Here is a 144,179-nt window from a genome sequence, read left to right on the forward strand (position 1 = left end):
CTTTCTGAGAAACAGCTTGGTGTTCTGTTAATTCATCTCACAGAGTTACATCTGTATTTCGTGGATCTCTTTGCTAGCCTTATTTCTGTGAAAACTGAGATCAGATATTTCGGATCCCTTTGAAGACTATAGGGCCAAAGGAAATATGCTCCGATAACAAAGAGAAAGAAGCTTTCTGAGAAACTTCTTTGTGTTCTGTGAAATCATCTCACAGAGTTAGTGCTTTCCGCTCAAAAAGCCTTTCGCTAAAACATTTCTTGTGGAATTGGCAAAGTGATATTTGGAAGCCCATAGAGGGCTATGGTGAAAAAGTAAATATCCTCAGATGAAATCTGGAAAGAAGCTTTCTGAGAAACTGCGTACTGTTCTGTTAATTCATCTCACAGAGTTACATCTGTATTTCGTAGATCTGTTTGCTAGACTTATTTCTGTGGAATATGAGAACAGATATTTCGGATCTCTTTGAAGACTATAGGGCCAAAGGAAATATGCTCCGATAACAAAGAGAAAGAAGCTTTCTGAGAAACTTCTTTATGTTCTGTGAAATCATCTCACAGATTTACAGCTTTTCCCTCAAGAAGCCTTTCGCTAATACAGTTCTTCTGGAATAGGCAAAGTGATATTTGGAAGCCCCTAGAGGGCTATGGTGAAAAAGGAAATATCCTCAGATGAAATCTGGAAAAAAGCTTTCTGAGAAACTGCTTGGTATTCTGTTAATTCATTTCAAAGACTTACATCTGTATTTCGTGGATCTCTTTGCTAGCCTTATTTCTGTGGAATCTGAGAACAGATATTTCGGATCCCTTTGAAGACTATAGGGCCAAAGGAAATATCCTCCGATAACAAAGAGAAAGAAGCTTTCTGAGAAATTTCTTTGTGTTCTGTGAAATCATCTCAGAGAGTTTCAGCTTTCCCCTCAAGAAGCCTTTCGCTAAAACAGTTCTTGTGGAATTGGCAAAGTGATATTTGGAAGCCCATAGAGGGCTATGGTGAAAAAGGAAATATCCTCAGATGAAAACTGGAAAGAAGCTTTCTGAGAAACTGCTTGGTGTTCTGTTAATCTATCTCGCAGAGTTACATCGGTATTTCGTGGATCTTTTTGCTAGCCTTATTTCTGTGGAAACTGAGAACAGATATTTCGGATGCCTTTGAAGACAATAGGGCCAAAGGGAATATCCTCCGATAAAAAAGAGAAAGAAGCTTTCTGAGAAACTTCTTTGTGTTCTGTGAAATCATCTCACAGAGTTACAGCTTTCCCCTCAAGAAGCCTGTCGCTAAGACAGTTCTTGTGGAATGGGCAATGTGATATTTGGAAGGCCATAGAGGGCTATGGTGATAAATGAAATGTCCTGAAATGAAATCTGGAAAGAAGCTTTCTGAGAAACTGCTTGGTGTTCTGTTAATTCATCTAGAGAGTTATATCAGAATTTCGTGGATCTCTTTGCTACCCTTATTTCTGTGGAATCTGAGAACAGGTATTTCGGATCCCTTTGAAGACTATAGGGCCAAAGGAAATATCCTATGATAACAAAGAGAAAGAGGCTTTCTGAGAAACTTCTTTGTGTTCTGTGAAATCATCTCACAGATTTTCAGTTTTCCCTCAAGAAGCCTTTCGCTAAGACAGTTCTTGTGGAAATGGCAAAGTGATATTTGGAAGCCCATAGAGGGCCAGGGTGTAAAAGGAAATATCCTCAGATGATATCTGGAAAGAAGCTTTCTGAGAAACTGCTTGGTGTTCTGTTAATTCATCTCACCGAGTTACATCTGTATTTCGTGGATCTCTTTGCTAGCCTTATTTCTGTGGAATCTGAGAACACATATTTAGGATCCCTTTGAAGACTGTAGGGCCAAAGGAATTATCCTCCGATAACAAAGAGAAAGAAGCTTTCTGAGAAACTTCTTTGTGTTCTGTGAAATCATCTCACAGAGTTACAGCTTTCCCCTCAGGAAGCCTTTCGCTAAGACAGTTCTTGTGGAATTGGCAAAGTAATATTTGGAAGCCCATAGAGGTCTATGGTGAAAAAGGAAATATCCTCAGATGAAATCTGAAAAGAAGCTTTTTGAGAAACTGCTTGGTGTTCTGTTAATTCATCTCACAGAGTTACATCTGTATTTCGTGGATCTCTTTGCTAGTCTTATTTCTGTGGAATCTGAGATCAGATATTTCGGATCCCTTTGAAGACTATAGGGCCAAAGGAAATATCCTCCGATAACAAAGAGAAAGAAGCTTTCTGAGAAACTTCTTTGTGTTCTGTGAAATCATCTCACAGAGTTACAGCTTTCCCCTCAAGAAGCCTTTCGCTAAGACAGATCTTGTGGTATTGGCAAAGTCATATTTGGAAGCCCAGAGAGGGCTATGTTGAAAAAGGAAATATCCTCAGATGAAATCTGGAAAGAAGCTTTCTGAGAAACAGCTTGGTGTTCTGTTAATTCATCTCACAGATTTACATCTGTATTTCGTGGATCTCTTTGCTAGCCTTATTTCTGTGAAAACTGAGATCAGATATTTCGGATCCCTTTGAAGACTATAGGGCCAAAGGAAATATGCTCCGATAACAAAGAGAAAGAAGCTTTCTGAGAAACTTCTTTGTGTTCTGTGAAATCATCTCACAGAGTTAGTGCTTTCCGCTCAAAAAGCCTTTCGCTAAAACATTTCTTGTGGAATTGGCAAAGTGATATTTGGAAGCCCATAGAGGGCTATGGTGAAAAAGTAAATATCCTCAGATGAAATCTGGAAAGAAGCTTTCTGAGAAACTGCGTACTGTTCTGTTAATTCATCTCACAGAGTTACATCTGTATTTCGTAGATCTGTTTGCTAGACTTATTTCTGTGGAATATGAGAACAGATATTTCGGATCTCTTTGAAGACTATAGGGCCAAAGGAAATATGCTCCGATAACAAAGAGAAAGAAGCTTTCTGAGAAACTTCTTTATGTTCTGTGAAATCATCTCACAGATTTACAGCTTTTCCCTCAAGAAGCCTTTCGCTAATACAGTTCTTCTGGAATAGGCAAAGTGATATTTGGAAGCCCCTAGAGGGCTATGGTGAAAAAGGAAATATCCTCAGATGAAATCTGGAAAAAAGCTTTCTGAGAAACTGCTTGGTGTTCTGTTAATTCATTTCAAAGACTTACATCTGTATTTCGTGGATCTCTTTGCTAGCCTTATTTCTGTGGAATCTGAGAACAGATATTTCGGATCCCTTTGAAGACTATAGGGCCAAAGGAAATATCCTCCGATAACAAAGAGAAAGAAGCTTTCTGAGAAATTTCTTTGTGTTCTGTGAAATCATCTCAGAGAGTTTCAGCTTTCCCCTCAAGAAGCCTTTCGCTAAAACAGTTCTTGTGGAATTGGCAAAGTGATATTTGAAAGCCCATAAAGGGCTATGGTGAAAAAGGAAATATCCTCAGATGAAAACTGGAAAGAAGCTTTCTGAGAAACTGCTTGGTGTTCTGTTAATCTATCTCGCAGAGTTACATCGGTATTTCGTGGATCTTTTTGCTAGCCTTATTTCTGTGGAATCTGAGAACAGATATTTCAGATGCCTTTGAAGACAATAGGGCCAAAGGGAATATCCTCCGATAAAAAAGAGAAAGAAGCTTTCTGAGAAACTTCTTTGTGTTCTGTGAAATCATCTCACAGAGTTACAGCTTTCCCCTCAAGAAGCCTGTCGCTAAGACAGTTCTTGTGGAATGGGCAATGTGATATTTGGAAGGCCATAGAGGGCTATGGTGATAAATGAAATGTCCTGAAATGAAATCTGGAAAGAAGCTTTCTGAGAAACTGCTTGGTGTTCTGTTAATTCATCTAGAGAGTTATATCAGAATTTCGTGGATCTCTTTGCTACCCTTATTTCTGTGGAATCTGAGAACAGGTATTTCGGATCCCTTTGAAGACTATAGGGCCAAAGGAAATATCCTATGATAACAAAGAGAAAGAGGCTTTCTGAGAAACTTCTTTGTGTTCTGTGAAATCATCTCACAGATTTTCAGTTTTCCCTCAAGAAGCCTTTCGCTAAGACAGTTCTTGTGGAAATGGCAAAGTGATATTTGGAAGCCCATAGAGGTCTATGGTGAAAAAGGAAATATCCTCAGATGAAATCTGAAAAGAAGCTTTTTGAGAAACTGCTTGGTGTTCTGTTAATTCATCTCACAGAGTTACATCTGTATTTCGTGGATCTCTTTGCTAGCCTTATTTCTGTGGAATCTGAGATCAGATATTTCGGATCCCTTTGAAGACTATAGGGCCAAAGGAAATATCCTCCGATTACAAAGAGAAAGAAGCTTTCTGAGAAACTTCTTTGTGTTCTGTGATATCATCTCATAGAGTTAGAGCTTTCCCCTCAAGAAGCCTTTCGCTAAGACAGTTCTTGTGGAATTGGCAAAGTGATATTTGGAAGCCCAGAGAGGACTATGTTGAAAAAGGAAATATCCTCAAAAGAAATCTGGAAAGAAACTTTCCGAGAAACTGCATAGTGTTCTGTTAATTCATCTCACAGAGTTACATCTGTATTTCGTGGATCTCTTTGCTAGCCTGAATTCTGTGGAGTTTGAGAACAGATATTTCGGATCCCTTTGAAGACTCTAGGGCCAAAGGAAAGATCCTCCGATAACAAAGAGAAAGAAGGTTTCTGAGAAACTTCTTTGTGTTCTGTGAAATCATCTCACAGAGTTACAGCTTTCCTATCAGGAATTCTTTCGCTAAGAGAGTTCTTGTGGAATTGGCAAACTGATGTTTGGAAGCCCAGAGAGGGCTATGGTGAAAAAGGAAATATCCTCAGATGAAATCTGGAAAGAAGCTTTCTGATCAACTGCTCATTGGTGTGTTAATTCATCTCACAGAGTTACATATCTATTTCGTGGATCTCTTTGCTAGTCTTATTTCTGTGGAATCTGAGAACAGCGATTTAGATTCCTTTTGAAGGCTCTAGAGCCAAAGGAAATATCCTCCGATAACAAAGAGAAAGAAGCTTTCTGAGAAACTTCTTTGTGTTCTGTGAAATCATCTCACAGAGTTACAGCTATCCCCTCAAGAAGCCTTTCGCTAAGACAGTTCTTGTGGAATTGGCAAAGTGATATTTGGAAGCTCAGAGAGGTCTATAGTGAAAAAGGAAATATCCTCAGATGAAAACTGGAAAGAAGATTTCTGAGAAACTGCTTAGTGTTCTGTTAATTCACCTCAGAGAGTTACATCTGTATTTTGTGGATCTCTGTGCTACCCTTATTTCTGTGGAATCTGAGAAGTGATATTTCGGATGCGTTTGAAGACTCTAGGGCCATAGGAAATATCCTCCGATAAAAAAAAGGAAGAAGTTTTCTGAGAAATTTGTTTGTGTTCTGTGAAATCACCTCACAGAGTTACAGCTTTACCCTCAAAAAGCCTTTCCCTAAGACGCTTCTTGTGGAATTGGCAAAGTGACATTTAAAGCCCATGGATGGCTATGGTGAAAAAGGAAATATCCTCAGAAGAAATCTGGAAAGAAGCTTTCTGAGAAACTGCTCAGTGGTGTGATAATTCATCTCACAGAGTTACATATCTATTTCTTGGATCTCTTTGCTAGCCTTATTTCTGTGGAATATGAGAACAGATATTTCGGATCCCTTTGAAGAATATAGGGCCATAGGAAATATCCTCCGATAACAAAGAGAAAGAAGCTTTCTGAGAAACTTCTTTGTGTTCTTTGAAATCCTCTCACAGAGTTACAGCTTTCCCCTCAAGAAGCCTTTCGCTAAGACAGTTCTTGTGGAATGGGCAAAGTGATATTTGGAAGCCCAGATAGGTCTATGATGAAAAAGGAAATATCCTCAGGTGAAATCTGGAAAGAAGCTTTCTGAGAAACTGCTTACTGTTCTGTTAATTCATCTCACAGAGTTATTTCAGTATTTCGTGTATCTCTTTGCTAGCCTAATTTCTGTGGAATCTGAGAAGAGATATTTCGGATCCCTTTGAAGACTGTAAGGCCATAGGAAATATCCTCCAATAACAAAGAGAAAGACGCTTTCTGAGAAACTTCTTTGTGTTCTGTGAAATCATCTCACAGAGTTACAGCTTTCCCCTCAAGAAGCCTTTGGCTAAGACAGTTCTTGTGGAATTGGCAAAGTGATATTTGGAAGCCCATAGAGGGCTATGGTGAAAAAGGAAATATCCTCAGAAGAAATCTGGAAAGAAGATTTCTGAGAAACTGCTTAGTGTTCTGTTAATTCATCTCACAGAGTTACATCTGTATTTCGTGGATCACTTTGGTAGCCTTATTTCTGTGGAATCTGAGAACAGATATTTTGGATCCCTTTGAAGACTCTAGGGCCAAAGGAAATATCCTCTGATAACAAAGAGAAAGAAGCTTTCTGAGAAACTTCTTTGTTTTCTGTGAAATCATCTCACAGAGTTACAGCTTTCCCCTCAAGAAGCCTTTCGTTAAGACAGTTCTTGTGGAATTGGCAAAGTGATATTTGGAAGCCCATAGAGAGCTATTTTGAAAAAGGAATTATCCTCAGATGAAATCTGGAAAGAAGCTTTCTGAGAAACTGCTTAGTGTTCTGTTTATTCATCTCACAGAGATACATCTGTATTTCGTAGATCTCTTTGCTAGCCTTATTTCTGTGGAATCTGAGAACAGATATTTTGGATCCCTTTGAAGACTATAGGGCCAAAGGAAATATCCTCTGATAACAAAGAGAAAGACGCTTTCTGAGAAACTTCTTTGTGTTCTGTGAAATCATTTCACTGAGTTACAGCTTTCCGCACAAGAAGCCTTTCACTAAGACAGTTCTTGTGGAATTGGCAAACTGAGATTAGGAAGCCCAGAGAGGGCTCTGGTGAAAAAAGAATTTTCCTCAGATGAAATTTGTAGAGAAGTTTTCTGAGACACTGCTTAGTGTTCTGTTAATTCATCTGACAGACTTACATCTGTATTTCGTGGATCTCTTTGCTAGCCTTATTTCTGTGGAATCTGAGAACAGATATTTCGGATCCTTTTGAAGACTATAGGGCCAAAGGAAATATCCTCCGATAACAAAGAGAAAGAAGCTTTCTGAGAAACTTCTTTGTGTTCTGTGAAATCATGTCACAGAGTTACAGCTTTCCCCTCAAGAAGGCTTTCGCTAAGACAGTTCTTGTGGAATTGGCAAAGTGATATTTGGAAGAACATAGAGCTCTATGGTGAAAAAGGAAATATCCACAGATGAAATCTGGAAAGAAACATTCTGAGAAACTGCTTAGTGTTCCGTTAATTCATCTCACAGGTTGACATCTGTATTTCGTGGATCTCTTTCCTAGCCTTATTTCTGTGGAATCTGAGAAAAGATATTTCGGATCTCTTTGAAGAATATAGGGCCAAAGAAAATATCCTCCGATAACAAAGAGAAAGAAGCTTTCTGAGAAACTCCTTTGTGTTCTGTGAAATCATGACACAGAGTTACAAATTCCCCTCAAGAAGCCTTTCGCTAAGACAGTTCTTGTGGAATTGGCAAAGTGATATTTGGAAGAACATAGAGGGCTATGGTGAAAAAGGAAATATCCTCAGATGAAATCTGGAAAGAACCTTTCTGAGAAACTGCTTAGTGTTCTCTTAATTCATCTCACAAATTTACATCTGTATTTCGTGGATCTCTTTCCTAGCCTTATTTGTGTGGAATCTGAGAAAAGATATTTCGGATCCCTTTGAAGAATATAGGGTCAAAGGAAATATCCTCCGATAACAAAGATAAAGAAGCTTTCTGAGAACCTCTTTTGTGTTCTGTGAAATCATCTCACAGAGTTACAGCTTTCCCCTCAAGAAGGCTTTCGCTAAGACAGTTCTTGTTGAATTGGCAAAATGATATTTGGAAGCCCATAGAGGGCTATGGTGAAAAAGGAAATATCCTCAGATGAAATCTGGAAAGAAGCTTTCTGAGAAACTGCTAAGTGTTCTGTTAATTCATCTCACAGAGTTACATCTGTATTTCGTGGATCTCTTTGCTAGCCTTATTTCTGTGGAATCTGAGAACAGATATTTCGGATCCCTTTGAAGACTCCAGGGCCGAAGGAAATATCCTGCCATAAAAAAGAGATAGAAGCTTTCTGAGAAACTTCTTTGTGTTCTGTGAAATCAACTCACAGAGTTAGAGCTTTCCCCTCAAGAATCCTTTCGCTAAGACAGTTCATGTGGATTTGGCAAAGTGATATTTGGAAGCCCATAGAGGACTATGTTGAAAAAGGAAATATCCACAGATGAAATCTGGAAAGAAGCTTTCTGAGAAACTGCTCAGTGTTTTCTTAATTCATGTCACATAGTTACATCTGTATTTCGTGGATCTCCTTTCTAGCCTTATTTCTGTCTAATCTGAGAACAGATATTTCGGATGCCTTTGAAGACTATAGGGCCAAAGTAAATATCCTCCGATAACCAAGAGAAAGTAGCTTTCTGAGAAACTTCTTTGTGTTCTGTGAAGTCATCTCACAGAGTTACAGCTTTCTCCTCAAGAAGCCTTTCGCTAAGACAGTTCTTGTGGAATTCGCAAAGTGATATTTGGAAGAACATAGAAAGCTATGTTGAAAAAGGAATTATCCTCAGATGAAATCTGGAAAGAGGCTTTCTGAGAAACTGCTCAGTGGTGTGTTAATTCATCTCACAGAGTTACATATCTATTTCGTGGATCACTTTGCCAGCCTTATTTCTGTGGTATCTGAGAACAGATATTTCGGATCCCTTTGAAGATTATTGGGCCATAGGAAATATCCTCCGATAAAAAAGAGAAAGAAGCTTTCTGAGAAACTTCTTTATGTTCTGTTAAATCATCTCCCAGAGTTACAGCTTTCCCCTCAAGAAGCCTTTCGCTAAGACAGTTCTTGTGGTATTGGCAAGTGATATTTGGAAGCCCAAAGAGGGCTATGGTGAAAAAGGAAATATCCTCAGGTGAAATCTGGAAAAAAGCTTTCTGAGAAACTACTTAGCGTTCTGTTAATTAATCTCACAGAGTTACATCTGTATTTTGTGGATCTCTTTGCTAGCCTTATTTCTGTGGAATCTGAGAAGAGATATTTCGGATCCCTTTGAATACTATAAGGCCATAAGAAATATCCTCCGATAAAAAAGAGAAAGAAGTTTTCTGAGAAACTTCTTTGTGTTCTGTGAAATCATCTCACAGAGTTACAGCTTTCCCCTCAAGAAGCCTTTCGCTAAGTCAGTTCTTGTGGAATTGGCAAAGTGATATTTGGAAGCCCATAGAGAGCTATTGTGAAAAAGGAAATATACTCAGAAGAAATCTGGAAAGAAGCTTTCTGAGAAACTGCGTAGTGTTCTGTTACTTCATCTCACAGAGTTACATCTGTATTTCGTGGATCTCTTTACTCGTCTTATTTCTGTGGAATCTGAGAACAGTTATTTTGGATCCCTTTAAAGACTACAGGGCAAAAAGAAATATATTCCGATAACAAAGTGAAAGAAGCTTTCTGAGAAACTTCTTTGTGTTCTGTGAAATCATCTCACAGAGTTACAGCTTTCCCCTCAATATGCCTTTGGCTAAGTCAGGTCTTCTGGAATTGGCAATGTGATATTTGGAAGCCCATAGGGGGCTATGGTGAAAAAGGCAATATCCTCAGAAGAAATTTGGAAAGAAGTTTTCTGAGAAACTGCTCTGTGATGTATGACTCCCACTCACAGAGTTACATCTGTATTTCGTGGATCTCTTTGCTAGCCTTATTTCTGTGGAATCTGAGAACAGATATTTCGAATCCATATGAAGACTATACGGCCATAGGAAATATACTCCGATAACAAAGAGAAAGAAATTTCTGAGAAACTTCTTTGTGTTCTGTAAAATCATCTAAAAAAGTTACAGCTTTCATCTCAAGAAGCCTTTCGCTAAGACAGTTCTTGTGGAATTGGCAAAGTGATATTTGGAAGCCCATAGAGGTCTACGGTGGAAGAGGAAATATCCTCAGATGAAATCTGGAGAGAAGCTTTCTGAGAAACTGCTTAGTTTTCTGTTAATTCATCTCACAGAGTTACATCTGTATTTCGTGGATTTTTTTTCTAGCCTTATTTCTGTGGAATGTGAGAACAGATATTTCGGATCCCTTTGAAGTCTTTAGGGCCAAAGGAAATATCCTCCGATAACAAAGAGAAAGAAGATTTCTGTGAAACTTCTTTGTGTTCTCTGAAATCATCTCACAGAGTTACAGATATCCCCTCAAGAAGCCTTTCACTGAGACAGTTCTTGTGGAATTGGCAAAGGGACATTTTAAGCCCATGGTGGGCGATGGTGAAAAAGGAAATATCCACCGATGAAATCTGTAAAGAAACTTTCTGAGAAACTGCTTAGTGTTCTGTTAATTCATCTCACAGAGTTACATCTGTATTTCATGGATCTGTTTGCTAGCCTTGTTTCTGTGGAATCTGAGAAGAGATATTATGGATCCCTTTGAAGACTCTAGGGCCAAAGGAATTATCCTCCAATGACAAAGAGAAAGAAGCTTTCTGAGAAACTTCTTTGTCTTCTGTGAAATGAAGTCACAGAGATACAGCTTTCCCCTCAAGAACCCTTCGCTAAGACATTACTTGCAGAATTGGCAAAGAGATATTTGGAAGCCAATAGAGGGCTATGGTGAAAAAAGAAATATCCTAAGATGAAATCTGTAAACAAGCTTTCTGAGAAACTGCTTAGTGTTCTGTTAACTCAACGCAGAGAGTTACATCTGTATTTCCTGGATCTCTTTGCTAGCCTTATTTCTGTTCAATCTGAGAACAGATATTACGGATCCCTTTGAAGACTACAGGGCCAAAGGAAATATCCTCCGATAACAAAGAGAAAGAAGCTTTCTGAGAAACTTCTTTGTGTTCTGTGAAATCATCTCACAGAGTTACAGCTTTCCCCTCAAGACGCCTTTCGCTAAGACAGTTCTTGTGGAATGGCAAAGTGATATTTGGTAGCCCAGAGACGGCTATGATGAAAAAGGAAATATTCTCAGATGAAATCTGGAAAGAAGCTTTCTGAGAAACTGCTTAGGGTTCCGTTAATTCATCTCACAGAGTTACATCTGTATTTCTTGGATCTCTTTGCTAGCCTTATTTCTGTGGAATCTGAGAACAGATATTTCGGATCCCTTTGAAGACTATAGGGCCAAAGGAAATATCCTCCGATAAGAAAGAGAAAGAAGCTTTCTGAGAAACTTCTTTGTGTTCTGTGAAATCATCTCACAGAGTTACAGCTTTCCCCTGAAGAAGCCTTTCGCTAAGACAGTTATTGTGGAATTGGCAGAGTGATATTTGGAAGCCCTTAGAGGGCAATGGGGAAAAAGGAAATGTCCTCAGATGAAATATGGAAAGAAGCGTTCTGAGAAACTTCTTAGTGTCCTGTTAATTCAACTCACAGTGTTACATCTCTATTTCGTGGATATCTTTGCTAGCCTTATTTCCGTGGAATCTGAGAAGAGATAATTCGCATCCCTTTGAACACTACAGGGCCAAAGGATATATCCTCCGATAACAAAGAGAAAGAATCTTTCTGAGTAACTTCTTTGTGTTCTGTGAAATCATCTCACAGAGTTACAGCTTTACCCTCTAGAAGCCTTTCGCTAAGACAGTTCTTGTGGAATTGTCAAAGTGATATTTGGAAGCCCATAGAGGGCAAAGTTGAAAAAGGAAATATCCTCTGATGAAATCTGGAAAGAAGCTTTCTGAGAAACTGCTTAGTGTTCCGATAATTCATCTCACAGAGTTACATCGGTATATCGTGGATCTCTTTGCTAGCCTTATTTCTGTGGAATCTGAGAACAGATATTTCGGATTCCTTTGATGATTATAGGGACAAAGGAAATATCCTCCGATAACAAAGAGAAAGAAGCTTTCTGAGAAACTTCTTTGTGTTTTCTGAAATCATCTCACAGAGTTACAGCTTTACCCTCAAGAAGCCTTTCGCTAAGACACTTCTTGTGGAATTGGCAAAGTGATATTTGGAAGCCCAGAGAGGGCACTGGTAAAAAAGGAAATATCCTCAGATGAAATCTGGAAAGAAGCTTTCTGAGAAACTGCTTAGTGTTCTGTTAATTCATCTCACAGAGTTACATCTGTATTTCCTGGATCTCTTTGCTAGCCTTATTTCTTTGGAATCTGAGAACAGATATTTCGCATTCCTTTGATGAATATAGCGCCAAAGGAAATATCCTCCGATAACAAAGAGAAAGAAGCTTTCTGAGAAACTTCTTTGTGTTTTGTGAAATCATCTCAAAGAGTTACAGCTTTCCCCTAAAGAAGCCTTTCTCTAAGACAGTTCTTGTGGAATTGGCAAAGTGATATTTGGAAGCCCAGAGAGGGCACTGGTAAAAAAGGAAATATCCGCAGATGAAATCTGGAAAGAAGCTTTCTGAGAAACTGCTTAGTGTTCTGCTAATTCATCTCACATAGTTACATCTGTATTTCCTGGATCTCTTTGCTAGCCTTATTTCTGAGGAATCTGAGAACAGATATTTCGGATTCCGTTGATGACTATAGGGACAAAGGAAATATCCACAGATAACAAAGAAAAAGAAGCTTTCCGAGAAACTTCGTTGTGTTCTGTGAAATCATCTCACAGAGTTACAGCTTTCCCCTCAAGAAGCCTTTCACTAAAAGAGCTTTAGTGGAATTGGCAGTGTATTTGGAAGCCCATAGAGGGCTATGGGGAAAAAGGAAATATCCTCAGATGAAATCTGGAAAGAAGCGCTCTGAGAAAGTGCTTAGTGTTCCCTAAAATTCATCTCACAGAGTTACATCTGTATTTCGTGGATCTCTTTGCTAGACTTATTTCTGTGAAAACTGAGATCAGATATTTCGGATCCCTTTGAAGACTATAGGGCCAAAGGAAATATGCTCCGATAACAAAGAGAAAGAAGCTTTCTGAGAAACTTCTTTGTGTTCTGTGAAATCATCTCACAGAGTTAGTGCTTTCCGCTCAAAAAGCCTTTCGCTAAAACATTTCTTGTGGAATTGGTAAAGTGATATTTGGAAGCCCGTAGAGGGCTATGGTGAAAAAGTAAATATCCTCAGATGAAATCTGGAACGAAGCTTTCTGAGAAACTGCGTACTGTTCTGTTAATTCATCTCACAGAGTTACATCTGTATTTCGTAGATCTGTTTGCTAGCCTTATTTCTGTGGAATATGAGAACAGATATTTCGGATCTCTTTGAAGACTATAGGGCCAAAGGAAATATGCTCCGATAACAAAGAGAAAGAAGCTTTCTGAGAAACTTCTTTATGTTCTGTGAAATCATCTCACAGATTTACAGCTTTTCCCTCAAGAAGCCTTTGGCTAATACAGTTCTTCTGGAATAGGCAAAGTGATATTTGGAAGCCCCTAGAGGGCTATGGTGAAAAAGGAAATATCCTCAGATGAAATCTGGAAAAAAGCTTTCTGAGAAACTGCTTGGTGTTCTGTTAATTCATTTCAAAGAGTTACATCTGCATTCGTGGATCTCTTTGCTAGCCTTATTTCTGTGGAATCTGAGAACAGATATTTCGGATCCCTTTGAAGACTATAGGGCCAAAGGAAATATCCTCCGATAACAAAGAGAAAGAAGCTTTCTGAGAAACTTCTTTGTGTTCTGTGAAATCATCTCAGAGAGTTTCAGCTTTCCCCTCAAGAAGACTTTCGCTAAAACAGTTCTTGTGGAATTGGCAAAGTGATATTTGGAAGCCCATAGAGGGCTATGGTGAAAAAGGAAATATCCTCAGATGAAAACTGGAAAGAAGCTTTCTGAGAAACTGCTTGGTGTTCTGTTAATCTATCTCGCAGAGTTACATCGGTATTTCGTGGATCTTTTTGCTAGCCTTATTTCTGTGGAATCTGAGAACAGATATTTCGGATGCCTTTGAAGACAATAGGGCCAAAGGGAATATCCTCCGATAAAAAAGAGAAAGAAGCTTTCTGAGAAACTTCTTTGTGTTCTGTGAAATCATCTCACAGAGTTACAGCTTTTCCCTCAAGAAGCCTGTCGCTAAGACAGTTCTTGTGGAATGGGCAATGTGATATTTGGAAGGCCATAGAGGGCTATGGTGATAAATGAAATGTCCTGAAGTGAAATCTGGAAGTAAGCTTTCTGAGAAACTGCTTGGTGTTCTGTTAATTCATCTCACAGAGTTACATCTGTATTTCGTGGATCTCTTTGCTAGCCTTATTTCTGTGGAATCTGAGAACACATATTTCGGATCCCTTTGAAGACTATAGGGCCAAAGGAAATATCCTCCGATAACAAAGAGAAAGAAGCTTTCTGAGAAACTTCTTTGTGTTCTGTGAAATCATCTCACAGAGTTACAGCTTTCCCCTCAAGAAGCCGTTGGCTAAAACAGTTCTTGTGGAATTGGCAAAGTGATATTTGGAAGCCCATATAGGGCTATGGTGAAAAAGTAAATATCCTCAGATGAAATCTGAAAGAAGCTTTCTGAGAAACTTCGTACTGTTCTGTTAATTCATCTCACAGAGTTACATCTGTATTTCGTAGATCTGTTTGCTAGCCTTATTTCTGTGGAATATGAGAACAGATATTTCGGATCTCTTTGAAGACTATAGGGACAAAGGTAATATGCTCCGATAACAAAGAGAAAGAAGCTTTCTGAGAAACTTCTTTATGTTCTGTGAAATCATCTCACAGATTTACAGCTTTTCCCTCAAGAAGCCTTTCGCTAATACAGTTCTTCTGGAATTGGCAAAGTGATATTTGGAAGCCCATAGAGGGCTATGGTGAAAAAGGAAATATCCTCAGATGAAATCTGTAAAGAAGCTTTCTGAGAAACTGCTTGGTGTTCTGTTAATTCATTTCACAGAGTTACATCTGTATTTCGTGGATCTCTTTGCTAGCCTTATTTCTGTGGAAGCTGAGAACAGATATTTCGGATCCCTTTGAAGACTATAGGGCCAAAGGAAATATCCTCCGATAACAAAGAGAGAGAAGCTTTCTGAGAAACTTCTTTGTGTTCTGTGAAATCTTCTCAGAGAGTTACAGCTTTCCCCTCAAGAAGCCTTTCGCTAAGACAGTTCTTGTGGAATTGGCAAAGTGATATTTGGAAGCCCATAGAGGGCTATGGTGAAAAAGGTAATATCCTCAGATGAAATCTGGAAAGAAGCTTTCTGAGAAACTGCTTGGTGTTCTGTTAATTCATGTAGAGAGTTATATCAGAATTTCGTGGATCTCTTTGCTAGCCTTATTTCTGTGGAATCTGAGAACAGGTATTTCGGATCCCTTTGAAGACTATAGGGCCAAAGGAAATATCCTATGATAACAAAGAGAAAGAGGCTTTCTGAGAAACTTCTTTGTGTTCTGTGAAATCATCTCACAGATTTTCAGTTTTCCCTCAAGAAGCCTTTCGCTAAGACAGTTCTTGTGGAAATGGCAAAGTGATATTTGGAAGCCCATAGAGGGCTATGGTGTAAAAGGAAATATCCTCAGATGATATCTGGAAAGAAGCTTTCTGAGAAACTGCTTGGTGTTCTGTTAATTCATCTCACCGAGTTACATCTGTATTTCGTGGATCTCTTTGCTAGCCTTATTTCTGTGGAATCTGAGAACACATATTTAGGATCCCTTTGAAGACTGTAGGGCCAAAGGAATTATCCTCCGATAACAAAGAGAAAGAAGCTTTCTGAGAAACTTCTTTGTGTTCTGTGAAATCATCTCACAGAGTTACAGCTTTCCCCTCAGGAAGCCTTTCGCTAAGACAGTTCTTGTGGAATTGGCAAAGTAATATTTGGAAGCCCATAGAGGTCTATGGTGAAAAAGGAAATATCCTCAGATGAAATCTGAAAAGAAGCTTTTTGAGAAACTGCTTGGTGTTCTGTTAATTCATCTCACAGAGTTACATCTGTATTTCGTGGATCTCTTTGCTAGCCTTATTTCTGTGGTATCTGAGATCAGATATTTCGGATCCCTTTGAAGACTATAGGGCCAAAGGAAATATCCTCCGATTACAAAGAGAAAGAAGCTTTCTGAGAAACTTCTTTGTGTTCTGTGATATCATCTCACAGAGTTAGAGCTTTCCCCTCAAGAAGCCTTTCGCTAAGACAGTTCTTGTGGAATTGGCAAAGTGATATATGGAAGCCCAGAGAGGGCTATGTTGAAAAAGGAGATATCCTCAAAAGAAATCTGGAAAGAAACTTTCCGAGAAACTGCATAGTGTTCTGTTAATTCATCTCACAGAGTTACATCTGTATTTCGTGGATCTCTTTGCTAGCCTGAATTCTGTGGAGTTTGAGAACAGATATTTCGGATCCCTTTGAAGACTCTAGGGCCAAAGGAAAGATCCTCCGATAACAAAGAGAAAGAAGGTTTCTGAGAAACTTCTTTGTGTTCTGTGAAATCATCTCACAGAGTTACAGCTTTCCTTTCAGGAATTCTTTCGCTAAGAGAGTTCTTGTGGAATTGGCAAACTGATGTTTGGAAGCCCAGAGAGGGCTATGGTGAAAAAGGAAATATCCTCAGATGAAATCTGGAAAGAAGCTTTCTGATCAACTGCTCATTGGTGTGTTAATTCATCTCACAGAGTTACATATCTATTTCGTGGATCTCTTTGCTAGTCTTATTTCTGTGGAATCTGAGAACAGCGATTTAGATTCCTTTTGAAGGCTCTAGAGCCAAAGGAAATATCCTCCGATAAGAAAGAGAAAGAAGCTTTCTGAGAAACTTCTTTGTGTTCTGTGAAATCATCTCACAGAGTTACAGCTATCCCCTCAAGAAGCCTTTCGCTAAGACAGTTCTTGTGGAATTGGCAAAGTGATATTTGGAAGCTCAGAGAGGTCTATAGTGAAAAAGGAAATATCCTCAGATGAAATCTGGAAAGAAGATTTCTGAGAAACTGCTTAGTGTTCTGTTAATTCACCTCAGAGAGTTACATCTGTATTTTGTGGATCTCTGTGCTACCCTTATTTCTGTGGAATCTGAGAAGTGATATTTCGGATCCGTTTGAAGACTCTAGGGCCATAGGAAATATCCTCCGATAAAAAAAAGGAAGAAGTTTTCTGAGAAATTTGTGTTCTGTGAAATCATCTCACAGAGTTACAGCTTTACCCTCAAAAAGCCTTTCCCTAAGACGCTTCTTGTGGAATTGGCAAAGTGACATTTAAAGCCCATGGATGGCTATGGTGAAAAAGGATATATCCTCAGAAGAAATCTGGAAAGAAGCTTTCTGAGAAACTGCTCAGTGGTGTGATAATTCATCTCACAGAGTTACATATCTATTTCTTGGATCTCTTTGCTAGCCTTATTTCTGTGGAATATGAGTACAGATATTTCGGATCCCTTTGAAGAATATAGGGCCATAGGAAATATCCTCCGATAACAAAGAGAAAGAAGCTTTCTGAGAAACTTCTTTGTGTTCTTTGAAATCCTCTCACAGAGTTACAGCTTTCCCCTCAAGAAGCCTTTCACTAAGACAGTTCTTGTGGAATGGGCAAAGTGATATTTGGAAGCCCAGAGAGGTCTATGATGAAAAAGGAAATATCCTCAGGTGAAATCTGGAAAGAAGCTTTCTGAGAAACTGCTTACTGTTCTGTTAATTCATCTCACAGAGTTATTTCAGTATTTCGTGTATCTCTTTGATAGCCTTATTTCTGTGGAATCTGAGAAGAGATATTTCGGATCCCTTTGAAGACTGTAAGGCCATAGGAAATATCCTCCAATAACAAAGAGAAAGACGCTTTCTGAGAAACCTCTTTGTGTTCTGTGACATCATCTCACAGAGTTACAGCTTTCCCCTCAAGAAGCCTTTCTGTTATACAGTTCTTGTGGAATTGGCAAAGTGATATTTGGAAGAACATAGAGCTCTATGGTGAAAAAGGAAATATCCACAGATGAAATCTGGAAAGAAACATTCTGAGAAACTGTTTAGTGTTCTGTTAATTCATCTCACAGGTTGACATCTGTATATCGTGGATCTCTTTCCTAGCCTTATTTCTGTGGAATCTGAGAAAAGATATTTCGGATCTCTTTGAAGAATATAGGGCCAAAGAAAATATCCTCCGATAACAAAGAGAAAGAAGCTTTCTGAGAAACTCCTTTGTGTTCTGTGAAATCATGACACAGAGTTACAAATTCCCCTCAAGAAGCCTTTCCCTAAGACAGTTCTTGTGGAATTGGCAAAGTGATATTTGGAAGAACATAGAGGGCTATGGTGAAAAAGGAAATATCCTCAGATGAAATCTGGAAAGAACCTTTCTGAGAAACTGCTTAGTGTTCTGTTAATTCATCTCACAAATTTACATCTGTATTTCGTGGATCTCTTTCCTAGCCTTATTTGTGTGGAATCTGAGAAAAGATATTTCGGATCCCTTTGAAGAATATAGGGCCAAAGGAAATATCCTCCGATAACAAAGATAAAGAAGCTTTCTGAGAACCTCCTTTGTGTTCTGTGAAATCATCTCACAGAGTTACAGCTTTCCCCTCAAGAAGACTTTCGCTAAGACAGTTCTTGTGGAATTGGCAAAATGATATTTGGAAGCCCATAGAGGGCTATGGTGAAAAAGGAAATATCCTCAGATGGAACCTGGAAAGAAGCTTTCTGAGAAACTGCTTAGTGTTCTGTTAATTCATCTCACAGAGTTACATCTGTATTTCGTGGATCTCTTTGCTAGCCTTATTTCTGTGGAATCTGAGAACAGATATTTCGGATCCCTTTGAAGACTCCAGGGCCGAAGGAAATATCCTGCAATAAAAAAGAGAAAGAAGCTTTCTGAGAAACTTCTTTGTGTTCTGTGAAATCAACTCACAGAGTTAGAGCTTTCCCCTCAAGAATCCTTTCGCTAAGACAGTTCATGTGGATTTGGCAAAGTGATATTTGGAAGCCCATAGAGGACTATGTTGAAAAAGGAAATATCCACAGATGAAATCTGGAAAGAAGCTTTCTGAGAAACTGCTCAGTGTTTTCTTAATTCATCTCACATAGTTACATCTGTATTTCGTGGATCTCCTTTCTAGCCTTATTTCTGTCTAATCTGAGAACAGATATTTCGGATGCCTTTGAAGACTATAGGGCCAAAGTAAATATCCTCCGATAACCAAGAGAAAGTAGCTTTCTGAGAAACTTCTTTGTGTTCTGTGAAATCATCTCACAGAGTTACAGCTTTCTCCTCAAGAAGCCTTTCGCTAAGACAGTTCTTGTGGAATTCGCAAAGTGATATTTGGAAGAACATAGAAAGCTATGTTGAAAAAGGAATTATCCTCAGATGAAATCTGGAAAGAGGCTTTCTGAGAAACTGCTCAGTGATGTGTTAATTCATCTCACAGAGTTACATATCTATTTCGTGGATCGCTTTGCCAGCCTTATTTCTGTGGTATCTGAGAACAGATATTTCGGATCCCTTTGAAGATTATTGGGCCATAGGAAATATCCTCCGATAAAAAAGAGAAAGAAGCTTTCTGAGAAACTTCTTTATGTTCTGTTAAATCATCTCCCAGAGTTACAGCTTTCCCCTCAAGAAGCCTTTCGCTAAGACAGTTCTTGTGGTATTGGCAAGTGATATTTGGAAGCCCAAAGAGGGCTATGGTGAAAAAGGAAATATCCTCAGGTGAAATCTGGAAATAAGCTTTCTGAGAAACTACTTAGCGTTCTGTTAATTAATCTCACAGAGTTACATCTGTATTCCGTGGATCTCTTTGCTAGCCTTATTTCTGTGGAATCTGAGAAGAGATATTTCGGATCCCTTTGAATACTATAAGGCCATAAGAAATATCCTCCGATAAAAAAGAGAAAGAAGCTTTCTGAGAAACTTCTTTGTGTTCTGTGAAATCATCTCAGAGAGTTACAGCTTTCCCCTCAAGAAGCCTTTCGCTAAGACAGTTCTTGTGGAATTGGCAAAGGGATATTTGGAAGCCCATAGAGAGCTATTGTGAAAAAGGAAATATACTCAGAAGAAATCTGGAAAGAAGCTTTCTGAGAAACTGCGTAGTGTTCTGTTAGTTCATCTCACAAATTTACATCTGTATTTCGTGGATCTCTTTCCTAGCCTTATTTGTGTGGAATCTGAGAAAAGATATTTCGGATCCCTTTGAAGAATATAGGGACAAAGGAAATATCCTCCGATAACAAAGATAAAGAAGCTTTCTGAGAACCTCCTTTGTGTTCTGTGAAATCATCTCACAGAGTTACAGCTTTCCCCTCAAGAAGACTTTCGCTAAGACAGTTCTTGTGGAATTGGCAAAATGATATTTGGAAGCCCATAGAGGGCTATGGTGAAAAAGGAAATATCCTCAGATGAAATCTGGAAAGAAGCTTTCAGAGAAACTGCTTAGTGTTCTGTTAATTCATCTCACAGAGTTACATCTGTATTTCGTGGATCTCTTTGCTAGCCTTATTTCTGTGGAATCTGAGAACAGATATTTCGGATCCCTTTGAAGACTCCAGGGCCGAAGGAAATATCCTGCCATAAAAAAGGGAAAGAAGCTTTCTGAGAAAATTCTTTGTGTTCTGTGAAATCAACTCACAGAGTTAGAGCTTTCCCCTCAAGAATCCTTTCGCTAAGACAGTTCATGTGGATTTGGCAAAGTGATATTTGGAAGCCCATAGAGGACTATGTTGAAAAAGGAAATATCCACAGATGAAATCTGGAAAGAAGCTTTCTGAGAAACTGCTCAGTGTTTTCTTAATTCATTTCACATAGTTACATCTGTATTTCGTGGATCTCCTTTCTAGCCTTATTTCTGTCTAATCTGAGAACAGATATTTCGGATGCCTTTGAAGACTATAGGGCCAAAGTAAATATCCTCCGATAACCAAGAGAAAGTAGCTTTCTGAGAAACTTCTTTGTGTTCTGTGAAGTCATCTCACAGAGTTACAGCTTTCTCCTCAAGAAGCCTTTCGCTAAGACAGTTCTTGTGGAATTCGCAAAGTGATATTTGGAAGAACATAGAAAGCTATGTTGAAAAAGGAATTATCCTCAGATGAAATCTGGAAAGAGGCTTTCTGAGAAACTGCTCAGTGGTGTGTTAATTCATCTCACAGAGTTACATATCTATTTCGTGGATCGCTTTGCCAGCCTTATTTCTGTGGTATCTGAGAACAGATATTTCGGATTCCTTTGAAGATTATTGGGCCATAGGAAATATCCTCCGATAAAAAAGAGAAAGAAGCTTTCTGAGAAACTTCTTTATGTTCTGTTAAATCATCTCCCAGAGTTACAGCTTTCCCCTCAAGAAGCCTTTCGCTAAGACAGTTCTTGTGGTATTGGCAAGTGATATTTGGAAGCCCAAAGAGGGCTATGGTGAAAAAGGAAATATCCTCAGGTGAAATCTGGAAAAAAGCTTTCTGAGAAACTACTTAGCGTTCTGTTAATTAATCTCACAGAGTTACATCTGTATTTTGTGGATCTCTTTGCTAGCCTTATTTCTGTGGAATCTGAGAAGAGATATTTCGGATCCCTTTGAATACTATAAGGCCATAAGAAATATCCTCCGATAAAAAAGAGAAAGAAGCTTTCTGAGAAACTTCTTTGTGTTCTGTGAAATCATCTCACAGAGTTACAGCTTTCCCCTCAAGAAGCCTTTCGCTAAGTCAGTTCTTGTGGAATTGGCAAAGTGATATTTGGAAGCCCATAGAGAGCTATTGTGAAAAAGGAAATATACTCAGAAGAAATCTGGAAAGAAGCTTTCTGAGAAACTGCGTAGTGTTCTGTTACTTCATCTCACAGAGTTACATCTGTATTTCGTGGATCTCTTTACTCGTCTTATTTCTGTGGAATCTGAGAACAGTTATTTTGGATCCCTTTAAAGACTACAGGGCAAAAAGAAATATATTCCGATAACAAAGTGAAAGAAGCTTTCTGAGAAACTTCTTTGTGTTCTGTGAAATCATCTCACAGAGTTACAGCTTTCCCCTCAATATGCCTTTGGCTAAGTCAGGTCTTCTGGAATTGGCAATGTGATATTTGGAAGCCCATAGGGGGCTATGGTGAAAAAGGCAATATCCTCAGAAGAAATTTGGAAAGAAGTTTTCTGAGAAACTGCTCTGTGATGTATGACTCCCACTCACAGAGTTACATCTGTATTTCGTGGATCTCTTTGCTAGCCTTATTTCTGTGGAATCTGAGAACAGATATTTCGAATCCATATGAAGACTATACGGCCATAGGAAATATACTCCGATAACAAAGAGAAAGAAATTTCTGAGAAACTTCTTTGTGTTCTGTAAAATCATCTAAAAAAGTTACAGCTTTCATCTCAAGAAGCCTTTCGCTAAGACAGTTCTTGTGGAATTGGCAAAGTGATATTTGGAAGCCCATAGAGGTCTACGGTGGAAGAGGAAATATCCTCAGATGAAATCTGGAGAGAAGCTTTCTGAGAAACTGCTTAGTTTTCTGTTAATTCATCTCACAGAGTTACATCTGTATTTCGTGGATTTTTTTTCTAGCCTTATTTCTGTGGAATGTGAGAACAGATATTTCGGATCCCTTTGAAGTCTTTAGGGCCAAAGGAAATATCCTCCGATAACAAAGAGAAAGAAGATTTCTGTGAAACTTCTTTGTGTTCTCTGAAATCATCTCACAGAGTTACAGATATCCCCTCAAGAAGCCTTTCACTGAGACAGTTCTTGTGGAATTGGCAAAGGGACATTTTAAGCCCATGGAGGGCGATGGTGAAAAAGGAAATATCCACCGATGAAATCTGTAAAGAAACTTTCTGAGAAACTGCTTAGTGTTCTGTTAATTCATCTCACAGAGTTACATCTGTATTTCATGGATCTGTTTGCTAGCCTTGTTTCTGTGGAATCTGAGAAGAGATATTATGGATCCCTTTGAAGACTCTAGGGCCAAAGGAATTATCCTCCAATGACAAAGAGAAAGAAGCTTTCTGAGAAACTTCTTTGTCTTCTGTGAAATGAAGTCACAGAGATACAGCTTTCCCCTCAAGAACCCTTCGCTAAGACATTACTTGCAGAATTGGCAAAGAGATATTTGGAAGCCAATAGAGGGCTATGGTGAAAAAAGAAATATCCTAAGATGAAATCTGTAAACAAGCTTTCTGAGAAACTGCTTAGTGTTCTGTTAACTCAACGCAGAGAGTTACATCTGTATTTCCTGGATCTCTTTGCTAGCCTTATTTCTGTTCAATCTGAGAACAGATATTACGGATCCCTTTGAAGACTACAGGGCCAAAGGAAATATCCTCCGATAACAAAGAGAAAGAAGCTTTCTGAGAAACTTCTTTGTTTTCTGTGAAATCATCTCACAGAGTTACAGCTTTCCCCTCAAGAAGCCTTTCGCTAAGACAGTTCTTGTGGAATTGGCAAAGTGATATTTGGAAGCCCATAGAGGGCTATGGTGAAAAAGGAAATATCCTCAGATGAAATCTGGAAAGAAGCTTTCTGAGAAACTGCTTAGTGTTCGGTTAATTCATCTCACAGAGTTACATCTGTATTTCGTGGATCTCTTTGCTAGCCTTATCTCTGTGGAATCTGAGAACAGATATTTCGGTTCCCTTTGAAGACTATACGGCCAAAGGAAATATCCTCCGATAACAAAGAGAAAGAAGCTTTCTGAGAAACTTCTTTGTGTTCCGTGAAATCATCTCACAGAGTTACAGCTTTCCCATCAAGAAGCCTTTCGCTAAGACAGTTCTTGTGGAATGGCAAAGTGATATTTGGTAGCCCAGAGACGGCTATGATGAAAAAGGAAATATTCTCAGATGAAATCTGGAAAGAAGCTTTCTGAGAAACTGCTTAGGGTTCCGTTAATTCATCTCACAGAGTTACATCTGTATTTCTTGGATCTCTTTGCTAGCCTTATTTCTGTGGAATCTGAGAACAGATATTTCGGATCCCTTTGAAGACTATAGGGCCAAAGGAAATATCCTCCGATAAGAAAGAGAAAGAAGCTTTCTGAGAAACTTCTTTGTGTTCTGTGAAATCATCTCACAGAGTTACAGCTTTCCCCTGAAGAAGCCTTTCGCTAAGACAGTTATTGTGGAATTGGCAGAGTGATATTTGGAAGCCCTTAGAGGGCTATGGGGAAAAAGGAAATGTCCTCAGATGAAATATGGAAAGAAGCGTTCTGAGAAACTTCTTAGTGTCCTGTTAATTCAACTCACAGTGTTACATCTCTATTTCGTGGATATCTTTGCTAGCCTTATTTCCGTGGAATCTGAGAAGAGATAATTCGCATCCCTTTGAACACTACAGGTCCAAAGGATATATCCTCCGATAACAAAGAAAAAGAAGCTTTCTGAGAAACTTCTTTGTGATCTGTGAAATCATCTCACAGAGTTACAGCTTTACCCTCTAGAAGCCTTTCGCTAAGACAGTTCTTGTGGAATTGGCAAAGTGATATTTGGAAGCCCATAGAGGGCAAAGTTGAAAAAGGAAATATCCTCAGATGAAATCTGGAAAGAAGCTTTCTGAGAAACTGCTTAGTGTTCCGATAATTCATCTCACAGAGTTACATCGGTATATCGTGGATCTCTTTGCTAGCCTTATTTCTGTGGAATCTGAGAACAGATATTTCGGATTCCTTTGATGATTATAGGGACAAAGGAAATATCCTCCGATAACAAAGAGAAAGAAGCTTTCTGAGAAACTTCTTTGTGTTTTGTGAAATCATCTCACAGAGTTACAGCTTTACCCTCAAGAAGCCTTTCGCTAAGACACTTCTTGTGGAATTGGCAAAGTGATATTTGGAAGCCCAGAGAGGGCACTGGTAAAAAAGGAAATATCCGCAGATGAAATCTGGAAAGAAGCTTTCTGAGAAACTGCTTAGTGTTCTGCTAATTCATCTCACAGAGTTACATCTGTATTTCCTGGATCTCTTTGCTAGCCTTATTTCTGAGGAATCTGAGAACAGATATTTCGGATTCCGTTGATGACTATAGGGACAAAGGAAATATCCACAGATAACAAAGAAAAAGAAGCTTTCCGAGAAACTTCGTTGTGTTCTGTGAAATCATCTCACAGAGTTACAGCTTTCCCCTCAAGAAGCCTTTCACTAAAAGAGCTTTAGTGGAATTGGCAGTGATATTTGGAAGCCCATAGAGGGCTATGGGGAAAAAGGAAATATCCTCAGATGAAATCTGGAAAGAAGCGCTCTGAGAAAGTGCTTAGTGTTCCCTAAAATTCATCTCACAGAGTTACATCTGTATTTCGTGGATCTCTTTGCTAGACTTATTTCTGTGGAACCTGAGAACACGTATTTCGGATCCCTTTGAAGACTAAATGGCCAAAGGAAATATCCTCACATAACAAAGAGAAAGAAGCTTTCTGAGAGACCTCTTTGTGTTCTGTGAAATCATCTCACAGAGTTACAGCTTTCCCGTCAAGAAGAATTTCGCTAAGACACTTCTTGTGGAATAGGCAAAGTGATATTTGGAAGCCCAGAGAGGTCTATGGTGAAAAATGAAATATTCTCAGATGAAATCTGGAAAGAAGCTTTCTGAGAAACTGCTTAGTGTTCTCTTAATTCATCTCACAGAGTTACATCTGTATTTCGTGGATCCCTTTGCTAGCCTTATTTCTGTGGAATCTGAGAACAGATATTTCGGATCCCTTTGATGACTATAGGGCCAAAGGAAATATCCTCCGATAACAAAGAGAAAGAAGCTTTCTGAGAAACTTCGTTGTGTTCTGTGAAATCATCTCACAGAGTTACAGCATTCCCCTCAAGAAGCCTTTCGATAAGACAGTTCCTGTATAATTGGCTAAGTGATATTTGGAAGCCCTTATTGGGCTGTGGTGAAAAAGGAAATATCCTCAGATGAAATCTGGAAAGAAGATTTCTGAGAAACTGCTTAGTGTTCTGTTAATCCATCTCACAGTGTTACACCTGTATATCGTGGATCACTTTGCTAGCGTTATTTCTGTGGAATCTAAGAACAGATATTTCGGATCTCTTTAAAGACTACAGGACCAATGGAAATACCCTCCGATAACAAAGAGAAAGAGCTTTCTGAGAAACTTCTTTGTGTTCTCTGAAATCATCTCACACAGTTACAGCTTTCCCCTCAAGAATACTTTCGCTATAACAGTTCTTGTGGAATTGGCAATGTGACATTTGGAAGACCAGAGAGGGCTATGTTGAAAAAGGAAATATCCTCAGATGAAATCTGGAAAGAAGCTTTCTGAGAAACTGCTTAGGTTCCGTTAATTTATCTCACAGAGTTACAACGTTATTTCCTGGATCTCTTTGCTTGCCTTATTTTTGTGGAATCTGAGAACAGATATTTCGGATCCCTTTCAGGAATATAGGGCCAAATGAACTATCCTCCGATAACAAAGAGAAAGAAGCTTTCTGAGAAACTAGTTTGTTCTGTGAAATCATCTCACATTGTTACAGCTTTCCCCTCAAGAAGCCTTTCGCTAAGACAGTTCTTGTGGAATTGGCAATGTGATATTTGGAAGTCCATAGGGGGCTACGGTGAAAAAGGAAATATCCTCAGATGAATTATGGAAAGAAGCGTTCTGAGAAACTGTTTAGTGTTCTGTTAATTCATCTCACAGTGTTACATCTCTATTTCGTGGATCTCTTTGCTAGCCTTATTTCCGTGGAATCTGAGAACAGATATTTCAGATCCCTTTGATGACTATAGGGACAAAGGAAACATCCTCCGATAACAAAGAGAAAGAAGCTTTCTGAGAAACTACTTTGTGTTTTGTGAAATCATCTCACAGAGTTACAGCTTTCCCTTCAAGAAGCCTTTCGCTAAGACAGTTCTTGTGGAATTGGCAAAGTGATATTTGGAAGCCCCGAGAGATCTATGGTGAAAAAGGAAATATCCTCAGATGAAATCTGGAAAGAAGCTTTCTGCGAAACTGCTTAGTGTTCTTTTAATTCATCTCACAGCGTTACATCTGTATTTCATGGATATATTTGCTGGCCTTATTTCAGTGAAATCTGTGAACAGATATTTCGGATCCCTTAGAAGACTATAGGTCCAAAGGAAATATTCTCCAATAACAAAGAGAGGAAAGCTTTCGGAGAAACTTCTTTGTGTTCTGCGAAATCATCTCACACAGTTACATCTTTACCATCAAGAAGTCTTTCGCTAAGACATTTCTTGTGGAATTGGCAAAGTGATATTTGGAAGCCCAGAGAGGGCTATGGGGAAAAAGGAAATATCCTCAGATGAAATCTGGAAAGAAGCTTTCTGAGAAACTGCTTAGTGTTCCGATAATTCGTCTCACAGAGTTACATCGGTATTTCGTGGATCATTTTGCTAGCCTTATTTCTGTGGAATCTGAGAACAGATATTTCGGATCCCTTTGAAGACAATAGGGCCAAAGGAAATATCCTCCGAAAACAAAGAGAAAGATGCTTTCTGAGAAACTTCTTTTTGTGTTGTGAAATCATCTCACAGAGTTACAGCTTCCCACTCAAGAAGCCTTTCACTAAGACAGTTCTTGTGGAATTGGAAAAGTGATATTTGGAAGCCCCGAGAGAGCTATGGTGAAAAAGGAAATGTCCTCAGATGAAATCTGGAAAGAAGCTTTCTGAGAAACTGCTTAGTGTTCTGCAAATTCATCTCACAGAGTTACAGCTGTATTTCGTGGATCTCTTTGCTGGCCTTATTACTGCGGATTCTGAGAACAGATATTTCGGATCCCTATGAAGACGAAAGGGCCAAAGGGAGTATCCTCCTATAACAAAGAGAAAGACGCTTTCTGAGAAACTTCTTTGTGTTCTGTGAAATCATCTCACAGAGTTACAGCTTTCCCCTCAAGTAGCCTTTCACTAAGACAGTTCTGGTGGTATTGGCAAAGTGATATTTGGAAGCCTAGAGAGGGCTATGGTGAAAAAGGAAATATCCTCAGATGAAATCTGGAAAGAAGCTTTCTGAGAAACTGCTTAGTGTTCCGTTAATTCATCTCTCAGCGTTACATCTGTATTTCATGGATCTCTTTGCTAGCCTTATTTCTGAGGAATCTGAGAACAGATATTTAGGATTCCTTTGATGACTATAGGGACAAAGGAAATATCCACCGATAACAAAGAGAAAGAAGCTTTCTGAGAATCTCCTTTGTGTTCTGTGAAATCATCTCACAGAGTTACATCTTTCCCCTCAAGAAGCCTTTCTGTTATACAGTTCTTGTGGAATTGGCAAAGTGATATTTGGAAGCCCATAGTGGGCTATGGGGAAAAAGGAAATATCCTCAGATGAAACAAGGAAAGAAGCGTTCTGAGAAACTGCTTAGTGTTCTGTTAATTCATCTCACAGTGTTACATCTGTATTTCGTCGATATCTTTGCTAGCCTTATTTCCGTGGAATCTGAGAACAGATATTTCGGATCCCTTTGAAGACTAGAAGGCCAAAGGAAATATCCTCCGATAACAAAGAAAAAGAAGCTTTCTGAGAAACTTCTTTGTGTTCTGTGAAATCATCTCACAGAGTTACAGCTTTCCCCTCTAGAAGCTTTTTGCTAAGACAGTTCTTGTGGAATTGGCAAAGTGATATTTGGAAGACCATAGAGGGCAATGTTGAAAAAGGAAATATCCTCAGATGAAATCTGTAAAGAGGCTTTCTGAGAAACTTCTTAGTGTTCCGTAAATTCATCTCACAGAGTTACATCTGTATTTCGTGGATCTCTTTACTAGCCTTCTTTCTGTGGAACCTGAGAACAGGTATTTCGGATCCCTTTGAAGACTATAGGGCCAAAGGAAATATCCTCACAGAAAAAAGAGAAAGAAGCTTTCTGAGAAACTCCTTTGTGTTCTGTGAAATCATCTTACAGAGTTACAGCTTTCCCCTCAAGAAGAATTTCGCTAAGACACTTCTTGTGGAAAAGGCAAAGTGATATTTGGAAGCCCAGAGAGGTCTATGGTGAAAAATGAAATATCCTCAGAGGAAATCTGGAAAGAAGCTTTCTGAGAAACTGCTTAGTGTTCTGTTAATTCATCTCACAGAGTTACATCTGTATTTCGTGGATCCCTTTGCTAGCCTTATTTCTGTGGAATCTGAGAACAGATATTTCGGATCCCTTTGATGACTATAGGGCCAAAGGAAATATCCTCCGATAACAAAGATAAATAAGCTTTCTGAGAAACTTCTTTGTGTTCTGTGAAATCATCACACTGAGTTACAGCATTCCCCCAAGAAGCGTTTCGATAAGACAGTTCTTGTATAATTGGCTAAGTGATATTTGGAAGTCCTTATTGGGCTGTGGTGAAAAAAGAAATATCCTCAGATGAAATATGGAAAGAAGATTTCTGAGAAACTGCTTAGTGTTCTGTTAATTCATCTCACAGAGTTACACCTGTATATCGTGGATCTCTTTGCTAGCGTTATTTCTGTGGAAACTAAGAACAGATATTTCGGATCCCTTTAAAGACTACAGGGCCAATGGAAATACCCTCCGATAACAAAGAGAAACAGCTTTCTGAGAAACTTCTTTGTGTTCTCTGAAATCATCTCACACAGTTACAGCTTTCCCCTCAAGTAGACTTTCGCTATGACAGTTCTTGTGGAATTGGCAAAGTGATATTTGGAAGCCCCGAGAGGGCTATGGTGAAAAAGGAAATATCCTCAGATGAAATCTGGAAAGAAGCTTTCTGAGAAACTGCTTAGTGCTCCGACAATTCATCTCACAGCGTTACATCGGTATTTCGTGGATCTCTTTGCTAGCCTAATTTCTGTGGAATCTGAGAACAGATATTTCGAATCCCTTTGAAGACTAGAGGGCCAAAGGAAATATCCTCCGATAACAAAGAGAAAGAATCTTTCTGAGTAACTTCTTTGTGTTCTGTGAAATCATCTCACAGAGTTACAACTTTTCCTTCAAGACGCCTTCCACTAAAACAGTTCTTGTGGAATTGGCAAAGTGATATTTGGTAGCCCAGAGACGGCTATCGTGAAAAAGGAATATCCTCAGATGAAATCTGGAAAGAAGCTTTCTGAGAAACTGCTTAGTGTTCTGTTAATTCATCTCACAGAGTTACATCTGTATTTCGTGGATCTCTTGGCTAGCCTTGTTTCTGTGGAATCTGAAAACAGATATTTCGGATCCCTTTGAAGACTATAGGGCCAAAGGAAATATCCTCCGATAACAAAGAGAAAGAAGCTTTCTGAGAAACTTCTTTGTGTTCTGTGAAATCATCACACAGATTTGCAGCTTTCCCCTCAAGAAGCCTTTCGCTAAGACAGTTCTTGTGGAATTGCAAAGTGATATTTGGAAGCCCCGAGAGGGCTATGGTGAAAAAGGAAATATCCTCCGATGAAACCTGGAAAGAAGCTTTCTGAGAAACTGCTTAGTGCTCCGACAATTCGTCTCACAGAGTTACATCTGTATTTCGTGGATCTCTTTGCTAGCCTTATTTCTGTGGAATCTGAGAACAGATATTTCGAATCCCTTTGAATACTACAGGGCCAAAGGAAATATCCTCCGATAACAAAGAGAAAGAAGCTTTCTGTGTAACTTCTTTGTGTTCTGTGAAATCATCTCACAGAGTTACAGCTTTCCCCTCAAGAAGAATTTCGCTAAGACACTTCATGTGGAATAGGCAAAGTGATATTTGGAAGCCCAGAGAGGGCTATGGTGAAAACGGAAATATCCTCAGATGAAATCTATATAGAAGCTTTCTGAGAAACTGCTTAGTGTTCTGTTAATTCATCTCACAGGGTTACATCTGCATTTCGTGGATCTCTTTGCTACCCTTATTTCTGTGGAATCTGTGAACAGATATTTTGGTTCCCTTTGAAGACTACGTGGCCAAAGGAAATATCCTCCGATAAAAAAGAGAAAGAAGCTTTCTGAGAAACTTCTTTGTGTTCTCTGAAATCATCTCACAGAGTTACAGCTTTCCCCTCAAGAAGCCTTTCTGTTATACAGTTCTTGTGGAATTGGCAAAGTGATATTTGGAAGCCCAGAGAGGGATCTGTTGAAAAAGGAACTATCCTCAGATGAAATCTGGAAATAAGCTTTCTGAGAAACTGCTTAGTGTTCTGTTAATTCATCTCACAGATTCACATCTGTATTTCGTGGATATCTTTGCTAGCCTTATTTCCGTGGAATCTGAGAACAGATATTTCGGATCCCTTTGAAGACTATAGGGCCAAAGGAAATATCCTCCGATAACAAAGAGAAATAAGCTTTCTGAGAAACTTCTTTGTGTTCTGTGAAATCATCTCACAGGGTTACAGCTTTCCCCTCAAGTAGACTTTCTCTAAGACAGTTCTTGTGGAATTGGCAATGTGATATTTGGAAGCCCTGTGAGGGCACTGGTTAAAAGGAAATATCCTCAGATGAAATCTGGAAAGAAGCTTTCTGAGAAACTGCTTAGTGTTCTGTTAATTCATCTCACAGTGTTACATCTGTATTTCGTGGTCTCCTTGCTAGCCTTATTTCTGTGGAACCTGAGAACAGGTATTTCGGATCTCTTTGAAGACTAAAGGGCCAAAGGAAATATCCTCACATAACAAAGAGAAAGAAGCTTTCTGAGAAACTTCTTTGTGTTCTGTGAAATCATCTCACAGAGTTACAGCTTTCCCCTCAAGAAGAATTTCGCTAAGGCACTTCATGTGGAATAGGCAAAGTGATATTTGGAAGCCCAGAGAGGGCTATGGTGAAAACGGAAATATCCTCAGATGAAATCTATATAGAAGCTTTCTGAGAAACTGCTTAGTGTTCTGTTAATTCATCTCACAGGGTTACATCTGCATTTCGTGGATCTCTTTGCTACCCTTATTTCTGTGGAATCTGTGAACAGATATTTTGGATCCCATTGAAGACAACGTGGTCAAAGGTAATATCCTCCGATAAAAAAGAGAAAGAAGCTTTCTGAGAAACTTCTTTGTGTTCTCTGAAATCAACTCACAGAGTTACAGCTTTCCCCTCAAGAAGCCTTTCTGTTATACAGTTCTTGTGGAATTGGCAAAGTGATATTTGGAAGCCCAGAGAGGGATCTCTTGAAAAAGGAACTATCCTCAGATGAAATCTGGAAAGAAGCTTTCTGAGAAACTGCTTACTGTTCTGTTAATTCATCTCACAGAGTTATTTCAGTATTTCGTGTATCTCTTTGATAGCCTTATTTCTGTGGAATCTGAGAAGAGATATTTCGGATCCCTTTGAAGACTGTAAGGACATAGGAAATATCCTCCAATAACAAAGAGAAAGACGCTTTCTGAGAAACCTCTTTGTGTTCTGTGAAATCATCTCACAGAGTTACAGAATTCCCCTCAAGTAGACTTTCTCTAAGACAGTTCTTGTGGAATTGGCAATGTGATATTTGGAAGCCCTGTGAGGGCACTGGTTAAAAGGAAATATCCTCAGATGAAATCTGGAAAGAAGCTTTCTGAGAAACTGCTTAGTGTTCTGTTAATTCATCTCACAGTGTTACATCTGTATTTCGTGGTCTCCTTGCTAGCCTTATTTCTGTGGAACCTGAGAACAGGTATTTCGGATCTCTTTGAAGACTAAAGGGCCAAAGGAAATATCCTCACATAACAAAGAGAAAGAAGCTTTCTGAGAAACTTCTTTGTGTTCTGTGAAATCATCTCACAGAGTTACAGCTTTCCCCTCAAGAAGAATTTCGCTAAGGCACTTCATGTGGAATAGGCAAAGTGATATTTGGAAGCCCAGAGAGGGCTATGGTGAAAACGGAAATATCCCCAGATGAAATCTATATAGAAGCTTTCTGAGAAACTGCTTAGTGTTCTGTTAATTCATCTCACAGGGTTACATCTGCATTTCGTGGATCTCTTCGCTACCCTTATTTCTGTGGAATCTGTGAACAGATATTTTGGATCCCTTTGAAGACTACATGGCCAAAGGAAATATCCTCCGATAAAAAAGAGAAAGAAGCTTTCTGAGAAACTTCTTTGTGTTCTCTGAAATCATCTCACAGAGTTACAGCTTTCCCCTCAAGAAGCCTTTCTGTTATACAGTTCTTGTGGAATTGGCAAAGTGATATTTGGAAGCCCAGAGAGGGATCTGTTGAAAAAGGAACTATCCTCAGATGAAATCTGGAAAGAAGCTTTCTGAGAAACTGCTTAGTGTTCTGTGAATTCATCTCACAGATTTACATCTGTATTTCGTGGATATCTTTGCTAGCCTTATTTCCGTGGAATCTGAGAACAGATATTTCGGATCCCTTTGAAGACTATAGGGCCAAAGGAAATATCCTCCGATAACAAAGAGAAATAAGCTTCCTGAGAAACTTCTTTGTGTTTTGTGAAATCATCTCACAGAGTTACAGAATTCCCCTCAAGTAGACTTTCTCTAAGACAGTTCTTGTGGAATTGGCAATGTGATATTTGGAAGCCCTGTGAGGGCACTGGTTAAAAGGAAATATCCTCAGATGAAATCTGGAAAGAAGCTTTCTGAGAAACTGCTTAGTGTTCTGTTAATTCATCTCACAGTGTTACATCTGTATTTTGTGGTCTCCTTGCTAGCCTTATTTCTGTGGAACCTGAGAACAGGTATTTCGGATCTCTTTGAAGACTAAAGGGCCAAAGGAAATATCCTCACATAACAAAGAGAAAGAAGCTTTCTGAGAAACTTCTTTGTGTTCTGTGAAATCATCTCACAGAGTTACAGCTTTCCCCTCAAGAAGAATTTCGCTAAGGCACTTCATGTGGAATAGGCAAAGTGATATTTGGAAGCCCAGAGAGGGCTATGGTGAAAACGGAAATATCCCCAGATGAAATCTATATAGAAGCTTTCTGAGAAACTGCTTAGTGTTCTGTTAATTCATCTCACAGGGTTACATCTGCATTTCGTGGATCTCTTTGCTACCCTTATTTCTGTGGAATCTGTGAACAGATATTTTGGATCCCTTTGAAGACTACATGGCCAAAGGAAATATCCTCCGATAACAAAGAGAAAGAAGCTTTCTGAGAAACTTCTTTGTGTTCTGTGAAATCATCTCACAGAGTTACAGCATTCCCCTCAAGAATCCTTTCGATAAGACAGTTCTTGTATAATTGGCTAAGTGATATTTGGAAGCCCTTATTTGGCTGTGGTGAAAAAGGAAATATCCTCAGATGAAATCTGGAAAAATGATTTCTGAGAATCTGCTTAGTGTTCTGTTAATTCATCTCACAGTGTTACACCTGTATATCGTGGTTCTCTTTGCTAGCGTTATTTCTGTGGAATCTAAGAAGAGATATTTCGGATCACTTTAAAGACAACAGGGCCAATGGAAATACCCTCCGATAACGAAGAGAAAGAGCTTTCTGAGAAACTTCTTTGTGTTCTCTGAAATCATCTCACACAGTTACAGCTTTCCCCTCAAGAAGCCTTTCTGTTATACAGTTCTTGTGGAATTGGCAAAGTGATATTTGGAAGCCCAGAGAGGCATCTGTTGAAAAAGGAACAATCCGCAGATGAAATCTGGAAAGAAGCTTTCTGAGAAACTGCTTAGTGTTCTGTTAATTCATCTCACAGATTTACATCTGTATTTCGTGGATATCTTTGCTAGCCTTATTTCCGTGGAATCTGAGAACAGATATTTCGGATCCCTTTGAAGACTATAGGGCCAAAGGAAATATCCTCCGATAACAAAGAGAAATAAGCTTTCTGAGAAACTTCTTTGTGTTTTGTGAAATCATCTCACAGAGTTACAGCTTTCCCCTCAAGTACACTTTCTCTAAGACAGTTCTTGTGGAATTGGCAATGTGATATTTGGAAGCCCTGTGAGGGCACTGGTTAAAAGGAAATATCCTCAGATGAAATCTGGAACGAAGCTTTCTGAGAAACTGCTTAGTGTTCTGTTAATTCATCTAACAGTGTTACATCTGTATTTCGTGGTCTCCTTGCTAGCCTTATTTCTGTGGAACCTGAGAACAGGTATTTCGGATCTCTTTGAAGACTAAAGGGCCAAAGGAAATATCCTCACATAACAAAGAGAAAGAAGCTTTCTGAGAAACTTCTTTGTGTTCTGTGAAATCATCTCACAGAGTTACAGCTTTCCCCTCAAGAAGAATTTCGCTAAGACACTTCATGTGGAATAGGCAAAGTGATATTTGGAAGCCCAGAGAGGGCTATGGTGAAAACGGAAATATCCTCAGATGAAATCTGGAAAGAAGCTTTCTGAGAAACTGCTTAGTGTTCTGTTAATTCATCTCACAGGGTTACATCTGCATTTCGTGGATCTCTTTGCTACCCTTATTTCTGTGGAATCTGTGAACAGATATTTTGGATCCCTTTGAAGACTACATGTCCAAAGGAAATATCCTCCGATAAAAAAGAGAAAGAAGCTTTCTGAGAAACTTCTTTGTGTTCTCTGAAATCATCTCACAGAGTTACAGCTTTCCTCTCAAGAAGCCTTTCTGTTATACAGTTCTTGTGGAATTGGCAAAGTGATATTTGGAAGCCCAGAGAGGGATCTGTTGAAAAAGGAACTATCCTCAGATGAAATCTGGAAAGAAGCTTTCTGAGAAACTGCTTAGTGTTCTGTTAATTCATCTCACAGATTTACATCTGTATTTCGTGGATATCTTTGCTAGCCTTATTTCCGTGGAATCTGAGAACAGATATTTCGGATCCCTTTGAAGACTATAGGGCCAAAGGAAATATCCTCCGATAAAAAAGAGAAAGAAGCTTTCTGAGAAACTTCTTTGTGTTCTCTGAAATCATCTCACAGAGTTACAGCTTTCCCCTCAAGTAGACTTTCTCTAAGACAGTTCTTGTGGAATTGGCAATGTGATATTTGGAAGCCCTGTGAGGGCACTGGTTAAAAGGAAATATCCTCAGATGAAATCTGGAAAGAAGCTTTCTGAGAAACTGCTTAGTGTTCTGTTAATTCATCTCACAGATTTACATCTGTATTTCGTGGATATCTTTGCTAGCCTTATTTCCGTGGAATCTGAGAACAGATATTTCGGATCCCTTTGAAGACTATAGGGCCAAAGGAAATATCCTCCGATAACAAAGAGAAATAAGCTTTCTGAGAAACTTCTTTGTGTTTTGTGAAATCATCTCACAGAGTTACAGCTTTCCCCTCAAGTAGACTTTCTCTAAGACAGTTCTTGTGGAATTGGCAATGTGATATTTGGAAGCCCAGTGAGGGCACTGGGTAAAAGGAAATATCCTCAGATGAAATCTGGAAAGAAGCTTTCTGAGAAACTGCTTAGTGTTCTGTTAATTCATCTCACAGAGTTACATCTGTATTTCGTGGATCCCTTTGCTAGCCTTATTTCTGTGGAATCTGAGAACAGATATTTCGGATCCCTTTGATGACTATAGGGCCAAAGGAAATATCCTCCGATAACAAAGAGAAAGAAGCTTTCTGAGAAACTTCTTTGTGTTCTGTGAAATCATCTCACAGAGTTACAGCATTCCCCTCAAGAATCCTTTCGATAAGACAGTTCTTGTATAATTGGCTAAGTGATATTTGGAAGCCCTTATTTGGCTGTGGTGAAAAAGGAAATATCCTCAGATGAAATCTGGAAAAATGATTTCTGAGAATCTGCTTAGTGTTCTGTTAATTCATCTCACAGTGTTACACCTGTATATCGTGGTTCTCTTTGCTAGCGTTATTTCTGTGGAATCTAAGAAGAGATATTTCGGATCACTTTAAAGACAACAGGGCCAATGGAAATACCCTCCGATAACGAAGAGAAAGAGCTTTCTGAGAAACTTCTTTGTGTTCTCTGAAATCATCTCACACAGTTACAGCTTTCCCCTCAAGAAGCCTTTCTGTTATACAGTTCTTGTGGAATTGGCAAAGTGATATTTGGAAGCCCAGAGAGGCATCTGTTGAAAAAGGAACAATCCGCAGATGAAATCTGGAAAGAAGCTTTCTGAGAAACTGCTTAGTGTTCTGTTAATTCATCTCACAGATTTACATCTGTATTTCGTGGATATCTTTGCTAGCCTTATTTCCGTGGAATCTGAGAACAGATATTTCGGATCCCTTTGAAGACTATAGGGCCAAAGGAAATATCCTCCGATAACAAAGAGAAATAAGCTTTCTGAGAAACTTCTTTGTGTTTTGTGAAATCATCTCACAGAGTTACAGCTTTCCCCTCAAGTACACTTTCTCTAAGACAGTTCTTGTGGAATTGGCAATGTGATATTTGGAAGCCCTGTGAGGGCACTGGTTAAAAGGAAATATCCTCAGATGAAATCTGGAAAGAAGCTTTCTGAGAAACTGCTTAGTGTTCTGTTAATTCATCTAACAGTGTTACATCTGTATTTCGTGGTCTCCTTGCTAGCCTTATTTCTGTGGAACCTGAGAACAGGTATTTCGGATCTCTTTGAAGACTAAAGGGCCAAAGGAAATATCCTCACATAACAAAGAGAAAGAAGCTTTCTGAGAAACTTCTTTGTGTTCTGTGAAATCATCTCACAGAGTTACAGCTTTCCCCTCAAGAAGAATTTCGCTAAGACACTTCATGTGGAATAGGCAAAGTGATATTTGGAAGCCCAGAGAGGGCTATGGTGAAAACGGAAATATCCTCAGATGAAATCTGGAAAGAAGCTTTCTGAGAAACTGCTTAGTGTTCTGTTAATTCATCTCACAGGGTTACATCTGCATTTCGTGGATCTCTTTGCTACCCTTATTTCTGTGGAATCTGTGAACAGATATTTTGGATCCCTTTGAAGACTACATGTCCAAAGGAAATATCCTCCGATAAAAAAGAGAAAGAAGCTTTCTGAGAAACTTCTTTGTGTTCTCTGAAATCATCTCACAGAGTTACAGCTTTCCTCTCAAGAAGCCTTTCTGTTATACAGTTCTTGTGGAATTGGCAAAGTGATATTTGGAAGCCCAGAGAGGGATCTGTTGAAAAAGGAACTATCCTCAGATGAAATCTGGAAAGAAGCTTTCTGAGAAACTGCTTAGTGTTCTGTTAATTCATCTCACAGATTTACATCTGTATTTCGTGGATATCTTTGCTAGCCTTATTTCCGTGGAATCTGAGAACAGATATTTCGGATCCCTTTGAAGACTATAGGGCCAAAGGAAATATCCTCCGATAAAAAAGAGAAAGAAGCTTTCTGAGAAACTTCTTTGTGTTCTCTGAAATCATCTCACAGAGTTACAGCTTTCCCCTCAAGTAGACTTTCTCTAAGACAGTTCTTGTGGAATTGGCAATGTGATATTTGGAAGCCCTGTGAGGGCACTGGTTAAAAGGAAATATCCTCAGATGAAATCTGGAAAGAAGCTTTCTGAGAAACTGCTTAGTGTTCTGTTAATTCATCTCACAGATTTACATCTGTATTTCGTGGATATCTTTGCTAGCCTTATTTCTGTGGAACCTGAGAACAGGTATTTCGGATCTCTTTGAAGACTAAAGGGCCAAAGGAAATATCCTCACATAACAAAGAGAAAGAAGCTTTCTGAGAAACTTCTTTGTGTTCTGTGAAATCATCTCACAGAGTTACAGCTTTCCCCTCAAGAAGAAATTCGCTAAGACACTTCATGTGGAATAGGCAAAGTGATATTTGGAAGCCCAGAGAGGGCTATGGTGAAAACGGAAATATCCTCAGATGAAATCTGGAAAGAAGCTTTCTGAGAAACTGCTTAGTGTTCTGTTAATTCATCTCACAGGGTTACATCTGCATTTCGTGGATCTCTTTGCTACCCTTATTTCTGTGGAATCTGTGAACAGATATTTTGGATCCCTTTGAAGACTACATGTCCAAAGGAAATATCCTCCGATAAAAAAGAGAAAGAAGCTTTCTGAGAAACTTCTTTGTGTTCTCTGAAATCATCTCACAGAGTTACAGCTTTCCTCTCAAGAAGCCTTTCTGTTATACAGTTCTTGTGGAATTGGCAAAGTGATATTTGGAAGCCCAGAGAGGGATCTGTTGAAAAAGGAACTATCCTCAGATGAAATCTGGAAAGAAGCTTTCTGAGAAACTGCTTAGTGTTCTGTTAATTCATCTCACAGATTTACATCTGTATTTCGTGGATATCTTTGCTAGCCTTATTTCCGTGGAATCTGAGAACAGATATTTCGGATCCCTTTGAAGACTATAGGGCCAAAGGAAATATCCTCCGATAACAAAGAGAAAGAAGCTTTCTGAGGAACTTCTTTGTGTTCTGTGAAATCATCTCACAGAGTTACAGCTTTCCCCTCAAGTAGACTTTCTCTAAGACAGTTCTTGTGGAATTGGCAATGTGATATTTGGAAGCCCAGTGAGGGCACTGATTAAAAGGAAATATCCTCAGATGAAATCTGGAAAGAAGCTTTCTGAGAAACTGCTTAGTGTTCTGTTAATTCATCTCACAGAGTTACATCTGTGTTTCGTGGATCCCTTTGCTAGCCTTATTTCTGTGGAATCTGAGAACAGATATTTCGGATCCCTTTGATGACTATAGGGCCAAAGGAAATATCCTCCGATAACAACGAGAAAGAAGCTTTCTGAGAAACTTCTTTGTGTTCTGTGAAATCATCTCACAGAGTTACAGCATTCCCCTCAAGAATCCTTTCGATAAGACAGTTCTTGTATAATTGGCTAAGTGATATTTGGAAGCCCTTATTTGGCTGTGGTGAAAAAGGAAATATCCACAGATGAAATCTGGAAAAATGATTTCTGAGAATCTGCTTAGTGTTCTGTTAATTCATCTCACAGTGTTACACCTGTATATCGTGGTTCTCTTTGCTAGCGTTATTTCTTTGGAATCTAAGAAGAGATATTTCGGATCCCTTTAAAGACAACAGGGCCAATGGAAATACCCTCCGATAACGAAGAGAAAGAGCTTTCTGAGAAACTTCTTTGTGTTCTCTGAAATCATCTCACACAGTTACAGCTTTCCCCTCAAGAATACTTTCGCTATAACAGTTCTTGTGGAATTGGCAATGTGATATTTGGAAGACCAGAGAGGGCTATGTTGAAAAAGGAAATATCCTCAGATGAAATCTGGAAAGAAGCTTTCTGAGAAACTGCTTAGTTTTCCGTTAATTTATCTCACAGAGTTACAACGTTATTTCCTGGATCTCTTTGCTAGCCTTAATTTTCTGGAATCTGAGAATAGATATTTCGGATCCCTTTCAGGAATATAGGGCCAAATGAACTATCCTCTGATAACAAAGAGAAAGAAGCTTTCTGAGAAACTTCTTTGTGTTCTGCGAAATCATCTCACAGAGTTACAGCTTTCCCCTCAAGAAGCCTTTCGCTAAGACAGTTCTTGTGGAATTGGCAAAGTGATATTTGGAAGCCCATAGAGGGCTATGGTGAAAAAGGAAATATATTCAGATGAAATCTGTAAAGAAGCTTTCTGAGAAACTGCTAAGTGTTCTGTTAATTCATCTCACAGAGTTACATCGGTATTTCGTGGATCTCTTTGGTAGCCTTATTTCTGTGGAATCTGAGAACAGATATTTCGGATCCCTTTGAAGACTATAGGGCCAAAGGGAATATCATCCAATAACAAAGAGAAAGAAGCTTTCTGAGAAACTTCTTTGTGTTCTGTGAAACCATCTCACAGAGTTAAAGCTTTACCCTCAAGAAGCCTTTCGCTAAGACAGTTCTTGTGGAATTGGCAAAGTGATATTTGGAAGCCCAGAGAGGGCTATGGTGAAAAAGGAAATATCCTCAGATGAAATCTGGAAAGAAGCTTTCTCAGAAACTGCTTGCTGTCTGTTAATTCATCTCACAGAGTTACATCTGTATTTCGTGGATCTCTTTGCTAGCCTTTTTTCTGTGGAATCTGAGAACAGATATTTCGGATCCCTTTGAAGACTATAGGGCCAAGGGAAATATCCTCTGATAACAAAGAGAAAGAAGCTTTCTGAGAAACTTCTTTGTGTTCTGTGTAATCATCTCACAGAGTTGCAGCTTTCCCCCCAAGAAGCCTTTCGCTAAGACAGTTCTTGTGGAATAGGCAAAGTGATATTTGGAAGCCCATAGAGGGCTATGGTGAAAAAGGAAATATCCTCAGATGAAATCTGGAAAGATGCTTTCTGATAAACTGCTTTGTGATGTATGACTTCCACTCACAGAATTAAAGCTGTGTTTCGTGGAACTGTTTGCTTGCCTTATTTCTTTGGAATCTGAGAACATATACTTCGATCCCCTTGAAGACTATATGGCAAAAGGAAATATCCTCCAATAACAAAGAGAAAGAAGGTTTCTGAGAAACTTCTTTGCGTTCTGTGAAATCATCTCACAGAGTTACAGCTTTCCCCTTAAGAAGGCTTTCACTAAGACTGTTCTTGTGGATTTTGCAAAGTGATATTTGGAAGCCCATGGAGGGCTATGGTGAAAAAGGAAATATCCTCAGATGAAAACTGGAAAGAAACTTTCTGAGAAACAGCTTTGTGATGTGCGACTTTCACTCACAGATTTACAGCTGTATTTCATATAGCTGTTTGCCAGCCTTATTTCTGTGGAATCTGAGAACTGATATCTCGAATCCCTTTGAAGATTATAGGGCCAAAAAGTATCCTCCGATAACAAAGAGAAAGAAGCTTTATGAGAAACTTCTTTGTGTTCTGTGAAATCATCTCAGAGAGTTACAGCTTTCCCCTCAAGAAGCCGTTCACTAAGACTGTTTTTGTGGAATTTGCAATGTGATATTTGGAAGCCCATGGAGGGCTAAGGTGAAAAAGAAAATGTACCCAGATAAAAACTGGAAAGAAGCTTTCTGAGAAACTGCTAAGTGTTCTCTTAATTCATCTCACCGAGTTACAGCTTTCCCCACAAGAAGCCATTCGCTAAGACTGTTCTTGTGGAATTTACAAAGTGATATTTGGAAGCCCAAAGAGGGCTATAGTGAAAAAGAAAATATCCTCAGAGATAAAATGGAAAGAAACTTTCAGAGAAACTGCTTTGTGATAGGTGACTTCCACTCACAGAGTTACAGATGTATTTTGTGGAGCTGTTTGCTAACCTTATTTCTATGAAATCTGAGGACTGATATTTCATAACCCTTTGAAGACTATATGGCCAAAGGAAATATCCTCCGATAAGAAAGAGAAAGAAGCTTTCTAAGAAACTCCTTTGTGTTCTGTGAAATCATCTCGCAGAGTTACTTTATTCCCCTCAACAAGCCATTCGCTAAGACTATTCTTGTGCAATTTGCAAAGTGATATTTGGAAGCCCATAGAGGCCTATGGTGAAAAGAAAATATCTTCAGAGAAAAACTGTAAAGAAGCTTTCCTAGAAAATGCTTTGTTATGTGTTACTTCCACTAACAGAGTTACAGCTGTATTTTGTGTATCTCCTTGCTAGCCTTTTTTCTGTGGAATCTGTGAACTGATATTTCGGATCCCTTTTATGACTATAGGGCCAAAGGAAATATCCTCCAATAACATTGAGAAAGAAGTTTTCGCAGAAACTTCTTTGTGTTCTGTGAAATCACCTCAAAGCGTTAAAGCTTTCCCTTCAAGGTGTCTTTTGCTACGACTGTTCTTGTGGAATTTGCAAAGTGATACTTGGAAGCCCATGGAGGTCTTTGGTGAAAAAGGAAATATCCTCAGATGAAAACTGGAAAGTAGCTTTCTGAGAAACTGCTTAGTATTCTGTTAATTCATCTCACAGAGTTGCAACCTTGCTCTCAAGAAGCCATTCGCTAAGCCTGTTCTTTTGGAATTTTCAAAGTGACATTTGGGAGCCCATAGAGGGCAATGGTGAAAAAGAAAATATTCTCAGAGAAAATCTGGAAAGAGGTTTTCTGAGAAAATGCATTGTGATGTGTCACTTCTTCTCACAGAGTTAGAGCTGTATTTCCTTGAGCTGTTTGCTAGCCTTATTTCTGTGGAATGTGAGAACGGATATTTCAGATCCCTTTGAAGACTATAGGGCCAAAGGAAATATCCTACGATAACAAAGAAAAAGAAGCTTTCTGAGAAAGTTCTTTCTGTTCTGTTAAATCGTCTCACACAGTTACAGCTTTTCCCTCAAGAACCCTTTCGCTAAGACTGTTCTTCTGGAATTTGCAAACTGATGTTTGGAAGGCATTGGAGGGCTATGGTGAAAAACAAAATATCCTCAGACGAAAATTGGAAAGAAGCTTTCTGAGAAACTGCTTAGTGTTTTTGTTAATTCATCTCACAGTTTTACAGCTGTATTTCGTGGAGCTGTTTGCTAGACTTATTTCTGTGAAATCTGAGAACGGATATTTCGGATCCCTTTGAAGAGTATAGGGCCAAAGGAAATATCCTCTGATAACAAAGAGGAAGAAGCTTTCTGAGAAACTTCTTTGTGTTTTGTGAAATCATCTCACAGAGTTAAAGCTTTCCTCTCTAGAAACCTTTCTCTAACACTGTTCTTGTGGAATTTGCAAGGTGGTATTTGGAAGCCCTTTGAGTGCTAAGGTGAAAAAGAAAATATCCTCAAATAAAAATTGAAAAGAAGCTTTCTGAGAAAATGCTTAGTGTTCTGTTATTTCATCTCACAGTGTTACAGCTTTCCCCTCAAGAAGCCGTTCGCTAATACTATTCTTCTGGAGTATGCAAAGTGATATTTGAAAGCCCTTAGAGAGCTATGGTAAAAAAGAAAATATCCTCAGAGAAAAACTGGAAAGAAGTTTTCTGTGAAACTGCTTTATGATGTGTGACTTAAAATCACTGAGTTACAGCTGTATTTCATGGATCTCTTTGATGGGCTTATTTCTGTGATATCTGAGAAGGGATATTTCAGATCCCTTTGAAGACTATAAGGCCAAAGGAAATATCCTCCGATAACAAAGAGAAAGAAGCTTTTTGAGAAACTTCTTTGTGTTCTGTGACATCATCCAACAGAGTTACAGCTTTCCCCTCAAGAAGCCTTTCGATAAGACTGTTCTTGTGGAATTTGCAAAGTGATATTTGGAAGCCCGTGGTGGGCTATGGTGAAAAAGGAAATATCTTCAGATGAAATCTGGAAAGAAGCTTTCTGAGAAACTGCTTAGTGTTGTTTTAATTCATCTCACAGAGTTACAGCTTTCCCCTCTAGAAGCCTTTTGCTAAGACAGTTCTTGTGGAATTGGCAAAGTGATATTTGGAAGCCCATAGAGGGCAATGTTGAAAAAGGAAATATCATCAGATGAAATCTGGAAAGAAGCTTTCTGAGAAACTGCTTAGTGTTCCGTAAATTCATCTCACAGAGTTACATCTGTATTTCGTGGATCACTTTGCTAGCCTTATTTCTGTGGAACCTGAGAACAGGTATTTCGGATCCCTTTGAAGACTATAGGTCCAAAGGAAATATCCTCCAATAACAAAGAGAAAGAAGCTTTATGAGAATCTTCTTTGTGTTCTGTGAAATCATCTCACGGAGTTACAGCTTTCCCCTCAAGAAGAATTTCGCTAAGACACTTCTTGTGGAAAAGGCAAAGTGATATTTGGAAGCCCAGAGAGGTCTATGTTGAAAAATGAAATATCCTCAGATGAAATCTGGAAAGAAGCTTTCTGAGAAACTGCTTAGTGTTCTGTTAATTCATCTCACAGAGTTACATCTCTATTTCGTGGATCCCTTTGCTAGCCTTATTTCTGTGGAATCTGAGAACAGATATTTCGGATCCCTTTGATGACTATAGGGCCAAAGGAAATATCCTCCGATAACAAAGAGAAAGAAGCTTTCTGAGAAACTTCTTTGTGTTCTGTGAAATCATCACACAGAGTTACAGCATTCCCCTCAAGAAGCCTTTCGATAAGACAGTTCTTGTATAATTGGCTAAGTGATATTTGGAAGTCCTTATTGGGCTGTGGTGAAAAAGGAAATATCCTCAGATGAAATCTGGAAAGAAGCTTTCTGAGAAACTGCTTAGTGTTCTGTTAATTCATCTCACAGAGTTACACCTGTATATCGTGGATCTCTTTGCTAGCGTTATTTCTGTGGAATCTAAGAACAGATATTTCTGATCCCTTTAAAGACTACAGGGCCAATGTAAATACCCTCCGATACCAAAGAGAAACAGCTTTCTGAGAAACTTCTTTGTGTTCTCTGAAATCATCTCACACAGTTACAGCTTTCCCTTCAAGTAGACTTTCGCTATGACAGTTCTTGTGGAATTGGCAAAGTGATATTTGGAAGCCCCGAGAGGGCTATGGTGAAAAAGGAAATATCCTCAGATGAAATCTGGAAAGAAGCTTTCTGAGAAACTGCTTAGTGTTCTGTTAATTCATCTCACAGAGTTACATCTGCATTTCGTGGATCTCTTTGCTAGCCTTATTTCTGTGGAATCTGTGAACAGATATTTTGGATCCCTTTGAAGACTACAGGGCCAAAGGAAATATCCTCCGATAAAAAAGAGAAAGAAGCTTTCTGAGAAACTTCTTTGTTTTCTCTGAAATCATCTCACAGAGTCACAGCTTTCCCCTCAGGAAGCCTTTCTGTAATACAGTTCTTGTGGAATTGGCAAAGTGATATTTGGAAGCCCAGAGAGGGCTCTGTTGAAAAAGGAACTATCCTCAGATGAAATCTGGAAAGAAGCTTTCTGAGAAACTGCTTAGTGTTCTGTTAATTCATCTCAGAGAGTTATATCGGTATTTCGTGGATCTCTTTGCTGGCCTTATTTCTGTGGAATATGAGAACAGATATTTCGGATCCCTTTGAAGAATATAGGGCCAAAGGAAATATCCTCCGAAAACAAAGAGAAAGAAGTTTTCTGAGAAACTTCTTTGTGTTCTGTGAAATAATCTCACGGAGTTACAGCTTTCCCCTCAAGAAGCATTCCACTAAGACAGTTCTTGTGGTATCGGCAAAGTGATATTTGGAAGCACAGAGAGGGCTATGGTGAAAAAGGAACTATCCTCAGATGAAATATGGAAAGAAGCTTTCTGAGAAACTGCTTAGTGTTCTGTTAATTCATCTCACAGAGTTACATCTGTATTTCGTGGATCTCTTTGCTAGCCTTGTTTCTGTGGAATCTGAGAACAAACATTTCGGATCCCTTTGAAGACTATAGGGCCATAGGAAATATCCTCCGATAACAAAGAGAAGGAAGCTTTCTGAGAAACTTCTTTGTGTTCTGTGAAATCATCTCACAGAGTTACAGCTTTCCCCTCAAGAAGCCTTTCGCTAAGACCGTTCTTGTGGAATTGGCAAACTCATATTTGGAAGCCCATAGAGGGCTATGGTGAAAAAGGAAATATCCCCACATGAAATCTGGGAAGAAGCTTTCTGAGAAACTGCTTAGTGTTCTGTTAATTCATCTCACAGAGTTACATCTCTATTTCATGTATCTCTTTGCTAGCCTTATTTCTGTGGAATCTGAGAACAGATATTTCGGATCACTTTGAAGACTATAGGGCCCAAGTGAATATCCTCCGATAACAAAGAGGAAGAAGCTCTCTGAGAAACTTCTTTGTGTTCTCTGACATCATCTCACAGAGTAACAGCTTTCCCCTCAAGAAGCCTTTCACTAATCCTGTTCTTGTGGAATTTGCAAAGTGATATTTGATGCCCATAGAGGGCTAGGGTGAAAAAGGAAATATCCACAGATGAAAACTGGAAAGAAACTTTCTGAGAAACTGCTTAGAGTTCTGTTAATTCATCTCACAGAGTTACAGCTTTCTCCTCAAGAAGCCGTTCGCTAAGCCTGTTCTTGTGGAATTCACAAAGTGATATATGGAAGCCCCTAGAGGGCAATGGTGAAAAATAAAATATCGTCAGAGAAAATTGGAAAGAAGCTTTCTGAGAAACTGCTTTTTGATGTGTGACTTCCACTCACAGGTTTACCGCTGTATTTCGTGGATGTGTTTGCTAGCCTTATATCTGTGGAATCTCAGCACTGATATTTCGTGTCCCTTTGAAGACTATAGGGCGAAAGAAAATATCTTCCTATAACAAAGAGAAAGAAGCTTTCTGACAAACGTTTTTGTGTTCTATGAAATCATCTCACAGAGTTACAGGTTTCCCGTCAAGAAGCATTTCGCTAAGCCTGTTCTTGTGGAATTTGCAAAGTGATATATGGATGCCCATGGAGGGCTATGGTGAAAAAGGAATTATTCTCAGATGGAAACTGGAAAGAAGCTTTCTGAGAAGCTACTTAGCGTTTCTTAATTCATCTCACAGAGTTACAGCTTTCCAATGAAGAAGGCGTTCGCTAAGCCCGTTCCTGTGGAATTTTCAAAGTGAAATATGGAAGACCATAGACGGCTATGGTGAGGAAAAATTATCCTCAAAGAAAAACTGGAAAGAAGCTTTCTGAGAAACTGCTTTATGATGTTTCACTTCCACTCACAGAGTTACAGGCGTATTTCGTGGAGCTGTTTACTAACCTTGTTTCTGTGGAATCTGAGATCGGATATTTCGGATCCCTTGGAAGACTATAGGGCCAAAGGAAATATCCTCCGATAACAAAGAGAAAGAAGCTTTCTGAGAAACTTCTTTGTGTTCTGTGAAATCATCTCACAGAGTTACAGCTTTCCCCTCAAGAAGCCTTTGGCTAAGACTGTTCTTGTGGAATTTGCAAAATGATATTTGGAAGCCCATGGTGGGCTATCGTGAAAAAGGAAATATTCTCAGAAGAAAAATGGAAAGAAGCTTTCTGAGAAAGTACTTAGTGTTCTGTTAATTCATCTCAAGAGTTACAGCTTTCTCATCAAGAAGCCGTTCGCTAAAACTGTTCTTGTGGAATTTTCAAAGTGATATTTGGAAGCCCATGGAGGGCTAGGGTGACAAAACATACCCTCAGAGAAAAACTGGAAAGAAGATTTCTGCGAAACTCCTTTGTGTTCTGTGAAATCATCTCACAGAGTTACTGCTTACCCCTCAAGAAGAATTTCGCTAAGACTGTTCTTGTGGCATTTGCAAAGTGATATTTGGAATGCCATGGAGGTCTATCATGAAAAAGAAAATATACTCAGATGAAAACTGCAAAAAAGCTTCTGAAAACCTGCTTAGTGTTTTGTTAATTCAACTCACAGGGTTACAGCTCTATTTCATGGAGCTGTTTGCAGGGTTTTTTTTTTGAAATCTGAGAAAGCATATTTCAAATCCCCTGAAGTCTAAAAGGCCCAAGGAAATATTCTCCGATAAAAAAGAGGAAGAAGCTTTCTGAGAAACTGCTTAGTGTTCTCTCATTTCATCTCACAGAGTTACAGCTTTCCCCTCAAGAAACTGTTCGCTAAGTCTGTCCTTGGGGAATTTTCAAGGTGATACTTGGAAGCCCATTGTTGGCTAAGGTGAAAAAGGAAATATCCTCAAATGCATACTGGAAAGAACCTTTCAGAGAAACTGCTTAGTGTTCTGTTAATTCATCTCACCGAGTTACAGCTCTCTCCTCAAGAAGACGTTCGCTAAGCCTGCTCTTGTGGAATATGCAAGGTGATATTTGGAAGCTCATGGAGGGCTATGGTGAAGAAGAAAATATCCTCAGAGAAAATCTGGAAATTAGCTTTCTGAAAAACTATTTTGTGGTGTGTGACTTCCACTCTTAGAGTTACCACTGTATTTTTTGAGCTGGTAGCTAGCTTTATTTCCGTGGAATCTGAGAATGGATATTTTGGATCCCTTTGAAGACTCTAGGGCCAAAGGAAATAACCTCCGATAACAAAGAGAAAGAAGCTTTCTGAGAAATTTCTTTGTGTTCTGTGACTTCATCTCGCAGAGTTAGAGCTTTCCCCTCAAGAAGCCGATCTCTAAGCCTGTTCTTCTGGACTTTGCAAAGTAATATTTGGAAGGCCATAGAGGGCTATGGTTAAAAATAAAATATCCTCAGACAAAAACTGGAAGGAAGCTTTCTGAGAAACTTCTTTGTGTCGTGTGACTTCCACTCACAGAGTTACAGCTGTACATCGTGGATTTGTTTGCGAGCTTTATTTCTGTGGAATCTGAGAACTGATATTTCGGATCCCTCTGAAGACTATAGGGCCAAAGGAAATATTCTCCCATAACAAAAAGAAAGAAGCTTTCTGAGAAACTTCTTTGTATTCTGTGAAATCATCTCACAGAGTTACAGCTTTCCCCTTAAGAAGCCTTACGCTAAGACTTTTCCTTTGGAATTTGCAAAATGATATTGGGAAGCCCATGGAGGGCTATGGTGAAAAAGAAATATCCTCAGATGAAAACTGAAAAAGAAGCTTTCTGAGAAACTCCTTAGTGGTCTTTTAAATCATCTCACAGGGTTACAGCTATCTCCTTAAGAAGACGTTCGCTAAGCCTGTTCTTGTGGAATTTACAAAGTGATGTTTGGAAGCCCATAGAGTGCTATGGTGAAAAAGAAAATATCCTCAGAGAAAAAGTGGAAAGGAGCTTTCTGAGAGACTGCTTTGATATGTGTGACTTCCACTCACATAGTTATAGCTGTATTTCGTGGATCTGTTTGCTAGCCTTATTACTGTGGAATCTGAGAACTGATATTTCGGATACCTTTGAAGACTATAGGAAGACAGTAAATATCCACCGATATCAAAGAGAAAGAAGAATTCTGAGAAACTTCTTTGTGTTCTGTGAAATCATCTCACAGAGTTACAGCATTCCTCTAAAGAAGCCTTTCGCTAAGACTGTTCTTGTGGAATTTGAAAAGTGATATTTAGAAGCCCAAGGAGGGATATTGTGGAAAAGAAATATCCTGAGATGAAACCTGGAAAGAAGCTTTCAGAGAAACTGCTTAGTGTTCTGTTAATTCATCTCACAGAGTTACAGCTTTCCCCTCAAAAAGCAGTTCGCTAAGCCTGTTCTTGTATAATTTGCAAAGTGATGTTTGGAAGCCCATAGAGGGCTATGGTGTAAAAGAAAATATCCTCAGAGAAAAACTGGAAAGAATCTTTCTGAGAAACTGCTTTGTGACATGTGACTTCCACTCAAAGAGTTACAGCTGTATTTCGTGGAGCTGTTTCCTACCCTTATTTCTGTGGAATCTGAGAACAGATATTTCGGATCCCATTGAAGACTATAGAACCAAAGGAAATATCCTCCGAAAACAAAGAGAAAGAAGCTTTGAGAATCTCCTTTGTGTTCTGTGATATCATCTCACAGAGTTTCAGCTTTCCCCTCAAGAAGCCTTTCATTAAGACTGTTCTTCTGGAATTTGAAAAGTGATATTTGGAAGCCTCTTGAGGGCTATGGTGATAAAGGAAATGTCCTCATATGAAAACTGGAAAGAAGGTTTCTGAGAAACTGCTTAGTGTTGTGTTAATTTATCTCACAGAGATACAGCTTTCCCCTCAAGAAGCCGTTCGCTAAGCCTGTCTTGCGGAATTTGCAAAGTGATATTGGGAAGCCCTTAGAGGGCTATGTTGAAAAAGAAAATATCCTCAGAGAAAAACTGGAAAGAAGCTTTCTGAGAAACTGCTTTGTGATGTATGACTTCCACTCACAGAATTAAAGCTGTATTTCGTGGAACTGTTTGCTTGCCTTATTTCTTTGGAATCTGAGAACAGATACTTCGATCCCCTTGAAGACTATATGGCAAAAGGAAATATCCTCCAATAACAAAGAGAAAGAAGGTTTCTGAGAAACTTCTTTGCGTTCTGTGAAATCATCTCACAGAGTTACAGCTTTCCCCTTAAGAAGGCTTTCACTAAGACTGTTCTTGTGGATTTTGCAAAGTGATATTTGGAAGCCCATGGAGGGCTATGGTGAAAAAGGAAATATCCTCAGATGAAAACTGGAAAGAAACTTTCTGAGAAACAGCTTTGTGATGTGCGACTTTCACTCACAGAGTTACAGCTGTATTTCATGTAGCTGTTTGCCAGCCTTATTTCTGTGGAATCTGAGAACTGATATCTCGAATCCCTTTGAAGATTATAGGGCCAAAAAGTATCCTCCGATAACAAAGAGAAAGAAGCTTTATGAGAAACTTCTTTGTGTTCTGTGAAATCATCTCAGAGAGTTACAGCTTTCCCCTCAAGAAGCCGTTCACTAAGACTGTTTTTGTGGAATTTGCAAAGTGATATTTGGAAGCCCATGGAGGGCTAAGGTGAAAAAGAAAATGTACCCAGATAAAAACTGGAAAGAAGCTTTCTGAGAAACTGCTAAGTGTTCTCTTAATTCATCTCACTGAGTTACAGCTTTCCCCACAAGAAGCCATTCGCTAAGCCTGTTCTTGTGGAATTTACAAAGTGATATTTGGAAGCCCAAAGAGGGCTATAGTGAAAAAGAAAATATCCTCAGAGATAAAATGGAAAGAAACTTTCAGAGAAACTGCTTTGTGATAGGTGACTTCCACTCACAGAGTTACAGATGTATTTTGTGGAGCTGTTTGCTAACCTTATTTCTATGAAATCTGAGGACTGATATTTCATAACCCTTTGAAGACTATATGGCCAAAGGAAATATCCTCCGATAAGAAAGAGAAAGAAGCTTTCTAAGAAACTCCTTTGTGTTCTGTGAAATCATCTCGCAGAGTTACTTTATTCCCCTCAACAAGCCATTCGCTAAGACTATTCTTGTGCAATTTGCAAAGTGATATTTGGAAGCCCATAGAGGCCTATGGTGAAAAGAAAATATCTTCAGAGAAAAACTGTAAAGAAGCTTTCCTAGAAAATGCTTTGTTATGTGTTACTTCCACTAACAGAGTTACAGCTGTATTTTGTGCATCTCCTTGCTAGCCTTTTTTCTGTGGAATCTGTGAACTGATATTTCGGATCCCTTTTATGACTATAGGGCCAAAGGAAATATCCTCCAATAACATTGAGAAAGAAGTTTTCGCAGAAACTTCTTTGTGTTCTGTGAAATCACCTCAAAGCGTTAAAGCTTTCCCTTCAAGGTGTCTTTTGCTACGACTGTTCTTGTGGAATTTGCAAAGTGATACTTGGAAGCCCATGGAGGTCTTTGGTGAAAAAGGAAATATCCTCAGATGAAAACTGGAAAGTAGCTTTCTGAGAAACTGCTTAGTATTCTGTTAATTCATCTCACAGAGTTGCAACCTTGCTCTCAAGAAGCCATTCGCTAAGCCTGTTCTTTTGGAATTTTCAAAGTGACATTTGGGAGCCCATAGAGGGCAATGGTGAAAAAGAAAATATTCTCAGAGAAAATCTGGAAAGAGGTTTTCTGAGAAAATGCATTGTGATGTGTCACTTCTTCTCACAGAGTTAGAGCTGTATTTCCTTGAGCTGTTTGCTAGCCTTATTTCTGTGGAATGTGAGAACGGATATTTCAGATCCCTTTGAAGACTATAGGGCCAAAGGAAATATCCTACGATAACAAAGAAAAAGAAGCTTTCTGAGAAAGTTCTTTCTGTTCTGTTAAATCGTCTCACACAGTTACAGCTTTTCCCTCAAGAACCCTTTCGCTAAGACTGTTCTTCTGGAATTTGCAAACTGATGTTTGGAAGGCATTGGAGGGCTATGGTGAAAAACAAAATATCCTCAGACGAAAATTGGAAAGAAGCTTTCTGAGAAACTGCTTAGTGTTTTTGTTAATTCATCTCACAGTTTTACAGCTGTATTTCGTGGAGCTGTTTGCTAGACTTATTTCTGTGAAATCTGAGAACGGATATTTCGGATCCCTTTGAAGAGTATAGGGCCAAAGGAAATATCCTCTGATAACAAAGAGGAAGAAGCTTTCTGAGAAACTTCTTTGTGTTTTGTGAAATCATCTCACAGAGTTAAAGCTTTCCTCTCTAGAAACCTTTCTCTAACACTGTTCTTGTGGAATTTGCAAGGTGGTATTTGGAAGCCCTTTGAGTGCTAAGGTGAAAAAGAAAATATCCTCAAATAAAAATTGAAAAGAAGCTTTCTGAGAAAATGCTTAGTGTTCTGTTATTTCATCTCACAGTGTTACAGCTTTCCCCTCAAGAAGCCGTTCGCTAATACTATTCTTCTGGAGTATGCAAAGTGATATTTGAAAGCCCTTAGAGAGCTATGGTAAAAAAGAAAATATCCTCAGAGAAAAACTGGAAAGAAGTTTTCTGTGAAACTGCTTTATGATGTGTGACTTAAAATCACTGAGTTACAGCTGTATTTCATGGATCTCTTTGATGGGCTTATTTCTGTGATATCTGAGAAGGGATATTTCAGATCCCTTTGAAGACTATAAGGCCAAAGGAAATATCCTCCGATAACCAAGAGAAAGAAGCTTTTTGAGAAACTTCTTTGTGTTCTGTGACATCATCCAACAGAGTTACAGCTTTCCCCTCAAGAAGCCTTTCGATAAGACTGTTCTTGTGGAATTTGCAAAGTGATATTTGGAAGCCCGTGGTGGGCTATGGTGAAAAAGGAAATATCTTCAGATGAAATCTGGAAAGAAGCTTTCTGAGAAACTGCTTAGTGTTGTTTTAATTCATCTCACAGAGTTACAGCTTTCCCCTCAAGAACCCGTTCGCTAAGCCTGTTCTTGTGGAATTGGCAAAGTGATATTTGGAAACCCATAGAGGGCCAAGGTGAAAAAGAAAATATGCTCAGAGGAAATCTGGAAAGAATCTTTCTGAGAAACTGCTTTGTGATGTGTGACTTCCACTCACAGAGATACAGCTGTATTTTGTGGAGCTGTTGCTAGCTTTATTTTTGTGGAATGTGAGGACTGATACTTCGTAACCTTTTGAAGATTTTAGTGCTAAAGGAAATATCCTCCAATAAAAAAGAGAAGGAAGTTTTCTGAGAAACTTCTTTGTGTTCTGTGAAATCATTTCACGGAGTTACAATTTCCCCTGAAGAAGCCTTTCGTTAAGACTGTTCTTTTGGAATTTGCAAAGTGATATTTCGAAACCGATAGAAGTCTATGGTGAAAAAGAAAATATCCTCAGAGAAAAACTGTAAAGAAGCTTTCTGAGAAAATGCTTTGTGATGTGTGACTTCCACTCACGAGTTACAGCTGTATTTCGTGGAGCTGTTTGCTAGCCTTATTTCTGTGGTATCTGAGAACGGATATTTCGGATCCCCTTGAAGACTATATGGCCAAATTAAATATCTTCAGATATCAAACAGAAAGAAACTTTCTGCGAAACTTCTTTGTGTTCTCTGAAATCATCTCACACAGTTACAGCTTTCCCCTCAAGAAGCCTTTTGCTAAGATTGTTCTTGTGGAATTTGGAAAGTGATATTTGGAAGTCCATGGAGGGCTATCGTGAAAAAGGTAATATCCTCAGATGAAAACTGGAAAGAAGCGTTCTGAGAAACTGCTTTGTGTTCTGTGAATTCATCTCACAAGGTTACCGCTGTCCCCTCAAGAAGTCGTTCTCTAAGCCTGTTCTTGTGGAATTTGCAAAGTGATATTTGGATGCCCATAGAGGGCTATGGTGAAAAAGTGAATATACTCAGAGAAATACTGGAATGAAGCTTTCTGAGAAATTGCTTTGTGATATGTGACTTCCACTCACAGCGTTACAGCTGTATTTTTTGGAGCGGTGTGCTAACCTTATTTCTGTGGAATCTGAGGACGGATATTTCATAACCCTTTGAAGACTATAGGGAAAAAGGAAATGTACTCCAATAAAGAAGTGAAAGAAGCATTCTGAGAAACTTCTTTGTTATCTCTGAAATCACCTCACAGAGTTACATCTTTCCCCTCAAGAAGCCTTTCGTAAACACTGTTCTTGTGGAATTTGAAAAGTGATATTGGGAAGCCCATAGAGGGCTATTGTGAAAAAGGAAATATCCTCAGATGAAAACTTTAAAGAAGCTTTCTGAGAAACTTCTTTGTGTTCTGTGAAATCATCTCACAGAGTTACAGCTTTCCCCTCAAGAAGCCGTTAGCTAAGCCTGTTCTTGTGGAATTTACAAAGTGATATTTGGAAGCCCATGGAGGGCTATGTTGAGAAAGGAAATATCCTCAGATGAAAACTGGAAAGAAGCTTTCTGAGAAACTGCTTATTGTATTGTTAATTCATCCCACAGAGTTACAGCTTTCGCTTCAAGAAGCTGTTCGCTAAGCCTGTTCCTGTGGAATTTGCAAAGTGATATTTGGAATCCCATGGAGGGCTATGGCGAAAAAGGGAATATCCTCAGATGAAAATTGGAAAGAAGCTTTCTGAGAGACTGCTTAGTGTTATGTTAATTCATCTCACAGAGTTACAGCTTTGCCGTCAAGAAGCAGTTCGCTAAGCCTGTTCTTGTGGATTTTGTAAAGAGATATTTGGAAGCCCATAGAGGGCTATGGTGAAAAAGAAATAGCCTCTGAGAAAAACTGGAAAGAAGCTTTTTAAGAAACTGCTTAGTGTTCTGTTAATTCATCTCACAGAGTTACCGCTTTCCCCCCAAATGCCGTTCGCTAAGCCAGTTCTTGTGGAATTTGCAAAGTGATATTTGGAAGCCCATAGAGGGCTATGGTGAAAAAGAAAATATCCTCAGAGAAAAACTGGAAAGAAGCTTTCTGAGAAACTGGTTTGTGATGTGTGACTTCCACTCACAGAGTTACAGCTGTATCTCTTGTAGCTTTTTGCTAGCCTTGTTTCTGTGGAATCTGAGAATGGATATTTCTGATCCCTAGGAAGATTATAGGGCCAAAGGAAATATCCTCTGATAACAAACAGAAAGAAGCTTTCTGAGAAACTTCTTTGTGTTCTGTGAAATCATCTCACAGAGTTACAGCTTTCCCCTTAGGAAGCCGTTGGCTAAGACTGTTCTTGTGGAATTTGCAAAGCGATATTTGGAAGCCCATGGAGGGCTATGGTGAAAAAGGAAAGATCCTCAGATGAAAACTGGAAAGAAGCTTTCTGAGAAACTGCTCAGTGTTCTGTTAATTCATCTCACAGTGTTGCAGCTTTCCCTTCAGATGGCTTTCGCTAAGAATGTTCTTGTGGAATTCGCAAAGTGATATTTGGAAGCCGGTAGAGGGCTATGGTGAAAAAGGAAATATCCTCAGAAAAAAACTGGAAAGAAGCTTTCTGAGAAACTGCTATATGATGTGTGACTTCCACTCACAGATTTACAGCTGTACTTCGCGGAGCTGTTTCCTAGAGTTATTTCTGGGGAATATGAGAACTGATATTTCCGATTCCTTTGAGGACTGTAGAGCCAAAGGAAATATCCTCAAAAACAAAGAGAAAGAAGCCTTCTGAGAAACTTCTTTGTGTTATGCAAAAATATTTCACAAACTTACAGCTTTCCCCTCAAGAAGCCTTTAGCTAAGACTGTTCTTGTAGAATTTGCAAGGTGATATTTGGAAGCCCATGGAGGGCTATGGTGAAAAAGGAAATACTCTCAGATGAAAATTGGAAAGAAGCTTTCTGAGAAACTGCTTAGTGTTATGTTAATTCATCTCCCAGAGTTACAGCTTTCCCGTCAAGAAAGAGTTTGCTAATCCTGTTCTTGTGATTTTTGCAAAGTGATATTTGGAAGACCGTAGATGGCAATGGTGAAAAAGCAATATCCTCTGAGAAAAACTGGAAAGAAGCTTTTTAGGAAACTACATAGTGTTCTGTTAATTCATCTCACAGAGTTACAGCTTTCCCCCCAAAAGCCGTTCGCTAAGCCTCTTCTTGTGGAATTTGCAAAGTGATATGTTGAAGCCCATAGAGAGCTACGGTGAAAAAGAAAATATCCTCAGAGAAATACTGGAAGGAATCATTCTGAGAAACTGCTTTGTGATGTGTCATTTCCACTCACAGAGTTACAGCTGTATTTCATGGAGCTGTTTGCTAGCCTTATTTCTGTGGAATCTGAGAACTGATTTTTCGGATCCCTTTGAAGACTATAGGGTCAAAGGAAATATCCCCCAACAACAAAGAGAAAGAAGCTTTCAGAGAAATTTCTTTGTATTCTGTGAAATCATCTCATAGAGTTACAGCTTTCCCTTCAACAAGCCTTTCGCTCAAACTCTTCTTGTGGAATTTTCAAAGTGATAATTGGTAGCCCAAGGAGGGCTCTGGTGACATAGGAAATATTCTCAGATGAAAACTTTAAAGAAGCATTCTGAGAAACTGCTTAGTGTTCTGTTATTTCATCTCACAGAATTACAGCTTTCCCCTCAAGAAGCCATTCGCTAAGCCTGTTCTTGTGGAATTTGCAAAGTGATATTTGGAAGCCCATAGAGGGCTATGGTGAAAAAGAACTTATCCTCAGAGAAAAACTGGAATGAAGCTTTCTGAGGAACTGCATTGTGATGTGTGATTTCCAGTCACAGAGTTACAGCTGTATTTCGTGGATCTGTTGGCTAGCCTTATTTCTGTGGAATCTGAGAATGGATATTTCAGATCCCTTTGAAGACAATATGGCCAAAGGAAATATCCTCTGATAACAGAGAGAAAGAATCTTTCTGAGAAACTTCTTTGTGTTCTGTGAAATCAACTCACAGAGTTTCAGCTTTCCCCTCAAGAAGACTTTCTCTAAGACTGTTCCTCTAAAATTTGCAAAGTGATATTTGGAAGCCCATGGATGACTATGGTGAAAAAGGACATATTTCCAGATGAAAAATGGAAAGAAGCTTTCTGAGAAACTGCTTAGTGTTCTGTTAATTCATCTAACACAGTTACAGCTTTCCCCTCAAGAAGCCATTCTCTAAGCCTGTTCTTGTGGAAGTTGAAAAGTGATATTTGGAAGACCTTAGAGGGCTATGGTGAAAAAGAAAATATCGGCCGGGCGCGGTGGCTCAAGCCTGTAATCCCAGCACTTTGGGAGACCGAGGCGGGCGGATCACAAGGTCAGGAGACCGAGACCACAGTGAAACCCCGTCTCTACTAAAAATACAAAAAATTAGCCGGGCGCAGTGGCGGGCGCCTGTAGTCCTAGCTACTCAGGAGGCTGAGGCAGGAGAATGGCGTGAACCCAGGAGGCGGAGCTTGCAGTGAGCCGAGATCGCGCCACTGCCCTGAAGCCTGGGCAACAGCGTGAGACTCCGTCTCAAAAAAAAAAAAAAAAAAAAAAAGAAAAAGAAAATATCCTCAGAGAAAAGCTGGAAAGAAGCTTTCTGAGAAACTGGTTTGTGACGTGTGACTTCCACTCACAGAGTTGCAGCTGTATTTTGTGGAGCTGTTTCCTAGCCTTATTTCTGTGGAATCTGAGAATGGATATTTCGGATCCCTTTGATGACTAAAGGGCCAAAAAACATCCTCTGATAACAAGAGAAAGAAGCTTTCTGAGAAACTCCTCTGTGTTGTGTGAAAAAATCTCACAGAGTTATAGCTTTCCACTCATGGAGCCTTTTGCTAAGACTGTTCTTCTGGAACTTGCAAAGTGATATTTGGAAGCCCTTAGAGGGCTTTGGAGAAAAGCAAATATCCTCAGATGAATACTGTAAAGAAGCTTTCTGAGAAACTGCTTACTGTTCTGTTAATTGTTCTCACAGAGATTCAGCTTTCCTCTCAAGAATCCATTCACTAAGCCTATTCTTGTGGAATTTTCAATGTGATATTTAGAAGCCCATAGAGGGCAATGGTGAAAAAGAAAATATCCACAGAGAAAAACTGGAAAGAAAGTTTCTGAGAAACTGGTTTGTGATGTGCGACTTCCACTCAGAGAGTTACAGCTGTATTTCGTGGATCTGTGTGCTAGCCTTATTTCTGTGGAATCTAAGAACGGATATTTCGGATCCCTTTGAGGACTATATTGAAAAAGGAAATATCTTCTGAAAACAAAGAGAAAAAAGCTTTCTGAGAAACGTCTTTGTGTTCTGTGAAATCATCTCACAGAGCTATAGATTTCCCCTCAAAATCCTTTCGCAAAGACTGTTCTTGTTGAATTTGCAAAGTGATATTGAGAAGCCCATAGGGGATTATGGTGAAAAAGGAAACATCCTCAGATGAAAAGTGGAACGAAGCTTTCTGAGAAACTGCTAAGTGTTCTGTTAATTCATTTCACAGAGTTACATCTTTCCCTTCCAGAAGCCGTTCCCTAAGCCTGTTCTTGTGGAATTTGTAAAGTAATATTCGGAAACCCATAGAGGGCTAAGGTGAAAAAGAAAATATCCTCAGAGAAAAACTGGAAAGAAGCTTTCTTAGAAAATGGTTTGTGATGTGTGATTTTCACTCACAGAGTTACAGCTGTATTTCGTGGAGCTGTTTGATAGCCTTATTTCTGAGGAATCTGAGAACGGATATTTCGGATCCATTTGAAGACCATAGGGACAAAGGAAATATCCTCCGATAACAAAGAGAAAGAAAGTTTCTGAGACTCTTCTTAGTGTTCTGTGAAATCATCTCACAGAGTTACAGCTTTCCCCTCAAGAAGCCTTTCACTAAAACTGTTCTTGTGGAATTTTTAAAGTGATATTTGGAATCCCATGGAAGGCTAAGGTGAAAAAGAAAATATCCTCAGAGGAAATCTGGAAGGAAGCTTTCGAAGAAACTGCTTAGTGTTCTGTGAAATCATCTCACAGAGTTACAGCTTTCCCCTCAAGAAGCCTTTCGCTAAGACTGTTCTTGTGGAATTTGGAAAGTGATATTTGGAAGCCAATAGACTGCAATGGTGAAAAAGAAAATATCCTCAGATAAAAAATGGAAAGAACCTTTCTGAGAAACTGCTTTGTGTTGTGTGACTTCCACTCACAGAGTCACAGCTGTGCTTCGTGGAGTTGTTTGCTAGCCTTATTTCTGTGGAATCTGAGAACGGACATTTCACATCCTTTTGAAGAGTATAGTGCTGAAGGAAATATCATCCGATATCAAAGAGAAAGTATCTTTCTGAGAAACTTCTTTGTGTTCTGTGGAATCATCTCACAGAGTTGCAGCTTTCCCCTCAAGAAGTCTTTCGCTAAGACTGTTCTTGTGGAATTTGCAAAGTGATATAAGGAAGCCAATGGATAGCTATGGAAAAAGAAAATATCCTCACATAAAGACTGGAAAGAAGCTTTCTGAGCAACTGCTTAGTGTTCTGTTAATTCATCTCACAGAGTTACAGCTTTCTCCTCAAGAAGCCATTCGCTAAGCCTGTTCTTATAGAATTTGCAAAGTGATATTTGGAAGCCCATGGAGGGGTATGGTGAAAAGGGAAATATCCTCACATGAAAACAGGAAACAAGCTTTCTGAGAAACTGCCTAGTGTTCTGTTAATTCATCTCACAGAGTTACAGCTTTCCCCTAAAAAAGCCGTTCGATAAGCCTGTTTTTGTGGAATTCACAAAGCAATATTTGGGAGCCCATAGAAGGCTATGGTGAAAAACAAAATATCCACAGAGAAAAACTGGAAAGAACTTTCTGTGAAACTGCTTTGTTATGTGTGACTTCCACTCACAGAATTACAGCCATATTTCGTTCAGCTGTTTGGTAGCCTTATTTCTGTTGAATGTGAGAACAGATATTTCGGGTCCATTTGAAGATTATAGGGCCAAAGGAAATATCCTCCGGTAACAAAGAGAAAGAAGCTTTCTGAGAAACTCCTTTGTGTTCTGTGAAATCATCTCACAGAATTACTGCTTTCCCCTCAAGAAGCTTTTTGCTAAGACTCTTCTTGTGGAATTTGCAGAGTGATATTTGGAAGCCAATGAAGGGCTAGGGTGAAAAATGATATATCCTCAGATGAAAACTGGAAAGAAGCTTTCTGAGAAACTGCTTAGTGTTCCGTTAATTCATCTCACAGTGTTACAGCTTTCCCCTCAAGAAGCCGTTCGCTAAGCCTTTTTTTGTTGAATTTGCAAAGTGTTATTTGGAAGCCCATAGAGGGCTATGGTAAAAAAGAAAATATCTTCAGAGAAAAAGTGGAAAGATGTTTTTTGAGAAACTGCTTTGTGATGTGTGACTTCCACTCACCGATTTACAGCTGTATTTCGTGGAGCTGTTTGCTAGCCTTATTTCTGTGGAATCTGAGAACAGATATTTCGGAACCCTTTGAAGAGTATACGGCCAAAGGAAATATCATCTGATAACAAAGAGAATGAAGCTTTCAGAGAAACTTCTTTGTGTTATTTGAAAACATCTCATAGAGTTACAGCATTCCCCTCAAGAAGCCTTTCGCCAAGACTGTTCTTGTGGATTTTGCAAAGTGATATTTGGAAGCCCATGGAGGGCTATGATGAAAAAGAAAATATCCTCAGATAAAAACTAGAAAGAAGCTTTCTGAGAAACTACTTAGTGTTCTGTTAATTCATCTCACAGAGTTAAAGCTTTCCCCTCAAAAAGCCGTTCGCTAAGCCTGTTCTTGTGGAATTTTCAAAGCGATATTTGGATGCCATAGTGGGCTATGGTAAAAAAGAAAATATCCTCAGAGAAAAACTGGAAGAAGCTTTCTGAGAAACTTCTTTATGATGTGTGACTTCGACTCACAGAGTTACAGCTGTACTTCCTGGATCTGTTTGGTAGCCTTATTTCTGTGGAATCTGAGAACTGATATTTCGGATCCCTTTGAAGTCTATAGGGCCAAAGGAAATATCCTCTGACAACAAAGAGAAAGAAACTTTCTGAGAAACTTCTTTGTGTTCTGTGAAATCATCTCACAGAGTTCCAGCTTCCCCCTCAAGAAGCGGTTCGCTGAGCCTGTTCTTGTGGAATTTGCAAAACGATATTTAAAAGCCCATGGAAGGCTATGGTGAAAAAGTAAATATCCTCAGATGAAAACCAGAAAGAAGATTTCTGAGAAACTGCTTATTGTTCTATTAATTCATCTCACAGGGTTATAGTTTTCCCCTCATGAAGCCGTTCGCTAAACCTGTTCTTGTGGAATATGCAAAGTGATATTTGGAAGCCCATAGAGGGCTATGGTGAAAAATAAAATATCCTCAGAGAAAAACTAGAAAGAAGCTTACTGAGAAACTGCTTTGTGATCTGTTACTTCCACTCACAGAGTTACAGCTGTATTTCGTGGAGCTGTTTGCTAGCCTTATTTCTGTGGAATCTGAGAACTGATATTTCGGATCTCTTTGAAGACTATGGTACAAAGGAAATATCCTCTGATAACAAAGAGAAAGAAGCTTTCTGAGAAACATCTTTGTGTTCTGTGATATCATCTCACAGAGTTACAGCTTTCCCCTCAAGAAGCCTTTGGCTAAGACAGTTCTTGTGGAATTGGCAAAATGATATTTGGAAGCCCATAGAGGGCTATGGTGAAAAAGGAAATATCCTCAGATGAAATCTGGAAAGAAGCTTTCTGAGAAACTGCATAGTGTAGTGTTAATTCTTCTCACAGAGTTCCAGCTTTCTCCTCAAGAAACCGTTCGCTAAGCCTGTTCTTCTGGAATTTGCAAAGTGATATTTGGAAACCCTTAGAGGGCTGTGCTAAAAAAGAAAATATCCTCAGAGAAAAACAGGAAAGAATCTTTTTGAGAAACTGCTTTGTGATGTGTGACTTCCACTCACAGAGTTGTAGCTTCATTTCATGGAGCTGTTTACTAGCGTTATTTCTGTGGAATCTGAAAACTGATAATCCGGATCCCTTTGAAGACTATAGGGCCAAAGGAAATATCCTCTGATAACAAAGAGAAAGAATGGTTCTGAGAAGCTTCTTTGTGTTCTGTGAAATCATCTCACAGAGTTACAGCTTTCCCCTCAAGAAACCGTCTGCTACCCCTGTTCTTGTGGAATTTGCAAATTGGTATTTGGAAGCCCGTAGAGGGCTATGGTGAAAAAGAAAATATCCTCAGAGAAAAACTGGAAAGAAGCGTTCTGAGAAACTGCTTTGTGATGTGTGACTTCCACTCACAGAGTTACAGCTGTATTTCCTGAAGCTATTTGCCTACCTTATTTCTGTGGAATCTGAGAAATGATATTTCGGATCCCTTGGAAGACTATAGGACCAAAGGAAATATCATCCAATAACAAAGAGAAAGATGCTTTCTTAGAAACCTCTTTGTGTTCTGTGAAATCATCTCACAGAGTTACAGCTTTCCTTTCTAGATGGCTTTCACTAAGACTGTTCTTGTGGAATTTGCAAAGTGATATTTGGAAGCCAATGGAGGGCTATGGTGAAAAAGGAAAATACCTCACATAAAAAGTGGAAAAAAGCCTTCTGAGAAACTGCTGAGTGTTCTCTTAATTAATCTCACAGAGTTACGACTTTTTTTTAAAGAAGCTGTTCGGTAAGACTGTTCTTGTTTAATTTGCAAAGTGATATTTGGAAGCCCATATAAGGCTCTGTTGAAAAAAAATATATCCTCAGAAAATAACTGGAAAGAACCTTTTTGAGAAACTGCTTTGTGATATGTGACTTCCACTCACAGAGTTACAGCTGCATTTCGTGGAGCTTTTTGCTAGCCTTTTTCCTCTGGAATCTGAGAACTGATATTTCGGATCCCTTTGAAGATTATACGGCAAAGGAAATATCCTCCAATGAATAAAAGAGAAAGAAGCTTTCTGAGAAACTTCTTTGTGTTCTGTGAAATCATCTCACAGAGTTACAGCTTTCCCCTCAAGAAGCCGTTCGCTAAGCCTGTTCTTGTGCAATTTGCAAACTGATATTTGGAAGCCCATAGAGGGCTATGATGAAAAAGAAAATATCCTCAGAGAAAAACTGGAAAGAAGCTTTCTGAGAAACTGTTTTGTGATGTGTGACTTCCACTCACAGAGTTACAGCTGTATTTCGTCGAGTTGTTTGCTAGACTTATTTCTGTGGAATCAGAGCACTGAGATTTCGGATCCCTTTGAAGGCTATAGGGCCAAAGGAAATATCATCCGATAAGAAAGAAAAAGAAGCTTTCTGAGAAACTTCTTTGTGTTCTGTGAAATCATCTTGTAGAGTTACATCTTTCCCCTCAAGAAGCCTTTCGGTAAGACTATTCTTGTGGAATTTGCAAAGAGATATTTGGAAGCCCATGGAGGGCTATGGTGAAAAATGAAATATTCTCAGATGAGATGTGGAAAGAAGCTTTCTGAGAACCTGCTTTGTGTTCTGTTAATTCATCTCACAGAGTTACAGCTTTCCCCTCAAAGGCCGTTCCCTAAGCCTGTCCTTGTGGAATTTGAAATGTGATATTTGGAAGCCCATGGAGAGCGATGGTTTAAAAGAAAATATCCTCAGATGAAAACTGGAAAGAAGCTTTTTGAGAAACTGCTTAGTGTTCAGTTAATTCATCTCACAGAGTTACAGCTTTCCGTTAAAGAAGCCGTTCATTAAGCTTGTTATTGTGGAATTTGCAAGTGATATTTGGAAGCCGTGAGAGGGCTATGGTGAAAAACAAAATATCCTCAGAGAAAAACTGGAAAGAAGCTTTCTGAGAAACTATTTAGTGTTCTGTTCATTAATCTCCCAGAGTTACTGCCTTACCTTCAAGAAGCCGTTCAATAAGACTGTTCTTGTGAAATTTGCAAAGTGATATTCGGAAGCCGATAGAGGCTGTGGTGAAAAACTAAATATTCTCACACAAAAACTGGGAAGAAGCTTTCTGAGACACTGCTTAGTATTCTGTTAATTCATCTCACAGAGTTACAGCTTTCCCTTCATGAAGCCTTTCGCTCACACTCTTCTTGTGCAATTTGCAACGTGATTTTGGAAGCCCATAGTGGGCTACGGTATAAATGAAAATATTCTCAGAGAAAAACTGGAAACAAGCTTTCGGAGAAACAGCTTTGTGATGAGTGACTTCCTTTCAAAGAGTTACATTTGTATTTCTTAGAGATGTTTGCTAGCCTTATTTCTGTGGATTATGAAAACGGATATTTTGGATCCCTTTGAAGACTATAGGGCCAAAGGAAATATCCTCCGATAAGAAAGATAAAGAAGCTTTCTGAGAAACTTCTTTGTGTTCTGTGAAATCATCTCACAGAGTTACAGCTTTCCCCTCAAGAAGCCTTTCGCTACAAGTGTTCTAGTGGAATTTGCAAAGTGATATTTGGAAGCCCATGAAGGGCTACGGTGAAAAGAAAGTATCCTCAGATTAAAACTGCAAAGAAGCTTTCTGAGAAGCTGCTTAGTGTTCTGTTAATTCATCTCAGAGAGTTACATCTTTCCCTTCAAGAAGCTCTTTGCTAAGACTGTTGTTGTGCAAATTGCAAAGTGATATTTGGTAGCCCAAGGAGGGCTAAGGTGAAAAGGTAAATATCCTCAGATAAAAACTGGAAATAGGCTTTCTGAGAAACTGCTTAGCGTTCTCTTATTTCATCTCACAGAGTTACAGCTTTCCCCTCAGGAAGCCGTTCGCTAAGACGTTTCTTGTGGAATTTGCAAAGTGATATTTGGAAGCCCGCAGAGGGCTATGGTGAAAAAGAAAATATCCTCAAAGAAAAACTGGAGAAAAGCTTTCTGAGAAATTTCGTCGTGATGTGTGTCTTCCACTCACAGAGTTACAGCTGTATTTCGTGGAGCTCTTTGCTAGCCTTATTTCTGTGGAATCTGAGCACAGTTATTTCAGTTCCCTTTGAAGACTATAGGGCCAAAGGAAATATCCTCCCAATAAAAAGGAGAAAGATGCTTTCTGAGAAACCTCTTTGTGGTCTGTGAAATCATCTCTCAGAGTTACAGCTTTTTTTCTCAAGAAGCCTTTTGCTAAGAATGTTCTTTAGGAATTTGGAGAGTGATATTTGGAGGCCCATGGTGGGCTATGGTTAAAAAGAAAAACACCTCAGTTAAAAACTGGAAAGAAGCTTTCTTAGAAACTGCTGAGCATTCTGTTAATTCATCTCACAATGTTACAGCTTTCCCTTCAAGAACCTGTTCGCTAAGACTGTTCTTGTGGAATTTGCAATGTGATATTTGATAGCCCATGGAGGGCTATGGTGTAAAAGTAAATATCCTCAGATATAAACTGGAAAAAAGCCTTCTGAGAAACTGCTTAGTGTTCTGTTAATTCATCTCACAGAGTTACAGCTTTCACCTCAAGAAGCCGTTCACAAAGACTGTTCTTGTGGAATTTGCAAAGTGATATTTTGAGACCAGGGATTACTATGATGAAAAAGAAATTCTTCTCAGAGAAATAATGGAAAGAAGCTTTCTGATAAACCGCTTTGTAATGTGTGACTTCCACTCACAGAGTTAAAGCTGTATTTCTTGGAGCTTTTTGCTAGCCTTATTTTTGTGGAATCTGAGAACTGATCTTTTGTATTCCTTGGAAGACTATAGGGCCAAAGGAAATATCCTGTGATAAAAAAGAGAAAGAAGCTTTCTCAGAAACTTCTTTGTGTTCTGTGAAATCATCTCACAGAGTTACAGCTTTCCCCTGAAGAAGCCTTTCGCTAAGACAGTTCTTGTGGAATTTGCAAAGTGATATTTGGAAGCCCATGGAGGGCTATTTTGAAAAAGAAAATATCCTCAGATAAAAACTGGAAGGATTTCTGAGTAACTGCTTAGTGTTCTGTTTATTGGTCTCATACACTTACAGCTTTCCACTCAAGAAGCCATTTGCTAGACCGTTCTTTTAGAATTTACAAAGTGATATTTGGAAGTCCAGAGAGGGCTACGGTGAAAAAGAAAGTATCCTCAGATAAAAACTGGAAGGAAGCTTTCTGAGAAACTGCTTAGTGTTCTGTTAATTCATCTCACAGAGTTACAGCTTTCCTTTCAAGAAGCTGTTTGCTAAGACTGTTCTTGTGGAATTTGCAATGAGATATTTGGATGCCCATTGAGGGCTACGGTGAAAAAGAAAATATCCTCAGAGAAAAACTTTAAAGAAGCTTTCTGAGAAACTGCTTTGTGAGGTGTGGTTACCACTCACAGAAATACAGCTGTATTTCATGAAGGTGTATGCTAGGCTTATTTCTGTGGAATCCGAGAATTGATATTTTGGATCCCTTTGAAGACAATAGGGCCAAAGGAAATATCCTCTGATAAATAAGAAAAAGAAGCTTTCTGAGAAACTTCTTTGGGTTCTGTGAAATCATGGGACAGAGTTAGAGCTTTTCCATCAAGAAGCCTTTCGCTAAGACTGTTCTTTTGGAATTTACAAAGCGATATTTGGAAGCCCAATGTGGGCTGTGGTGAAAAAGAAAATATTGTCAGATAAAAACTGGAAAGAAGCTTTCTGAGTAACTGCTTAGTGATCTGTTAATTCATCTCACAGAGTTACAGCTTTTCCTTCAAGAAGCCTTTAGCTAAGACAGTTCTTGTGCAATTTGCAATGTGATATTTGGAAGCCCATAGAGGTCTAGGGGAGAAAGAAAATATCCTCAGAAAAAAACTGGAAAGAAGCTTTCTGAGAAACTGCTTAGTGTTCTGTTATATCATCGCACAGCGTTACACCTTTCCCCTCAAGAATCCGTTCGCTAAAACTGTTCTTGTGGAATTTGCAGGTCATATTTGGAAGCCCATAGAGGGCTATGGTGAAAAAGAAAATATCCTCAGAGAAAAACTGGAAAGAAGTTTTCTGAGAACTTGCCTTGTGATGTGGGACTTCCACTCACAGAAATACAGCTGTATTTTTTGGAGTTGTTTTCAAGCCTTATTTTTGTATAATCTGAGATCTGATAATTCGGATCCCTTTGAAGCCAATAGGCCAAAGGAAATATCCTCCCATAAAAAAGAGAAAGAAGCTTTGTGAGAAACTTCTTTGGGTTCTGTAAAATCATTTCACAGAGTTACAGCTTTCCCATCAAGAAGCTTTTCACTAAGACTGTTCTTGTGGAATTTGCAAAGTGATATTTGGAAGCCCTTGCTATTGTGAAAAAGAAAATATCCTCTGATAAATAATGAAAAGAAGCTTTCTGAGAAACTGCTTAGTGTTCTGTTAATTCGTCTCATGGAGTTACAGCTTTCCCCTCAAGAATCTGTTCGCAAAGACTGTTCTTGTGGAATCAGAAAGGTGATATTTGGAAGCCCATTGAGGGCTATCGAGAAAAAGAAATTATCCTCAGAGAAAAACTGGAAAGAAACTTTCTGAGAAACTGCTTTGTGATGTGTGACTACCACTCACAGAATTACAGCTGTATTTCGTGGAGGTGTTTCCTACCCTTATTTCTGTGGAATCCGAGAACTGATATTTTGGAACCCATTGAAGACTATAGTGCCAAAGGAAATATCATCCGTGAAAAAATAGAATGAAGCTTTCTCAGAAACTTCTTTGTGTCTATGAAATTATCTCACAGAGTTACAGCTTTGCCCTCATGAAGCCTTTCGCTAAGAGTGTTCTTGTGGAATTTTCAAAGTGATATTTGGAAGCCCTTGGAGGGCTATGGTGAAAAAGGAAATATCGTCAGATAAAAAGGCGAAATAAATTTTCTGAGAAACTGCTTAGTGTTCTATTTTTCATATCACAGAGTTACAGCTTTCCTTTCAAGAAGCTGTTCGCTCAGACTGTTCTTGTGGAATTTGCCAAGTGATATACTGAAGACATAGAGAGCTATGGTGAAAAAGAAAATATCCTCAGAGAAAAACTGCAAAGAAGCTAACTGAGAAACTGGTTTGTGATCTGTGACTTCCACTCAGAGAGTTACAGCTGTATTTCGTGGAGCTGTTTACTAGCTTTATTTCTGTGGAGTTTGAGAACTGATATTTCGGATCCCTTTGAAGTCCAGAGGACCAAAGGAAATATCCTCCGATAAAAAAGAGAAAGAAGCTTTCTGAGAAACTTCTTTGTGTTCTGTGATGTCATCTCACAGAGTTACAACTTTCCACTCAAGAAGCCTTTCACTAAGACTGTTCTTTTGGAATTTTGAAAGTGATATTTGGAAGCCCATGTCGGGCTATGGTGAAAAAGAAAATATTCTCAGATAAAAACTGGAAAGAAGCTTTCTGAGAAACTGCTTAGTGGTCTGTTAATTCATCTCACAGTGTTACAGTTTTCCCCTCAAGAAGCCATTCACTAAGACTGTTCCTGTGGATTTTGCAAAGTGATACTTGGAAATCCTTAGAGGGTTATGGTGAAAAAGAAAATATCCTCAGAGAAAAACTGTAAAGAAAATTTCTGAGAAACTGCTTTGTGATGTTTGACTTCCAATCACAGAGTTACATCTGTATTTCTTGGAGCTGTTTTCTACCCTTATTTCTGTGGAATCTGAGAACTGATATTTCGGATCCCTTTGTAGATTCTAGGGCCAAAGGAAATATCCTCTGAAAAAAAGAGAAAGAAACTTTCTGAGAAACTTTTTCGTTTTCTGTGAAATCATCTCACAGAGTTGCACCTTTCCCCTCAAGAAACCTTTCGCTAAGACTGTTCTTGTGGAATTTGGAAAGTGATATGTGGAAGCCCATGGAAGGCTATGGTGAAAAATGAAATATCCTCAGATAAAACCTGGAAAGAAGCTTTCTGAGAAACTGCTTAGTGTTCTGTTAATTCATCTCACAGTGTTGCAGCTTTCCCCTCAAGAAGCCGGTGGCTAAGACTGCTCTTCTGGAATTTGCAAAGTGATATTTGGAATCCTCTAGAGGGCTATGGAGAAACAGAAAATATCCTCAGAGAAAATCTGGAAATAAGCTTTCTGAGAATCTGCTTTGTGATGTGTGACTTCCACTCACAGAGTTACAGCTGTATTTCGTGGAGCTGTTTGCTAGCCTCATTTCAGTGGAATCTAAGAACTGATATTCGGATCCCTTTGAAGACTATAGGGCCAAAGGAAATATCCTCCGATAACAAAGAGAAAGAAGCTCTCTGAGAAACTTCTTTGTGTTCTGTGATATCATCTCAGAGAGTTACAGATTTCCCCTAAAAAGCCTTTCGTTGAGACTGTTCTTGTGGAATTTGCAAAGTGATATTTGTAAGCCCATGGAGGGCTATGTTGAAAAAGAAAATATCCTCAGAGAAAAACTGGGTAAAAGATTTCTGAGAAACTGCTTTGTGATGTTTGACTTGCACTCAAAGAGTTACAGCTGTATTTTGTGGAGCTGTTTGCTAGCTTTACTTCTGTGGAATCTGAGATCTGATATTCGCATCCCTTTGAAGACTATACAGCCAAAGGAAATATCCTCTGATAAAAAAGAGAAAGAAGCCTTCTGAGAAACTTCTTTGTATTCTGTGAAATCATATACAGTGTGAGATGAATGTACACATCCCAAAACTGTTTCTCAGAAAGCTTCTTTCTAGTTTTCATCTGAAGACATTTCCATATTCACCATATTCCTCAATGTGCTCCTGAATATCCAATTGCAGATTAAACGAAAAATGTGTTAGCAAATTTCTCAATGAAAAGAACTTTGAAACTCTGCGAGATGATTTCACACATGACAAGGCAGTTTCACAATAAGCTTCCTGTTGGTTTTTACCTGAGGATATTTCCTTTGTCAACATAGACTTTAATGTGCTCCCAAATATCCTATTGGGGATTCCAAGAAAACAATGTTAGCAAAATGTTCAATGAAAAGAACAGTGTAACTGTGAGATGAATTAACACATCACAAAGAATTTTCTTAGGAAGTTTCCATCTATTTTTTATCTGAGGATATTTCCTTTGTCACTGTAGGCTTCAATGCCATCCAAAATATCCCTTCCAAGATTCCCCAAAATCAGTGCTACCCAACTGCTCCTTGAAAAGAAAGGTGTAACTCTGTGAGACGAATTCACAAATCAGAAAGCAGTTTCTCAGAAAGCTTCTTTATATTTTTTGTCTGAGGATATTTCCTTTGTCAGTATAAGCTTCAATGAGCTCTGAAACATCCCATTGTGGATTCCAAGAAAACAGTGTTAATAAACTGGACAATGAAAGGAAGAGTGTAATTCTGTGAGATGAATTCATACATCACAAAGCAGTTTCTCAGAAGGCTTCTTTTGGTTTTTATCTGAGGATATATCCCCTGTCACCATTGGCTTCAATATGCTCCCAAATAAACTATTGAAGATTCCATGAATACAGTGTTATCAAACTGCTCAATGAAACGGATGGTGTAACACTTTGAGATGAATTTACACATTGCAAACCAGTTTCTCAGAAATCTTCTTTCTGATTTTTATCTTAGGATATTTCCTTTTTCACTATAGGCCTCAATGTGTTCCCAAATATCCCTTTGCAGATTCCACGAAATCAGTGTTAGCAAACTCCTCCATGAAAGAAAGGTGTAGCTCTGAGAGATGAATTGACACAACACAAAGAACTTTCTCAGAAATCTTCTTTCCAGTATTAATCTGAGGATATTTACGTTTTCAGTATAGGCCTCAAGGCGCTCGCAAATATCGCTTTGCCATTTCCATGAAAACAGTGTTAGCAAACTGCTCCATGAAAAGAAAGGTGTAATTCTGTGAGATGAATTCACACATCATAAAGGACTTTCTCAGAAAGCTGCTTCGAAGTTTTTGTCTGAGGATATATCCTTTGTCACCATAGGCTTCAATGTGATAAAAAATATCATTTCTGAGATTCCACAAAAATAGAGCCACCAACCTGCTCCATGAAAAGTGTCATGTAACTCTGTGAGATGAATTATCACATCACAAAGCAGTTTCTCAGAAATCTTCTTTCTAGTTTTTATATGAGGGCCTTTCCTTTGTCATCATAAGCTTCAATGCACTCCAAAATATCCCTTTGCAGATTCCAAGAAAACAGTGTTAGCAAACTGCTCACGAAAAATAGAGTGTAACACTGTGAGATGAATTCGTAAATCACAAAGTAGTTACACAGAAAGTTCTATTGGGTTTTTATTTGAGGATATTTGCTTTGCAACCATAAACTTCAATGCAATCCTAAATATCCCTTCTCAGTTTACCCAAAAACAATGCTACAAAACTGATCAATGAAAAGAATAGTGTAACTCTCTGAGGTGAATTAACTCATCACAAAATGGTTTCTCAGAAAGACTTTTTCTAGTTTTTATATGGGGGTATTTCCATCGTCACCATAAGCTAAAATTGCACTCTGAAGTATTCCATTGTGGATTCCAGGAAAAGAGTGTTAGCAAACTGCTCAATGAAAGGAACAATGTACCTCTGTTCTTTAGAGTGTATAAGCTTCAATATGCTCCCAAATATCCTATTGCAGATTCTACTAAAACAGTGCTATCAAACTGCTCAATGAAAAGAACAGTGTTACTCTGTGAGATGAATTGACACATCGCAAAGCAGTTTCTCACAAAGCTTGTTTCTAGTTTATATCTGGGGATATTTCCTTTTTCACTCTAGGCCTCAATGTGCTTCCAAATATCCCTTTGCAGAGTCCACTAACACAGTGTTAGCAAACTGCTCCATGAAAGAAAGGTGTAGCTGTCTGAGATAAATTCACACAACATGAAGAACTTTCTCAGAAAATTTCTTTCCTGTGTTTATCTGAGGATATTTCCTTTTTCACTATAGGCCTGTATGCACTCCCAAATATCCCTTTGCAGTCTCCACAAAAACTGTGTTACCAAACTGCTCCATGAAAAGAAAGGTGTAACTCTGTGAGATGAATTCACACATCACAAAGAACTTTCTCAGAAATCTGCATTCTAGCTTTTATCTGAGGATATTTCCTTTGCCACCATATGCTTCAATGTGATCCAAAATATCCCTTCTGAGATACCTTCAAAAAAGTGCTACAAAACTGCTCCATGAAAAGTATTGTGTAACTCTGTGAGATGAATTGACACATCAGAAAGCGATTTCTCTGAAAGTTTCTTTATGGTTTTTATACGAGGGTATTTCCTTTGTCACCCTAAGCTTCAGACCACTCTGAAATATCCCATTGCAGATTCCAAGAAGACAATGTTAGCACACTGATCAATGGAAAGAACAGTGTAACTCTGTGAGATGAATTCACACACTACAAAGCAGTTTTTCAGAATGTTCTTTTTGGTTTTCATCTGTGGATATTTCTTTTGTCACCATAGTCTTCAATGCCGGTGTTAGCAAATGGCTCCATGAAAAGAAAGGTGTAAATCTGTGAAATGAATTCAAACATCTCAAATAACTTTCTCAGAAAACTTCTTTCTAGTTTTTTATTGGAGGTTATTTCCATTGACACCATAGGCTTCAAAGTGATCCAAAATATCCCTTCTCAGATTCCCCAAAAACAGTGCTACCTAACGGAACCCTGAAAAGAATAGTGTAATTCTGTGAATTGAATTAACATATCACAATGCAGGTGTCAGAAAGCTTCTTTCTAGTTTTTTTTTTCTGAGGATAATTCCTTTGTCACCATAAGTTTCAATGTGCTCCAAAATATTGCACTGCATTCTCCAAGAAAACAGTGTTTGAAAACTGCTCAATGAAAAGAACAGTGTAACACTGTAAGTTGAATTCACACATCATGAAGCAGTTTCTCAGAAATCTTCTTTCTAGTTTTTATCTGAGGATATTTCCTTTTCCACCAAAGGCCTCAAAGCTCTCCCAAATATCCCTTTGCACATTCCATGAAAAGAGTGTTACCAAACTGCTACATGAAAAGAAAGGTGTAACTCTGTGAGATGAATTCACACATCACAAAAAACATTCTCATAAAGCTTCTTTCTAGTTTTTATATGAGGATATTTCATTTGTCACCATACTTTCCAATGCGATCCGAAGTATCCCTTCTCAGATGCCCTGGAAACTGTGCTACCAAACTGATTCATGAAAAGAATTGTGCAACTCTGTGAGATGAATTCACACATCACAAAACCGTTTGTCAGAAAGCTTCTTTTTGCTTTTTGTGTGAGGATATTTCCTTTGTCATCATATGTTTCAAACCACTCCCAAATATCCTAATGCAGATTACACTAAAACAGTGTTAAAAAACTGCTCCAAGAAATGAATCGTGTAACTATATGAGATGAATTCACACATCACAAAGCAGTTTCTCGGAAAGTTTCTTTCCAGTTTTTATGTGAGGATATTTCCATTTTCACCGTAGGCTTAAATGTGATCCAAAATATCACTTCTCAGATTCCACAAAAACAGTGCTACCAACCTGCTGCATGAAAAGAATGGTGTAACTGTGAGATGAATTCACACATCACAAGCTGTTTCTCAAAATGATTCTTTTCAGTTTTTATCTGAGGATATATCCTTTTTCACCATATTGCTCAATTTGCTCCAGAATATCCCATTGCAGATTCCACGAGTAAATGGTTAGGAAACTTCTCAATGAAAAGAAGGGTGTAACTCAGTGAGATGAATTCACACATCACAAAGAGTTTTCTCAGAAAGCTTATTTCTGGCTTTTATCTGAGGATATTTACTTTGTCCCCATAGGCTTCAATGTGCTCTGAAATTTCCCATTGCAGATTCAACAAAAACAGTGTTATCAAACTACTCAATGAAAAGTACAGTGTAACTCTGTGAGATGAATTCACACATCACAAAGCAGTTTCTCAGAAACCTTCTTTCTAGTTTTTATTTGAGGATGTTACCTTTTTCACTGTAGGTCTAAATTCGCTCCAACATATCCCTTTGCAGATTCCATGAAAACATTGTTAAGAAACAGCTCCAGGAAAAGAAAGGAATAAATCAGTGAGGTGAATTCAAACATCACAAAGAATTTTCTTAAAAAACTTCTTTCTAATTTTTATCTGAGGATACTTCCTTTGTTGCCATATGCTTCAATGTGATCCAAAATATCCCTTCTCAGATCCTCAAAAACAGTGCTACCAAACTGCCTCATGAAAAGAATGGTGTAACTCTTTGAGATGAATTCACACATCACAAAGCAGTTTCTCACCAAGTTTCTTTCTGGTTTTCATCAGAGTATATTTCCTTTATCAAAATATTCCTCAATGAACTCCCGAATATCCTATTGCAGATTCCATGAAAAAAGTGTTAGCAAACTTATCAATGAAAAGAATGGTGTAACTCTGAGAGATGAATTCACGCATCGTAAAGGAGTTTCTCAGAATGCTTCCTTCTAGTTTTCAACTGAGGATATTTCCTTTGTCACCATACTCTTCAATGACATCCAAATGTCCCTTCTCAGATCCCCCAAAAATAGTGTTAACAAACTGCTCCATAAAAAGAATGGTGTAACTCTGTGACATGAATTCACACATCACAAAGAAATTTCTCAGAAACCTTCTTTTTACTTTTTATCTGAGGATATTTCCCTTGTCACCATAGGCTTCAATTTAATTCAAAATATTCCTTCTCAGATTCCCCAAAAACAGTGCTACCAAACTGCTCCATGAAAAGAATCATGTAACTCAGTGAGATGAATTCACCAATCTCCAAGCATTTTTTTTCAGAAAGTTTCTTTCTAGTTTTTATCTGAGGATATTTCCTTTTTCCCCTTTGGCCTCAATGCACTCACAAATATCCCTTTACAAATTCCACGAAAATAGTGTTAGCAAACTTCTCCAAGAAAAGAAAAGTGTAAATTTGTGAGGTGAATTCACACATCACAAAGCAGTTTCTCTGAAAACTTCTGTTTCATTTTGTCTGAGGATATTTCCTTTGTCACCACAAGCTTCAATGTGCTCCCAAATATCCTATTGCAGATTCCTCAAAAACAGTGCTACTATACTGCTAAATAAAAAGAATGGTATAACTCTGTGAAATGAATTCACACATCATAAAGCTGTTTCTCAGTAAGCTTCTTATTAGTTTTTAATCTGAGGATATTTCCTTTTTCACAATATTCTCCTCTATGCACTCCAGAAATTCCCATTGCAAATTCCAAGAAATAAGTGTTAGCAAACTTCTCAAAGAAAACAACAGTGTAATTTTGAAAGATGAATTCACACATCACAAAGCAGATTCTCAGAAAGGATATTTCTAGTTTCTATCTGAAGATATTTTCTCTTCACCATAGGCCTCAAAGCACTCCCAAATATTCCTTTGCAGATTCCATGAAAACAGTGTTAGCAAAGTGGTCCATGAAAATAAAGGTGTAACTCTTTGACCTGAACTCAGAAATCAAAAAGAACATTCTCCAAAATCTTCTTTCTAGTTTTTATCTGAGGATGTCTCCTTTGTCACCATAGGCTTCAAAGTGTTGTAAATTAACACTTCTGAGATTCCCCAAAAACAGTGCTACCAAACTACTCCAATAAAAGAATCGTGTAACTCTGTGAGATGAATTAACAAATCACAAAACAGCTTTTCAGAAAGCTTCTTTTTAGTTTTTGTCTGAGATTTCTTTTGTCATCATAGAATTCAATGCACTCACAAATATCCTATTGCATATTCCATGAAAAAAGTCTCATCAAATGCCTCAATGAAAAGAATGGTGTAGCTCTGTGAGATGAATTCACAAATCACAAAGTAGTTTCTCAGAAAGCTTCTTTCTAGTTTTTATGTGAGGATATTTCCTTTGTTACCATAGTCTTCAATATGATCCAAAATATCCCTTCTGAGACTCCGCATAAACTGTGCTACCAAATTGCTCAGTGAAAAGTATCATGTAACAGTGTTAGTTGAATTTATAAACCATGGAGCAGTTTCTCAGAAAGCTTCTTTCTAGTTTTTATCTGAGGATATTTCCTTTGTCACCATAGGCTTCAGAGTGATCCAAAATATCCCTTCTCAGATTTCCCAAAAACAGTGCTACCAAACTGATCCATGAAAAGAATCGTGTAACTCTGGGAGATGAATTAACACATCACAAAGCAGTTTCTCAGAAAGCTCCTTTCCAGTTTTTATATGATGATATTTCGTTTGTCACCATAAGCTTCAATGCACTCTAAATATCCAAATGCAGATTCCAAGGAAACACTGTTAGCAAACTGCTCACTGAAAAGAACAGTGTAACCCTGTGAGATGAATTCATACATCACAAAGCAGTTTCTCACAGAACTGCTTTCCAGTTTTTATCCTAGGATAATTCCTTTTTCACCATAGGACTCAATGTACTCACACATATACGTTTGCAGATTCCACTAAAGCAGTGTTAGCAAACTGCTCCATGAAACAAAGGGGCAACACTGTGTGATGAATTCCCACATCATGAAGAAGTTTCTCAGAAAGCTTCTTTATAATTTTCATCTGAGGTTATTTCCATTGTAACCATAGGCTTCAAGGTAATCCTAAATATCCCTTCTCAGATTCCCCCCCAAAAATGCTACCAAACTGCTCCATGAAAGGAATCGTGTACCTCTGTGAGATGAATTCAGTAATCACAAAGAAATTTCTCAGAAAGCTTTTTTCTAGTTTTTGTCTGAGTATATTTTCTTTGTCACCATAAGCTTCAGCGCAGTAAGAAATATCCCATTGCAGATTCCAAGAAAATATTTTTAGCAAACTGCTCAGTGAAAAGAACAGTGTAACTCTGTGAGCTGAATTCACACAACACATCACAGTTTCTCAGAAATCTTCTTTTTCATTTTTATCTGAGGATATTTCCTTTGTCACCACAGGCTTCATTGCACTACAAATATCCTATTGCAGATTCCACAAGTAAAGTGTTATCAAACTGCTCTTTGAAAAGAATGTAGGTGTAACTCTGTGGGATGAATTGACACAACACAAAGTAGTTTCTCAGAAACCTTATTTTTGGTTTTTGTCTTAGGATATTTCCTTTTTCAGTATAATCCTCAATGCACTCCAAATGGCCCTTTACAGATTTCACAAAAACAGTGTTAGCAAAACGCTCCATAAAAAGAAAGGTGTAGCTCTGTGAGATGCATTAGCACATCACAAAGGAGTTTCTCAGAATGCATCTTACCAGTTTTTATCTGAGGATAGTTTCTTAGTTACTGTTGGCTTCAATGGGATCCAAATTATCCCTTCCCAAATTCTGCAAAAACAGTGCTAATAAACTGATCCATGAAAAGTATCATGTATCACTGTGAGATGAATTAACACATGACAAAGCCGTTTCTCAAAAGCTTATTTCCAGTTTTTATATGACCAATATTTCCTTTGTCAACAGAAGCTTCAATGCGCTCCAAAATATCCCATTGCAATTTCCGAGAAAACAGTGTCAGCAAACTGCTCAATGAAAGAGCAGTGTAATTCTGTGAGATGAATTCCCACATCACAAAGTAGTTTCTGAGAAAGCTTCGTTCTAGTTTTTATCTGAGGATATTTTTTGTTCACTATAGACCTCAATGTGCTAACAAATATCCCTTTGCAGATTCCAAACAAACAGTGTCACCAGACTGCTCCATGAAAAGAAAGGTGTAATTCTGTGAGCTGAATTCCAAAATCCAAAAGAACTTTCACAGGAAGATTCACTGTAGTTATTATCTGAGGATATTTCCTTTGTCACCAAAGGCTTCACTTCAATGCAAAATATCCCTTCTCAGATTCCCTAAAAACAGTGCCACCAATCTGCTCCATGAAAAGAATCATGTAACTCTGTGAGATGAATTCACAAATCACAAAGCAGTTTCTCAGGAACTATTTTTCTAGTTTTTGTCTGAGGATATTACCCTTTTCACAATAAGTTTCAATGCACTCCAAAATATCTCATTGCTGGTTCCAAGAAAACTGTTAACAAACGGATCAATGAAAAGAATAGTGTAACTCTTTCAAATGAATTCACACATCATAAAGCAGTTTCTCTGAAAGCTTTTTTTGGTTTTTCTCTGAGGGTATTTTCTTTGTCATCATAGGCTTCAATGCACTAGCAAATATCCTATTGCAGATTTCATGAAAACAGTGTTATCAAACTGCTCAATGAAAATTGCATTGTAACTCTGTGAGATGAATTCACCCATCACAAAGCAGTTTCTCAGAAAGTTTCTTTTTGGTTTTCCTATAAGGATACTTCCTTTTTCACTATAGGCCTCAATGCACTCCCAAATATCCCTTTGCAGATTCCATGAAAACTGTGTTAGAAAACCGCTCCATGAAAAGTAAATTGTAGCTCTGTGAGATGAATTCACACAATACAAAGAACTTTCTCAGAAAATTTCCTTCTAGTTTTTATCTGAGGATAATTCCTTTTTCCCTATAGGCCCCAATGCACTCTTGTAACTCTTTGAGATAAATTCACACACCACAAAGTTGTTTCTCAGACAGCTTCTTTCTAATTTTTTTCTGAGGATATTTCCTTTATCTCCATATTCCTCAATGTGCTCTGGAAAATCCCATTGCAGATTCCATGAAAAAAGTTTTAGCAAATTTCTCAATGAAAAGAACAGTGTAACTCTCTGGGGTGAATTCACACATCACAAAGCAGTTTCACAGAATGCTTCTTTCTAGTTTTTGTATGAGGATATTTCCTCTTCACCATTTTCCTCAATGGACTCACGAATATCCCTTTGCAGATGCCACAAAAATAGTGTTAACAAAGTGTTTAATGACAGGAAAGGTGTCAATCTGTGAAATGAATTCACACCTCCTAAAGCAGTTTCTCAGAAAAATTCTTGTTGGTTTTTGTCTGTGGATATTTCCTTTGTCACTTTAGGCTTCAATGAGCTCCCAAATATCCTATTGCAGAATCCATGAAAACAGTGTTAACAAACAGCTCCATGAAAGCCAAGGCGTAACTCTGTGAGATGAATTCACACATCACAAAGATTTTTCTCAAAAGGTTATTTCTCGTTTTTACCTCAGGATATTTCCTTTGTCTCCATAAGGTTCAAGGTGATTCAAAATATACCTTCTCAGATTCCCCACTAAAAGTACTACCAAACTTATCCATGAAAAGAACCATGTAAGTCTGTGAGATGAATTCACCAGTCACAAAGCACCTTCTCTGAAAGCTTCTTTCTAATTTTTGTCTGAAGTTTTTTCCTTTTTCACTGTAGGCCTCATTGCACTTGGGAATATCACATTGAAGATTCCACGAAAATAGTATTAGCAAACTGACCCATGAAAAGAAAGGTGTAAATATGTGAGATGAATTCACACATTGCAAAGCAGTTTCTCAGAAATTTTCTTTTTGCTTATTGTCTCAGGATATTTCCTTTGTCACTATACCTTTCAATGTGCTCCCAAATAACCTATTGCAGATTCCATGAAAACATGTTATCAAATTGGTCAATGAAAAAGAATGGTTCAACTCGGTAAGATGAATTCACACATCTCAAAGCACTTTCTCAGAAAGCTTCTTTCTAAGTTTTGCCTGAGGAAATTTCCATTTTCACTATAGGCCTCAATGCACTCCGAAATGTACCTTTGCAGATTCTTTGAAAAGAGTGTTAGCAAACTGCTCCATGAAAAGAAAGATGTAACTCTGTGACATGAATTCACACATCACAAATAAATTTCTCAGAAACCTTCTTTCTAGTTTTTATCTGAGGATATTTCCTTTGTCACCATAGACCTCAATGCAATCCAAAATATCCCTTCTGGGATTCCCCAAAAATCGGTTCTACCAAACTGATTTATGAAAAGAATCATGTAACTCTGTGAGATGAAGTAACGTATCAAAAAGAGGTTTCTCAGAAAGCTTTCTAATTTTTCTATGACAAAGAATCATGTAACTCTGTGAGATGAATTCACGCATGACAAAACTATTTCTCAGAAAGGTTCTTCCTAGTTTTTTTCTGAGGATATTTCCTTTTTAACCATATTCCTCACTGCGCTCCTGAATATCCCATTACAGATTCCAAGAAAAAAAGTGTTAGAAAACTTCTCAAGGAAAACAACGGTGTAATTCTGTGAGGCAAATTGACACATTGCAAAGCAGTTTCACAGAAAGCTTCTTTTTGATTTTTATCTGAGGATATTTCTTTTGTCACCATAGACTTCAATGTGCTCCCAAATATCCTATTGCAGATTCAATGAAAACAGTGTTTTCAACCTGTTCAATGAAAAGAACAGTGTAACTCTGTGAGATGAATTCACAAATCACAAAGCAGTTTCTCAGAACCTTCCTTCTAGTTTTTATCTGAGGATATTTCATTTTTCACTATAGGCCTGAATGAGCTCCCAAATATATCTTTACAGATTCTACAAAAACAGTGTAGCAAACTACCACATGAAAAGAGATGTTTAACTATGAAATGAATTTGCACATCACAAAGAACTTTCTCAGAAAACTTCTTGCTAGTTTTTATCTGAGTTTATTTCCTTTGTCACCAGAGGCATCAACACAATCCAAAATATCCATTCTCAGATTCTCCAAAAACAGTGCTACCAATCTGATCCATGAAAAGAATCGTGTATCTCTGTGACATGAATTGAACACATCGCAAAACATGTTCTCAGAAAGCTTCTCTCTAATTTTTATGTGAGGGTATTTCCTTTGTCACCATAAGCTTTAATGTACTCCGAAATACCTCATTGTAGTTTGCAAGAAAGCAGTGTTAGCAAACTGCTCAATGAAAAGAACAGTGAAACTCTGTGAGATGAATTCACATGTCACAAAGCCGTTTCTCAGAAAGCTTCTTTCTAGTTTTTATCTGAGAATATTTGCTTTTTCACGATAGGCCTCAAGGCCCTCCCAAGTATCCCTTTGCAGATTCCATGAAACCATTGTTTCTAAACCGCTCCATGAAAAGAAGGGTGTAACTTTGTGAGATGTTAATACTCCTCACATTCAAAACTCAAAGCAGTTTCTCACAAAGTTTCCTTCTAGTTTTTGTCTGAGTATGTTTCCTTTGTCACCATAAGCTACATGTGTTCCAAAATATCACACTGCAGGTTCCAAGAAAACAGTGTTAAAAAACTGCTCAAAGAAATGTACAGTGTAGCTCTCTAGATGAATTCACACATCACAAAGCAGTTTCTAAGGAAAATTCTGCTTGGTTTTTATCTCACGATATTTCCTTTGTCACCATAGGCTTCAAAGCACTCCCTAATATCTTATTGCAAATTCCACAAAAAAAAGTTATCAAACTGCCACATAAAAAGAAAGGTGTAACTCTGTTAGATGAATTCACACATCACAAAGCAGTTTCTCAGAAAACTACTCTTTAGTTTTTATATGAGCGTATTTCTTTTTTCACTAGAGACCTCACTACACTCCAAAATATATCTTTGCATATTCATGAAAACAGTGTTAGCAAACCGCTCCATGGAAAGTCACAAAGCAGTTTCTCAGAAAGTTTCTTTCTAGTTTTTTTCTGAGGATATTAACTTTATAACCATAGGCCTCAAAGCACTCTCAAAAAATCCCTTTGTAGATTCCACAAAAACACTGTTAGCACAATTCTCCAGGGAAATTAAGATGTAACTCTGTGAGACGAAATAACACATTACAAAGAAGCTTTTCAGAAAGCTTCTTTCTAGTTTTTATCTGAGGATATTTCCTTTGTCACCATAGTCTTCAATGTGATTCAAAATATCCCTTCTCAGATTCCCCAAAAAGAGTGCTACAAAACTGCTCCATGAAAAGAATCATGTACTTCTGTGAAATAAATTCACAAATAACAAAGCAGTTTCTAAGAAACTTTCTTTTTGGTTTTTATCTGATAATGTTTCTTTGTCACCATAGGCTTCAATGCACTCCCAAATATCCTATTGCAGATTCCATGAAAACAGTGTTATCAAACTGATCAGTGAATAGAACGGTGTACCTCTGTGAGATGATTTCACACATCACAAAGCAGTTTCTCAGAAAGCTTCTTTTTACTTTTTATCTGAAGTTTATTTGTTTTTTCACTATACGCCCCAAGGCACTCCCAAATATCCCTTTTCAGATTCTACGAAAACAGTGTTTGTAAACCGCTCCATGAAAAGAAAGGTGTAACTCTGTGAGATGAATCACACATCAGAAAGAACTTTCTCAGAAACTTTCTTTCTAGTTCTTATCTGAGGATATATCCTTTGTCACCGTAGGCTTCAATTCGATCCAAAATATTCCTTATCCGATTCCCCCAAAACAGTGCTACCAAACTAATCCATGAAAAGAATCATGTAACTCTGTGAGATGAATTAAACCTGATGAATTTCTAGTTTGTGTAAGAGCATTTTTCATTTATCACTGAAAGCTTCAATGGACTTCTAAATATCCCATTGCAGATTCCAAGAAAAGTGTTAGTGAACTGCACAATGAGAAAAACATTGTAAATCTGTGAGGTGAATTCAGTCATCACAAAGCAGTTTCTCAGAGACCTTTTTTCTAGTTTTTATCTGAGGATATTTCCGTTTTCACCTTAGGTCTCAATGGGTTCCCAAATATCCCTTTGCAGATTCTATGAAAACAGTGTTAGCAAACTGCTCAGTAAAAAGTACAGTGTAACACTGTGAGATGAATTAACACGTCACAAAGAACTTTCTGAGAAAGATTTTTCCAGTTTTTATCCGAGGATATTTCCTTTATCACAATAGACTTCATGTGATTCAACATATACCCTCTCAGATTGCCCAAAAACAGTGCACCAAACTGCTCCATGAAAAAAATAATGTAACTCTGTGAGAGGAATTCACATATCACAAAGCAGTTTCTCACAAAGGTTCTTTTTGCTTATTCTGTGAAGATATTTCTTTTGTCACCATAGACGTCAGTGCGCTCCCTAATAGCCTATTGCAGATTCCAGGAAAACAGTGTCAGGAAACTGGGCAATGAAAACAACTGTGTTCCACTGTGAGTTGAATTCACACATCACAAAGCAGGTTCTCAGAAAGCTTCTTTCTAGTTTTTTTCTGAAGATACTTACTTTTTCACTGTAGGCAACATTGTGCTCCCAGATATCCCTGTGCAGATTGCACGAAAACAGTGTTAGCAAACTGCTCCATGGAAAGAAAGTTTTAACTCAGTGAGGTGAATTAACACATCATGAGGCAGTTTCTCAAAAAGTTTTTCTCAAAAGTTAGTCTTTAATGCGATCCAAAATATCCATTCTCAGATTCCCAAAAACACTGCTACCAAAATGATCCATAAAAAGAACATGTAACTACGTGAAGTGAATTAAAACATCACAAAGTGGTTTCTCAGAAAGCTTCTTTCTTGTTTTTCTATGAGGATATTTCCTTTGTCACCATAAGCTTCAATGTGCTCTGAAATATACCATTGCAGATTCCAAGAAAACAGTGTTAGCAAACTGCTCAATGAACTGCTCAACTCTGTGAGATCAATTCATATATCATAAAACAGTTTCTCAGAAACTTTCCTTCTAAATTTTATCAGAGGATACTACCTTTATCACCATAGGCCTCAAAGTGCTCCCAAATATCCCATTGCAAATTGCATGAAAACAGTGTTGGCAAACTGCTCCATGAAAAGAAAAGTGTAACTCTGTGAGATGAACTGACACATGACAAAGCACTTTCTCAGAAAGATTCTAGTTTTTATCTGAGGATATTTCCTTTGTCACCATAGGCTTCACCATAGGCTTTGTCACCATAGGCTTCAATGCGATATCCCTTGTCAGATTCCACAGAAACAGTGCTAACAAGCTGCTCCGTGAAAAGAATCGTGTAACTCTGTGAGATGAATTCACAAATCACAAAGCAGTTTCTCAGAAATCTTCTTTCTAATTTTTGTCTGAGGATAGTTCCTTTTTCACCCTAGGCCTCAGTGTACTGGCAAATATCCCTTTACAGATTCCACGAAAATAGTGTTTTACACGGAAAATGTCCTAGCACACCTCTCAATGAAAACAATGCTGTAACTCCCTGAGGTTAATTCCCACATCAAAAATAAGTTTCTCAGAAAGTTTCTAGATTTTATCTGAGGATATTTCTTGTCACCACAGGCTTCACTGAGATCCAAAATATTCCTTCTCAGATTCTCCAAAAACAGTGCTACCAAACTGCTCCAGGAAAAGAATCATGTAACTCTGTGAGATGAATTCACAAATCACAAAGCAGTTTCTCAGAAAGCTTCTTTCTATTTTTATCTAAGGATATGTCTTTTTTCACAGTTTGCCTCAATGTGCTTGCAAATATCCCTTTGCAGATTCCACAAAAATAGTGTTAGCAAATGGCTGAATAAAAGTAAAGGGGTAAATGTGTGAGATGAATTCACACATCACAAAGCAGTTTCTCAGAAAGCTTCTTTTTGTTTGTTGTCTGATTATATTTCCTTTGTCACCATAGGCTTCAATGTGCTCCTAAATAACTCTTCTCAGGCACCACAAAAACAGTGATGACTGACTGCTAAATCAATGAAAGGTTAAACTCTCTGGGATGAATACACATATCACAAAACTGTTTCTCGAAAAGCTTCTCTCCAGTTTTTATCTGAAGTTATTTCTTTTTCACCGTAGTCCCCTAGGAGATCCCGAATATCCCTATGCAGATTCCATAAAAACAGGGCTACCAAACTGCTCAAAGAAAATATAGGTGTAACTCTGTGTGATGAATTCACGCATCACAAAGACATTTCACAGAAAACTTCTTTTTAGTTTTTATCTCAGAATATTTTCTTTTCCAATGTTAGCTTCCATGCACTCCCAAATATTCCTTCTCAGACACCACAAAAACACTGCTGCCAAACTGATCCATGAAAAGAATGGTGTATCTCTGTGAGATGAGTTAACACAACACAAAGGGATTTCTTGGAAAGGTTCCTTCTAGTTTTAATATGAGGATATTTCCCTTGTCACTGTAACTTCAATGAGCTCCACAATATCCTATTGCAGATTCCAAGGAAACATTCTTAGCAAACTGCTCAGTGAAAAGAACAGTGGTACTCTGTGAGACGAATTCACACATTACAAAACAGTCTCTCAGAAAGCTTCCTTTTATTTATCTGAGGATATTCCCTTTGTCAGCATAGGCTTCAATGCACTCTCAAATATCCTACGCAGATTCCATGAAAATAATGTTATCATACTGCTTAATGAAAAAACGGTGTAACTCTGTGGGATGAATTCACACATCACAAAGCAGTTTCTCAGAAAGCTTCCTTCTAGTTTTTGCTCCGGATATTTACTTTTCACTATAAGCCTCAATGGGTTCAAAAATATCCCTTTGCAGATTCCACTAAAACAGTTTCAGCAAACTGCTACATGAAAAGAAAAATGTAGCTCTGTGAGATGAATCCACACGTCACAAAAACTTTCTAAGAAAGCTTCTTTCTAGTTTCTCTCTGAAGATATTCCCTTGGTCACCATAGGCTCAATGAGATCCAGAGTATCCTTTCTCAAATTCCCCAAAAACAGAGCTACCAAACTGCTCCATGAAAAGAATTTTGTAACTCTGAGATGAATTCACAAATCACAAAGTGGTTTTTCAGAAAAATTCTTTCTGGTTTTTGCCTGTAGATATTTCGTTTGTCACCATAAGCTTCAATGCACTCTGAAATATCCCATTGCAGATTCCCAGAAAACAGTGTGACCAAACTACTCAATGAAAACAACAGTGTAACTCTGTGAGATGAATTCACACATCACAAAGCAGTTTCTCAGAAAGCTTCCTTCTAGTTTTTATCTGAGGATATATTTTTTTTCACTATAGGACCCAATGCGCTCCAAAATATCTCTTTGCAGACACCACAACAGTGCTAGCAAACTGCTCCATGAAAAGAAAGTTGCAAGTCTGTGAGATGAATTCACATATCCCTAAGAACTTTCTCAGAAAGCTTCTATCTAGTTTTCATCTGAGGATATGTCCTTAGTCACCATGTTCTTCAATGTGATCCAAAGCATACCTTCTCAGTTTACCCAGTTTACCCAAAAATATTGCTACCAAACAGATCAATGAAAGGAGTCATGAAAGTCAGTGAGGTGAATTAACATATCACAAAGCGGTTTCTCAGAACATTTCTTACTAGCTTTTATATGAAGATATTTCCTTTGTCACCATAGGGTTCAAAGTGCAGTGAAATATTGCACAGCAGATTCCAAGAAAACAGCGTTAGCAGGCTGCTAAACAAACAGGACAGTGCAACTCTGTGAGATGAATTCACACATCACAAAGAAGTTTCTCAGAAAGCTTCTTTCTAGTTATTATCTGAGGATATTTCCTTTTTCACCATAGGCCTGTTTCAGTTCCGCAAAATCCCTTTTCAGATTCCCCAAAAACAGCTTCAACCAAACTGCTCAAAGAAAGGAAAGGTGTAATTCTGTGAGATAAATTCACACATTAGAAAGAACTTTCTCGGAAACCTTCTTTCTAGTTTTTATCCGAGGATATTTCCTTTGTAACCATAGGCTTCAATGTGATCCAAAATATCCCTTCTCAGATTCCCCGAAAACAGTGTTAACGAACTGCCCCATGAAAAGAATCCTGAAACTCTGAAGTGAATTCACAAATCACAAAGCAATTTCGCAGAAAGCTTCTTTCTGGTGTTTGTCTGAGAATATTTCCTTTCCACCATAAGCTTCAATCCACTCCCAAATATCCCATTGCAGATTCCAAGAAATCAGTGTTAGCAAACTGTGCAATGAAAAGAACAGTGTATCTCTGAGAGATGAATTGACACAAAACAAAGCCGTTTCTCAGAAAGCTTCTTTTTGGTTTTTACCTGAGGATATTTCCTTTGTCACCATAGGCTTCAATGCACTCCCAAATATCTTATTGCAGATTCCAAGAAAAAAAAGTGTTATCAAGCTGCTCAATGAATGGAATGGCGTAGTTCTGTGAGATGAATTCACACATCTCAAAGCAGTTTATCAGAAAGTTTCTTTCTAGTTTTTCTATGAGAATATTTCTTTTTTCACTATAGGCCTCAAAGCACTCCCAAATATCCCTTTGCAGATTCCACGAAAACAGTGTTAGCAAACTGCACCATGAAAAAACGGTGTAACTCTGTGAGATAAATTCACACATCCCAGATAACTTTCTCAGAAAGCTTCTTTCTAGTTTTTACCTAAGGATGTTTCCTTTGTCACTGTAGGCTTCAATGAGATACAAAATATCCTTTCTCAGATTCCCCAAAACAGTGCTAACAGACTGATCCATGAAAAGAATCGTGAAACTCTGAGATGAAATCATGATTCACAAAGCAGTTTCTCGGAAAGCTTCTTTCTAATTTTTGTCTGAGGATATTTCCTTTGTCACCATAAGCTTCAATGCGCTCTGAAGTATCCCACTGTAGATTCCAAGAAAACAGTGTTAGCAAACTGCACAATGAAAATAACAGTGAAACTCTGTGAGATGAATTTACACAACAGAAAGTAGTTCCTCAGAAAGTTTCTTTTCAGTTTTTATCTGAGGATATTTCGTTTGTCACCATAGACTTCAATGCATTCCCAAATATGCTTTTGCTGATTCCATGAAAAAGTGTTATCAAACGACTCAATGAAAGAATGGTGTAGTTCTGTCAGATAAATACACCCATCACAAAGTAGTTTCTCTGAAAGTTTCTTGCTAATTTTTATCTGAGGATATTTCCTTTTTCACTCTAGGCCACAATGAGCTCCCAAATTTCCCTTTGCAGATTCCATGAAAACAGTGTTAGCAAACAGCTCCATGAAAAAAGGTGTAAACCTGTAAGATGAATTCACACATTTAAAATAAACTTTCTCAGAAATCTTCTTGGTAGTTTTTATCTGAGGATATTTCCTTTGTCACCAAGGGCCTCAATGTGACACAAAATATTTATTCTTGGTTTCTCCAAGAACAGTGCTACCAAACTGATCCATGAAAAGAATTGTGTAACTCTGTGAGATGTATTAACACATCACAAAGCAGTCTCTCAGAAAGCTTCTTTCTGTTTTTTATATGAAGATATTTCCTTTGACACCATAAACTTCAATGCACTTCAAAATATCCCATTACAGATTCCTAGAAAATAGTGCCAGCAAACTGCTAAATGAAAGGACAGTGTAACTCTTTGAGATGAATTCATACATCACAACGCAGTTTGTCAGAAAGCTTCTTTCTAGTTTTTATCTGAGGATATTTCCTTTTTCACCGTAGGCCTCAATGTGCTCTCAAATAAACCTTTGCAGATTCCACGAAAACTGTGTTAGCAAACTGCTCCATAAAAAGAAAGATATAACACAGTGAGATGAATTCCCATATCACAGGGAAGTTTCTCAGAAATCTTCTGTATAGTTTTTATCTCAGCATATTTCCATTGTCACTGTAGGCTTCAATGCGACCCATAATATCCCTTTTAAGATTCCCCAAAATCAGTGCTACTAAACGGATCCATGAAAAGTATTGTAAAACTCTGTGAGATGAATTAACACGTCACAAAACTGTTTCTCAGAAAGCTTCTTTCTAGTTTTTATAAGAGGATATTTTGTTTGCCACCATAAGCTTCAATGCACTCCAAAATATCACACTGAAGATTCCAAGAAAACGCTTTTAGCAAACTGGTCAGTAGAAAAACAGTGTAAAACTGTGACATGAAGTCACACATCACAAATCATTTTCCCTGAAAGCTTCTTTCCAGTGTTTATATGAGGATATTTCCTTTTTCACCATAGGCCTCATGCATTCCCATATATCTCTTTGCAGTTTCCATGAAACCAGTGTTAGCAAACTTCTCCATGAAAAGAATCGTGTAATTCTGTGAGGTGAATTCACAAATCACAAAGCAGATTCTCAGAAAGCATCTTCCTAGTTTTTGTCTGAGGTTACTTGCTTTTTCACCATAAGCTTCAATGAGCTCCAAAAGATCCCATTGCAGATTCCATGAAAAGAAGGTTCAGAAACTGTTCAATTAACAGAACTGTGTAATTCTGCGAGATGAATTTACACATCACAAAGCAGTTTCTCAGAAAGCTTCTTTCTAGTTTTTGTCTGAGGGTATTTCCTTTGTCACCTTAAACTTGAACACACTCTGAAATATCCCATTGCATATTCCAAGGAAACAGTGTTAACAAACTGCTCAATGAGAAAAACAGTGTTACTCTGTGAGATGAATTCACACATCACAAAGCAGTTTCTCCGAAGGACTCTTTCTAGTTTTTATGTGAGGATATTTTCTTTTTCTCCCTAGGACCCAAAGCGCTCCAAATATGCCTTTACAGATTCTACGAAAGCAGTTTTAGCAATCTGATCCATGAAAAGAAACGTGTAACTCTGTGAAATGATTTCACACATCGTGAATAAGTTTCTGAGAAAGCTTCCTTCTAGTTTTGATCTGAAGATATTTCCTTTGTTACCACAGGCTTCAAAGCAATCAAGAATATCCCGACTCAGATTACCCCAAAACAGTGCTACCAAACTGATCCATTAATAGAATCTTGTAACTCTGTGAGATGAATTAACCCACCACAACTCAGTTTCTCAGAAAGAATTTTCTAGTTTTTATATGAGGATATTTCCTTTGTCACCATAAGCTCCAATGCACTCCAAAATACGTCCTTGCAGACTCCAAGAAAACTGTGTTAGCAAACTCCTCAATGAAAAGAACAGTGTAACTCTGTGAGATGAATTCACACATCACAAAGCAATTTATCAGAAAGCTTCTTTCTAGTTTTTGTCTGAGGATATTTCCTTTTTCACTGTGGGCCTCAATGCACTCACGAATATCCCTTTGCAGATTACACGGAAGTAGTGTTAGCATAGTGCTCTATAAAAAGAAAGGTGAAAATCTGTGAGATTAATTCACACATGACAAACTGGTTTCTCAGAAAGCTTCTTTTTGGTGTTTCTTTGAGGATATTTCCTTTGTCACTGTATTCTCCAGTGCACTCACAAATATCCTATTGCAGATTCCACAAAAACAGTTTCAGCAAACTACTCCAAGAAAAGAGTCATGCTACACTGTGAGATGAATACACTCATCACAAAGCAGTATCTCAGAAAGCTTCTTTCTGGTTTTTATTTGAGGACATTTCCTTTTTCAAAATAGGCTTCAAATCGATCCAAAATGTCCATTCTCAGATTTCCCAAAATCAGTGTTACTAAACTGCTCCATGTAAAGAATGGTGTAACTTTGTGAGATGAATTCACAAATCTCAAAGCAGTTTCTCAGAAAGTTTCTTTCTAGTTTTTATCTGAGGATATTTTCTTTTTCACCATAGGCCTCAATACGCTCTCAAATATACCTTTGCAGATTAGACAAAAACAGTGTTAGCAAACTGTTCCATGAAAAGAAATTTGTAAATCTGTGACATGAATTCACACATCACAAAGAAGTTACTCAGAAATCTTCTATCTAGTTTTAATCTGAGGATATTTCCTTTTTTTGCCATATTCCTTACTGTGCTCCTGAATATCCCATTGCAGATTTCCTGACAAAACTGGTAGCAAACTTCTCAATGAAAACAAGGGTGTAACTCTGTGAGCTGAAATCATGCATCACAAAGCAGTTTCACAGAACACTTCTTTTTGTTTTTTTTTTAATCTGGGGATATTTCCTTTGCCACCATAAGCGTCAATGCAATCCAAAATATCCTATTGCAGCTTTCACGAAAAGAGTGTTAGAAAACTGCTCAATAAAAAGAACACTGTAACTCTGTGAGTTGAGTTCACACATCAGAAAGCAGTTTCTCAGAAAGTTCTTTTTGGATTTTTTCTGAGGATAACTTCTTTGTCACCATAGACTTCAATGCGATCCAAATTAACCCTTCTTAGATTCTCCAAAAACAGTGCTACCGAAGTGATCTGTCAAAAGAATCGTGTAACTCTGTGAGATTAATTAACACATCACAAAATGGTTTCTCAGAAAGCATCTTTCTCATTTTTATATGATGGTATTTTCTTTGTCACCATAAGCTTAAAATGAGCTCTAAAATATCCCATTGCAGATTCCAAGTAAACAGTGTTAGCAAACTGATCAATGAAAAGAACAGTGTAACTCTGTGAGATGAATTCACACATTACAAAGAATTTTCTTAGAAAGCTTCTTTCTAGATGTTTTCTGAGGACATTTCCTTTGTCACCATAGGCTTTAAGGCAATCCCAAATATCCCTTCTCAGATTCCCTAAAAACAGTGCTACCAAACTGCTCCATGAAAAGAAAGGTGTAACTCTGTGGGATGAATTCACAAATCAGAAAGCAGTTTCTCAGAAAGCTTCTTTCTAGTTTTTGTCTGAGGATATTTTCTTTGTCAGTATAAGCTTCAATGTGCTCTGAAGCATCTCATTGTGGATTACAAGAAAACTGTTAGCAAACTGCTCAATGAAAAGAACAGTGTAACTCTTTGAGATGAATTCACACATCAGAAAACAATTTCTCAGAAATCTTCTTTGTAGTTTTTATCTGTGGATATTTCCTTTTTCACCATAGGCCTCAATGTGTTCAGAAATATCCCTTTTAAGGTTCCAGGAAAATAGTGTCAGCAAACTTCTCCATGAAAAGAAAGGTGTAAATTTGTAAGATAAATTTACCCAACACAAAGCAGTTTCTCAGAAATATTCATTTTTCTTTTTGTCTGAGGATATTTCCTTTGTCACCATACACTTCAATGTGCTCCCAAGTAGCCTATTGTTACCATACTCCTCCATGAAAAGAATGTTGTAACTGTGTGAAATAAATTCACACATCAAAAAGTTGTTTCTTAGGAAGCTTACTAGTTTTTGTCTGAGGATATTTACTTTTTCACCATATTCCTAAATGTGCTACAGAATATACCATTGCAGATTCTATGAAAAAAGTGTTATCAAGCTGCTCCACAAAAAGAAAGATGTACCTCTGTGAGATGAATTCATGCATCACAAACTATTTTCTCAGAAAGCTTCTTTCTAGTTTTTATCTGAGGATATTTCCTTTGTCACAATAGGGTTCATTGCTATCCACAATATCCCTTCTCAGATTCCCCCAAAACTTTGCTACCTCACTGTTCTATGAAAGGTGTCATGTAACTCTATGTGATGTCTTCACAAATCACAAAGCAGTTTCTCAGAAAAATTCTTTCTAGTTTTTGTCAGGGGTTATTTCCTTTTTCACCGTAGGCCTAATGCACTCACTATATCCGTTTACAGATTCCACAAAAATAGTGTTAGCAAACTGCTCCATAAAAAGAATGGTGTAATTTCTGAGATGAACTCACACATCACAAAGCAGTTTCTCAGAAAGCTTCTTTTTGGTTTTTGTCTTAGGATATTTCCATTGTCACCATAAGCTTCAATGTGCTTTCAAATATCCTATTGTGGATTCCCCATCAACAGTGCTACCATACCGCCGCATGAAAAAAATGGTGTCACTCTGTGAAGTGAATTCAGACATCACAAAGCTGTTTCTCAGTAAGCTTCTTACTATTTTTTATGTGAGGATATTTCCTTTTTCACCATATTCCACTATGCACTCATGAATATCCCAATGCAGATTCCATGATAAAAGTGTTAGCAAACCTCTCAATGAATATAATGGTGCAACATTGTGAGATGAATTCACACATCACAAAGCTGTTTCCCAGAAATGTTGTTTTTGGTTTTTATCTGAGGATATTTACTTTGTCACCAGAGGCTTCAATGCACTCCAAAATATCCTATTGCAGATTCCACCAAAACAGTGTTATCAAACTGCTCAATGAAAAGAAAGGGGTAACTCTGCAAGATGAATTTACACATCACAAAGCAGTTTCTCAGAAAGATGCTTTCTAGTTTTTGTCTGAGGATATTTCCTGTTTCACTATAAGCCTGAATGTGCTCCCTAATACCTCTTTGCAGATTCCACAAAAACAGGGTTCATAAACTGTAAATGAAAAGAAAGGGGTAACTTTGTGAGATGAATTCAAACATCACAAAGAACTTTCTCGAAAACTTCTTTCTAGTTTTTATGTGAGGATATTTCCTTTGTCACCATAGGCTTCAATGTGCACCCAAATATCCTATTGCAGATTCCATGCGAACTGGGTTTAAAAACTGCTGCAAGAAAAGAATCATGTAACTCTGTGAGATGAATTCACACATCACAAAGCAGTCTCTCAAAAACGTTCCTTCTAATTTTTATCTGAGGATATTTCCATTGTCACCATTGGCTTCAATGTGCTCCTAAATATCCTACTGCAGATTCAACGAAACCAGTGTTATCCATATGTTCAATGAAAAGAATGATATAACACTGTAAGATGAATTCACACATCACAAAGCAGTTTCTCAGAAACCTTGTTTCTACTATTATCTGAGGCTATTTCCTTTTTCACTATAGGCCTCAATGTACTCCCAAATATCCCTTCGCAGATTCCACATAAACAGTGTTAGAAAACTGCTCTATTAAAAGGTATAAAACTATGAGATGAATTCAGACATCACAAACAACTTTCTCATAAAGCTTCTTTCTAGTTTTTCTTGGAGGATATTTCCTTTGTCACCATAGGCATCAATGTGATCCAATATATCCCTCCTCAGATTCCCCAAAAACAGTGCTACCAAACTGATCCATGAAAAGAATCATGTATCTCTGTGAGATGAATTTACGAATCAGAAAACAGTTTCTCAGAAAGCTTCTTTCTAGTTTTTATATGAAGATATTTCCATTGTCACCATAAGCTTCAATGCACTCTGAAATATCACATTGAGGATTTCAAGGAAACAGTGATAGCAAACTGATCAATGAAAAGAACAGTGAAACTCTGTAAGGTGAATCCACACATCATAAAGCAGTTTCTTAGAAAGCTTCTTTCTAGATTTTGTCTGAGGATATTTCCTTTTTCACCATAGACCTCAATGTGCTCCCAAATATCCCTTTGCAGATTCCACGAAAACAGTGTTAACAAACATTTCCCTGAAAATTGTGTTGTAACCTTGTGAGATGAACTCACCTATCAGAAAGCTGTTTTTCAGAAAGCTTATTTCTAGTTTTTATCTGAAGATATTTCCCTTTTCACCATATTCTTCAATGCACTCTGGAATATCACATTGCAGATTCCACGTAAAAAGTGTTAGAAATCTTCTAAATGAAAATACCAGTGTAACTCTGTGAGATGAATTCGCCCACCAAAAGGAAGTCTCTCAGAAATATTCTTTTTAGTTTTTATCTGAGAATATTTACTCTTTCACCCTAGACCTCAATGCACTACTAAATATCCCTTGGCAGATTCCACGAAAACAGTGTTAGCAAACTGCTCCATGAAAAGAATCATGTAACTCTGTGACATGATTTAACACATCACAAAGCAGTTTCAAGGAATGCTTCTTTCTAGTTTTCATATGAGGATATTTACTTTTCCACCTTTGGCTTCAATGTGTTTCCAAATATCCCTTTTCAGGCACCACAAAAAGATTGATACCAAAGTGCTCTCTCAACAGAAACGTGTAGCTCAATGGGTTGAATGCAACATCACAAAGGATTTTCTCTGAAAGCTTCTCTCTAGTTGTTACTTGAAGAATTTTCTTTTTTCACCTTAGGCCTCTATGCACTGCCAAATATCCCTCTGCCTATTCCACACAAACAGTGCTAACAAACTGAACCATGAAAAGAATGATGTAACTCTGTGAGATAAGTTGACCCATCACAAAGCAGTTTCTAAGAAAGCTTCTTTCTAGTTTTTATCTGAGGATATTTCCTTTTCCACCATAGGCTTCAATGAACTCCCAAATATCCCTTCTCAGACACCACACAAACAGTGATGCCAAAGTGCTCCCTCAACAGAAATGTTTAGCTGTATGAGAAGAATGCACACATCACAAAGGAGTTTCTCAGAAAACTTCACTCCAGTTTTTCCCTGAAGATATATCCCTTTTTGCCATTGGACTCTATGCACTCCTGAATACCCCTTTGCAGATTCCACAAAAATAGTGTTACCAAATTGCTCAATGGAAAGAAAATTGAAACACTGTGAGATGAATTCACCCATCACAAAGTAGTTTTTCAGAAAGCTTCTTTCTAGTTTAAATCTGACGATATTTCCTTTTTCACCATAAGCTTCGATGTGCTCCCAAATATCTCCTCTCAGATATCACAAAAACTGTGATGCCAAGCTGCTCAATCAACAAAAAGGTTAAACTCTATGATATGAATATACACCTGAAAACCGTTTATCGAAAAGCTTCTCTCCAGTTTTTGTTTGAGATTATTTCCTTTACACTGTAGGCATCTATGAGCTCCCAAATGTCACTTTGAAGATTCCATAAATACAGTGCTATCAAAGTGCTCCCTGAAAAGAATCGTGTACCTCAATGTGCTCCCAAATATCCCATTGCAGTTTCCAAGAAAACTGTGGTAGCAAACGGATCAATGAAAAGAACAGTGCAACACTGTGAGATGAATTCACACATCCCAAAAGAGTTTGTCAGAAAGCTTCTTTTTGGTTTTTATCTGACGATATTTCCTATGTCACCATAGGCTTCAACGCACTCCAAAATATCCTACAGAAGATTCCATGAAAACATTGTTATCAAACTGCTCAATGAAAAGAACGTTGTAACTCAGTGAGATGAATTCACACATCACAAAGTAGTTTCTCAGAAAGCTTCTTTCTACTTTTTATCTGAGGATATTTTCTTTTTCACTACAGGCCTCAATGCACTCCCAAATAACCCTTTGCAGATTACATGAAAACAGTGTTAGCAAACTGTTCCATAAAATAAAGTTGTAACTCTGTGAGATGAATTCATATATCACTAAGAACTTTCTCAGAAGCTTTCTTCTAGTTTTTATCTGAGGATATTTCCTTTGTCACCATAGGCTTCAATGCAATTCAAAATGTCCCTTCTCAGATTCCCCCAAAACAGAGTTACCAAACTGCTAATTGTGTAACTCTGTGAGATGAATTAACAGATTTCAAAGTGGTTTCTCAGAAAGCTTCTTTCTAGTTTTTATATAAGGATATTTCCTTTTCCACCATAGGCTTCAAAGCCCTCCCAAATATCCCTTCTCAGACACCTCAAAAACAGTGATACTAAAGTGCTCCCTCAACAGAAACGTTTACCTCTAGGAGATGAATGCAAATCTCACAAAGGAGTTTCTCAGAAAGCTTCTCTCCCGTTTTCACCTGAAGAATTACCTTTTTTCACCCTACGTGTCTATGCACTCCCAAATATCCCTCTGCCGATTCCACAAAAACAGTGCTACCAAACTGTGCATTGAAAAGTAAGGTTTAACTCTGTGAGATAAATTCACCCATCACAAAGTTGTTTCTCAGGAAGCTTGTTTCTAGCTTTTATCTGAGGATATTTCCTTTATCAGCATAGGCTTGAATGTGATCCAAAGTATCCTTTCTCAGATTCCACAAAAACATTGTTAACAAACTGCTCCATGAAAGGAAATTGTAACTCTGTGAGATGAATTCACAAATTAGAAAGCAGTTTCTCAGAAACCTTCTTTCTAGTTTTTATATGAGGATATTTCCTTTTCCACCATTGGCCTCAATGGACTCCCAAATATCCCTCTGTGACACCAAGAAAACAGTGAAGCCAAAGTGGTCCCTCAACAGAAACGTTTAGCTCTATGAGATGAATGCACACATCATAAAGTAGTTTCTCAGAAAGCTTTTCTCCAGTTTTTACCTGAAGAAATTTCTTTTTTCACCTTAGGCCTCAATGTGCTCCCAAATATCCCTCTGGAGATTCCACAAAAACAGTGTTACCACACTGCTCAATGAAAAGAAAGGTGTAACTCTGTGAGATGAATTCACCCAACACAAAACAGTTTCTCAGAAAGCTTCTTTCTAGTTTTTATCTGAGGATATTTCCTTTTTCACTATAGACCTCAATGTGCTCTGGAATATCCCATTACAGATTACATGAAAACAGTGCTAGCAAACTGCTCCATGAAAAGAAAGGTGTCACTCTGTGAAATGGATTCAAACATCACAAAGAACTTTCTCAGAAAGCTTCTTTCTAGTTTTTATCTGAGGATATTTCCTTTGTCACCATAGGTTTCAATGCGATCCAAAATATCCGTTCTCAGATTCCCCAAAAACACTGCTCACAAACTGATCCATGAAAATTATCGTGTAACTCTTTGAGATGGATTAACATATCACAAAACGGTTTCTCACAAAGCTTCTTTTTAGTGTTTATATGAGGATATTTACTTTGTCACCCTAAGCTTCAACGTGTTCCAAATATCCCATTGCAGATTCCAAGAAAACAGTGTTAGCCAGCTGCTCAATGATAAGAACAGTGTAACTCTGTGAAATGAATTCACACATCACAAAGCAGCTTCTCAACAAGTTTCTTTTTGGTTTTTATCTGCAGATATTTCCTTTGTCACCATAGGCTTCAATGAGCTCCCTAATATCCTATTGCAGATCCCATGTAAACAGTGTTATCAAACTGCTCAATGAAAACACCAGTGTACCTCTGTGAAATGAATTCACACATCCAAAAGTAGTTTCTCAGAAAGCTTCTTATTAGTTTAAACATGAGAATATTTCCTTTTTCACCAGAGATGAATATACGCATCACAAAACTGTTTCTCGAAAAGCTTCTCCAAAGTTTTAATCTGAAGTTATTTCCGTTTTCACCCTAGGCCTCCAGTAGCTCCAGAATATCCCTTTGCAGATTCCTAGAAACAGTGCTACCAAACTGCTCAAAGAAAAGAAAGGCATAACTGTGTCTGATGAATTCACCCTTCACAAAGAAATTTCTTTGAAAGCTCCTTTCTAGTTTTCATCTGTGCATATTTCATCTGTGCACCATCAACCTCAATGCGCTCCCAAATATGTCTTCTCAGACACCAAAAATACAGTGATGACAAACTGCTCAATCAACAAAATGGTATATCTCTATGAGGTGAATACACATATCACAAAACAGTTGTTCCAAAACTTTCTTTCCAGTTTTGATCTGCAGATATTTACTTTTTCACCATAGGCCCCTATGAGCTCCTGAAAATCCCTTTGCAGATTCCCCAAAAACAGTGCTAACAAACTACTCAATGAAAATAAAGGTGTAACTCTGTGAGATAAATTCACCCATAACAAGGCAGTTTCTCAGAGAGCTTTCTTCTAGTTTTTATGTGAGGATATTTCCTTTGTCACCATAAGCTTCAATGCACTCCAAAATATCAGATTTCAGATTCCAAGAAAAGAGTATAAGCAAATTGCTCAGGGAAAAGAACAGTGTAACTCTGTGAGTTGAATTCACCCAACACAAAACAGTTTCTCAGAAAGCTTCTTTCTGATTTTAATCTGAGGATACTTCCTTTTCCATCATAGGCCTCAAAGTGCTCCCAAATATCCCTTTGCTGATTCCACCAAAACAGTGCTATCAAAGTGCTCAATGGAAACAGCAGTGTATCTATGTGAGATGAATTCACACATCCAAAAGTCATTTTTCAGAAAGCTTCTTTCTAGTTTTTATCTGAGGATATTTCCTTTTTCACCATAGGCCTCAATGCTTTCCTATGTATCACTTTTCAGATTCCACCAAAACAGTGTCTACAAACTGCTCCATGAAAAGATAGGTGTAACTCTGTGAGGGAAATTCATACATCACAAAGAACTTTCAGAAAGCTTCTTTCTACTTTTTATCTGAGGATATTTCCTTTGTCACCATAGGCTTCAAAGCTATCCAAAATATCCCTCCTCATATTCCTCAAAAACAGTGCTAAAAAACTACTCCATGAAAATAATCGTGTAACTCAGTGAGATGAATTCGCACATCACATGGCTGTTTCTCAGAAAGCTTCTTGCTAATTTTTATCTGAGGATATTTCCTTTTTCACCATATTTCTCAATGCACTCTGGAATATCCCATCGCATATTCCACGAAAAAAGTGTTAGCAAACTTCTCAATGACAATAATAGTGTAACTCTGTGAGGTGAACTCACACATCACAAAAAGGTTTCTCGGGATGTTTCTTTCTAGATTTTATCTATGGATATTTCCTTTGTCACCATAGGCTTCAATGCGTTCCAAAATATCCCTTCTCAGATTCCCCAAAAACAGTGTTATCAAACTGCTCCATGAAAAGAATGGTGTAACTCTGTGAGACGAATTCATAAATCACAAAACAATTTCTCAGAAAGCGTCTTTCTAGTTTTTGTCTTAGGATATTTCCTTTTTCACCATTTGCCTCAATGCACTCACAAATATCTCTTTGCGGATTCCACGAAAATAGAGTTAGCAAGCTGCTCCATGAAAAGAAAGGTGTAATTCGGTGAGATGAATTCACACATCACAAAGCAGTTTCTCAGAAAGCTTCTTTTTTGTTTTTGTCTGACGTTATTTCCTTTGTCACCATAGGCTTCAAGGCACACCCAAATATTCCTTCTCAGACATCACAAAAACAGTGATGCCAAACTGCTCCCTCAACATAAAGCTTTACCTCTATGAGATGAATGTACACATCACAAAGGAGCTATCAGAAACTTTCTCTCCAGTTTTTAGCTGAAGATAATTCCTTTTTCACCCCTGACCTCTATCCGCTCCTTAATATCCCATTGTATATTCCACAAAAACAGGGTTACCAAACTGCTCAATGAAAAGGAAGATTTAATTTTGTTAGATGAATTCATCCATCAGAAAATAGTCTCTCAGAAAGCTTCTTTCTTGTTTTAGTCTGAGGATATTTCCTTTTTCACCATAGGCTTCTGTGTTCCCCAAATATCCGTTTGTAGATTAAACAAAAACAGAGTTACCAAATTGTTCAAGGAAAGAATGGTTTATCTGTAGCAGGTGAAATCACCCATCACAAAGAAATTTCTCAGAAGGCTTCCTTCGAGTTTTTAATCTGTGCATATTTACTTTTCCACAATCAGCATCATTGCCCTCGCAAATATCCCTTCTCATACACCATAAAAACAGTGATGCCAAACTGCTCCATCAGCAAAGTGGTTCATTTCTATGAGGTGAATACACATATCACAAAACAACTTCTCAAAAACCTTCTCTCCAGTTTTTATCTGAAGATATTTCCTTTTTCACCAAAGACCTCTATGAGCTCCCGGAAATCCTTTTGCAGATCATCAAAAACAGTGCGACCAAACTGCTCAATGAAAAGAAAAGTGTGACTGTGTGAGATGAATTCACCCATCACAAAGCAGTTTCTCAGAAACCTTCTTTCTAGTTTTTGTCTAGGATATTTCCTTTTTCACAGTAATCCTCAATGCACTCGTGAATATCTCTTTGCAGATTCCATGAAAACAGTCTAGTAAACTGCTCCATGAAAAGAAAGGTGTAAAACTGTGAGATGAATTCACATATCACAAAGTAGTTTCTCAGAAAGCTTCCTTTGGCTGTGCTCTGAGGATATTTCCTTTGTCACCATAGCCTTCAATTCACTCCCAAGTATCCTATTACAAATTTCACAAAAACAGTGCTATCAAACAGCTCAATGAAAACAACACTGTATCTCTGTGAGATGAATTCACACATCCAAAAGTAGTTTCTCAGAAACCTTCTTTCTAGTTTTTATCTGAGGATATTTCCTTTTTCACCATAGGCCTCAATGCAGTCTGGAATATCCCATCTCAGATTCCACGAAAAAAGAATTAGCAAACTTCTCAATGAAAATAACAATGTAACTCTGTGAGATGAGTTCACACATCACAAGGAAGTTTCTCAGAAAGTTTCTTTCTAGATTTTATCTGAGGATATTACCTTTGTCACCATTGACTTCAACATGATCGAAAATATTCTTTCTCAGATGCCCCCAAAACAGTGCTACCAAACTGCTCCATGAAAAGAATCGTGTAACTGTGAGATGAATTCACAAATCACAAAGCAGTTTCTCAGAAAACTTCTTTCTAGTTTTTGTCTGAGGATGTGTCCTTTGTCACCGTAAGCTTCAATGCCCTCTGAAATATCCCATTGCAGATTCCATGAAAACAGGGTTAAGAAACTGCTCAATGAAAAGTACAGTGTAACTCTGTGAGATGAATTCACACATGACAAAGCAGTTTCTCAGATAGCTTCTTTCTAGTTTTTATCTGAGGATATTTCCTTTGTCACCATGTGCTTCAAAGCAATCCAAAATCTCCCTTCTGAGATTCCCCAAAAACAGTGCTACCAAACTGCTCCATGAAAATAATCATGAAACTTTGAGAAATGAATTCACAAATCACAAAGCAGTTTCTCAGAAAGCTTCTTTCTAGTTTTTGTCTGAGTAATTTCCTTTCTCACCATTTGCCTCAATGCGCTTGCAAATATCCCTTTGCAGATTCCATGAGAATAGTGTTAGCACAACGCTCCGTGAAAAGGAGGGTGTAAATCTGTGAGATGAATTCACACATCACAAAGCAGTTTCTCAGAAAGCATTTTTTTGTATTTTGTCTTAGGATATTTCCTTTGTCACCATTGGCTTTAATGCACTCCCAAATATCCCTTCTAAGACACCACAAAAGCAGTTATGCCAAAGTACTCCCTCTACAGAAATGTTTAGCTCTTTGATATGAATGCACACATCACAAAGGAGTATCTCTGAAAGCTTCTCTCCAGTTTTTACCTGGAGAATTTTCTTTTCTCACCTTAGGCCTCATGGGCTCCCAAATATCCCTTTGCAGTTTCCATAAAAACAGTGCTCCCAAACTGCTCAAAGAAAGCAAAAATTTAATCTGTGTGATGAATTCACCCATCACAAAGAAATTTCTCAGAAAGCTTCTTTCTAGTTTTTATCTCAGGATATTTCCTTTTACACCATTAGTTTCCATGCAGTCCCAAATATGCCTACTCAGACACCACAAAAACAGTGATGCCAAAATGCTCTCTCAACAGAAAACTTTACCTCTATGAGTTGAGTGCACACTTCACAAAGGAGTTATCAGATACTTTCTTTCCACTTTATACCTGAAGATATTACCTGTTTCAAACTCTGCCTGTATCCACTCCCGAATATCCCTTTGCATATTCCACAATAACAGTATTACCAAACTGCTCAATGAAAAGAAAGATTTAACTCTGTGAGATGAATTCAACCATCACAAAACAGTTTCTCAGAAAGTTTCTTTCTAGTTTTTATCTGAGGGTATTTCCTTTTTCACGATAGGCTTCTCTGTGCTCCGAGTACCCCTTTGTAGATTCCACAAAAACAGGGTTACCAAACTGAACAATGAAAAGAATAGTTTACCCTTGGGAGGTGAAATCACCCATCACAAAGATATTTCTCAGGAAACTCCTTTCTAGATTTTAATCTTTGCATATTTATTTTTCCACCATGAGCCTCAATATGCTCCCAAATATCCCTTCTCAGACACCACAAAAACAGCGAGGCCACACTGCTCAATCAACAAAATGGTTAATCTTCATGAAGTGAATACACACATCACAAAACAGCTCCTCAAAATCCTTCTCTCCAGTTTTTAACTGAAGATAATTCCTTTTTCACCATAGTCCTTCATGAGCTCCCAGAAATCCCTTTGCAGATCCCCAAAAACAGTGCTACCAAACAGCTCAATGAAAAGAAAGGTGTAATTCTGTGAGATGAATTCACCCATCACAAAGCAGTTTCTCAGAAAGGTTCTTTCTAGTTTTTGTCTGAGGATATTTCCTTTTTCACCACAGTCTTCAATGTTGTCCCAAGTATTCCCTTACAGATTCCACAAAAACAGTGTTAGCAAACTGCTCCATGAAAAGGAAGGTGTAAGTCTGTTAGATGAATTCACACATCACAAAGCAATTTCTCAGAAAGCTTTTTTTGGTTTTTCTCTGAGGATATTTCCTTTGTTGCCATAGGCTTCAATGCACTCCCAAATATCCTATTTTAGATTCATGAAAACAGTGTTATCAAACTGCTCAGTGAATACAACAGTGTATCTCTGTGAGATGAATTCACACATCCAAAAAAAGTTTCCCAGAAAGCTTTTTTCTAGTTTTTATCTGAGGGTATTTCCTTTTTCACCATAGTCCCCAATGTGCTCCGGAATATCCTATTGTAGATTCCATGAAAATAGTGTTAGCAAGCTTCTCAATGAAAAGAAAGGTGTAACTCTGTGAGATGAATTCACACATCATAAATAAGCTTCTCAGAAAGTTTCTTTCTAGATTTTGTCTGAGGATATCTCCTTTGTCACCCTAGGCTTCAATGCAATCCAAAATATTCATTCTCAGACTCCCCAAAAACAGTGCTACCATATTGCTCCGTGAAAAGAATCATGTACCTGTGTGAGTTGAATTCACAAATCACAAATCAGTTTCTCAGAAAGCTTCTTTCTAGTTTTTGTCTGAGGATTTTTCCTTTTTCACTGTTTGCCTCAATGTGCTTGCAAATATCCCTTTGCAGATTCCATGAAAAGAGTGTTAGTAAAATGCTCAATAAAAAGAAAAGTGTAAATCTGTGAGATGAATTCACACTTCATAAAGCAGTTTCTCAGAAAGCATCTTTTTTGGTTTTTGTCTGAGGATATTTCCTTTGTCAACACAAGCTTCAATGTGCTCCCAAATATCCCTTCTCAGACACCACAAAAACAGTGATGCCAAAGTCCTCCCTCAACAGAAACATTTAGCTCATTGAGATGAATGCACACATCACAAAGGAGTTTCTCCAAAAGGTTCTCTCCAGTTTTTCCCTGGAGAATTTTTTTTTTCACCTTAGACCTCTATGTACTCCCAAATATCCCTTTGCAAGTTCCATAAAAACTGCTACCAAACTGCTCAAAGAAAACAAAGGTGTACCTCTGGGTGATGAATTCACTCATCACAAAGAAATTTCTCAGAAAGCTTCTTTCTAGTTTTTATCTCAGGATATTTCCTTTTACACCATTGGCTTTCACGAGCTCCCAATTATGCCTTCTCAAACACCACAAAAACAGTGAAGCCAAAATGCATTCTCAACAGAAAGCTTTACTCTATGAGATGAATGCACACATCACAAAGGAGTTATCAGAAACTTTCTCTCCAGTTTTTACCTGAAGATATTATCTGTTTCAACCTTGACCTGTATCCTCTCCCAAATATCCCTTTGCATATTCCACGAAAACAGTGTTACCAAACTGCTCAATGAAAAGAAAGATTTAACTCTGTGAGATGAATTCACCGATCACAAAACAGTCTCTCAGAAAGCTTCTTTCTAGTTTTAATCTGAGGGTATTTCCTTTTTCACCATAGGTTTCTCTGCACTCTTAATATCCCTTTGTAGATTAAACAAAAACAAGGTTACCAAACTGCTCAATGAAGAGGATGTTTTACCTCTGGGAGGTGAATTCACCCATCACAAAGAAATTTCCCAGAAAGCTCCTTTCTATTTTTTATCTTTGTATATTTACTTTTAAACCATCAGGCACAATGTGCTCCCAAATATCCCTTCTCAGCACAAAAACACAAAACAGTGATGCCAAACTATTCAAGGAACAAAATGGCTTATCATTATGAGGTGAATACACACATCACAAAACCGCTTCTCAAAAAACTTCTTTCCAGTTTTTATCTGAAGATATTTCCTTTTTCACCATAGGCCTCTATGAGCTCCGGGAAATCCCTTTGCAAATCCCCGAAAACAGTGCTACCAAACAGCTCAAAGAAAATAAAGTGTAACTCTGTGAGATGAATTTACCCATCACTAAGCAGTTTCTCAGAAAGCTTATTTCTAGTTTTTGTCTGAGGATATTTCCTTTTTCGCCATAGTCCTTAATGCACTTGTGAATATCTCTTTGCAGATTCCACAAAAACAGTGTTAGCAAACTGCTCCATGAAAAGAAAGGTGTAAATCTGTGAGATTAATTCACACATCACAAAGAAGTTTCTCTAAAAACTTCTTTTTGGTTTTTGTCTTTGGATGTTTCCTTTGTAACCATAGGCTTCAATGCACTTCCAAATATCCTATTTCAGATTCCACATAAACATGTTATCAAACCACTCAATGAAAACAACACTGTATTTCTGTGAGATGAACTCACACATCCAAAAGTAGTTTCTCAGAAAGCTTCTTTCTAGTTTTTTTCTGAGGACATTTCCTTTTTCACCACAGACCTCAATGCGCTCCAGAATATCCCATCACAATTCCACGAAGATAGTGTTAGCAAACTTCTCAGTGAAAGGAACGGTATAACTCTGTGAGATGATTTCACACATCACAAAGTTTCTCAGTAAGTTTCTTTCTAGATTTTATCTGAGGATATTTCCTTTGTCACCATAGGCTTCAATGTGATCTAAAATATTCTTTCTCAGATTCCCCAAAAACAGTGCTACCAAACTGCTCCATGAAAAGAATCATGTAACTCTGTGATGTGAATTCACAAATGACAATGAGGTATCTCAGAAAGATTCTTTCTACTTTTTATCTGAGAATATTTCCTTATTCACCATTTGCCTCAAAGCACTTGTGAATATCCCTTTGCAGATTCCATGAAAATACCATGAGCAAAATGCTCCATGAAAAGAAAGGTGTAACTCTGTGAGATGAAATCACATATCACAAAGCAGTTTCTCAGAAAGCATCTTTTTGGTTTTTGTCTGAGGATATTTCCTTTGTCACCATAAGCTTGAATGCACTCTCGAGCATCCCATTGCAGAATAAATGAAAAAAGTGTTAGCAAATTTCTCAATGAAAAAAAAAGTTGTAACTCTGTGAGGTGAATGCACTCATCCCAAAGGAATTTCTCAGGCAGCTTCTTTCTAGTTTTTATCTCAGGATATTTCCTTTTCTACCATTGGATTCCATGCGCTCCCAAATATCCCTTCAAAGACACCACAAAAACAGTGATTCCAAACTGCTCCCTCAACAGAAAGTTTTAGCTCTACGGATGAATGCACATATCATAAAGGAGATATCAGAAACTTTCTTTGCAGTTTTTAACTTGAACATATTCCTTGTTCAACATTTGTCTGTATCCACTCCACTCCTGGATATCCCCTTGCATGTTCCACAAAAACAGTGTTTCCAAACTGTTTAATGAAAAGTACGATTTATCTCTGTGAGATAAACTCACACACCACAAAACAGTTTCTCAGAAAGCTTCTTTCTAGTTTTTATCTGGGGCTATTTCCTTTTTCACCATAGGCCTCAAAGTGCCCCCAAATATCCCTTTGCAGATTCCACAAAAACAGTGTTAGCAAACTGTTCCATGAAAAGAAAGGTGTAAATCTGTGAGATGAATTCACACATCACAAAGCAGTTTCTCAGAAAGCTTTTTTTTTTTTTGGTTTTTATCTGAGGATATTTCCTTTGTCTCCAAAGGCTTCCATGTGTGCCCAAATATCCTATTGAAGATTTCACAAAAACAATGTAGCAAACTGCTCCAAGAAAAGAATCGTGTAACTCTGTGAGATGAATTCACACATCACAAAGAAGTTTCTCAGAAAGCTTCTTTCTAGTTTTTTTCTGTGGATATTTCCTTTCTCACCCTAGTCTTCAATTCGATCCAAAATATCCTTTCTCAGATAACCCCAAAACAGGGCTACCACACTGCTCCATTTAAAGAATGGTATAGCTCTCTGAGATGAATTCACACATTACAAAGCTGTTTCACAGAAAGCTTCTTTTGAATTTTCATCTGAAGATATTTCCTTTTTCATCATATTCTTCAACACACTCTGAAATACCCCACCGCACGTTCCATGAAAAAAGTGACAGCAAACTTTTCAATGAAAAGAACGGTGTAACTCTGTGAGATGAATTCAGACATATCAAAGAAGTTTCTCGAAAAGTTTCCTTCTAGATTTTATCTCAGGATGTTTCCTTTGTCACCATAAGCTTCAATGTGTTCCAAAATATCCCTTCTCAGATGAACCAAAACGAGTGCTACCAATCTGTTCCATGAAAAGGATCGTGTAAATTTGTGAGATGAATTAACGCAACAGAAAGTGGGTTCTCAGAAAGCTTCTTTCTAGTTTTCATATGAGGATATTTATTTTGTCAACATAAACTTCAATGCACTCTGAAATATCAGATTGCAGATTCCTAGAAAATGGTGTAAGCAAACTGTTCAATGCAAAGAACAGTGTAACTCTGTGAGATGAATTCACGCATCACAAAGCAGTTTCTCAGAAAGCTTCTTTCTAGTTTTTATCCGAGGATATTTCCTTTTCCACCATATTCCTCAATGTACTCCCAAATATCCAATTGCAGATCAAACGAAAAAGTGTTAGCAAACTTCTCAATGAAAACAAAGGTGTTATTTGGTGAGATAGATTCACACATCTCAAAGCAGTTTCACAGAAAGCTTTTTTTTTTTGGTTTTATCTGAGCATATTTCCTTTGTCACCATAGCCTTCAAAGCGCTCCCAAATACCCTATTGCAGATTCCACGAAAAGAGTGTTAACAAACTGCTCAATGAAAAGAACAGTGTAACTCTGTAAGATGAATTCACACATCACAAAGCTGTTTCTCAGAAAGCTTCCTTCTAGTTTTTACATGTGGATATTCACTTTTTCACTATAAGCCTCAATGCACTCCAGAATATCCCATTACAGATTCCATGAAAATAGTGTTAGCAAACTTCTCCATGAAAACAAAGGTGTAAATCTGTGAGATGAATTCCCACATCACAAAGCAGTTTCTCAGAAAGCTTCTCTTTGGTTTTTGACTGAGGATATTAAATTTGTCACCATAGGTATCAGTGTGCTCCCAAATATCCTATTGCAGATTCCACAAAAACAGTGATATCAATCTGCTCAATGAAAAGAGTAACTCAGTGAGATGAATACTCACATCGTGAAGCACTTTCTTAGAAAGATTCTTTCCAGTTTTTATCTCAGGATATTTCCTTTTTCACCATAGGCCTCAATGCGCTCCAAAATATCCCATTGCGAATTCCAAGAAAACGGTGTTAGTAAACTGTGCAATGAAAAGAAATGTGTAACTCTGTGAGATGAATTCACACATCACAAAGAACTGTTTGAGAAAGCTTCTTTCTAGTTTTTTGTCTGTGGATATTTCCATTGTAACCATTGGCTGCGATGCTATCTGAAATATGCCTTCTGAGATTCCCCAAAAACAGTGCTACCAAATTGTTCCATGAAAAGAATGGTGTAACACTGTGATTGAATTCACATATCACAATGCAGTTGCTCACAAAACTTCTATCTAGTTTTCATCTGAGGATATTTCCTTTTTCACCATATTCCTCAATGCGCTCTCGAATATCCCATTGCAGAAAAAACGAAAAAAGTGTTAGCAAACTTCTAAATTAAAAAAAAGTTATACCTCTGCGAGTTGAATGCACACATCATCAAACCGTTTAATGGAAAACTTCTCTTTGGTTTTCATGTGAGGATAGTTCCTTTGTCAACATATGCTTCAATGCACTCCCAGATATCCTATTGCAGATTCCATGAAAACAATGTTATCAAACTGCTGCATAAGAAGGGTGTAACTCGGCGAGATGAATTCACACATCAGAAGGAAGTTTCTCAGAATGATTCTAGTTTATATCTGAGGACATTTCCTTTGTCACTGTAGGCTTCAATATGATCCAAAATATCCCTTCTCAGATTCCCCAAAAACAGTGCTACCAAACTGATCCATGAAAAGAATCGTGTTACTCTGTGAGATGAATTAACACATCACAAATCAGTATTTCAGAAAGCTTCTTTATGGTTTTTATATGAGGATATTTCCTTTTCCACTACAGGGTTCAATGCACTCCCAAATATCCCTTCCCAGACACCAAAAAACAGAGATGCCAAAGTGCTACCTCAACAAAAACGTTTAGCTCTATGAGATGAATGCACACATCATGAAGGGGTTTCTCTGAAATCTTCTCTCCAGTTTTTACCTGAAGAATTTTCTGTTTTCACCTTTGGATTCTGTGTGCTCCCAAATATCCCTCTGCAGATTCCACAAAAACAGTGCTACCAAACTGCACCATGAAAATAAAATTTTAACACTATGAGATAAATTCACCATCACAAAGCAGATTCTCAGGAAGCTTCTTTCTAGGTTTATCTGAGGGTATTTCCTTTTCCACCATAGGATTCAATCTGCTCCCAAATAGCCTTTCTCAGATAACACAAAAAGAGTGATGATGAACTGCTCAATCAACAAAAAGCTTAAAATCTATGAGCTGAATATACACAACACAAAACCTTTTCTCAAAGAGCTTCTCTCCAGTTTTTATCTGAAGTTATTTCCTTTTTCACCATAGTCCTCTATGAGCTCCATAATATCCCTTTACAGATTCTATAAACACAGTGCTACCAAACTGCTCAAAGAAAACAAGCATATAATTCTGTGTGATGAATTCACCCATCCCAAAGAAATTTCTCAGACAGCTTCTTTCTAGTTTTTATCTCAGAATATTTCCTTTTTCACCACAGGCTTCCATGTGCTCCAAAATATCCCTTCTCAGACACCACAAAAACAGTGATGCCAAACTGCTCTCTCAACAGAAACTTTGCCTCCATGAGATGAATGCACACATCACAAAGAAGTTTCTCAGAAAGCTTCTTTCTAGTTTTTTTTTCTGGGGATATTTCATTTGTCACCCTTGGCCTCAATTTGATCAAAAATATCCCTTCTCAGAAAACTAAAAACCAGGGCTACCAAACTGTTCCATGAAAAGAATGGTGTAACTCTCTGAGATGAATTCACACATCACAATGCTGTTTCTCAGAAAGTTTCTTTCTCATTTTTGCCTGAGGATATTTCCTTTTTCACCGTTTGCCTCAATGTGCTCAGGAATATCAATTTGTAGATTCTAGAATATAGTGTTAGCAAACTGCTATATGAAAAGAAAGGTGTAAATCTGTGAGACGAACTCACACATTGAAAAGCAGTTTCACAGAATGCTTCTTTTTGGTTTTTATCTGAGAGTATTTCCTTTGACACCATTGGCTGCTATACGCTCAAAATATCCTATTGCAGATTCCACAAAAAACAGTGTTATCAAACTACTCATTGAGCAGAACGGTGTAACGCTGTAAGATGAATTCTGACATCAGAAAGCTGTTCTCAGAAAACTCCTTTCTAGTTTTTATCTGAGGAAAATTCCTTTTTCTCTATAGACCTCAAGGTGCTCTGGAATATCCCATTGCAGATTCCATGAAAAGAGTGTTAGCAAACTGCTCCATGAAAAGAAAGGTGTAACCCCATGAAACGAATTAACACATTAGAAAGAATTTTCTCAGAAAACTTCTTTCTACTTTTATCTGAGGATAATTCCTTTGTCACCATAGGCTTCAATGCGATCCAAAATATTCCTTCTCAGATTCTGCAAAAATACTGCTACCAAACTGATCCATGAAAAGTATCATGCAACACTGTGCAATGAATTAACACATCATGAATCAGTTTCTCAGAAAGCTTCTATCTAGTTTTTATATGAGGATATTGCGTTTGTCACCATAAGCTTCAAAGTGCTATGAAATATACCATTGCAGATCCCAAGAAAACAGTGTTAGCAAACTGCTCAATGAAAAGAACAATGTAACTCTGTGAGACAAATTTACACATCACAAAGTAGTTTCTCAGATAGCTTCTTTTCCATGTTTATCTGAGGATATTACCTTTGTCACCATTGGCTTCAATGTGCTCCCAAATATCCTATTTCATATTCCAAGAAAACAGTGTTAGCAGACTTCTCAATGAAAAGAGCAGTGTAATTCTGTGAGATGAATTCACACATCACAAATAAGTTTCTCAGAATTATTCTTTCTAGATTTTATCTGAAGATTATTTCCTTTGCCACCATGGGCTTCAATGCGATCCAAAATATCCCTTCTCATATTCCCCAAAAACTGTACTAACAAACTGCTCAATGGGAAAAAAATGGTTAACTCTCTGAGATGAATTAACACATCACAAAGGACTTTCTCAGAAATCTTCTTTCTATTTTTTATATTAGGATATTTCCTTTTTCACCATAAGCTTCAATATGCTCTGAAATATCCCATTGTGGGTACCAAGAAAACAGTACTAAGAAACTGATCCATGGCCGGGTGCGGTGGCTCAAGCCTGTAATCCCAGCACTTTGGGAGGCCGAGACGGGAGGATCACGAGGTCAGGAGATCGAGACCATCCTGGCTAACACAGTGAAACCCCGTCTCTACTAAAAAATACAAAAAACTAGCTGGGCGAGGTGGCGGGCACCTGTAGTCCCAGCTACTCGGGAGGCTGAGGCAGGAGAATGGCGTAGACCTGGGAGGTGGAGCTCGCAGTGAGCTGAGATCCAGCCACTGCACTCCAGCCTGGGTGACATAGCGAGACTCCGTCTCCAAAAAAAAAAAAAAAAAAGAAACTGATCCATGAAAAGAACTGTGGAACACTGTGAGATGAATTCACAAATCACAAAGTAGTTTCTCAGAAAGGTTTTTTCTAGTTTTTGTCCGAGAATATTTTCATTTTTCACAAAAGGCCTCACTGTGCTTGTGAACATCCCTTTGCAGATTTCACAAAAATAGTGTTAGCAAACTGATCCATGAAAAGAAAAGTGTAAATCTCTGAGAGGAATTCACACATCACAAAGCAGTTTCTCAAAAAGTTTCTTTTTGGTTTTTATCTGAGGATATTTGCTTTGTCACCATAGGCTTCAATGCACTCTGAAATATCCAATTGCAGATTCCCCAAAAAGAGGGCTACCAAACTGATCCATGAAAAGAATCATGTAACTCTGTGAGAAGAATTAACACATCACAAAGCGGTTTCTCAGAAAGTTTCTAGTTTTTATAAGAGGACATTTCCTTTGTCACCATAAGCTTCAAAGCACTCTGAAATATCCGATCTCATTGCAGGTTGCAAGAAAACAGTGTTTGCAAACTGCTCAATGAAAACAACATTGTACCTCTCTGAGATGAATTCACACATCACAAAGCAGTTTCTCAGAAAGCTTCTTACTAGTTTTCATCTTAGGTTATTTCCTTTGTCACCATAGGTTTCTATGCAATTGAAAATATTCCTTCTCAAATTCCCCAAAAACAGTACTCCCAAAGTGCTTCATGAAAATTTGGTGTAACTCTGTGAGAAATATTCCAATGAAGGTTACAAGAAAACAGTGTTAGCGAACTGCTCAATGAAAAGAACAGTGTAACTCTCTGAGATGGGTTCACTCATCACAAAGCAGTTTCTCAGGAAACTTCTTTTCAGTTTTTATCTGAGGATATTTCCTTTGTCATCATAGGCTTCAATGCACTCCCAAATATCCTATTGAATATTCCATGAAAACAATGTGGGCAAACTTCTCAATGAAACATACTTTGTAACACTGTGAGATGAATTCACACATCATAAAGCAGTTTCTCAGATTCTTTCTAATTTTTATCTGAGGATATACTCTTTTTCACTATAGGCCTCAATGTGCTCCAAAATATCCCTCTGCAGACTCCACAAAAACAGTGTTAGAATCCTGCTCCATGAAAAGAAAGGTGTTACTCAGTGAGATGAAATCACACACCACAAAGAACTTTTTCAGAATGCTTCTTTCTACTTTTTATCTGAGGATATTTTCTTTGCCACCATAGGCTTCAATGCAATCCAAAATTTCCCGTCTCAGATTACAGAAAAACAGTGCTATAAAATTGACCCATGAAAAGAATCACGTAACTCTGGGAGGTGAATTAACACATCACAAATCGGTTTCTCAGAAAGATTCTTCCTGGTTTTTATATGAGGATGTTTCCCTTCTCACCATAAGATTTAATGTGCTCTGAAATATCCCATTGCAGTTTACAACAAAACAGTGTTAGCAAACTCATCCATGAAAGGAACAGTGTAACTCAGTTAGGTGAATTCACACATCACAAAGCAGTTTCTCAGAAAGATTCTTTCTAGTTCTTACCTGAGGATATGTCCTTTTTCACCATAGTACTCAATGTGTTCCGAAATATCCCTCTGTAGATTCCATGAAAAGAGTGTGAGGAAACTGTTCCAGGAAAAGAAAGGTGTAACTCTGAGATGAATTCACACAACACAAAGAAGTTTCTCAGAAAGCTTCTTTCTAGTGTTTATCTGAGGGTATTTCCTTTGTCACCTTAGACTTGAATGCAATCCAAAACATCCCTTCTCAGACCCCCCAAAAACAGCTTATTTGTGGATTTTGTCTGAGGATATTTCCTTTGTCACCATAGGCTTCGTTGTGCTCCAAATTATCCTATTGCAGATTCCAGGAAAACAGTGTTAGCAAACTGCTCCTTGTAAAGACTGGCGTAACTCTGTGAGCTGAATTCACACATCACAAAGCAGCTTCTCAGAATGCTTATTTCTAGTTTTTGTTGCAGGATATTTCTTTTTTCACCCTAGGCCTCAATGCACTCATGAATATAACTTTGCAGATTCCTCAAAAACAGTGTTAGCAAACTGCTCCATGAAAAGAAAGGTGTAAATTTGTGAGATAAATTCACACATCATAAAGCAGTTTCTCAGAAAGTTTCTTGTTTGTTTTTGTCTGAGGATACTTCTTTAGTCACCATAGGCTTCAAAGGGCTCCGAAATTTCCTATTGCAGAATCCCCAAAAACAGTGCCACTATATTACTCCATGAAAAGAATGGTGTAACTCTGTTAAGTGAATTCAAACATCACAAAGTGGTTTCTCAGTAAGCTTCTTACTAGTTTTTATCTGAGGATATTTCCTTTTTCACCATATTCCTCTATGTGCTCTCAAATATCACATTGTGAAATCCACGAAAAATGTGTTAGCAAACTTCTCAATGAAAAGAATGGTGTAACTTTTTGAGATGATTTCACACATCACAAAGCAGTTTCACAGAAAGATTCCTTTTGGTTTTTATCTGTGTATATTTTCTTTTTCAGCAGAGGCTTCAATGCACTCCAAAATATCTTATTGCAGATTCCATGAAAACAGTGTTATTAAACTGTTCAATGCAAAGAATGGTGTAACTCTGTAAGACGAACTCACACATCACAAATAACTTTCTCAGAAAGCTTCTTTCTAGTTTTTATCTGAGAATATTTCCTTTGTCATCATAGGGTACAATGTAATCCAAAATATCCCTTTTCAGATTCCTGTAAAACAGTGCTACCACACTGCTCCATGAAAAGAATCCTGTAACTCTGTGAGATGAATTCAAAAATCACAAAGCAGTTTCTCAGAAAGCTCCTTTCTAGATTTTTCTGAGGATATTCCCTTTATCATCATAAACTTCAATTCAATTTGAAACATCCCATTGCAGATTCCAATAAAACAGTGTTTGCAAACTGCTCAATGAAAAGAACAATGTTACTCTGTGAGATGAATTCACACATCTCAGAGCAGTTTCTCAGAAAGATTCTTTTTGTTTTTTAGCTGAGTATACTTCCATTGTCACCATAGGCATCAGAGTGCTCCCAAATATCCTATTGCAGATTCCACGAAAATAGTACTATCAAACTGCTCAAAGAAAAGAACAGTGTAACTCAGTACAATGAATTCAAACATCACAAAGAAGTTTCTCAGAAAGCTTCTTTCTAGTTTTTATCTGAGGATATTTTCTTATTCACTATAGGCCTCAGTTCACTCCCAAATAAAAATGTGCAGATTCCACAAAAATAGTTATAGCAAACTGCTCCATGAAATGAAAGGGGTAATTCTGTGGGATGAAGTCACACATCACAAAGGACTTTCTCAGAAAGCTTCTTTGTAGTTTTTATCTGAGAATATTTCCTTTGCCTCCATAGGCTTTAATGCAATCCAAAATATCCCTTCTCAGATTCCCCAAAAACAGTGCTACCAAAGTGATGCATGAAAGGAATCATGTAACTCTGAGAATGAATTAACATATCAGAAACCAGTTTGTCAGAAAGCTTCTTTCTAGTTTTTATCTGAGGATGTTTCATTTTTCACCATATTTTTCAATGTGCTCCCCAATATCCCATTGCAGATTCCACGAGAAAAATGTTAGCAGACTTTTCAATGAAAAGAACAGTGTAACTATGAGAGACAAATTCACACATTACAAAGAACTTTCTCAGAAAGCTTCTTTCTAGTTTTTATCTGAGGATATTTCCCTTGTCATCATAGGTTTCAATGTGATCAAAAATACCCTTTCTGATTCCCCAAAACAGTGCTACCTAACTGTTCCATGAAAAGAATCGTGTAACACTGTGAGATGAATTCATACATCACAAAGCAGTTTCTCAGAAAACTTCTTTTTGGTTTTCTTCTGAGGATACTTCCTTTGTCACCATAGGCTTAAATGAGACCCAAAATATCCCTTCTCAGTTTCCCCAAAAACACTGCTACCAAACTGCTCCATGAATAGAATCCTGTAACTCTGTGAAATTAATTATCACATCACCATGCAGTTTCTCACAGAACTTACTTCTAGTTCATATGAGAGTATTTCCTATTCCACCACAGGCTTCAATGTGCTCCCAAATATCCCTTCTCAGATACCACAAAAACAGTGATGCCAAAATTCTCCCTCAACAGAAAGGTTTAACTGTATGAGATGAATGCACATATCACAAAGGAGTTTCTCAGAAAGCTTCTCTCCAGTTTTTAATCTGAAGATATTTCCTTTTTCACCTTTGGAATCTATGTTCTCCTGAATATCCCTTTACAGATTCCACAAAACAGTATTACCAAATTGCTCAATGAAAACAAAGGTGTAACTCTGTGAGATGAATTTACCTATCACAAAATAATTTCTCAGAAAGCTTCTTTCTAGTTTAAATCTGAGGATTTTTCCTTTTTCACCATAAGCTTCAATGTGCTCCCAAATATCTCATTTCAGATACCACAAAAACAGTGATTTCACACTGCTCTATCAACAAAAATGTTAAACTCTATGAGATGAATACACACATCACAAAAATGTTTCTCGAAAATCTTCTCTCCAGTTTTTATCTGAAGTTATTTTCTTTTTCACCGTAGGCCTCTAGGAGCTCCCAAATATCACTTTGTGGCTTCCTTAAAAACAGTGCTACCAAACTGCTCACAGAAAACAAAGCTATAACTCAGTGTGATGAATTCACCCATCACAAACAATTTTCTCAGAAAGCTTTTTCCTACTTTTTATCTCAGGATATTTCCTTTTCCAGCATCGGTGTCCATGCACTAGCAAATATCCACTCTACGACACCACAAAAACAGTGTTACCAAACTGATCCATGAAAAGAATCATGTAACTCTCTGAGATGAATTAACTCATTAAAAAGAAGTTTCTCAGGAAGCTTCTCTCTAGTTTTTATATGAGGATATTTCCTTTGTCACCATAAATTTAAAGGTGTACCAAAATATCCCATTGCAGATTTCAATAAAATAGTGTTAGCAAAGTGCTCAATGAAAAGAACATTGTAACTCTGTGAGATGAATTTGCATATCACAAAGAAGTTTCTCAGAAAGCTTCTTTCTAGTTATTATCTGAGGATATTTCCTCTTTCACTGTAGGCCTCTATGTGCTCCCAAATATCCCTTTGCAGTTAGCATGAAAATAGTGTTAGCAAACTGCTCAATGAAAACAATGGTGTAGTCTGTGAGATTAATTCATGCATCACAAAGAAGTTTCTTATAGGCTGGGTGCAGTGGCTCAAGCCTGTAATCCCAGCACTTTTGAGGCCAAGACAGGTGGATCACGAGGTCAGGAGATCAAGACCATCCTGGCTAACATGATGAAACCCCATCTCTACTAAAAAATACAAAAAACTAGCCGGGTGATGTGGCAGGCGCCTGTATTCCCAGCTAATTGGGAGACTGAGGCAGGAGAATGGCATGAACCCGGGAGGCAGAGCTTGCAGTGAGCTGAGATCGGGCCACTGCACTCCAGCCTGGGCAACGGAGCAAAACTCCGTCCCAAAAAATAAAAAAAAAGAAGTTTCTTATAAAAGTTCTTTCTAGTTTTTGTCTGAGGATATTACCTTTGTCACAAGAGGCTTCAATGTGATCCAAAATATCCCTTCTCAGATTCTGCAAAAGCAGTGCTAACAAACTGATCCATGAACAGAATCATGTAACTCTGTGAGATGAATTCACAAACCACAAAGCAGTGTCTCACAAAGCTTTTTCTAGTTTTTGTCTGTGGATAATTCCTTTCTCAGCCTAAGCTTCAATGCGTTCCAAAATATCTTGTTGCTGATTTCAAGAAAACAGTGTTACCAAACTTCTCAGTGAAAATAACAGTGCAACTCTGTGAGATAAATTCACTCATCCCAAAGGAGTTTCTCAGAAAGCTTCTTATTGGTATTCATCTGAGTATATTTTCTTGGTCATCACAAGCTTCCATGTGCTCAAAAATATCCTACTCCAGATTCCACAAAAACAGTGTTATCAAATTTCTCAATGAAAAGAATGGTGTAACTCTGTGAGATGAATTCACACATCACAAAGCAATTTTCAGGAATCTTTTTCATAGCTTTTATCTGAGGATATTTCCTTTATCACTAGAGGCCTTAACACACTCCCAAATGTCACCTTGGAGATTCCATGAAAACAGTGTTAGCAAACTGCTCCATGAAAAAAAAAAAAGGTGTAAATCTGTGAGATGAATTCACACATCAAAAAGAACTCTCTCAGAAAGCTTCTTTCTATATTTGATCTGAGGATATTCCCTTTGTCACCGTAGGCATCAATGTGATCCTAAATATCCCTTCTCAAATTCCCCAAAAACACTGCTACTAACCTGCTCAATGAAAAGAACCCTGCAACTCTGTGAGATAAATCCACACATCACAAAGCAGCTTCTCAGAAAGCTTCTTTCTTCTTTTTATCTGAGGATATTTTCTTTTTCACCATCGGCCTCAATGTGCTCCCAAACGTTTCTTTTAAGATTCCATGAAAACAGTGTTAGCAAACGTCTCATTGAAAAGAACGGTGTAACATTGTGAGATGAATTCATACATCAAAAAGCAGATTCAAAGAAAGCTTCTTTCTATTTTTTATCTGAATATATTTCCTTTGTCAACATAGGCTTCAATGCAATCCAAAATATCCCTTCTCAGATTCCCAAAAACAGTGCTACCAAACTTCTCCATGAAAAGAATCATGTAACTCTGTGAGATGAATTCACAAATCACAAAGCAGTGTCTCAGAAAGCTTCTTTCTAGTTTTTGTCTGAGGGTAATTCCTTTGTCACCATAAGTCTCAATGCACTCCAAAATTTCCCATTGCAGATATCAAGAAAACAGTGTTAGAAAAGTGCTCAGTGGAAAGAACAGTGTTACTCTGGAGATGAATTCACACATGACAAAGCAGTTTCTCAGAAAGCTTCTTTTTGATTTTTATCTGAGGATATTTCCTTGGTCACCATAGGCCTCAATGCGATCCCAAATATCGTATTGCAGATTCCATGAAAACAGTTTTATCACACTCCTCAATGAAAGGAACAGTGTAACTCTGTGAGATGAATTCACACAGAACAAATCACTTTCTCAGAAACATTCTTTTTAGTTTTTCTCTGAGGATGTTTCCTTTTTCACTATAGGCCTCAATGTGCTCCCAAATATCCCTTTACAGATTCCACAGAAACAGTTTTAGCAAACTTCTCCATGTAAAAACAGTATACCTCTGTGAAATGAATTCACACATCAGAAGGGACTTTCTCAGAAAGCTTCATTCTAATTTTTGTCTGAAGATATTTCCATTGTCATAATAGGCTTCAAAGTGATTCAAAATATCCCTTCTCAGATTCCCCAAAAACTGTGCTACCAAAGTGATCCATGAAAAGTATCATGTAACTCTGTTAGATGAATTAACACGTCACAAAGCAGTTTCTCAGGAAGCTTCTTTCTATTTTTTATATGAGGATATTTCCTATGTCACCCTAAGCTTCAATGCACTCTGAGATATCCTATTGCAGAATCCAAGAAAAAAATGTTATCAAACTGATAAATGAAAAGAAAAGTGTAACTCTGGGAGATGAATTCACACATCACTAAGTAGTTTCTCAGAAAGCTTTTTTCTACTTTTTATTTGAGGATAGTTCCTTTTTCACCAGAGGCTTCCTTGCACTCCCAAATATCCTATTGCAGATTCCACAAAAACAATCATATCAAACTGCTCCATAAAAAGAATGGTGTAAGTCTGTGAGATTAGGCTGCAATGCACTCCCAAGTATCCTATTACAAATTCCATGAAACCAGTTTTATCATACTGCTCAATGAACCGTATGGTGTAACTCTGTGAGATGAATTAACACATCACAAAGCAGTTTCTCCGGAAGCTTCTCTGTAATTTTTATATGAGGATATTTCCTTTGTCACCTTAAGCTTCAAGGTGCTCCAAAGTATCACATTGTCGATTCCAATAAAGCACTGTTAGCAAAGTGCTGAATGAAAAGAACAGTAGAACTCTTTGAGATGAATTCACACATCATAACGCAGTTTCTCAGAAAGCTTCTTTCTAGTTATAATCTGAGGATATTTCCTTTTTCACTATAGACCTCAATGCACTCCCAAATATTCCTTTGCAGATTCCACAAAAGCAGTGTTAGCAAAATGCTTCATTAAAGGAAAGGTGTAACTCTGTGAGATGAATTTACACATCACAAAGAATTTTTCAGAAAGCTTCTTTCTAGAATTTATCTGAGGATATTTTGTTTGTCACCATAGGCTTCAATGTGATTCAAAATATCCCTTCACAGATTCCCCAAAAACAGTGCTACCAACGTGATCCATGAAAAGAATCGTGTAACTCTGTGAGATGAATTCACATATCATAAAGCAATTTCTCAGAAAGCTTCTTTCTAGTTTTTGTCTGAAGATATTCCCTTTGTCACTGTAGGTGTCAATGTGATCCTAAATATTCCTTCTCAAATTCCCCAAAAACTCTGCTACCAAACTGCTCTATAAAAAGAATCCTGCAACTCTGTGAGATGAATTTACACATCACCAAGCAGTTTCTCAGAAAACTTATTTCTAGTTATTATCTGGGGATATTTCCTTTTTCACTGTAGACCTCAATACACTCCCAAATGTCAATTTGCAGATTCCACAAAAGCAGTGTTAGCAAAATGCTTCATTAAAGGAAAGGTGTAACTCTGTGAGATGAATTTACACAACACAAAGAAATTTTTCAGAAAGTTTCTTTCAAGTTTTTATCTGAGGATAATTCCTTTGTCACCGTAGCTTCAATGTGATCCAAAATATCAATTCTCAGATTCTCAAAAACAGTGCTAACAAACTGATCCTGAAAAGAATCGTGTACACTGTGAGATGAATACAGAAATCACAAAGCAGCTTCTCAGAAAGCTTCTTTCTAGTTTTTGTCTGAGGATATTTCCTTTGACAGCTTAAGTTTCAATGCACTCCAAAATATCTCATTGCTGATTCCAAGAAAACAGTCTTACCAAACTTCTCAATGAAGAGAACAGTGTAACTCTGTGAGATGAATTCACACATCCCAAAGGAGTTTCTCTCCTTTTGGTTTTCATTGAAGGATATTTCCTTGGTCACCACAGGCTTCAATGCACTCAAAAATATCCTACTCCAGATTCCACAAAATCAGTGTTATCAAACTTCTCAATGAAAAGAACGGTGTAACTCTGTGCAATGAATTCACACATCATAAAGCAGTTTCTCAGAAAGCTTATTTATAGTTATTATCTGAGGATATTTCCTTTATCACTATAGGTCTCAATGGGCCCCCAAATATCCCCTGGCATATTCCACAAAAACAGTGTTAGCAAACTGCTCCAAGAAAAGAAAGGTGTAAATCTGTGAGATGAATTCACACACCACAAAGAACTTTCTCATAAACCTTCTTTCTAGATTTTATCTGAGGATATTCTCTTTGTCACCATAGGCATCAATGCGAACCTAAATATCCCTTCTCAGATTCCCCGAAAACAATGTTATCAAACTGTTCCATGAAAAGAATACAGAAATTCTGTAAGATGAGTACACACATCACAAATGAGTTTCTCAGAAAGCTTCTTTCTCCTTTTTATCTGTTGATATTTCCCTTTTCACCATAGTCCTCAAGGCACCCCCGAACAACCCTTTGCAGACTCCAAGATAACAGTGTTAACAAACTTCTCATTGAAAAGAACGTTGTAACTCTGTGAGATGAATTCACATCAAAAAGTAGTTTCACTGAAAGTCTCTTTCTAGATTTTATTTGAGGATATTTCCTTGTCAACATACACTTCAATGTGATCCAAAATATCCCTTCTCAGATTCCCCAAAAACAGTGCTATCAAACTTCTCCATGAGAAGAATCATGCAACTCTGTGAGATGAATTCACAAATCACAAAGCAGTGTCTCAGAAAGCTTCTTTCCAGTTTTTGTCTGAGGAAAATTCCTTTGTCACCATAGGCTTCAAAGCGCTCCAAACTATCCCATTACAGATACTAAGAAAACAGTGTTAGCAAACTGCTCAATGGAAATAACAGTGTTACTCTGTGAGATGAATTCACACATGACAAAGCAGTTTCTTAGAAAGCTTCTTTTTGGTTTTTATCTGAGGATACTTCCTTGGTCACCATAGGCTTCAATATGATCCCAAATATTATATTTCAGTTTCCATGAAAACAGTTTTATCAGACTCCTCAATGAAAGGAATGATGTAACTCTGTGAGATGAATTAACACAGCACAAATCAGTTTTGCAGAAAGATTCTTTTTAGTTTTTATCTGAGGATATTTCCTTTTTAACTATAGGCCTCAAAGCACTCGAAAATATCACTTAAAAGATTCCATGAAAACACTTTTAGCAAACTGCTCCATGAAAAGTATGGTATAACTCTGTGAGATGAATTCACACATCAAAAGTAACTTTCTCAGGTAGTTTCTTTTTAGTTTTTATCTGAGGATATTTCCTTTCTCACCTTAGGCTTCAAGGTGATCCAAAATATCCCTTCTCAGATTCCCCAAAACCAGTGCTACCTCACTACTCCATGAAAAAACCCCTGTAACTCTATGAGGTAAATTCTAAATCACAAACAGTTTCTCAGAAAGCTTCTTTCTAGTTTTTGTCTGAGGATATTTCCATTGTCACCAGAGGCTTCAACAAAGGTGTTATTTTATGAGATGAATTCATGCATCACAAAGCCGATTCTCAGAAAGCCTCTTTCTAGTTTTTATCTGAGGAGATTTTCTTTTTCATCATAAGCCTCAATGAGCTCCCAAATAGCCTATTCCAGATTCCATGAAAAGAAGTGTTAGAAAACTATTTCTTTTTCATGAAATACTTCAATGTAATCCAAAATATCTCTTCTCAGATTCCCAAAAAACAGTGCTATCAAACTGATCCAAGAAATGAATCGTATTGCTCTGTGAGATGAATTAAAACTTCACAAATCAATTTCTCAGAAAGCTTCTTTCTAGTTTTTATATGAGGATATTTCCTTTGTCACTGTAATATTCAATTGCTCCAAAATATACCATTGCAGATCCCAAGAAAGTAGTGTTAGCAAACCGCCCAGTGAAAATAACAATGTAACTCTGTAAGGTGAATTCACACATCACACAGTAGTTTCTCAGAAAGCTTCTTTCTTGTTTCTATCTGGGGATATTTCCTTTTTCACTGTAAGCCTCAATGCGCTCCTAAATATCCCTTTGCAGACTCCACGAAAACAGAGTCAGCAAACTGCTCCATGAAAAGATAGCTGTAACTCTGTGAGATTTATTCACACCAACAAAGGAGTTTCACAGAAAGCTTCTTTTGGGTTTTTGTCTGAGGATATTTCGTTTGTCACCATAGGCTTCAACACGTTCCCAAATATCCTTTTGCAGATTCCATGAAAAGTGTTAGCAAACTTCTCAAAGAAAATAATGGTGTAACTTTGTGATATGAAATCACACATCACCAAGTGCTTTCTCAGAAAGCTTCTTTCTAGTTTTTAACTGAGGTTATTTCATTTGTCACCATAGGCTTCCATGAGATAGACAATATCCCTTCTCAGATTCTGCAAAAACAGTGCTAAAAACCTGCTACCACAAAAGAATCTTGTAACTCTGTGAGATGAATTCACACATCACAAAGCAGTTTCTCAGACAGTTTCTTTCTAGTTTTTGTAGGAGGATATTTCCTCTTTCACCATAGGCCTCAATGCACTCCCGTATATCCCATTGCAGATTCCACAAAAACAGTGCTATCACACAGCTTAATGAAAAGAATGGTGTAACCCTGTGAGATGAATTCACACGTCTCAAATAAGTTTCACAGAAAGCTTCTTTCAACTTTTTATCTGAGGATATTTTCATTTTCACCATAGGCCTCAATACACTCCAAAATATCCCTTTGCAGATTCCATGAAAACAGTGTTAGCAATATGCTCAATGAAAAGAACAGTGTAACTCTGTGAGATGGATTCACACATCACAAAGCAGTTTCTCAGAAAGCTCCTGTCTAGTCTTTATCTGAGGATATTTCCTTTATCTCTATAGGCCTCATTGTGCTCCCAAATATCCCTTTGCAGATTCCACAAAAACAGTGTTAACACATTGCTCCATGACCAAAAAGATGTAACTCTGTGAGATGAATTGACACATCACAAAGTAGTTTCTCAGAAAGCTTCTTTCTAGTTTTTAACTGAAGATATTTTCTTTGTCACCATAGGCTTCAAAGCCATCCAAAATATCCCATCTCAGATTCCCCAAAAACAGTGCTACCAAACTGATCCATGAAAAGAATCGTGTAGCACTGCTAGATGAATTAACACATCACAAAGCAGTTTCTCAGAAAGCTTCTTTCTAGTTTTTATATTAAGATATTTCCCATGTCACCATAAGCCTCAATATGCTCTGAGATATCCCATTGCAGATTACAAGAAAACAGTGTTATCAAACTGCTAAATGAAAAGAAAACTGTAAATTTGTGAGATGAAGTCACGTATCACTAAGCAGTTACTCAGAAGGCTTCTTTCTACTTTTTATTTGAGGATAGTTCCTTTTTCACCAAAAGCTTCCATGCACTCCAAAATATCCTATTGCAGATTCCACAAAAACAGTGTTATCAAACTGCTCAATGAAGAGAATGGTGTAAGTCTGTGAGATGAATTCACACACCACAAAGCACTTTATCAGAAAGCTTCTTTTCAGTTTTTTCTGAGGATATTTCCTTGTTACCATAGGCTTCAAAACACTCCAAGTATCCTATTATAGATTCCACGAAACCAGTTTTATCAGACTGCTCAATGAAAAGTAAGGTGTAACTCTGTGAGATGAATTCACACATTAAAAAGCAGTTTCTCAGACAAATTATTTCTAGCTTTTATCTGAGGATACTTCCTTTTTCACTACAGTCCTCAATGAGCTCCCAATTATCCCTTTGCAGATTCCATGAAAACAGTTTTAGGAAACTGCTCAATGAAAAGAACAGTGTAGCTCTGTGAGATGAATTCACACAGCACAAAGCAGTTTCTCAGAAAGTTTCTTTCTAGTTTTTGTCTGAGGATATTTCCCTTTCCACTATACACCTCAGTGGGCTCCCAAATATCCCTTTGCAGATTCCATGTATCCTATTGCAGATTCCACAAAAAGAATGTTAGCACAATGCTGAATGAAAAGAACAATGTAAGTCTGTGAGATGAATTCACTCATCAACAGGAAGTTTCTCAGAAAGATTCTTTCTAGTTTTTATCTGAGGATATTTCTTTATTCAATATAGGCCTCAATGTGCTCCCAAATATTCCTTTGCAGATTCCATGAAAACAGTGTTACCAAACTGCTCTATGAAAAGAATGGTGTAATTCTGTGAGATGAATTCACACTTCACAGGGAACTTTCTCAGAAAGCTTCTTTCTACTTTTTATTCGAGGGCATTTAATTTTTCATCATAGTCATCAATTCAATCCAAAATATCCCGTCTGAGATTCCCCCAAAACAGTGTTACCAAACTACTACATGGAAAAAATCGTGTAACACTTTGAGATGAATTAGCACATCAAAAAGTAGTTTTGCAGAAAGCTTCTTTCTAGTTTTTATATGAGGTTGTTTCCTTTGTCACATAAGCTTCAATGCACTCTGAAATATCAGATTGCAGATTCCAAAAAAACAGTGTAAGCAAACTGCTCAATGAAAAGAACAGTGTAACTCTGTAAGATGAATTCACGCATCACAAAGCAGTTTCTCAGAACACTTCTTTCAACTTTTTGTCTGAGGATATTTCCTTTTTCAAAATAGGCCTCAAGGCACTCCCAAATATCCCTTTGTGTATTCCAGGGAAACAGTGTTAGCAAACTGCTCCATGGAAACTAAAGTGTAATTCTGGGAGGTGAACTTGCAAATCACAAAGAACTTTCTCAGAAAGCTTCTTTCTAGTTTTTATCTGACGATATTTCCTTTGTCATCATAGGCCTCAAGGTGATCCAAAATATCCCTTCTCAGATTCCCCAAAAACAGTGTTTCCAAACTGCTCCATGAAAAGAATCGTGTAACACTGTGAGATGAATTCACAAATCACAAAGCAGTTTCTCAGAAATCTTCTTTCTAGCTTTTATCTGAGGATATTTCCTTATTCAACATAAGCCTCAATGAGCTCGTGAATATCCCTTTCCAGATTTCATGAAAACAGTGTCACGAAACTGCTCCATAAAACGAATGGTGTAAATCAGTGAGATGAATTAACACATCACAAAGCAGTTTCTCAGAAAGATTCTTTTTGTTTTTTTGTCTGAGGATATTTTCTTTGACACCATGAGCTTTTATGCACTCCCAAATATCCTATTGCAGATTCCACGAGGATAGTGTTAGCAAACTGCTGCAAGAAAAGAAGAGTGCAACTCTGTGAGATGAATTCACACATCACAAAGAAGTTTCTTATAAAGCTTTTTTCGAGTTTTTATCTGAGAATATTTGCTTTGTCAAGCTAGACTTCAATGCAATCCAAACTATCCCTTCTCAGATACCACGAAAACAGTGCTACCAAACCGCACCATGAAAAGAATGGTGTTAACACTGTGAGATGAATTTACACATCCCAAGGCTGTTTCTCAGAAATTTCTTCCCAGTTTTCGTCTGAGGATATTTCCATTTTCACCATATTCCTCAATGCATTCCTGAATATACAATTGCAGATTAAACAAAAAAAGTATTAGCAAATTTCTCAAAAAAAGAACTTTGTAACTCTGTGAGATGAGTTCACACATCACAAAGCAGTTTCACAGTAAGCTTCATTTTGGTTTTTATCTGAGGATATTTCCTTTGTCAACATAGAGTTCAATGTGCTCCCAAATATCCTATTGCAGATTCCATGAAAGCAGTGTTAGCAAAATGCTGAATGAGAAGAACAATGTAACTTTGTGAGATGAAGTAACACATTACAAAGCAGTTTCTCAGAAATCTTCTTTCTAGTTTTTATCTGAGGATATTTCCTTATTCACTATAGTCCTCAATGTGCCCCAAATATTCCTATGCAGATTCCATGAAAACAGTGTTAGCAAACTGATCCATGAAAAGAAAGGTGTAACTCTGTGAGATGAATTCACACATCACGAACAACTTCCTCAGAAAGTTTTTTTCTAGTTTTTATCTGAGAATATTTCCTTTTTCACCATATTCCGCAATGAGCTCTGGAATATGCCATTGCAGATTCCAGGAAAATGTGTTAGCAAACTTCTCAATGAAAGGAACGGTGTGACTGTGTGAGGTGAATTTGACACATCACAAAGTACTTTCACAGAAAGATTCTTTTTGGTTTTTATCTGAGGATAATTCCTTTGCCACAATAGACTTCAATGCACTCCCAAATATCCTATTGCAGATTCCAAGAAAACAGTGTTATCAAACAGCCCAGTGAAAATAACAGTGTAACCCTGTGAGATGAATTCACACATCACAAAACAGTTTCTCAGAAAGTTTCTTTCTAGTTTTTATCTAAGGATGTTTCCTTTTTCACTATAGGCTTCAAAGCACTCACAAATATCCCTTTGCAGATTCCATGAAAACAGTGTTAGCAAACTGCTACAGGAAAAGAAAGGTGTAACTCTGTGAGATGAATTCACACGTCAGGAACAACTTCCTCAGAAAGTTTCTTTCCAGTTTTTATCTGAGGATATTTCCTTTGTCACCATTTGTTTCAATGCAATCAAAAATATCCCTCCTCATATTCTCCAAAGCAGTGCTACCAAACTCCTCCATGAAAACAGTCATGTAACTATGTGAGACGAATTCACAAATCACAAAGCAGTTTGTCAGAAAGTTTCTTACTAGTTTTTGTCTGAGGATATTTTCTTTGTTACCCTTAGCTTCAATGCACCCAAAAATATCCCATTGCAGATTCCAAGAACACAGTGTTAGCAAACTCTGCACTGAAATGAACAGTGTAACTGTGTGAGATGGATTTGCACATCACAAAGCATTTTCTAAGAAAACTTCTTTTTTTGTTTTTATCTGAGGATATTTCCTTGTCACCATAGGCTTCATTGCTTCCAAACTGCTCCATGAAAAGAATCATGTAACCCTGTGAGATGAATTAACACATCACCAAGCGGATTCTCAGGAAGCTTCTTTCTAATTTTTGTCTGAAGTTATTTCCTTTTTCACCCTAGGCTTCAATGTGCTCCCAAATATCACTTCTCAGACAGCACAAAAATAGTGATACCAAAGTGCTCCCTCAACAGAAACGCTTAGCTCTCTGAGATACATGTGCCCATCACAAAGGATATTTTCAGAAAGCTTCTCTCCAGCTTTTAACCTGAAAAGATTTCTTTTCTCACTACTGGACTCTCTGCATTCCTGAGTATCCCTTAGAGATTCCACAAAAACAGTGTTACCAAACTGCTCAATGAAAACAAAGCTGTAACTCTTTCAGATGAATTCACCCATCACAAAGCAGTTTCTCAGAAAGCTTCATTCTAGTTTAAATCTGAATATATTTCCTTTTTCACCATAGGCTTCAATGTGCTCCCAAATATCTCCTCTCAGTTACCACAAGAGAGTGATGCCGAACTGCTCAATCTACAAAAAGGTTAAACTCTATGAGATGAATACAAACATCACAAAACCCTTTCTCAAAAATCGTCTCTCCAGGTTTTATCTGAAGTTATTTCCTGTTTCACCATAGGCCTCTAGGAGCTCCCGAATATCTCTTTGCAGATTCCTTAAAAACAGGGCTAACAAACTGCTCAAAGAAACAAGTGATGTAACTCAGTGTGATGAATTCACCTATCACAAAGACATTTCTCAGAAAGCTTCTTTGTAGTTTTTATCTCAGAATATTTCCTTTTCCACAGTCAGCTTCCATGCACTCCCAAATATCCCTTCTCAGACACCACAAAAACAGTGCTACCAAATGGATCCATGAAAAGAATCGTGTGACTCTGTGAGATGAATTAGCACATCAAAAAGCGGTTTCTCAGAAAGTTTCTTTTTGATTTTTGTCTGAGGATATTTACATTGTCACCATAGGCTTCAATGCACTCACAAATATCCTATTGCAGATTCCCCAAAAACAGTGCTACCAAATGGATCCATAATAAGAATCAAGTAATTCTGTGAGATGAATAAACACATTACAAAGCGGTTTCTCAGAAAGCTTCTTTGCAGTTTTTATATGAGGCTATTTCCTTTGTCACCATAAGCTTAAATGAGCTCCAAAATATCCGATCTGATTGCAGATTCCAAGACAACAGTGTTTGCACACTACTCAATGAATACAACATTATAACTCTCTGAGATGAATTTACACATTACAATGCAGTTTCACAGAAAGTTTCTTTCTAATTTTTTTCTGAGGATACTTCTTTTGTCACCGAAGGCTTCAATGCAATTCCAAATATCCCTTCTCCAATTCCCCAAAAACACTGCTAATAAACTTCATCATGAAAAGTGTGGTATGAAACTGTGAGATGAATTCTCACATCACAAAACTGTTTCTCAGAAACCTTCTTTCTACTTTTTATCTGATGATATTTCCTCTTTCACCATAGGCCCCAATGCACTCCCAAATATCCCATTGCAGATTACACAAAAACAGTGTTAGCAAACTGCTCCATGAAAAGAATGGTGTGACTCTGTGAAATGAATTCACACACCACAAAGCAGTATCTCAGAAAGGTTTTTTTCAGTTTATATCTGAGGATATTTTGTTTTTCAGAATTTCATTCAATGTACTCCCAAATATCCTATTGCAGATTCCACGAAAACAGTGTTAGCAAGCTGCTCCATGGAAAGAAAGGTGTAACACTGTGTAATGAATTCACCCATCACCAAGAAGTTTCTCAGAAAGCTTCTTCCTACTTTTAATCTCAGGAGATTTCCTTTGTCACCATAGGCTTCAATGTGATCCAAACTATCCCTTCTCTGATTCCCTAAAAAGAGTGCTACCAAAGTGCTGCATGAAAAGAAAGTTGTAACTCTGTGAGATGAATTAACACATCCAAAAACAGTTTCTCAGAAGTCTTACTTCTAGTTTTTATATGAGGATATTTCCTTTGTCACCATAAGCTTCAGTGCTCTCTGAAAAATCCTTTTGTGGATTCCAAGAAAACAGTGTTAGCAAACTGCCCAATGAAAAGAACAGTGTAAATCAGAGAGATGAATTAACACATCACAAAGGAGTTTCATAGAAAACTCCTTTCTAGTTTTTGTCTGATGATATTTCCTTTGTCACCATAACCTTCAATGTGCTCCAAAATACCCCATTGAAGATTCCGAGAAAACAGTGTTACCAAACTGCTCAATGAAAAGAACAGTGTAACTTTGTGAGATGAATTCGCACAACACAAAGCAGTTTCTCAGAGAGCTTCTACTTGGTTTTCATCTGAGGATATTTAGTTTTTCACCATATTCTGCAAGACACACAAGAATATGCCTTTGCAGATTCCAAAAAAATACTGTTACCAAACTCATCCATGAAAATAAAGGTGTAAATCTGTGAGATGAATTAACACACCACAAAGCAGTTTCACAGAAAGCTCCTTTTTTTGGTCTGAGGATATTTCCTTTGTCACCATAGGCTTCAATGTGTTCCCAAATATCCTATTACAGCTTCCACGAAAACAGTGTTAGTATCTGCTCCATTGAAGAAAAAGTTGTAATTCTGTGAGATGAATTCACACGTCACAAGGAACTTTCTCAGAAAGCTTCTTTCTAGTTTTTATCTGAGGATATTTCCGTTGTAATCATAGGCTTCAATGTGATCCAAAATATCCCTTCTCAGATTCCCCAAAAGCAGTGCTACAAAACTGCTCCATGAAAAGAATCATGTAACTCTGTGAGATGAATTCACAAATCACAAAGTAATTTCTTAGAAAGCTTCTTTCTAGTTATTAACTGAGCATAATTCCTTTTTCACTGTAGGCCTCTTTGCACTCGCGAATATCCCATTGCAGATTCCATGAAGATAGTATTAGCAAACTCTTCCAAGAAAAGAAAAGTTTAAATCTGTGATATGAATTCACACATCACAAAGCTGTTTATCAAAAAGCTTCTTTTTGGTTTTTCTCTGAGGATATTTCCTTTGTTGCCATAATCTTCTATGCGCTCCAAAAAACCCAATTGCAGATCTCAAGAAAACAATGTAATCAAACTGCTCAATGAGAAGAATGGTTTAACACTGTAAGATGAATTCACTCATCAAAAATCTGTTTCTCAGAAAGCTTCTTTCTACTTTTTATCTGAGGATATTTCCTTTTTCACTATAGGCCTCACTGCACTTCCAAATGTCCCTGTGCAGATTCCACAAAAAGAGTGTCAGCAAACTGCTCCATGAAAAGAAAAGTGTAACTCTGTGAGATGAATTCACACATCACAAAAAACTTTCTCAGAAAGGTTCTTTCTAGTTGTTATCTGTGGATATGTCCTTTGTCATCATAGGCTTCAATTCAATCCAAACTATCCATTCTCAGATTCTCCAAAAATAGTTCTACCAATTTCATTTATGAAAAGAATCATTTATCTCTGTGAGATGAATTAACACATCAAAAAGCAGCTTCTCAGAAAGCTTATTTCTATTTTTAATTTGAGGATATTTCCTTGTCAAAATAAGCTTCAATGTCGTCTGAAATATCCCATTGCAGATTCCAAGAAAAGAGTGTTATCAAACTGCTCAATAAAAACAACAGTGTAACTTTGTGAGATGACTTCACACAACACAAAGCAGTTTCTCAGAAAGCTTCTTTCTAGTTTTGATCTGATGATATTTCCTTTTTTGCCATAGGCCTCAATGCACTCCCAAATATCCCATTGCAGATTACACGAAAACATTGTTAGCAAACTGCTCCATGAAAAGAAATTTTAACTCTGTGAGATGAATTCATACATCAGAAACAACTTTCTTAGAAAGCTTTTTTCCAGTTTTTATCTCAGGATATTTCCTTTGTCACCATAGGCTTCAATGCAATTAAAAATATTCCTTCTCAGATATCCTAAAAAGAGTGCTACAAATTTGCTCCATGAAAAAAGTGGTGTAACTCTGTGAGTCGAAATTACACATCCTAAGCAGTTTCTCAGAAAGCTTCTTTCTAGTTTTTATATGAGGATATGTCCTTTTTCACCATAGGCCTCTACTTAATCCCAAATATCCCTTTGTATATTTTACGAAAACAATGTTAGCAAACTGCTCCATGAAAAGAAAGGTGTTATTCTGTGAGATGAATACACACCTCACAAAAAAGTTTCACAGAAAACTTCTTTCTAGCTTTTATCTGAGGATATTTCCATTGTCACTGTAGGATTCAATGCGATCCAAAATATCCCTTCTGAGATTCCCCAAAAACAATGCTACCAAACAGCACCATGGAGAGAAAGGTGTTACTCTGTGTGACAAATTCCGACATCACAAAGCAGTTTCACAAAAAGCTGCTTTTTGGTTTTTGTCTGAGGATATTACATTTATCACCATATACTACAATGCGTTCTGAAATATCCCATTGCAGATTCCAAGAAAACAGTGTGAGCAAACTGTTCAGTGAAAAGAACAATGTAACTCGTGGAGATGAATCACACATCACAAAGCAGTTTCTCAGAAGACTTCTTTTTGGTTTTTATCTGAAGATATATCCTTTGTCACCATAGGTTACAATGTGCTCCCAAACATCCTATTGCCGATTCAAGGAAAACAGTGTTATCAAACTACTCAATGAAAAGAATGGTGTAACTCTGTGAGCTGAATTCACACATCACAAAGCAGTTTCTCAGAAGGCTTCTTTCTAGTTTTTATATGAGGATATTTCCTTTTTCACATTAGGCCTCAGTATGCTCCCAAATATCCCATTGCAGATTCCATGAAAATAGTGTTAGCACACTGATCCATGGAAAGAAAGGAGTAACACTGTGAGATGAATTCACACATCACAAAGAACTTCCTCAGAAACTTTCTTTCTAGTTTTTATCTGAGGATATTTCCTTTTTCACTGTAGGCCTGAATGCGATCCCAAATATCCCTTTGCAGATTCCACCAAAACAGTATTAGCCAACTGCTCCATGAAAAGAAAGGTGTAACTCTGTGAGATGAATCCACACATCACAAAGTTGTTTCTCAGAAAACTTCTTTCTAGTTTTTATCTGAGGATGTTTCCTTTTTCTCTATATTCCTCAATGCTCTCTAGAATATCCCATTGCAGATTCCATGAAAAAAGTATTAGCTAAATTCTCAATGAAAACAATGGTGTAACGTTGTGACATGAATTCACACATAACAAAGCAGTTTCACAGAAAGCTTTTTTTTTTGTTTTTGTACAAGATATTTCCTTTTTCACCATATTCCTCAGTGCACTCGCGAATATCCCTTCCCAGATTTCCAAAATGCAGTTCTACAAAACTGATTTATGAAAAGAATCGTGTAACTCTGTGAGATGAAGTAACATCCATTTATGAAGTAAAAAGCCATTTCTCAGAAAGTTACTTTCTAGTTTTATATGAGGATATTTCCATTGTAGAAATAAGATTCAATGCACTCTGAAATATCCCCTAGCAGATTCCCAGAAAACAGTGTCAGCGAACTGCTCATTGAAAAGAACAGTGTAACCCTGTGAGATGAATTCACACATCATAAAGCAGGTTCTCAGAAAGTTTATGTCTACCTTTTATATGAGGATATTTCCTTTTCCACCATAGGCCTCAACTCACTCCCAAATATCCCTTTCTAGATTCAATGAAAACAGTGTTTATAAACTGCTCCATGAAAAGAAAGTTATTACTCTGTGAGATGAATAGACACATCACATAGAAGTTTGTTAGAAAGATTCCTTCTAAATTTTTTCTGAGGATATTTCCTTTGTCCACAAATGCTTCAATGAAATCCAAAATATCCTTTTTCAGATTCACCATATACAGTGTTACCAAACTGCTCCATGAAAATAAGGGTGTAACTCTGTGAGATGAATTCATGTATCACAAAGCAGTTTCACAGAAAGCTACTTTTTGGTTTCTTTCTGAGGATAAATTGTTTGTCACTGTAGGCTTCATTGCCCTCCCAAATATCCTATTGCAGACTCCACAAAAACAGTGTTAGCAAACTGCTGTAAGAAAAGAAAGGTGTAACTCTGTCAGATGAATTCATCCATCACAAAGTAGTTTCACAAAAACCTTCTTATTGATTTTATTGGAGGATATTTCTTTTTTCACCGGAGGCCTCAATGCACTCTCAAATATCTCTTTGCAGATATCCCGAAAACAGTGTTAGCAACTTTTCCATGGAAAGAAAGGTGGATCTCTGGGAGACGAATTCACACATCAGAAAGAAATTTCTCAGAAAGCTTATTTCTAGTTTCTATTGAGGATATTTCCTTTGTCACCATAGGAATCAATGTGATCCAAAATATCTCTTCTCAGTTACCCAAAAACCAGTTTACCAATCTGATACATGAAAAGAATCTTGTATCTCTGTGAGATGAATTAACACAACACAAAGCGATTTCTCAGAAAGTTTCTTTGTACTTCTTATATGAGGATATTTCCTTTGTCACCCTAAACTTCAATGTCCTCCACAATACCGTATTACAGAATCCAAGAAAACGGTGTTAGCAAACTGCTTTAAGAATAGAACAGTGTAACTCAGGGAGACAAACACACATATCACAAGCAGTTTCTCACAAAACTTCTTTCTACTTTTTATCTGAGGTTATTTCCTTTTCCACTCTAGGCCTCAATGTGTTCCCAAATATCACTTTGCAGATTCCATGAAAACAGTGTTAGCAAACTGCTCCATGAAGAGAAAGGTGTAACTCTGTGAGCTGAATTCACACATTGCAAAGAATTTCTCAGAAAGGTTATTTCTAGTTGTTATCTGAGGATATTCCCTTTGTCACCATAAGCTTCAATGCGATTCAAATTATCCCTTCTCTGATTCCCCAAAAACAGTGCTACAAAACTGCTCCATGAAAATAATGGTGTAACTCAGTGAGGTGAATTCACACATCACAATGCACTTTCTCAGAAAGCTTCTTTCTAGTTTTTTTCGGAGGATATTTCTCTTTTCACAATAGGCCTCAACTCGATCCAAATATCCCTTTATAGATTGCAAGAAAATAGTGTTAGGATACTGATCCATGAAAATAAACGTGTTACACTGTGAGATGAATACATACATCACAAAGCAGTTTCTCAGAAAGTTACTTTCTAGTTTTGCCTGAGGATATTTCCTTTGTCACCATCAGCTTCAATTCACTCCCAAATATCCCATTGCAGATTTCATGAAATCTGTGTTAGAAAGCTGTTCTATGAAAACAACAGTGTAACTCTGTGAGATGAATTCAAAAATCACAAAGTAGTTTCTCCGGAAGCTTCTTTCTACTCTTTATGTGAGGATATTTCCTTTGTGACTACATTCCTCAATGCACTACCAAATACCCCTTTACACATTACTCAAAAACAGTGTTAGCAAACGGCTCCTTGGAAAGGAAGGTGTACCTCTGTGACCTGAATTCACACACTGCAAAACAGTCTCTCATAAATTTTCCTTCTAGTTTTTATCTGAGGATATTTCCATTTCACCACAGGCCTCAATGCACTCCCAAACATCCCTTTGCAGATTCCACGAAAACAGTGTTTTCAAACAGCTCAATGAAAAGAACGGTGCAACTCTGTGAGATAAATTCACACATCACAAAGCAGTTTCTCAGAAAGATTCCTTCTAGGTTTTATCTGAGGTTATTTTCTTTGTCACCATAAGTTTCAGTGCGCTCTGAATTATCCCATTGCAGATTCCATGAAAATAGTGTTAGCAAACTGCTCAATGAAAAGAACAGTGTAACTCTGTGAGATGAATTCACACATCACAAAGCGGTTTCTCAGAAAGCTTCTTTCTACTTTCTATGTGAGGATATTTCCTTAATGACAGCATTTCTCAATCTGCTACCAAATATCCTTTTGTAGATTACATGAAAACAGTTTTGGCAAACTGCACCATGGGAAGGAAGGTGGAACTCTGTGACATGAATTCACACATTACAAAGAAGTTTCTCAGAAAGATTCTTTCTAGTTTTTACCTCAGGATATTTCCTTTGTCACCATAGGCCTCAATGCAATCCAATATATTCCCTCTCAGATTCCCCAAAAAGAGAACTACCAAACGCCTCCACTAAAAGAAAGGTGTAACTCTGTTAGACGAATTCACAAATCACAAAGCAGCTTCTCAGAAAACTACTTTATAGTTTTTGTCTGAGAAAATTTCCTTTGTCACCCTAAGCTTTAATGCACTTCAAAATATCCCATTGCAAATTCCAAGAAAACATTGTTAGCAAACTGTTCAATGAAAAGAACAATGTAACTCTGTGAGAAGAATTCACACATCACAAAGTAGCTTCTCAGAAAGCTTCTTTCTAGTTTTTATCTGGGGATATTCCATTTTTCACTATAGGCCTCAATGTGCTCCCAAATATTCCTTTGCAGATTCCATGAAAGAGTGTTAGGAAACTGCTCCATGTAAAGAAAGACGTAACTCTGTGAGATGAATTCACATGTCACAAAAACTTTCTCAGAAAGCTTTTTTCTAGTTTTTATCTGAGCATATTTCCTTTTAAACCATAGTCCTCAATGTGCTCCCAAATATCCCTTTGCAGATTCCACGAAAACAGTGTTAGCAAACTGCTGCAAGAAAACAAAGGTGTAACTCTGTGAGATGAATTCACCCATCACAAAGACATTTCTCACAAAGCTTCTTTCTAGTTTTTCTCTGAGGATAATTCCTTTGTCACCATAAGCTTAAATATGCTCCAAAATATCCCATTGCTGATTGAAAGAAACAGCTAGCAAACTGCTCAGTGAAAAGGACAGTGTAACTCTGTGCGATGAATTGACACAACACAACACAAAGCAGTTTCCCAAAAATATTTTTTTTTGGTTTTTATCTGAGTATATGTCCTTTATCAGCATAGGTTTCAAAGTGATCCAAAACATCCCTTCCCAGATTCCCCATTAACAATGCTACCAAATTTCTCCATGAAAACAACAGTGTAATTCTGTAAGATGAATTCACACATCACAAAGCAATTTATCAGAAAGCTTCTTTCAAGTTTTTATCTGAGAATATTTTCATTTTAACTATAGGTCTCAATGCACTAACAAATATCCCCTTGTAGATTCCACGAAAACACTGTTAGCAAACTGCTCCATGAAAAGAAAAGTATAACTCTGAGATGAAATCACACATCAAAAGAACTTACTAAGAAAGCTTCTTCTTAGTTTTTATCTGAGATAATTCCTTAGTCCCCATATTGTTCAATGTGATCCAAAATATCCCTTCTCAGATTCCTGAAATATAGTGCTACCAAAGTGATCTATGAAATGTATCGTGTAACTCCTTGAGGTGAATTAACACATCACAAAGTGGTTTGTCAGAAAGCTTCTTCCTAGTTTTTATATGAGGATATTTGCTTTGTCACCATAAGCTTCAATGTGCTCCAAAATATCCCATTGCAGATTCCAAGATAACAGTGTTAGCAAACTCTACAATGAAAACAACAGTGTAACTCAGTGAGATGAATTCACATATCACAAAGAACTTTCTCAGAAAGCTTCTTTCTAGCTTTTATCTGAGGATATTTCCATTGTCAGCATGGGCTTCAAAACGATCCAAAATAACAGTTCTCAGTTTCCCCAGAAACAGTGCTATCAAACTGATCCATAAAAAGAATCCTTTAACTCTGTGAGATGAATTCACAAATCACAAAGCAGTTTCTCAGAATGTTTCTTTTTAGTTTTGTCTGAGGATTTTTACTTTTTCACAATAAGCTTCATTGCGCTCTGAAATATCCCATTGTAGATTCCACGAAAACAGTGTTAACAAACTGCTCAATGAAAAGAACAGGTAAACTCTGTGAGTTCAATTCACCCAACACAAAGCAGTTTCTCAGAAAGTTTCTTTGTAGTTTTTATCTGAAGATATCTCCTTTGTCACCATAGGCTTCAATGTCATTCAAAATCTCCCTTCTCATATTCCCTCGAAAACAGTGCTATCAAACTGATCCATGAAAAGAATCATATAACTCTGTGCTATGAATTCACAAATCACAAAGCCATTTCTCAGAAAGTATCTTTCTAGTTTTTGTCAGAAGATATTTCCTTTTTCCCAATAAGTTTATCTGTGCTCCAAAATATCCAATTACAGATTCCAAGAAAACAGTGATAGCAAACTGCTCAATGAAAAGAACAGTGTAACTCTGTGAGGTGAATTCACACATCACAATGTGGTTTCTCAAAAACTTCTTTTTGATTTTCTATGAGGATTTTTCCTTTATCACCATTGGCTTTAATACGCTCCCAAACATTCTATTGCAGATTCCATGAAAACAGTGTTATCAAACTGCTCATTGAACAGAACAGTGTAACTTTGTGAGATGAATTCACACACCACAAAGCAGTTTCTCAGAAAACTTCTTTTTGGGTTTTCTATGACAATTTTTCTTCTGTCACCACTGACTTCCATAGGCTCCCAAATATCCTATTGCAGATTCCACGAAAACAGTGTTATCAAACTCCTCATTGATCGGAATGCTGTAACTCTGTTAGATGAACTCATACATCACCAAAGCGGTTTCTCAGAAAGCTTCCTTCTAGTTTTTATATGAGGATGTTTCCTTTGTCAACAAAGGTATCAATGCCATCCAAAATATCCCTTCTCAGATTCCCCAAAAACAGTGCTAACAAACTGCTGCATTGAAAGAATCGTGTAACTCTGTGAGATGAATTCATATATCACAAAGCAGTTTCTCCAAAAGATTCTTTCTAGTATTTGTCTGAGGATATTTCCTTTGTCACCATAAGCTTCAAAGCGCTCCAAAATATCCCATTGCAGATTCCAAGAAAACAGTGTTAGCAAACTGCTCAATGAAAGGAACAGTGTAACTCTCTGAGATGAATTCACATGACACAAAGCAGTTTCTTAGAGAGATGAATTGACACAACGCAAAGCAGTTTCTCAGAAATCTTCTTTTTGGTTTTTATCTGAGGACATTTCCTTTGTCACCATAGGATTCAATGCACTCCCAAATATCCTTTTGCGTATTCCATGTAAAAAGTATTATTAAACTCCTCAATTAAAAGAATGGTGTAGCTCTGTGAGATGAATTCACACCTCACAAAGTAGTTTCTCAGAAAGCTTCTTTCTAGCTTTTATCTGAGGATAATTCATTTTTCACCATAGGACTCAATGCACTCACAAATATCCCTTTGCAGATTCCACCAAGACAATGTTACCAAACTGATCCATGAAAGAAAGGGGTAACACTGTCAGATGAATTCCCACATCATGAAGAAGTTTCTCAGAAATCTTCTTTATAATTTTCATCTGAGTATATTTCCATTGTCCCTATAGGCTTCAAGGCGATCCTTAATATCCTTTCTCAGATTCCCCAAAAGAAGTGCTACCAAACTGCTCCATGAAAAGGATCATGTAACTCTGTGAGATGAATTCAAAAATCACAAAGAAGTTTCTCAGAAAACTTTAGTCTAGTTTTTGTCTGAGTATATTTCCTTTGTCACCACTGGCTTCATTGTGGTTCCAAATGTCCTATTGCAGATTCCATGAGTAAAGCGTTATCAAACTGCTCATTGAAAAGAATGGTGTAGCTCTGTAAGATGAATTCACACATCACAAAGCAGTTTCTCAGAAGCCTTCTTTTTGGTTTTTGTTTGGGGATATTTCCTTTTTCACTTTAGGCCTCAATGCACTCCAAAATGGCCCTTTGCAGATTTCACGAAAACGGTATTAGCAAACTGCTCCATAATAAGAAAGTTGTAGCTCTGTGAGATGCATTAACACATTACAAAGGAGTTTCTCAGAATGCTTCTTACCAGTTTTTATCTGGGGATAGTTTCTTAGTCGCTGTAGGGTTCAATGGGATCCAAATTATCCCTTCTCATATTCCCCAAAAACAGTGCTAACAAACTGATCCATGAAAAGTATCGTGTAACACTGTGAGATGAATTAACACATCACAAAGTGGTTTCTCAGAAAGCTTCCTTCCAGTTTTTATATGACAATATTTCCTTTGTCAAAAAAGCTTCAGTGCACTCCGAAATATCCCATTGCAGATTCCAAGAAAACAATGTCAGCAAACTGCTCAATGAAAAGAGCAGTGTGTTTCTGTGAGATGAATTCACACCTCACAAAGTAGTTTCTCAGAAAGCTTCATTCTAGTTTTCACCTGAGGATATCTCTTTTTTCACTATAGGCCTCAATGTGCTAACAAATATACCCTTGCAGATTTCAAGAAAACAGTGTCACCAGAGTGCTCCATGAAAAGAAAGGTGTAACTCTGTGAGCTGAAATCAAACATCAAAAAGAACTTTCTCAGAAAGCTTCATTATAGTTTTTATCTGAGGATATTTCCTTTGTCACCAAAGGCTTCAATGCTATCCAAAATATCCCTTCTCAGATTCCCTAAAAACAATGCCACCAATCTGCTCCATGAAAAGAATCGTGTAACTCTGTGAGATGGATTCACAAATCACAAAGTAGTTTCTCAGAAACTATTTTTCTAGTTTTTGTCTGAGGATATTTCTCTTTTCACAATAAGTTTCAATGCTCTCCAAAACATCTCATTGCAGATACCAAGAAAACAAGTGTTAACAAACAATTCAATGAGAACAGTGTAACTCTGTGAAATGAATTCACACATCACAGACCAGTTTCTCTGAAAACTTCTTTTTTATTTTTCTCTGAAGATATTTTCTTTGTCATCATAGGCTTCAATGCACTAGCAAATATCATATTGCAGACTCCACGAAAACAGTGTTATCAAACTGCTCAATGAAAATTATGGTGTAACTCTGTAAGATGAATTCAGACATCATAAAGAAGTTTCTCAGAAAGCTTCTTTTTGGTTTTCCTATGAGGATATTTCCTTTTCTATGATAGGCCTCAATGCACTCCCAAATATCCCTTTGCAGATTCCATGACAACCATGTTAGAATGTTGCCCCTTGAAAAGTAAATTGTAACTCTGTGAATTGAATTCACACAATACAAAGAACTTTCTCAGAAAGTTTCTTTCAAGTTTTTATCTGAGGATAATTCCTTTTGTCCCATAGGCCTCAATGCTCCCCCAAATATCCCTTTGCAGATTCAATGAAAACAGTGTTAGTAAACTACTCCATGAAAAGATAGGTGTAACTTTTTGAGATGAATTCACACATCACAAAACAGTTTCTCAGAAAACTTCTTTCTAGTTATAATCTGAGGATATTTCCTTTGTCAGCATAGGCTTCAATGTGATCCAAAATATCCTTCCTCACATTCCACAAAACAGTGCTAACAAACTAAACCATGAAAGGAAATTGCAACTCTGTGAGATGAATTCACAAAATGGAAAGCAGTTTCTCAGAAAGCTTCTTTCTAGTTTTTGTATGAAGATATTTGCTTTGACACCATAAGCTTCAATGCACTCCAAAGAATCCCATTGCAGATGCCAAGGAAACAGTGTTAGCAAACTGCTCAATGAAAAGAACAGTGTAACTCTCTGAGATGAATTCACACATCACAAAGAAGTTTCTCAAAAAGCTTCTTTCTAGTTTTTATCTGAGAATATTTCCTTTGTTATCCTATGCTTCAATGCGATCCAAAATATCCCTTCTCCGATTCCCCAAAAACAGTGTTACCAAACAACTCCATGAAAACTGTCATGTAACTCTGTGAGATGAATTCACAAGTCACAAAGTAGTTTCTCAGGAAGTTTCTAGTTTTTGTCTGAGGATATATAATTTTTCACAATAGGCCTCATTGCGCTTGAAAATATCCCTTTGCAGATTTCACAAAGATAGTAGTAGCAAACTGTTCCACGAAAAGAAAGGTGTAAATCTGTGAGGTGAATTCACACATCACAAAGTAGTTTCTCAGAAAGCTTCTTTCTAGTTTTTATCTGAAGATATTTCCTTTGTTACAATAGGCTTCCATGCACTCCCAAATATCCTATTGCAGATTCCATGAAAACAGTGTTATCAAAGTTCTCAATAAAAAAAAAAATGGTTTAACCCTGTACAATGAATTCACACATCACAAAGCAGTTTCTCAGAAAGCTTCTTTCAGGCTTTTGTCTGAGGATATTTCCTTTGTTGCCAAAGGCTTCAATGCGTTCCAAAATATCCCTTCTCAGATACCCCAAAAACAGTGCTACCAAACTCCTCCATGGAAAGAAAGGTGTAACTCTGTGAGGTGAATTCACACATCACAAAGCAGTTTCACAGAAAGCTTCTTTTTATTTTTTGTCTGAGGATATTCCATTTGTGCCCATAGGCTTCAATATGCTCAGAAATACCCTGTTGCAGATTCCATGAAAACAGGGTTAGCAAACTGCTCCAAGAAAAGAGGTTAGTATCTGTATGTGATGAATTCACACATCTCAATGTAGTTTCTCAGAAAGTTTTTTCTAGTTTTTATATGAGGATATTTCCTTGTTCACCATAGTCCTTAACTTGCTCCAAATATCCCTTTGTAGATTCCACGAAAACAGTGTTAGCAAACTGCTCCATGAAAAGAAAGGTTACTCTGTGAGATGAATATACATATCACAAAGTAGTTTCTCAGAAAGCTTCCTTGTAGTTTTTATCTGATTAGAATTCCTTTGTCACCATAGGCTTCAATGAGATCCAAAATATCCTTTTTCAGATTCCCCCAAAACAGTGCTACCAATCCGCTCTATGAAAAGTATGGTGTAACTCTGTGAGATAAATTCACACATCACAAAGCTGTTTCTCAGACAGCTTCTTTCTAATTTTTATCTGAGGATATTTCCTTTTTCTCCATATTCCTCAAGGGGCTCCGGAATATCCCATTGCAGATTCCACGAAAAAAGTGTCAGCAAATTTCTCAATGAAAAGAATGGTGAAACCCTCTGGGGTGAATTCACACATCACAAAGCAGTTTCACAGAATGCTTCTTTCCAGTTTTTGTATGAGGATATTTCCTTTTCACCATTTTCCTCAATGCACTCGCGAATATCCCTTGGCAGGTTCCCCAAAATAGCGTAAACAATGTGCTAAATGACAGGAAAGGTGTAAATCTGTGAGATGAATTCACACATTCTAAAGGAGTTTCTCAGAAAATTTCTTGTTGGTTTTTGTCTGTGGATATTTCCTTTGTCACCATAGGCTTCAATGAGCTCCCAAATATCCTATTGCACATTCCACGAAAACAGTGTTAACAAACAGCTCCATGAAAAGAAAGGTGTAACTCTGTGAGAGGAATTCACACATCACAAAGATCTTTCTGAGAAAGCTTTCTCGTTTTTGCCTCAGGATATTTCCTTTGTCTCCCTAGGGTTCAAGGTGATCCAAAATATCCCTTCTCAGATTCCGCAAAAAAAGTACTACCAAACTTCTCCATGAAAAGAACGTGTAACTCTGTGAGATGAATTCACAAGTCACAAAGCAGCTTCTCTGAAAGCTTCTTTCTAATTTTTGTCTGAGGTTATTTCCTTTTTCACTGTAGACCTCACTGCGCTTGGTACTATCACTTTGAAGATTCCACGAAAATAGTATTAGCAAACTGCCCCATGAAAAGAAAGGTGTAAATCTGTGAGATGAATTCACACATCATAAAGCAGCTTCTCAGAAAGCTACCTTCTAGTTTTTATTAGAGGATATTTCCTTTTTCACTATAGCCCTGAATGCACTCCAAAATATCCCTTTGCAGATTCCACAAAAACAGTGTAGCAAACTCCTACATGAAAAGAGATGTTTATCTCTTTGAGATGAATTCACACATCACAAAGAACTTTCTCAGAAAATTTCTTTCTACTTTTTATCTGAGTTTGTTTCCTTTGTCACCAGAGGCTTCAACATGATCAAAATATCCATTCTCAGATTCCCCAAAACAGTGCTAACAAACTGATCCATTAAAAGAATCACGTAGCTCAGTGAGATGAATTGAACACATCATAAAACATGTTCTCAGAAAACTTCTCTCTAATTTTTGTGTGAGGATATTTCCTTTGTCACCATAAGCTTCAATGCGTTCTGAAATACCTCATTGCAGATGGTAAGAAAACACGGTAATTAAACAGCTAAATGAAAAGAACAGTGTAACTCTGTGTGATGAATTCACACATCACAAAATAGTTTCTCAGATATCTTTTTTCTAGTATTTTTCTGGAGATATTTCCTTTTTAACCATAGGCCTCAATGTGCTCCAGAATGTCCCCTTATAGATTCCACAAAAAGAATGTGAGCAAACTTCTCCATGAAAAGAAAGGTGTAACTCTGTGAGATGAATTCAGAAATCCCAAAGCAGTTTCTCAGAAAGCTACCTTCTAGTTTTTGTCTAAGGATGTTTCCTTTGACACCATAAGCTTCAATTCACTCTGAAATATCCCATTGCATATTCCAAGAAAACAGTGTTAGCAAACTTCTCAATGAAAAGGACAGTGTAGCTCTATGAGATTAATTCACACTTCACAAGGCAGTTTCTCAGAAAGATTCTTTTTGGTTTTTATCTTTAGATATTTCCTTTGTCACCACAATCTTCAATGTGCTCCCAAATATCCTATTGCAGATTCCACAAAAACTGTGTTAGCAAACTGCACCATGAAAAGCAAGGTGTAACATTGTGAGATGAATTCATGCATCACAAAGAACTTTCTTCAGAAAACTTGTTTCTAGTTGTTATCTAAGGATATTTCCTTTTTCACCATAAACTTCAATGCAATCCAAAATACCCTTTCTCAGATTCCCCAAAAACAGTGCTAGCAGACTGATCCATGAACGCTGTGAGGTGAATTAACACATCTCAAAGCAGTTACTCTGAAAGCTTCTTTCTAGTGTTGATATGAGGATATTTCCCTTGTCACCATAGGCTTCAATGTGATTCAAATTATCCCTTCTCAGATTCTCGAAAAACTGCTACCAAACTGCTACATGGAAAGAATAGTGTAACTCTTTGAGATGAATTCAAAAGTCACAAAGCAGTTTCTCAGAAAGCTTCATTCAATTTTTTTTCTTAGGATATTTCCTTTGTCATCAAAAGCTTCAATGTGCTCCGAAATATCCCATTCAGATTCCAAGAAAACAGTTTTAGCAAACTGCTTAATGAAAAGAACAGTGTAACTTTGTGAGATGAATCCACACATCACAAGGCAGTTTCTCAGAAAGCTTATTTTTGGTTTTTAACTAAGGATTTACCCTTTGTCACCATAGGCTTCAATGCACTCCTAAATATCCTATTGCAGATTCCATGAAAACAGTGTTAGGAAACTGCTAAATTAAAAGAAAGGTGTAACACTGTGAGGCAAATTCACACATCACAAAGAAGTTTCTCAGAAAGCTTCTTTCTAGCTTTTATCTGATGATTTTTCATTGTCACCATAGGCTTCAAATCGATACAAAATAACTTTTCTCA

This window comes from Macaca nemestrina, chromosome 15 (genome assembly GCF_043159975.1).
Source record: "Macaca nemestrina isolate mMacNem1 chromosome 15, mMacNem.hap1, whole genome shotgun sequence".
Taxonomy (NCBI): Eukaryota; Metazoa; Chordata; class Mammalia; order Primates; family Cercopithecidae; genus Macaca; species Macaca nemestrina.